Here is a 141,759-nt window from a genome sequence, read left to right as displayed (position 1 = left end):
ACGCATAAAAGTTTGGTTGATCAATGAGGAGTATCGAATGGATTCAAACCAATTCGGTTGATCGAGACTCGATCTTGCGGATTTGAATCCAGATCTGAGCGATTGTGACCTACTCTGGAGGAATTACGATTCTTGAAGCTTTGGCAGGAGTGACTTCAGATCTACGCAACCACAAGTTGCTCGATTGTGGCAGGATCTGACGGATTTAGAGTCCAGACAATTCAGATCTTGTAAACAGTGAGCATAATTCGGAGAATTAGAAGCCAGATCTAAAAATTCCTGCTCACGAAGCTCAGATCTACTCGCGAACTTGAGATTAATGCCTTTACTCCGTTCGGGAATAATGATAGGTGAAAGCTCCAATCCGATGGAGGCTGTCCAGCAAACAAAGCTTGAAGAGTTGATGAACTTGATTGAAGCTCTCAGAAAAGAAAATGCAGAATTGAAAGCTGGATTGCAGCATCGGCAAATACCCGCAGTTTCGCATCCGCTTCCGGTCGGAGAAGGAGGTGTTCCATCTAGTATCGCGCATCAAGGCGATCAGAACGAGAACAATCAGTCAGCTCACCACCGTGATGAAAGGATGATGGACAATTCGCCGCCAAATGTTCGTCGAGTTGAAGATCACGAAGGCTCGACTCACGTTGATCCGCAGCGGGAAAGGTTTGACCGAGAGGAAGTGATGGAGGTAGATCGCCGTCGAGTAGCGTCGCCTTGGCAGAGAGAGTTCATAGAGGAACGGTCGTTCGATCCGTCTTACCGGCCCTCCATGGTTACTGTCACTCATCACGGTTCGGAGGGCAGAACCGTAACTCACAGAGCTACCGCTGGACTCCAGAGAGAGAATGAAGCTCTCCGATCCGCAGCTCGGACGGTGGATTCACCATTCACCGACGAGATCTTGAATGCGCCGCATCCAAGGAAGTTTGCTATGCCAGTCTTTATTCTGTTTGACGGAACAACCGATCCGATCGATCATGTGTATCATATCCAGTTGAAAATGGCCCTGAATACGGAAAACGACTCTTTAATGTGCAAATGCTTCCCTACAAGCCTGGCCGGACCGGCGCTCAGCTGGTTCAAAAACTTGCCTAGGAGCTCCATTGGCAGTTTCAGGGACCTGTGCGATCGGTTCATAAGCCAGTACTATGGGAACAAACGCCCGCCGAAGGACATCTCGAGCCTGTTCACGATGCGGCAACACAAGGATGAACGGCTCCAGGCCTTTCTTACCAGGTTTAATCTCACTAAGAGTATGGTAATCGAATGCCATCCTTCTACGGCAGTTCAAGCCTTCAAGTTAGCCATGACACGCGGAACTCCGTTTCACACCAGTCTGGTAGTGAATACGCCAGCTACCATGGATGAACTCAATGAGAGAGCCGATGGCTTTGTGCGCCTCGAAGAAGAGGAGGCAGCTAATGCTCGGACAACGTCGCTTGTGTCGACCGAGGAAAAGTCCAAGGCAAAGATCAGGCAGAAGCAGGCTCAGCCGCAACGTCAGACCACTTGGAAGGCCGAAAAAAGGTCCAGGGAGGAAGAGTTGATTACTCCGCTGAAGGTCACTCTGGCGAGGTTGTATCAGGAGAACAAGGACAAGTTTCATCCACCACTGCCAATTAGACAACCCCTCGAACAGAGGGATCAAACTAAACATTGTGCTTTTCATTCTGATTTCGGACATCAGACTAACGAATGCAGGAACCTGAGGAGGCAAGTGGAGATGTTGATAGCTAGAGGGGAGTTTGCGAGTTATGTTCAAGGCTCGGCGATGGAGCAGAATCGACCAGTGGAACAAATAAAAAGGAGTCATAAACAAAGCTCCCACAATTCGCAACCAGTTCGTATAATCAATGCTATCCATGGTCGACCCGAGCCTAGTGAAGAGTCAGATGAGCTGCTACGGGTGCGCCTGCGGCAGGCGCAGATGAAGAAAAGGGTCGGCAATGTGACCACTCTACACCAACAGAGCCCGTCAATGCAGATAAAGTTCGACTGGACAGACCTGCAGCGTGTTCAACTGCCTCATGACGACCCGTTGGTAGTCAGTTTGACAGTGGCAGAGTGCTTGGTGCGCAGAGTTCTGATCGATCCTGGGAGCAGTGCGAATGTTATGCCGAGGGACACATTTGACAGGCTCGACATTAAACCAGAGAGGCTCAAGCCCACCGGAAATCCCTTATTAGGGTTCGATGGGAAGAGGGTGGAACCCGTCGGGATGGTGGAAGTAGAAGTTCAAGCTGCAGAGCGAGCTCTTATGGAAACTTTTGTGGTTGTGGAAATTCACCCCTCGTATAATCTCCTGATGGGAAGAGGATGGATTCACAGAGTCCGAGGTGTACCCTCAACTCTGCATCAGGTCATGAGGTGCCTCGGGCCCGATGGAGATAAAGTGATAGATATTCGGGGGGATCAGGTCGCAGCCAAAGAGTGTTATTCCGTCACTCTAAAGCATGCAGGGAAGGGAAAGGCGCCCGTCCGGTCGACAAGCCCCAGATAGCAATTACAGGAACCTCCACTCGAGCAGAATAGGGTGGAGGAGTCAGCCGACTTGACCGAGGAGCCCCTTCTGGATGTACAGATCGATCAGTCCAGGCCAGAACGAACTACCAGAGTGGGTATAAGACTGACCAGAGAAGAGCAGCAAGAGCTAGTGGATTTCTTATCCCACAATGTCGACGTATTTGCATGGAGTCACCTCGACATGCCTGGAATTAGTCCTTCCGTCTCCTGTCATTCCCTGAATGTCAATCCTAATTTCAAACCAGTGAAACAGAAGCAGCGAAGATTTGCTCCAGAACGTAATCAGATCATAACGGAAGAAGTTGATAGGCTGCTTGATGCGGGATTTATCAGAGAGGTGCACTACCCTGAGTGGTTGTCCAACGTCGTTGTGGTGCAGAAGAAAAATGGGAAATGGCGCGTATGCATTGATTTCACCAATTTAAACAAAGCCTGTCCGAAGGACAGTTTCCCGTTGCCTAAGATTGATCAAATGGTGGATGCCACCACGGGGTATGAGCGTTTAACCTTTCTGGACGCATATTCAGGTTATAATCAGATTCCTATGGACCCCGCAGATGAAGAAAAAACTTCTTTTGTCACCGAGCGAGGAACATACTGCTACAAAGTTATGCCTTTTGGATTAAAGAATGCGGGAGCAACTTATCAACGACTTGTCAGCAAAGTTTTTAAGAATCAAATGGGTAAGATTGTCGAAGCCTATATTGATGATATGGTGGTGAAGAGTAGGAAAAAGGATGATCATCTGAAGCATCTGCAAGAGGTATTTGATGTACTAAAGCGATATGGGATGAGGCTCAATCCGACCAAGTGCTCGTTCGGTGTGAGTTCCGGGCAGTTTCTGGGACACGTGGTCAACCGCAGGGGCATCGAAGTTAGCCCCGCTCAAGCAGAGGCTTTGATTAAGAATGCCGAGCCAAAGACGATCAGAGAGGTGCAAGCCCTAACAGGACGAATAGCTGCATTAAGTCGATTTATTTCAAAGTTGTCAGACCACTGCAAACCATTCTTTGACACGATTCGGAGCCATGGAAGGCAGGTCTGGGGGGATGAGCAACGACAGGCATTGACTCATTTGAAGCAATATATGCAGAATCCACCAGTCCTGTCAGCCCCAGAACCGGAAGAAAAGTTATTTCTATATCTTGGAGTATCTGGTGTCGCGACGAGTGCCGTTCTGATTCGTTGCAAGGAAGGGGTGCAATACCCGGTATTTTATGTAAGCAAAACACTGATGGAGGCAGAAAAAAGATACTCAAAAGCCGAACGGGTGGTACTTGCACTTGTAAATGCAAAAAGAAAGTTAAGGCATTATTTTGAATCCCACCCCATAGCTGTTCTAACAACTTTCCCAATCAGAACGCTCATGCACAAGCCAGAGCTCTCGGGCAGAATGACAAAGTGGGCCATAGAGTTGAGTTCATTTGACATAACGTACGAGCCGAGAACAGCTATTAAAGGGCAAGCGGTGGCCGATTTCCTACTAGAATGTGATGCCGAAGATACGGAAGAGGACCTTAGAAGCGGCTCTTGGAAACTTTTTGTGGATGGCTCCTCTAACCAGATGGGGGCTGGGATTGGGATCAAACTGCAAACCCCAGAGGGTACTTCCTTGAGCCAAGCACTCAGACTTGAGTTCCGAGCCACCAATAATGAAGCGGAATACGAGGCGTTGCTAAATGGATTAAAGTTGGCCAGAGAGCTACAGATCAAAAGTTTGACAGTGTATAGTGACTCGCAGCTGATTGTTCGGCAGGTAAATGGTGAGTACGCAACCAAGGATGACATGATGGGGGCATACCGTTCCACCGTTCCGCCGTTCTGCGTAGAGCCAAGGACTTTGCAAAGATTGAATTCATACAGTTGCCGAGGGAACAGAATGCAGATGCAGACCGTTTAGCATGCAGTGCTTCAAGTTGCGGTGAAACATTGGCGAGGGTGATTCCAGTGGGAATAGTGACCCAGCCGTCCATTTTCGAAGAACCGATGGTCTCGGACCCTTGGCAAGTCAACGTCATACCGTATGAACCGAGTTGGATTGACCCAATCATTACCTATATTCGAGATGGCGTTTTGCCTATGCAAAGGGATGAAGCTAGGAAACTCAAAAAGAATGCTGCCAAGTACGCCATCGTGCGGAACCAGCTGTACAGAAGGTCCTATTCTGGCCCGTACTTGAAATGTGTCACCCCCGCGGAGTCGCAGCAGGTATTGCGAGCTATTCATGAGGGTGTGTGTGGCAATCATTCTGGGGGAAGATCGTTAGCGCATAAAGCAATGACACAAGGGTATTTCTGGCCAAACATGTCAAGAGATGCGGAGGAGTTCTCTCGAAGGTGCGATAAGTGCCAACGATATGGACCAATGATCCACCAACCACCTGAAGAATTGCACGTAATGGCCTCGCCGTGGCCTTTCGCGCAATGGGGGATGGATGTGGTCGGTCCTCTGCCAACTGCAAGAGCTCAGAACAAGTATGTGTTACTGGCCACGGATTATTTCACTAAATGGGTGGAGGCAGAACCGTATCCTAGCGTGACTCAGACTCAGGTGAGACGATTTATCTGGAACAACATTATCTGCCGCTTCGGTGTTCCCAGAACAATAGTCATGGACAATGGCACTAACCTCGACAGCAGGCAAGTAAGAAAGCTGCTGGAGGAGTATGGAATCAACCAGAAGTTGGCTGCAGTAAGTCATCCTCAGGCTAACGGACAAGCAGAAATCACAAACAGAACCATTTTCGCCTGCATTAAGAAGAAGCTGGAAGATCATAAGGGGAAGTGGTTGGATGAACTCCCGAACGTTCTATGGGCTTACAGAACCACCCCAAGGCGGCCGACTGGGGAGAGCCCGTTCGCGATGGCGTATGGTACCGAAGCAATTATACCGGTTGAGCATTTAGTCCCCACTATCAGAAGCTTAGCATGGAGTCGAGATCAGAACGACAAGATGATTAAGATTGAACCTCGACATGATAGACGAAAGGAGGGACGCAGCGGCTATAAGGCTAGCATCGTATCAGCAAGTGCTGGCGAATAGTCACAATAAGAGAGTAAAACACAGGGATTTTGCCCCGGGCGATCTGGTTCTGAAAAGAAAGGTGGGGATGGTCAAAAAAATGATGCCACCCTGGGAAGGCCCATACAGAATTGCAGAAGTCATTGGCAAAGGGGCATATACGTTGGAAACCATGGCGGGAAAGTTGGTCAGCAAGCCCTGGAACGCCACGTCTCTGAAGAGGTACTACCAATAGAAGCTAAGTTCTGGTTTTAATTGGATGTTATTTGTTGTCAATCAAATACGTATGAATGAGCAAGTTACCGGAATTTACAAAAAAAAAAGAGAAGAATTTTCTTTTCCAATGGTCTACTATAAAAATTTAAAGCCAAGTGGCAAGTGGCATTCTAGCCGAGCGCCAGGCACTTAAGCAAGATAAGTGGCAGCTGGCACTATAAGCCGAACGCCAGACACTTGCTAAAAATTTAAAGCCAAGTGGCAAGTGGCATTCTAGCCGAGCGCCAGGCACTTAAGCAAGATAAGTGGCAGCTGGCACTATAAGCCGAACGCCAGACACTTGCTAAAAATTTAAAGCCAAGTGGCAAGTGGCATTCTAGCCGAGCGCCAGGCACTTAAGCAAGATAAGTGGCAGCTGGCACTATAAGCCGAACGCCAGACACTTGCTAAAAATTTAAAGCCAAGTGGCAAGTGGCATTCTAGCCGAGCGCCAGGCACTTAAGCAAGATAAGTGGCAGCTGGCACTATAAGCCGAACGCCAGACACTTGCTAAAAATTTAAAGCCAAGTGGCAAGTGGCATTCTAGCCGAGCGCCAGGCACTTAAGCAAGATAAGTGGCAGCTGGCACTATAAGCCGAACGCCAGACACTTGCTAAAAATTTAAAGCCAAGTGGCAAGTGGCATTCTAGCCGAGCGCCAGGCACTTGCCGTACAAACACACAGCAAAGCTAATATAAAAAGAAAAAGAGAGAAAAGATATATATGTACTGAAGATAAGTTGAACAGAGCACAACACATAGAGAAAAAGAGTTCGGCCATTTCATTAATATTGAACATTTAGTTTACAAAAGAGAGATGTCCATCATTACAAGAAGATATGAACTGGAAGAATTCGAAGGAGCCCTAGCTAGACGCCTCAGTACCAACAGCATCCTGGTCTTGCCGACTCGCCTCCTCGGCCCCATCAGCCGCCTCACCTTCATGAGGTGGGGAATCCAGGTGAATAACTGAGTCGTTCGGCTGGGGTTCAGCGTCAGCAGTGGCTACAGAGGGAGCCACGGTTGACGATTGGGGAGCGGTCAGTGGCAGAGCGGTAGGAGGAGCTGTGATGATCCTTGAGGATGCGATGTCCTGGCACTCATCAAATATACGCTCCGCTTCGGTGGGTTCTGGGTCGACATAGACCCCCAGAGGCTCGATCCCCAGATCCTTGTCTACCTCATCCGGAGTGGAGCTGGTCTGTCCCTCATCCGGAACCCGGTCAGCGAAACCTTCCCGGAATCCTTGAGCATACCGAAGAGCACCGACCCTGGAGAACCGAGCATGAAGGGCCAGCATCCCACCACCCACTCTGCTGATAGCGTCGATCAGAGCGGTACGCTCGTCCAGAGCTCTTTTTTCAAAAGCCATCCGAGCAGACTGTTCATCAGCTAGAAGACGTTGGAGTTCTGCCTTCTCTTCTCTGAGTGATTCCTGCTCAGTCTGCCAGACGCTCTTCTCAAGCTGGAGGGCGTCCTTCTCATCCTGAAGGGAATCATTCTCCTTTTTCAGGACATCTCTCTCTTGCTCGGCTTTGTCAAGCCGAACCAGCACCTCGGTATTCTTCATGGCAAGGAGGTCGTTCTCTTTATTAGCCACCTCCAGGCTGTCAGAATACTTTCGGGCCCTGGCGTTCCCCATTTCCACCTGCTTCTGCATGGCCATCATCCCGAACAATGTCTGCATAGGTGCACAATAAGAACGGTTAAACCAATAGTCAGAACGGGCGAAGGCAAGACCAAGTAATATAAGAGAATTCATGAGTTAGAAAATAAAAGTCACCTCCATAGCAGATTGGGGAAAGCGACTGAACACGTCCTTCTGGGAAAGGCCCTTTGCCGCCTCAATGTCCTTCGGAGTCCACATGCTCCTGTAGTAGGCCATAGCGGTCTGGCCATCCTTCAGCATGGTCTCGTTCGGTTTCACGAACGTCCCATCCGTTCGAGTGTACCGAGGGGCCCATGGCGGTAAGCTGGGGATAGAAGGGGGGCCTGAAGCAGAAGCAGAGCCACCAGCTGCAGGAGGCCCAGAGTGAGAAGGAGCTCTGATCGCTCGGTGCAAGAGAGTACCCGGCCCAGAGACTCGGGTCCTTCTAATAAGAGGCTCCTCCTCCGGGTCGATTTCACTGTCGGGATGAGGCCTTTTGCCTCGCTCTTTGTCCCGACCGCCCCCCGCAGCAGCAGGAGCTATGGTAGCTGGGGAGGGCGCGTTCTGGTTGGCCGCAGGGGCGCTGGCAGCAGGGTTAGTAGCCACTGCGCTCAGGACAGTGTCAGATATGGTGGCTGAAGAAGAAGCCGACGCTGGAGAGGAGGTCGCCCCAGCAGCAGGAATGACTGGGGGAGTATTTTTCCTCCTGCCAAAAGAGGGAATCTGCAGTCTGCTCATATTGTAGCCGAGTGATGAGAGCGCAAAGAGGTTGTCTGAAGTGAGGAGATCTGAGCAGGAAGGAATATCGTTCAGAACGTATCTCTTCAAGTAGTTACTCCTATCCCTGCAAACACTGTAGCTCAAGTCATCACAAGGTATTCCCAAGGAGCGGCATAAGTAAGTGCAAAAACGAGGAACGCATGTTTCACAGGGGCAGTCGTGTTTATGGGATTTGAATTTTTTATAGGAGGAGACAGAGCAGACACCAAAGGCGCTCGGGATTGGGTAATCCTCTGCAGCTGGCGAAGACCAAGCCCCACTAATACCCACTATGCTATCCCTCCAACCCTTTTCAGATTTTATTGTGTCAGTGCATATGGACATCTTCTCGAACGGGTAGAGGTGGTAGAAGGGCTCGTTAGTACGGATCTTACTGACCTTATAGCACAGAAGGAGGTCTATGAGGTCAAGGTCCAGATTTCTGTCACGCATCAATAAGAGCATAACAGATATGATCCTAAAGAAGTTGGGGTTGACCTGCAGAGGGGATATCCCCAATCTGTTGAAGACGTAACTAAAGAAAGGGTGCAGAGGGAACCTAACAACATTCAGTTGAAGGTTTGTGAATAAGACTTCGCCGGGCAGGAGGCCGGCGCCGGTCGTAATATTAACGTCTTGGGGGCAAACCCTAACTACGATGTTGTCAGGAAGTCTAAGTCTCATACGAAGAACACCCAGATCTACAACCATGGTGGAAGTGCAAGAAGAATCTAAAAGAGGGAAAATGGAAGCCTGCCGAAAGTAAAAAGAACGAAACTAACCTCGGAGGACTGCAAGATCGCTGGGAGAATGACTCTCGAAGGATTTCACCGGAAAAGGCTTAGCACAGTTCTAGAAAGAGGGAGATTTGGCTGATGATGGAGACGGTAAAGGGAAGTGAAGTGGAATTCTAGAGCATTATAAAGGCAAGGGGGCCCGAGGGCCGAAGCGTCGGGAAGGCAAGAAATCCCTCGAACCCCGGAACATTGATTCTGGATCTGACCGTTCGCTCCCCCACGTGGTTATCTCGAGCCGTCAGCGTCATGATGAGACGCCATCAATAATTACCCCTTATTAAATAAGGGGCAATTATGGGGGCAGTTGAGGAGGCCCTGGATGACATGGGCCAGGTCCGACTCGCAAAACACAACCCTCAGTCCGAACAGCTGGGTCAGCCCATAGAAAGACACTGCCATATGGGCCGAGCGGGAGTAAGCCCATCAAGGGTGACCAGGGCTTACTGAGGAATAGGCCCAGGTCCAGCAATTAGTAAATATCTTGTAAATATCTTGTAAATATCTGGTAAGTATCTATAAATAGGAGTTGGAATGAAGAGGAGGGGGATCTTGATTCGGGTTGAGGTGTAAGAATTCTAGAGAGAGAAAGAATAGAAGGAGTTTCTTGCATCTTCAATAACATAATCTACACTTCTCGTGTTGGGAATTTCCTCTTGTACTTTTTCAAAATTTTTTTTTTTTTTTATATATTATTTTAAATTGATTAATCTACACTTCTCACTTATTTATTACAAAAATAAAGATGGATCATTTATGTCCTTTACACTCCGTTTGGAATCAAATTCTTTAGGATTAGGATTTGGAATTGGAAAAAGAAATGAATTAGAATCAAAACGGAATTTTATTTTTGTGTTTGGAATAAATTGAAATTTTAAAAAAGAATTGAAAAGAAAATATAATTTTGTACCATTTTATCCTATAAATATATATGTGTATGTGTGTGTGATATATATCATACGGTAGTGGATGAGAGATTTTTATAGAATTTCACGATGATGGAAATACTGTAATAACAGACAAAAGAATTTTAAGTATAACAAGAATAGTGCAACAATGTTAGAAATAATGCAGTACTAGAGAGAGTTTTAATGAGTGTAAGAAATAATGCAATATCCAGAGACTTTCAACAATAATAGGATAGTAATTTTTTTCTTCAGTTAATACGATGAACAATATTTTATAAAGTGAAGATAATTTTGAACAGAGATAGTTGAAGTGAAAATAAGAGGGCTATTTTGGGTAAGTTCAAAATTTTAGTCTGCTATATCACTTGTTACTCTTTGAATCCTCTCAAATCCGGTTGATTTTTATTGGATGTCTCAACACTATGAAATTTTTATTCGAATCCAATGAAATCCCATTTAGTTTAAAATTTCATTTATTTCAAACAACTGAAATCCTTTTTGAAATTCAAATGGAGCGTGACATTAATGTAAGGGGATGATTTGTTACAAAATACAAAATATTAGATAAATCTACTACAATTTTTGAATTAATACGAAAAACTCCTGTATTTACATTAGACTTTAGTAATTTACCCAAACAAAAAAGATAGGGAGTATAAGAAAGATTATATTTTTATTTTTTTTATACGGTCAGGAACGGACTAGAAAATTGGGTAAGAGGGTAAAAGTGAAAAGTTTTTATAATTTCAGGGACAACACTAAAATTTCATTAGCATATAATTATAATATGGGAATTTCCTAGTAATTAGTGCTAAAAATAAAAATTAAGGGGGTGGGGGCAATTGCTCCTGGAGCCTCTTTAAGTCCGTCCTTGGATGCTGCTGCTGCAGATTAAGGGTACAATAATGCCATCAAGAGCTTAAAATGCTATACAAAAGATTCAATCGTGTGCCTAATTAAACACATTTATAACAATAATAACGGTCATTTTAAATACTAAGTTGTTGTTTAAGCAAGTTAATAATACAAAATAAATAACACATCATGAAAATTATAGTCAATGGATATCTCTTCAACATTTCAAAATGTGATGCAGCATGATTTATAGCCCTCGCATATAAATAAATATGCGTGACATAATATGAAAATTAAAGTGTTATGATTAATCAAAATATACAATAACCACGGTCCCGATTTACCCAATAACTTATCATTGTTAAAAAAATAAAATAACAAACTTGGAGGACACTCAAATATAACTAATTTTATATTTAAACATGGTCTCACACTTGTCAGTCACAAATTTTATTTTTACCGTGAAGTTTTATTTCTAAACGTGATATTTTAAAATTTGCAATTACACTTGTCCAATTTCTAAAAGTTTTAGGGCGAAATAGTAGAAAAGAAAAAGAGGTGAAAAATGTTTTTACCATTTAAAATTTTGAATAGCAGAAAAAGAAAAAGAAAAAGAGAGAGAAGGAAGAGATCGATCTGGCGAGAAAGAGAAAGAGGGAGAGAGTGGCCTTTCTTATGGTCACCATCTCCGTCACATCTGGTAACAACATCAATTCCGCAGAAAATTTCATCTCACAATCTATTATTCTAACATTTTCTACTTTCTCCTCAAATTTCACCAGAAATTAAATAATAAAAATAATACTATTATCATTGTTGTACCTCACCGGATTTTCTTTTTCTTTTTCTTTTTTCAGCTTTCTCATTAATCGGTGGCCCTTCATGTCTGCCGGAGGAAAAGGTAACCTAATTCCTTCTTTTTGATTCCCTTTTCATTTGTTGATTTATTCTTAAATTCAGATTTTTCAATGCGAACATAACTATATATATATAAATAAATAAAATAAATAAAAAGAAAAGGTAAAATTTTATTGATTTTTTAAAATAAAGTATTTAATTTTTTTATATTAAAGTGTCAATTCTACACATGATTTTTTGAATTAAATTTAAATTAAAATAATTATTAAATGAATTGAATTTAAAGGAACATAGTAAAAAAATAAATTACAGATCATTTTTTTTTTTCTTTCCGTAAATCACAGTAAACTTTTGTTTGTATTGGTGAATTGCCATATAAATAATTATTATATGGTGAGGGCTACTTGATATCGATCAATCACTATTTTCAGCATGTACCCAGTGTAAAGTGTTCCGTGGTCTGTTCCCGCTCACTATATATATATATATATATATATATATAAATTTTTTTTTATATAATGCGTTCTAAAAATTATTAATTATTAATTATTAAAATTATTATTACTGTTTTGCATGTAAATTATTATTATTATTATTTTTTTTTGGTGTCAGACCATGTAATAATTTTCATAAAAGACAAAGGAAGGAAGTTTCCCGGAAGTTTCGTCATTTGCTATTATATATAACAGTGTGGATCTTAGTATTGATCACATATATCAATCACTTACTGTGTGGATCTTAGTAGTGATCACTCTTTTGTTCCTACGTTGTAAAGGAAGATCAGCAAGCATGGCTTCATTGACAGAGCCATGGCTACTTGAAAACGGCAACGCAAAGGGGTTGAGCAAGGAGACAAGGCATGGACATGGACACAGCCATGGCCGGACCGCACATAACATGTCCTCGTCCTCGCTGCGTAAGAAGTCTGATTTGTCCCTGGTGTCCAAAGTCCCTTGTGGGCTTGTCAGGAATGTGTTGGCTAATCTTCAGGAGGTCATTCTCGGGACTAAGCTCTCTGTTCTCTTTCCCGCCATTCCTCTAGCCATCTTGGCTCAGTGTTACGGATTTGCAAGTGTGAGTACTCTTTTATTAACCATCAATTGCATCTCATTAGGGTTTTGGATCACAGTGAATTAATCATACATACATACTACTCCGTTCCATAATAATTGTCAATTTGAAAAACTTTGACTCACTATTATTTTTTATTTTTAAATCATTTGATATTATTTTTAATCATATTCCTTTTATATATTTATATATTACCTATATTTTTAGTACTAAAATCTATTTCGATAACTTTGACTCACAGAAATTATGAATCAAAATTTCTAAAATTAATAATTAATATGAGACGAAAGGACTATATGTTCATGTATGAGTCCATACACAAGTGATGGAATTTAATTATTTGGTTATTGAATATTTAAATTTTATATCCACTAATGTAGCAGTGGCTGAATGAAACAGATAAGGCAGAAGTTCATTCTTATCTTTAATTAACAATTTTTTTTTTTTTTTTTTTTTTAACATATTTTAAATTTGAACCAAACCTATTGTGATTGATACGGTGTGTGTGTGTGTGTTGGATTGTGTGATAACTTTTGTCCATTTTCATACCAACTTTGTCAGTTCATGAGTGTACCGTTTCAGTGCCATGCGTAAGAGTCTATTTAGATATGTCCATGCACGTGTTTGTGGACAGCAAGTCGCTTAATAAATCAATTGTTCTTTTGTTCTTTTGTGGACAGCAAGTCGCTTAACACATTTATGATCTTAATTTTGAAACAGCCTTGGGTTTTCGGTTTGAGCTTACTTGGACTTACCCCGCTTGCCGAACGTCTCAGCTTTCTGACAGAGTAAGAAAGTATTATATATATATATATATATTATGTTAATAATTTATTTTATTTTGGGTTCATCTTCCATACAAGCACTAAATGATCTGGTGCTGATATATATATATATATATATATATATATTTAATGTTATTCTTGTGTTTTGTCTCAAAAATTGCAGGCAAATTGCATTCTTCACTGGTCCCACTGGTAATTTCTCTTAAATTTAAGTTTGGATCAAAGAATTCATGAACTTATAATGTGTTGAAGCTTAAGTGATTTCAGCCTAGTCAATTTTCAATGTCATCTTCCAAAGGTTTGTTGTTCGTTTTCGTGATTTCTGAGCTGTTAGCCAACGGAGGTGAAACAAGCCCATAGATAGGCTAAACAGACTGAAATCAAATAGGCGTTACAAGCAAATAGCTTACTAAGAGAGGCCTTAAGATGGAGCTTGGTGGTCTCAAAATAGAAGCAACGATTTTAGGTTTTTAACCCAAGCAGTTTATATAACTTACTGAGTTGATGATAATTTGACCCCATACAGTTTTCCTTTTGAAATTAGTAATATAATATATGCAATCAAAAAGAGTTATGATGTTACGAATGGACCGTTAATCCGACAATATAATTTCTCCTCACTCAAATGAAATGAGGAATTGAAATACAATGGGAGTTACTGTGAAACGTGTGACTGAGCACTGAACTATAAATAAAATAAATAAAATTTAATGATGATACACGTCACCAAATGTTATATGATTGAAACCTCCCCGTGTTAAAGTACCTCAATTAATTATATCATTCACAGATGTCTTGGGTACTGCATAAATGAGAACCACAATCTAGGAGGATCGTGAGCTTTTCTCTTTTCAAAAAGGTGAAGGGAAAGGCCAAAAGAGTAAAACAAAAATGTCTCAATCACATTGTCAAAGTCATATTTGGTCCTTTAAGTGCGGTCATTTCAGTGGATAACAAATCTCGATCAATAATAAAAATATATATATATATGTGAGAAAAATCTTCCTCTCTCTATTATTGAAGAATATTATTTAGTATTTTATATGATCACTTAATTGCAAACATCAAAGACTCAAATAACGACCCTTGTACGGAGTATTTATTTTTATTATTTCTGATGAGCACAACCAATTCCAGGTCCGCATGGTGGTAAAAGGGAGACAGTGGTTCTGAACGGAAAGGGCAAAAAAGTATATATAAATTAGGTGTCATCATCCCTTAATAAATTTAAATTTTTGAGTTGGCCTTTTATACATACATATTACCTAATTATTACGTACTAAGACAGAGCCAGCATGGACTGGGGCATGTGCTCCCAAAGCCCACGCTGACCCATTATTTATTTATTTTTCACATTTACACCTATAATTTATAAAAGTTCACAAAATGCTCACCTAGAATAATTATTTTCTAAAAATCTCTACAATTTTTATGCTTCTTCTATTTATTTTATTTTTTATTCTCATTCACAAAATTTGTATTCCTATTTATTTATTTATTCATTTTCTTATCTGTTTTTCTTTTTCCTTCACTTGTTTTTGTTATTATAATTGAACATTTATAATGAGATTTTTTATTTTTTTTATAAGAATAATCAATATATTGTAAATACCATTTTTTAAACTAATTCAAACACTTTTTTGGTATGAAAATTTTTGCAACAAATTAGTTACTAAACATGCTTTTGTTTTGAAATAAATCACACCACAAAAATAAAAAATTAAAATATTACTGTGTCTACTTCATATGAAATTGAAAATGCAAAATAGGTTGCGAAAATGACCCTTAATGTCGGTATTTTATTTTTCCAATATTTTTTCTTTTTAACAGGATTTTTTTTTTTAATTATTAAATACTATTATTGCACTATCACTACACCTATTTTTCAGGTGGTTGTCTTCTTCACGGTTAGCCAATAAAAAAAATTATTTTATCCTGTTTAATAAGGTGTCCTCCTAAGGAACTCATAATTTCTAAGGAAACTATATGCTCTTCTTTGACTATAACTTAAATTCTTGTGAAACATGATTTATGGATCCAATAAAATTAGTAAATTGACAAAGCTGGCCGGTAATATGGTTTTGCAGTGGGAGGGCTTCTGAATGCAACATGTGGAAATGCACCAGAGCTCATTATAGCAATATTTGCGCTGCTTCAAAACAAAGTGGATGTGGTGAAGTACTCTCTCTTGGGTTCCATTCTTTCCAACCTTCTTTTGGTTCTTGGGACCTCTCTATTGTGTGGTGGCCTTGCCAACCTTACAAATGAACAGAAATATGACAGGGTAATTGAACACTTTGATTCTCACTCCTAATTTGTTTAAATCTGTTTTTAATTTAAGTATGACTAAGAATATTAATGTGTTCTTATTTATAAATTTAACAGAAACAAGCTGATGTCAATTGTGGCCTTTTGTTGCTGGCATTGTTGTGCCACATGCTACCCTTAATGTTCGGATATGCCGGAGAATCTGCTTCGGTGATTGCAAATTCAACACTCGCGTTATCGAGAGTGAGTAGCATTGTGATGCTGATCGCCTATGGTGCTTACCTTGTCTTCCAGTTGGCGACTCACCGACAATTCTTTGAAGCAGAAGAGGTGATATATATATATATATATATTTATATCATCCTTGAGTTTCCTTCTTACTGTATAGATTTAAAACTAGTGAAGCTAGATAATTAATTAAGTTTTTTAATTAAATTAATCGCTGTGTACATGAACAGGAAGATGATGATGTGGTAAATAATGAAGCGCCTGTGATAGGATTTTGGAGTGCATTTGTCTGGCTAGTTGGGATGACTGCGGTCATAGCTTTATTGTCCGAGTATGTTGTAGGCACAATTGAGGTAACTAATTAAACTACTAACCTTTCTCACACAATGTAATGAAAAGTAAAGGGTATGCTCTGTTCAGTTTTATGATAATGAAAAATTAAAAAACTGTTCAAAAACTCTGTTCGGTCCTGAGTGACAAATCAAGTAAGCCCAAAGTGTTCTCATTCCATTTCCTTGGACCATTCAAACAAGTCTAACAAAGCAAGCTTACAAAATATGACTCTTATAAAGTCTTTACCATTCCTTAATTATTAATGTAATCAACTGGATACATACGTCGCTCATTTAACAGGCTGCTTCAGAATCTTGGGGCCTTTCTGTAAGCTTCATCAGCATAATCTTGCTACCAATTGCTGGAAATGCAACCGAACATGCCGGAGCTGTCATATTTGCTTTTAAGAACAAGTTGGTAAGTGTCGCAATGACCTTTACTTCATTTTTTTTTTTTTTTTTTTTTCGGTTCCATCCTTCTAATTTCATTTTCCCCACAAAAATTGAGTATTCTGATTACGTAGTACTTTCGCACATAAATTAATGCAGGATATAACTTTGGGTGTTGCTCTGGGTTCTGCAACGCAAATTTCTATGTTTGTGGTGAGTATACATAAAAGCCAAGCCAAACTGATTGCTTTAACCAATATTTGTAATACTAACATGATTTTTGTTTAACTATGACTTAGGTTCCACTAATCGTGACTATCGCTTGGATTGTTGGTATAAAAATGGATCTTGATTTCAATCTCCTTGAGACCGGTTCTCTTGCCCTGGCCATAATTATCACAGCCTTCACTTTACAGGTAAGATTGTTGTCGATGACATGTCTGCATAGATTTTCCCAAAAGCTCTTAATATGACACACATACATATCTTAATTCCATTCGCTTTGTTCATTGTTCTTCTGTAAATGTAAAATAAGTTTTCTTGCTATCGTCTTGTAGGACGGGACATCTCACTACATGAAAGGTTTTATTCTTCTGCTGTGCTACATTGTAATCGGAGCTTGCTTTTTCGTTTCCAAAACACCACTGAGTAAGTTTAAAATCCAAATCCAACTCCGGTCAACCATTATCAACTCAAATTCTTACTTTAATTAATCTTGAAAATATATATATATTTTTCCAGATGGTGCAAATGACTTGCACTCTGGAGTTAGATCATCAACTGAAGGAATCCTCAGAGTCTGATAAGTAAGTTAATCCTTTGATTCCTTTCAAATGCTATATCTACACAAATATATGTTTATATATAACTTTGAGCTATGTTAATGCAGGCTTTGGGCTGGGTGCTATCAAGCGAGGATCGATGTTCTACAGATTGAATGCATTTGTTATTCTTTCATTTTGGATCGGCCTTTCCTGCGCATTCATCATTCTGCTGTATGTTGCTTTGTTTATAAAGAGTTTCGTACCTTCAAAGCTTGAGATGGATACTATACAGAGTGAGTTGGTACCATTGAAGCTTGTCTGAAGAGTGGCCCGAGTGGGCTACAGCATATATAAATGGTCATATATATGTATAGGTTTGTCTATGTTTTAGTTAATTGGGCTTCATTTCTTCTGGGTGGTGGCAAATGGGATTTTTCCTGTTTTCGAAGTGGAATAATCAATGAATAATAGCTCCTGTTGTTTGATTTTGAAATGAATTACAGTGTTTGTTGTTTTGAAGCAAATGCAAGTGTAGTATTTATTTCATTGGCCACAATCTGCGAATTTAGAAAGAACAAACAGATCAAACTAAATTATACAATTTATACATGTATATATATATATATATAGAGAGAGAGAGAGAGAGACAGGACTGAGGATATATGTATCTGAAACTTTGAAAATACAGAAGAATAAATATATCAGACTGGACTGTACATATCTAGCCATCTAGGTATGTGTGTGTAGAGAGACAGGATGAGGATATCCATATGGAGAGGAATAGGCTGTCCAACTGTTGGAGAAGACGACCGATGATGGGTGAAAGATGCGGTCGATTAGTTTGGTAAAACAACTTACCGAAAGTTTTTCAACAAAGTGAATTTTCGTCATTTGGCGCAAAATGTTTTACAAGAAAAATGATTTACGGATTTTGGATTTTTCCCGAACGCCGGAAAATGTTTTACGGTGAAACAAAAACAACTACTACAAATTATTATTAATTTTTTTTAATTTTATTTTTTTGGATAAAAAAATAAACACTACTCGCTTTTGAGTGCTTTACTTCAGGTACTGGCAAACTCTTGTACTCAATTCAGTAAAAAAAAAAAAAAAAAACAACAACTATAAATCCTGAAATAATTGGAACTTTTGTAGATGACCATATATAAATACTCCAGATATCTAATTAAAGGTTAAAGATAGTGTTGAACTCCCTTCATTAAAATGGTACTAAAGTCAACTTAAAATCAAAATTTAGGTTTCCAATCTATTTTTAATAGAGAAGAAGATTAATTTGGATGTAAAAGTAGTTGACAATAGTGAGTACATAACAAAATGGGTTAATTGCGAAAAGAATCATGTGTTTGCAAGTTGTCCCTAAATTTAAAATTCTTCTCCCAACTATTGCAAAGTTAGTCAAGACCATATAGGAATCCATTACTATATAGGAAATAAACAATGAAATAAGTAATAATTAACTCTTCTATCATTTTCTCCTGATTCTATTCTATGACTTTTATAAGGACGGTAAAACAAATTTAACACATGACTAACTTTACATTTTCATTAAAAACTACATTAATCAGTTTCTTTTCGGTGAATCAATCTATTTATAAAAAGAATAAAACTATACTAACTAATATGGGGGCCATATCTCTTGGGCTACACTAAAAATGGCCATAAGCCCAAAGACAAAAGATAACACACAGGTAGTTACATAGGCCCTCACCAATAGGCCCATGGCCCTATTGAGGTGGGAAAGGGAATGAAATTATTGTGGTGACCCTTCCTTCATTATGTTTTAAGAAGATAGTCTGAGAGAAAAAGAAATGAAGTAATAATTGTTTTATTTTTTTTGAATAGTAGGGGCAAAACAAGAAGTCAGAAAAAGAATGAGCAATAATAATTACACCTTAGAATCATCTTTCCCTCTTTATCCTCTCTCTATCTCTTCCTGGAATCCAAGTACAATCCTAAACAGGTTCGAGATAAATTTTCTTTTATAAATATAAATTATATATAATAAAATATTGAAAAATTATAGTCATAAATTTAAACAGCTTTATTAATCTGAATCTGCAATTTCATGAAAAATAATGAAAATAACAACAAAAGAACAAATAATAAAATATCTTTTTACATCCCTAGATATCCCTTCTCCTCTCGTTTCTGTCTCTCCAATTCGCTAGACATTAGCTTCTTGGGTTTGGGTCTGTTATTTGTACTTTCAACGGTCATAACTCTAAAGAGAGGATAAAACCTCTCTGCAAAACATTTCGCTTTAAACCCTAAACCTAACTTCCAATATAATGTCCTATGCTTTGCAATTACCTGCCCCTACGTTTGTTGTTGAATACTCAACGAAATTAAGGAGAACGAGAGCTCGCAATTTACAGACTCTCTGCTCATCTTCTTCATCTTCTGCTGAGCAATCCAATTCTGGAGAAGGGGAACCAGAAGAAGATTCTGAAAACAGAAGGTACCATTCCCTCTCAAATTCTCTGTTTGCTTGCTTAGAAAATATAGGAAAGTAAGAAAGAAATCAAACTTACAGCACTATCATTATCATTATATATGACCCCAAAAAAACAGAGGGAACTCCAAAAGCCATGGTTCTATATTTCAGCTGAACATACATCTATATAATATATACACACAAGTTATTGGCCGGTATTCGTCCCTGTTAATTGAGGGGGGCATTATTTGCGTGAAGTGGCTGCCTTGCTACAAACCTTTGTTCTAATGCTTAGCTGCCACAAAATCAGTGAAATTTAACTCGGAATGGATTCCCAAACCTGGATTGAATAATATTTGATGATGAATTTCGAATTTTCTGACAAATTTAAAGTCCTTCAGTTTTGGAAATTGGTAAAGTAAAAATGTATTATCTTTTATTTATTTAGCATAGAACTTGTTCAAATAATTTACATATCAGTTTACAATAATGCTAAATTCTTTGATCATTGTGGCACAACTAAATTCATGTTTTCGTGTTATGTGTTACAGAGGTGAAGGTCAGCAGCATGTGATTTTAGTGGAAAGATATGGAAATGGCACTTCAAAGAGGTCTTTATGTGGAATCTCTTCCTTGTTGTGCATTCTTTGCATTAATTAGGTTTCCTAAACATTGTCTGTTTGAGATTTTGAAGGTATTTTTTTGCTTTTGACAGCAAAAATCAAAGCAAATTTGCTCTCAAAAGAAAAATAAATATTTTTGAAACTCTATCTGACCAAAGCAAAATAAATATTTTTGAAACTCTATGTGTCCAGTGCTTGAGCAAACTTCCTAGATTATTTCAGCTTCCATGAGTATCATAATGATATTTGCTGATTTATTTTTTTACTGATTTTCAACATTAGATAGACTTGTGCTAGTTCTCTCTCTCCCTCTCCCCCCCTCCCCCCGAAAAGATAGACTCGTGTTGCTTGAACTACTAGATTTGTATGTTAAGAGAGTTTCATGAAAATGTTCTATTTGCCATTCATGGTTGTCTAGATCATTAGTTGCTTTGTTTGATTTGTGCTGCTGCTGCAAGCCAGGTACATACTTGATGATAAATTGCAATTAAGAACTTCCCTTAAGGAACACGGGTCTGAAACTAATGGATTCCAAGGCTCACATATTTCAGATATTCCTGATATCATCAAAGATTTTATTTTACCTGCGGGCTTCCCAGGTGACAAACATCATCCTTTTCTTTGTTTTTCTTTTTCATTTTTTTTTTCTTTTCTTTTTTATGTTATTGTAGAATAATTTTTGCTGCATGCTACAGACAACTCATAATTTACATAATGAATAATATTTTTTCAGGGGAATTTCCAGTAATGAATAATATTTTTTCCTTGAATAATAATGGAAAATTCAATTAAATGGTTTTTTTAGATCTGGTTTATACTAACATAGATGTAGTAGAATATGGTAGAATGTCGCATATGCCTTCTTGTAATTCAGCCACTAGGCCTACCTGCATCTGGGGATTTATCATGGGTGCTGAGAAATATGTCGTAAAGTTCTCTCTGAGGATTTGATTGTTGAGATAATTTATTTGCTACCATTTTACTGTCTGGTTAAATCCTGGGAAATGCATTTTTCTAAACTCTTTTTGACATACAATGCAGGGTCAGTTTCAGATGATTACCTGGAATACATGTTGTTACAATTTCCAACAAATGTTACTGGATGGATTTGTCATACATTGGTCACAACAAGTCTCTTAAAGGCACGTCAATTTATCTCTGGCCATTAATTCCGCTTGGGTATATGAATGAGGAACCAAGAAACCCTCTACTGTTGCTGAATTGTGAACCAGTCTGAATGTCATCTTATAGTATGTTCTATGTGGAATTCATCCAATATACTTTACAGTTCATCTTGTCTCAACTTTAGTTAGTTCTACGGTAGGGGTTGTTGTTTGGTGCAGTGAAAAAGTTCTGGCCGGTGAGTGTTAGGATGTGGGTTTTGACTCATTTGAGTCTACAAGCAGCCACCTTTTGCAAAATAGATTGGGTCTGTCTCCAATATTCCTCTCCTGACACCTTTCCAAAGATATGGGCAACGTTCTTTATATTAGTTTTGCATTATGTTTTAAGTTTATGAGATGTCATATGTCCACTCCAGTTGTTAGAGAAATTTTGTTTACTTGCTTTATATATTGGCATTCTCAAGTTTCGACTATATTTTGCTTTTCATTGCTAGATTTTGCAGTATGATAATCTATAATGAAATTTATATATTGATGTTTATGGATCCCCATTTTATTTGATATCATTTCATTATGTTTATATAATATTGACGATTTGGGGATTGTAATATGTCCAATTATTCAGAAATGAAGTTTTACGGTTGCAATTTTCAGTTTTTGACATTCAGTTAGTTATCTACTCCTCAGCGAGGCACTTCTTGCCTATAGAGTGCAAGTTTGTTTGTTTGGACTATATGCAGTTTCATGGTTTTCCAATTTGCTGCTGTTAATGTTTCCAAGTGCAGTTTGTTCCTGATAGATTTTTTCACTAACTTTTATGTACTAACAGTGCAGGCTGTTGGTGTGGGCTCTTTCTCTGGAACTACTGCTGCCGCTTCTGCTGCTGCTTCTGCTGCTGCCATCAGGTGAATAAACTTCATTAGACCTATGGATTTTTATATTCTCACTCACTGTTTCATTGCATTTGTTTTTCTATAATGATATTGCGGAGAAAGGATGCGCCAGGGTTTAGATCATAAAAGAAAAAGTCATGATAATATTTTCGTCTTTTCCTTTCTTTTCCTTCTTCAGTCCAGACATGTACATATGCTGTATACTTAAAGGGAAAAGATATCAAGTCTGTTGTATTTCAAAGTAGTTTTTCATTGGATTGAAACATTGGTTAACTAATTGTCCTCCGCAGATGGGTGTCAAAGGATGGCATTGGTGCTGTAGGACGCTTCATCATCGGTCTGGCAATTGTCAATTAAGATAATGGAAAGGACTGTGTTGAATGTTTACAGTAACCATAGCTATCTATTTTAGGTGGGCGATTTGGCAATATTTTTGATGATGACCCAAAACAATGGCGCATGTATGCAGACTTCATTGGCAGTGCAGGAAGGTCCCTGAGATAAGCTTTTTATTTATTTATTTATTTTTAAGATAAGCTATTTGATTTGAAATTAGTTAAACCATTAAATCCTCAATCTATTATGCAGCATCTTTGATCTCTGTACACCATTATATCCTTCCTATTTCCTTCCACTGGCATCACTTGGAAATCTCACCAAGGTATTCTACTTAGAAGCACTTCTTATTATACTTCTTCAACATCATTCCTAATATATATGTTTTTTCTGGGATAACCATGTATATAGTTTTTATCCTTTCATAATCGTTTTTTGACTCATCACCTATTACTATTTTATTTTTGAGTTTGTAATGTCAAAAATTTTAGTATTTCATGCATTTTACTTGATGATATAATTTGAACAGGCTGTGGCAAGGGGACTGAAAGATCCGTCATTTCGTGTGATTCAAAACCATTTTGCAATCTCGGGAAATCTGGGAGAAGTAGCAGCAAAGGTACTTAGGTACATTTTTGTGTTTGTTTCTACTGTACTTCTATAGGTTCATATTATAATTTATCGAACTCACTACTCTGATAAATTAAGACCCAGAAATATTAGCTATTGCATATTTTCAAAACATGTACAGAAGTCTGCAAACTTGATAACTTCATGCTTCGATGGTGTTATGTTACTGAGTCCCCTTGTAGATCCTTGGCTGGTGTTATTGCCATCATTATGTGTTGGAAGGAAGGTTTACTTTTGTTTCTGTAGACATTATATTTGAAACAGATGTTGATGTTGCAGTTGTATGTTTTAGGCTTCATATACCTTTCTTCATGGCAGATAAATGCCACAGGCTCATATCTTTTCGCTTTGGATGACATGGAATTTCAAGGCCAAGAAAAAAAAAATGGAAAGATAGTGTGCTGCTATTTTCTTTTCTTTTTGAAATACATAAGAACAATTACTTGCTTAGATTTTCTCAATCTAACATAAGTTATCATCTTCAATTTGATATGTATACTGATGAGTTTTGATTGATTTCTAACTATGAATGAATGTGTTATCCTTGGAGTTTGCAAAAGAAAACTCAAGCGGCAGGCTACTGTGGAGCTTTTTCTTTGGAACAGGGCCTGCTTAGTTTGTAACTTTGGAAACAGTTGTCTATTTTCAGATAACTGAAAACAGAAAACTGTACAAAAACTTTGCTTGGTTCAGTTTTTTGAAAACTGTTTTTTGAAACTCAGTTATAAAAATGCATGTTTTCAGAGAACTATGAAAACAGTTTTATGTTTTCTGAGTTATTGAAAACTGTTTTCATAGTTACAAACCAAGCAGGCCTACGTAACTTGCATCGTTATGTTTCATATTCTGCCATTGATATAACACCACTTTTCCTTTTTATACATCATTTTGAGCACCTCAGAACGTGATTGTTATATGTGCTTGACGTATTATTTTATCTTGAAATGCTTCACACACGATTATGTAAAGTGCAGTTCCCTTTTTATAAAAACTAATTGATAGTCGCTCCTTGGGTTCTGCTTGTGGGAGTAACACATGCATACACACGCATCCTGCTGCTTGTGGGGATACTATATGAAAGCCTTCCTTGATATGTTCAGATGAATTCTCATACTTTAACGTATTACACTCTGCTAGATTCATGTTCATATTGGTCATAACAAAGTTTTACGCTGGACGACAAGCTACCTAATGCAACCCTCTGCATTTATCCAGGCTTGGGACCGACTGTGTAAAGAAACACAGACGGAGTTTTTGTTGTTGTTGTTGTTGTTCTACTCTGCTTGATCAATGCACGTTTGAGAATTTTGTCACCCACAGTGAAAATTTGACGATAAATTTTCCACCTTGTACAAAATTTATGTGCTCTTCTTCTAAAGGAGCATGCTTTCTCAAACTTATTATGTCAAATGCTTCAGGAGGAAGTTTGGGAAGTAGCTGCTCAACTACTTGGCCTTGCTCTGGGTGTATTGATACTGGTATGTTATGTATTGTGAAAATGGTTCCTGTATTCTCTCCATTGAAACCTCAATTTACTAGCAATCAGATTCTAGGGAAGTATGTAACTTTAGACCATAAATGCAGGCTACACCTGGCATTGTAGCATCATATCCATTGTTAGCATTGACATGGATGACCATGCGGCTAGGGCACCTCTGGTTACGCTATCAATCTCTTTCAGTTCTCCAATTTAACACTGTAAGGCATCTTATATTGCATTCTTTTGTTTTATTATATCCTTTATTTTTTTTAATTTGAAATTATATTGTATTAGAGGGGCACTGATTTATTGATAGAAATAGAGAGGATTGAGTTTTGATGTTCTAAAGTATAATTATTTTCAATCCGCTGGAATTTATTGGCTTCACTTGCACATGCACTGGAGAGAGATAAAAAAATTAGGTGAAGGGTAAGCAGCACCTAGTGCAAATGTTGATTTTTGGGTCAACTGTATTTAACTTTCTACTTTCACAGATAAACCTAACGCGTGCTCGTATGCTGGTAAAATCACATGTTTTAAACTCTACTGTTCCAGGTAAATTTTGCTCTTGGTCCTTGGCTCATTTTAGCTATTCCATTTGATAACAACGACGGTTTTGTTTATTTTCCATTGTTTATTGTGTTTGTATCAGGATGTCTTGATTGCAATAGAATGGAAAATATATTATCATGGCAAAAATTCTTAGTACCACGGATCATTTTTGGTGTGTCATTGGAAGAGATATTTTCTAGGGAGAGATCCATCTCAATGGTATTGCCTTCTCTTCACTGCTTTCATCTATTAAAATTTGATGTGGCTTTCTGAATCTCTCAAGTAGTTCTCTTTGTAGAATTGAAATGGAAAGGTCATTTAATTTGGTCTGGACAATAGCCAGATTAAACTTAAAAGCAATATTCAGGTCACTACTAGAGTCGTCATAGATTTTTCTAATCAAAATATTATATCTTTATACTTTACTTGAACCAAGTACCAGTACGTAATGACATTATAAGAAAAAAATATCACGTTTGTACGAAGTTGTTTTTAAGCCATGTTACTTGTGTATTTGCATTAGATGTAACTTCGGAAAACACCGTAGAGCTTGCTAAGCTTAAACACAGATACACAAATAGAAGTAGTAATGAAATTTCTTATGATAAGTAGATAATCCAAAAACCCTGTTATAGCTCTGTAGGTTTACGTTTGGTCGCGTGATATGGCCATATATGCTGAGTGTTTGGCTACATTTGATGTCCTCCAGATGCTCTTTCCTTCTGAATTCTGACCATGTCTCAAATGTGCTGAACTGATTTCATGTTGCACCTGTTATTGCCCAATGTGAACTTTGAATTTCATGCCGACACGTTCAACAAACAACTCTTTGTATACCTCTTCTTCATGCGACACTTGTGTTAAGTACCAATGATGAATGCATCATATATAAGATGACTTATTGCTGCATATAATGTTGTTACCCACAGAGACAGAGTATATCATATATTTCACATTTTGGGAAACATAATTCAGTCAACAACCTCTTCTAATTTCACCCCCTCCCCTGACATTTTTTGAATGATCACCTGATCTATTAGCATAAGCAAATAGAATTTTCAGGATTTAAGGGCTCATTTTTGGGTTATATCTGGTTTTTCATTGGAATGAAGGTCAGTCATATGATGTAGATGTCAGGCCAACAGGAAATGAACTCTGGATATTTTCTGGTGGTTGGAACAGGTGAAGGGCCTTCTCAGATTATATGCAAAGGAGAAATATGTTCTTGTGGTGAACCAGCAGCAAAAAATGGACTTTGAGGTCTTCGTGTGTTTCAAGGTTTGCTCTTAGAAGTTGTGAGGATTTATGCCTGACTAATATCATTGACTTCTAACTTAAAATTGCTACAGGTAGGAGCTACAAGTGTGTCGGTTTTGCGAAGCGTATGGCAGACTTATTGGCTCCATCATAATTGGCTCAGTAACGCTGATGCCTTTGATCAGCTTCAGAAAAGTTTAATGGAATTGGAAGATGGGTTCCAAAATTTCATGCAACTACTGGAAGGAGCCGGATGGGATACAGATCAAATTAACCTGAAGGTCCCCAGGGAGCTTTCCATTGAGGAAATTGGTACTGTATGATCATGGCCTTATTCAATGTCATGGTTGATATGATCCTATAACGCCCTAAAGTTCCTCTAAAATATGGTCTATCAACCAAGAGAACCACGCAAGTGTTGCATCCTTTGCCGGAATTGGTTGCTGGTCCGGCTGAGGGGATGTGCTGACACACCAGTTCCATCTGTTATTGAAGAGGGAAACCTGTGGTGGTTGGTGGACTGTTTGGTTGCAGGAAGTTCTGACTGGAATCCCTTCACCCAAAGATTGCTGGTGGAGGAAAGGGCTTAGTTCACGTCCATATTACCCATAACATAAGTATTTTTATTTATATTCAAAGATTTGACTTCTGATAGAAGTTCTTTACATTTATTATTATTATTATTATTTTCTAAGTCCCTACCCTTCTTGTTTTATCAAGTTCAATACCATTTGGACATGTAGTATAATTTACAAACGAAAAAGACACTGTTTATGTTTGCTGAAATGTATCATTGCAATGCTGGACTGAACCAAGGACCTCAGCTAAGCTAAACGGTTGTATCATGATGCTCAATTAATTTAAAATTATCCATTTCTTGGAGTCCAAATTGTAAGAAAATTGGACTCTGCCCATCAACCTTTTTCAATTCAAATAAAGGCAGAAGTCAGACGTGTGTGTGGGTTTCTTATAAAGATTGAAAAAAAATTATTTATTTATTGAGTGCATTTCTATACCCTTTTTGATTCAGCCATTGGTTAATGCTTTTGATTTTTTTGGAAGTTCAAAGTAAATGAACGCGCCGTTTACAGTATTTTCTATCAAAACGACGTCATCTAATTGATAGCAGCATAGCCACCAATCCTTGTCCCCATAATTCTGGGCCACTGACTCTTCATTTGCTGTATACAGTGTCAGTTATTAGTCAAATCTCAGACGTCCTCTCGCGGCAAATCCAATACCCGGAACCAGACCATAACAGCAAAACCCTAGTTATGTTCTCTCTTCAGTTCTGTCTCCCTACAACCAATCGCACTCACTTTTTCTCTCCTCAACCAAGACCTCCATCACCTAACTCACTCTATATTTTGAGGACCAGTTCACACCTCCCTCATCCTCTCTGCGCAGTGGCACAGAACGTTATTGTCGAAGAGGACGACGTCGTTTCTGAGAGGGTCGCCGTCGCGGATGCCGGCGCTCGGCCGGCGGTGGGAGAGACTCTGCCGGCGGGCCTTCGGGGGGAGGCGATGCCGAAGCACGTGGCGGTGATTATGGATGGGAACAGGAGGTGGGCCCGGATGAAAGGGCTCTCGGTCGGATCGGGTTACAAAGCGGGTATACGGTCACTGAGAGTGCTCGTGGAGCTCTGTTGCAGATGGGGGATTAGGGTTCTATCTGTTTTTGCATTCTCCTCAGATAACTGGCTTCGACCCAAGGTCAGTATGGACTTTAAAATTATATCCTATACATGTGTGACTGTATAATATATTTAGTTTGTGACTCTTTAAGAAATTTATTATAGCAAAATGATGGTTTATCATAAAAAGAACACTGCATTTTTTGATGGTGTGATAATTCACTCCTTGGTGGGGATGTGTGCGCATCAAAAGGCTTTAGTAGTCATGGTTAATTCCGCATAGAGCTTGTGTTCAACAACCAGATATTAGAAGGACTTGGTTCCATGAGCTTTTGGATTGGAAAGTGAACTAATTTTTTTCTAATGGGAGTGGTCGATTGGCATAGTATAGTTGATTTTCATACTATGGTAAAGATTGTTGAGATTGGTGGGTCAAAATCACCATCCATGGTTCTTTTCCATGGTCATGGTAGATAGTGGTTTATTAGTGATGCTGATTTTGGAGAGACACCAAAATGAAGGAAATGATTGGAGTAGCACAAATTGAAAATAAAATGAGAGAAAATCAGTTAAGATGGTTTGGATATGGGCAAAGAAGATCTTTAAATTTGCCAGTTAGGAAGAGTTAAGCAGTCTAAATTGAGGGCTATGCTAAGGGAAGAGGAAGATTAAAGTTAATGTGGGTAGAGTTAGTAGAAGAATATGGTAGCATGTGATTTGACTGAGGCTATGGCCTTAGATATTTCACGAGAGAGTATGGGACACTCTGTTCCAAGCCATTGTGTGTTGGGATTAGGGAGCGGTATTCTTCCTAAAAATCTCTATTCCTTTCTTAGTTTAGTAACTCAGAGAGAAATTCCAAGGCTCACAGATGTTGAGTTGGACCATCACATTTTGGTCTGGCATGCGATAGTGGAAATGGATTCGGATAGGAAAGCTACAGCTTGTCATTTAACAATGGATTTGGGGTTCTTTATTGAGCTGTGATAGTGATGTTTGGTTTACACCGGGTTATCTCATGTGTGATTAAATACATGAATGGTCTAGTCTATGAGTTGTAATACTGGATTTAATTCTTGCCATGTTGCCTGTGTGCACAGAAACAATGTCAAACCACACAAATACTTGTCCTTTGTGGTTGAGGTTTGTGGCGTATAATTTTTCTTCTCTTTCTTTGGTTGCTCGCTTGCACACGATCTTTGAACTTTTTCTGCATGTCAAATTTTAACATTATTCTTGACATTTTGTGGAAATTTTTATCAGGTGATCTCTCTATTGGTTATTGCAGGTGGAAGTTGATTTTTTGATGAGTTTGTTTGAACAGGGAATAAGGGATGAACTAGACAACTTTGTGAGGTAGGTGTCTGGAAAGCAACTGAATTTATTGGCTGGCTTGATATTTTACTTGAGCATGTGTGTATATGTGTGCTCAACGTTAGTGCATTAGCAGTAGTGTTCAAGCTAATGAGTAGAGTTGAAAGCAGGAAAATTGACTAATTATGGTGCAAATTGAGTTTCACATATCTTGATTGAAAGAAAATTCCATGAATCTTATTGTTGTTTGTTACTACTATCATTGTTGGAACTGTTTTTGTTTCTTTCCTATGTAGATATCTTCATGCATTAGTAATTGGCGGATGACCTCTACGAAAGAAATAAGAAATCCAGTTAATTGATGGTTTTAACAGGGAAGGTGTCCAAATATCTATAATTGGGGATTCCTCTAAGCTACCAGAATCCCTACAACAACTGATTACCAATGCTCGGGAGAGTACAAAGCATAATTCACGACTCCAACTGATTGTAGCAGTCAGCTATAGTGGACAATATGACATTGTGCAAGCTTGCCAAAGCATTGCTTTGAAAGTAAAGGATGGTCTTATTGAACCGGAAGATGTCAATGAGTTTTTAATTGAGCAGGAATTAGAAACAAATTGTACCAAGTTCCCATACCCTGATCTACTGATACGGACTAGTGGTGAGCTCAGAGTTAGCAACTTCTTGTTATGGCAGTTGGCCTACACTGAACTATTCTTTTCCCAATCCCATTGGCCTGATTTTGGAGAAGCAGAGTTGTTAGAAGCCTTACAATCCTTTCAGCAGAGGCAGAGACGTTATGGTAGACAAGTTCTTTAAGTTATTACACATACAGTGCCAGGATTTTCTTGTTGTTGTAAAATGAGAGTACAGAATCTTTTTCAGGATTTTGGGTGCTTTTGGAAGCAGAATTGAAGTATAACCTTTAAGAGGGCACGAATTTAGTAATTAAATTCTGGAGTGACTGTTCAGAGTTCAAGTGAAATCCCACAGCTAGAAGAGTCTATGCAAGTTTGCGTATAAATTGTTGTTGAAGTTATTCCTAATTGAAATAGTAGTACCTGCTTTGGGAGAAGTTAAAACAGCCATTGGAACATTATTGACAATTGGTGATTTGAAAATCATTCAGCGCCAGTAATTGATGAAGAATTCAGGAATTTCGGCCCAAGGATTTTGAAGGATGTTTCATACTGAAAGTGGATGGGCCACCGGAAATTGTTATCGACCAAGCCCTCTTTCTTAAAATAATTGCTGCAGAGGCACCCTACGTAAGAACAGTGACCATTATATTCATTGAACTCTGTTCTTATCTTTGTAAACTGTGAAGTTAATCTGGAACCAATTTGAGACATTGTTAGAAACACTAGGTTGGCAAGAACTTCCATTAATCAAAGTGGAGTGTTCAAAATGTCTAAAGATTCATTTCTTTGTTGCTATTTGGATACAATTTTGTGTACAATGCAATTCTGATCCAGGGGATGACCCCAAACAAGCAAGGATTTGTTATTTTTTGCTATTGCTGATTATTTTATTATAGTCATGATATATATATTTTTTTACATTGATTCAATAGAAGAAAGAATGGTCGTTCCTAGTGGCTAAGATTCTAATACATACGTGCCAAGTTACACAAAAGTGTGTATATGTTATTATATTATCTAAAATTGTCTAGTTATGACTTAATTCCGAACCGAATGAAAATGTTGGCAGGTGCATGACGTTGGTTTCCTTTTCCGCGAGTTGGGCCAAGTTTTACGGGTAATGATTGAAAATCATTACTTCATTTGGATTAGGTCAAAAACAGCCTCTTGTTTAGCTTAAAATTATTGTTAATTAATAATTACTACTCCATATCGATAATCATTGTCTTGGCCTAGAAGTCTAAAGACTAGCTATTCATTTCCTACATTTTTTATCGACGAATGCTTGGTGCGTGAGTGCGCGCGTTCTGGTTCATATTACCTGTAACGGAGAGCTTTTGTGTTTAAAGATTCTTAATTAGACAATAATTATCTGAATAAAAGATAAGTTTGTTCATAACCCACAATAATTATGGGTTATTTTTTTAGGCCGAAATATAATAATGTTTTAAAATTATTTCCATGAAAATGGGGACGCTTCTTGTGTTAAAAATTGGTGTGTAATCTGTGCAAGCAAAAGGTTTCTTCTCACTCTACCAATGCTTACGGACCTTCGTTTGTTTTGTTTTTTTTAATTAATGGATAACGTAAGCTAATTTTTGTAAATAAATTATAATAACAACAATGTTTAAGTTTGATCACTAAATTATAATAATAAGATTGAAATTTAATTTCTCTCCTTGAGAGTTGAGACATTCCTTATGAAATTTTCTTAAACTAATTTGATCCACATGTTGGGGGTCGCACCTGCATCATAGAAATTATTCTCATTCGTGGGTGAGCAACTAACATTCTAACTCCGCATGAAATGAAAAAGAGCAATTAACTCATTTCTCTCTCCTCATCTCTCTAGAAAATTTCCCTTTTGTAAACTTTCTAGCTCAGCTCTCATGTTTCTCACTCTCTACGTGGGATATGAAGCACGCATACACAACGTTGTAGTGTGTGTGTGTGTGTGTGTGTAGTGGAGTGCAATTATATGTAATTAGAAAGCTCGACCTTTAGACATCAATTATATATAGTTAGAGTGCTCTTTGGACAAACATAACCCATCTTAGCTTGGTTAATATAAGAAAAGGCTTCTTCATCTTTGTCCACCTACCACCCAAAATATTATATATATATATATATATAGGGAACTGTTTACCTATTGATTAGTGTGCAGGAGAAATTTATGTACAAATTAAATCTTAACCATTAGAGAAAAAAAAAATTACATTAATAATTGTTTAATATAATCTAACCGTTATTACTTAAAATATGTATATTTTCATACCTATTGGAGAACAAATGAACAATTCTAAAATATATATATATAATAGAAATAGGAGTTCAACATTCAATAAATTTGAACTTATATAATGGAGCTATTTATCAAAATTTATATGATTCATAAAAAAATAAAAATAAAAATAAAAATAAAATTATTGTAATGCAGTAATCGTTTTCAAAACAAAAGGATATGCTTTTTCTTTTCTTTTTCTTTTTTTGGGGTCACAAAAAGCAGGGATTTTATCAAGTACTTGTAGCTGTCGAGTCATTTTCAACATTAAATGACTTGTCATTGTGTCATAATCCAGTTTCATGAACACTATTGACTACTTTACCCATGCCAATATGTCCAAACAATATATTATAATTGAAAGTTGCGACAAACATGGCACAATAAAAATCCAACACTTGGAGATACCTAATTCGTCTTCAAAGTCCTACAAATATGAATGGTTGTTGACAATTTTTATGCATCTAACTATCCAAGGACGTGTTTGCTGTCAATGAATTTTCATCTTAAAATTAGTTTAAAGTTAGAATGTGCAAGTTAAAACCCCTACAAGTGCAAAGCATGTGTGCGCTTTATTTGGTAGAGATATAAAGATTTATGTATTACGTCTTTCAATTTCAAGCACAACATTTATATTGCATAATGCAGTCTATAGTGGTTGAAATATGTTTTCCAATAATAATCAACACTTATAATAGTACAAATCATTATAAAATAGGGTTATCGTAAGGGTAAATCGAACCATAGGGATTTCTAGTTTTTGATAACCAAGGTTGTAAAATCACTTTGTTTGATGAAAGAGGTGTATAAGGTTTGATTTGCTTGTCACTTAGAATTAGGAATTAAAATGTTCATAAAACAGTAAATGGAATTAATTTAAGATGAATTAAACTTACATAGAGAGAGTTAGGGAAATAAATCCACCACAAACCATATAAACATGCTTGCTTACAATTAACTTGGGGAACAACCTATATATGTGACCATGATATGTAAAAATACATGATTACTACCTTAGCTTCAAAAATTTCATAAAATCAAGAATTAAGTATAATCCATCAAAGTTTTACATGATTTCACTACCTAGACTAGGGTGTAGCTTAAGGCATGCGCACTAAGTTATGGACTATCAAATTCCTCAATAAGTATGATGAGAGCACATAAAGTCAAAAACTAAGCATAATCCATCGAAGGTGTTCCTAAGTTATGGACTATCAAAACTTTCATACAACATACCATTAAAAACCATTTCATAATCTCATCTCCATTCTCACTATGAAGATGTGTAATACCCCTAATTTTACAAAGGATCGTCCTGGTATTTAATTATTTGTTTAATTGCAATTTTAATGGTTTAATTGTTTAATTACTTGTTTGCTTGAATTAATTGTTATTATTTGACTTATCTGAATTATTGGATTTATTTGACTTAGTTGTGATTATTTGAATTACTTGAATTAAATTATTTTTTTATTATTATTGTTTTTAATTGAGTTATGTTAATTGGTTTAAGTTTTTAAATGCGTTAATTGGAGTTAGGGTTTTAGGTTTCACGGTGTAGCCGACTTAGTATTGAATTAATTATTTTATCGGTTGCATTCTTGTTTACAATTAGAATCAGGATTGAGTTTTTATAAGCCTATATATATACATGTATAAGTTTTGCCTAGGGTTTTAAACAAAACCCCATTCACGTATACGGAGAGGCAGAGAGCATTAATAAAGAGAGAACCAGTGAGGGTATTGGCCGGAGGTCGGACCAAGGAGGAAGGAAGGAAGTCTATTGTGGTTTGAACCAGAGCAGCGGGAAGGTTGACGGTAGTTGGAAGTCGTCGGAAAATTCAGAAACGATGGTGGAAGGTTTTAAACTAAAACCAAAAGGCAAGTTCTAACCTCACTCTTTCCCTTTTACTCGTGTTCTTTGCATGCCTAAGTAGTTACAGGAACTATTAAACATAAGAATTAATTGGTTATACATGTTCAAAACTTATTAAAGCAGTATGTGTTGAAAACAATCTGTAAGTTGCTAATTTTGTGCTTCACCGTGTTCATTCTTGTTTTAAATTGTTGTTAATCAATGCATAGAGGAGTTGGATAAAACTTTTCTGGTTAAGTCTAAACCTAATTAAAACCATTAGAGACTGTAACAGAGAGGGACGAAATCAACAGAATTCACTGGAGACGAAGCAGGTGAGGAAACGAGTGAGAGTTGAAGAGAGCAAGCTCTCTTTCACAAAGAGATGGCTCCATGGGATCATGGAGCCGGCTCAAAGAGTCTTGGAGGCAGCTCCAAGTGGTTTAGAGCCGGCTCCATCTTGTTTGGAGGGGGCTCCAACTTGTTTGGAACAGGCTCATTCAAGGTTTTTCAGTTTTGGTTGGTTTCTGCGAGTTCTGGGCTACTGGGGTTGGGTTTTTAAAGATCCAGGTTAAAATATGAGTTGATCTGGGGGTGTGCAGTCATGTCTAGAATCTTATTAAAGGGTCAGAAAGTATGGTAATACATAATATACCATAGGATACCAACGTAAAAAACAATAGAAGACTCTGCAGAAAGTTTGTATAATTGGCTTGGTTGCGAATGATTCATGTTGTCTACTTGTAAATTGGTAATTGACTTATGAAATTTATGGTTTAAATCATGTCACAGTGTTATAAAAATAAGCATGCCAGTCGGAATGATTAAGTCTAAACCTAATTAAAACCATTAGAGACTGTAACAGAGAGGGACGAAATCAACAGAATTCACTGGAGACGAAGCAGGTGAGGAAACGAGTGAGAGTTGAAGAGAGCAAGCTCTCTTTCACAAAGAGATGGCTCCATGGGATCATGGAGCCGGCTCAAAGAGTCTTGGAGGCAGCTCCAAGTGGTTTAGAGCCGGCTCCATCTTGTTTGGAGGGGGCTCCAACTTGTTTGGAACAGGCTCATTCAAGGTTTTTCAGTTTTGGTTGGTTTCTGCGAGTTCTGGGCTACTGGGGTTGGGTTTTTAAAGATCCAGGTTAAAATATGAGTTGATCTGGGGGTGTGCAGTCATGTCTAGAATCTTATTAAAGGGTCAGAAAGTATGGTAATACATAATATACCATAGGATACCAACGTAAAAAACAATAGAAGACTCTGCAGAAAGTTTGTATAATTGGCTTGGTTGCGAATGATTCATGTTGTCTACTTGTAAATTGGTAACTGACTTATGAAATTTATGGTTTAAATCATGTCACAGTGTTATAAAAATAAGCATGCCAGTCGGAATGATTCTCTGTTATGCTTAATGGGAACTTAGTTGCTAACTATTCAATATTGTAGTTGTCAACTTTCTGGATATCGTGGAATGGTCTTAAGTGAACATGTTAATTTTGATATTGTTATTATTATGCTCGTAGTAGATCACAGGATAGACAATACCTATTCTCTGTGTTGTAAACTTATTGGAGAAGCATGTATTGGTAGTACAGAACAAGCATGTCATATACATATTCTTATCATACTTGTGATGGATTTTTTGTTATATTTGTTATGGACTAATTGGTATTTACTTTTGTTATTAGTATTATCAACTACTGGATGGTATGGAATGTATGCACCGGTATGGGACGGTGGCGTACTAGGTTTGGACTAGCTCGAAATGCTAAGTCCTACCTGTATCGAAATAAGGGAACGGGTTATATAAATAAAATCCTACTTAAATTTAAGTCAAAGAAGCTATATAAGCTGAATGACTAATTGGATTACTTGCTATATATGTTGAGTCAAAGACGCTGCACAAGCTGAATGACTAACTGGACTTACTTTGAATCGATAGGACGGACTTTAAATATATGTTTATGGTACCGCGATCTGAGCTTGAGCCTCAGAGTCGTCGGTTAGGGTGCGTATATGCAGTAGGATGCGTAGCTGGATATGAGAGATTGAGGTATACCCTGTTAGGTCTAAGTACTCATGCCCACCTTTGGGTGCGATTTCGCATGTTGCCTTCTATTCAGGTTGAGACCCTCTCCATAGTCCAGTGAGAGTCCTGTAGTATGGATACACTTATGTACAGACTATTAGCTATTGTTGAATTGCTTAGGATGTATATGCGTATCGAGTTTCTGCTTGGATTGTAGTAGGTTAGAATTTGTTCGTGAGCCTGACCCACTTCTATTTTTCAGGTACTCCTCAGTAGCAGACTTAGACCTGATCGTGCTGAGCAGAGACTATTACTCACTCTTCCGACGACGTAGGATTTCTCTCCATGGTTTACTTTGGATATTTTTAGTAGTTTCATTTCAGATTGGATTTTATTAGGGGTCCACTAGAGATGAATTCATGAGTTATTTAAACTATTGGAGGTTTTGGATTACTGGGATTTTAGTATTTATTTTTAAAGGATTTTATTTTAGTTTCTCTCAGCTATTTTATTATTTATATTCAATTCATTTTGTAATCTATGTTCGCTTTAAAATACTTTAATTGTTTGATATTTCCCTCAGGTTTGGGCCTAGGCCTGATCATCCCGAGTCTTGGACCGAGGAGTATCACAAGATGTAAACAGTATAATTATGAGAAAATACAATCTAAGACAAGATAATAAGTTCAACACAATCATTTATTGAAATGAAGAGCCATTACAACTTGTGTAAATCTCTAGACTATGAAACTATCATATACATACTTCATTCCCCAAATTAAAATGCAACTAGAGCATATTTATAAGGAAGGGCTTCATCACCTCCCTAGGAAGGGAGTTAGTTACCCATAGCAGCAAGAGAGGAAGAAGTTGAAAAACTCAACCCTTCCATTCCCGCCACTTTCAGAAAAATACAACTAAAAAGCTCTCCAAAGCTCAATAATTTTCTCTTTAGAATTATCCTTCAACAACTCAATAATTTTTTACATTGATCACCCTTTCTTAAAATATACAAAATGTCTACCAAACCTCCTCAATTTCGAGGTCAATGTCCCCTAAAAGCAATTGACCAACAACCTCAATTAAGGAGGGAATCAAATTGAAAGGTTCAAAATGCCAAATGGGTTTACATTATCTAGATGAGCGCTCGTCCAGTGAAGGGACGAGTGCTCGTAATTAGCCTTCTACTCACTGGCCTGGATTGGATCTGTGCTGCACAGACAAGCGCTCGGTGCTCTTGGTTGTCGGGAGAGCGTTTGGCTGGCCTTTGGATGAACGCTTAGTTTTCTTGGTTGCCGAACGAGCATTCGGATGGCCTTTGGACGAGTGCTTGACTAAGGGACAAGCACTCGGTTCTCTTTGGACGAGCGCTCGGCTGGATTGCCAGACGAGCGTTCGGCTACCTTTGAACAGACGCTCTGCTGGTGGACAAGCGCTCGGTTCTTTTTGGATGAGTGCTTGGTTTTTTTGGTTCCTGAACGAGCGTTCGGATGGCCTTTGGACGAACGCTCAGTTGATGGACAAACCTTCGGTTCTCTTTGGACGAACGCTTGGCTAATAGACAAACGCTTAGCTAATAGACAAGCGCTCGGCACTTATGATTGCCGAACGAGCCTTCGGATGGCCTTTGGACGAGCGCTTGGTTCTCTGCCCGAGTTAGAGCGCTCGTATGAGGAACGAGCGCTCGTGTGACATGATGCACACGCGGGGTGTTGATGAATGCCGGACGAGCGCTCGTATTGCTTTAGACGAGCACTCGTCCATGCCTTAGAATTTTTCTTTTCTCCTGCTTTGAACTTCTTTTAATTCTTTCAATTCTTCAAACTTTTAATCCTCTTTCACCTTGATCTTGGTTTTGGGTCATTGAGTCCATCCTCTGCCCTTTTGCTTTGTAGAGAGTATCCATTAGCAAAATTGGGCCAATTCCTCTTGGAAATCATATGTTGCTAAGGCCTGGAATGACTTGATCTTCAAAAAGCCTTTAAGACTTCCATTTTATTTCTTTTTGGGAAACAAACCTGAAAATACACAAAAACATGAAACTGAAGATAATCTATATAAAATGATCAAATAATGGACTTAAATAATGCAATTAAGGGCGTTTGAATATGTAATATTCAGCGCTTATCAGTCTCAATGTCATATTTTTATCAAAAATTTATTTAGGTTGTGTTCGGCTACACGGAATTAAATTTTTAGAATTACAATGTATATAATAATTAAGAGAATTCACACGTGTAAATGTCACATTAAATCTCATAGTCATTAAAATACGTATACACAATTAAGGAGATTCACACATGTAAATTATTCAAGAATTTAAAGTCATTAGCAAGTGAGTTAATTCTTCGTTACTAAAATAAAGTAAAAAATATATAAATATAAATAGTTGCTAACCAAAATAAACCTGACGAGTACACCACCAATGACGATCTGGAGCTCCGGCCACAAAGAAGGGTCTAATTTATTCAAGTTATTCGTTGAGCTAGCAATGAAAAATGAAAAACATAACATAGGGGATGAAAGTAAATGAGCAATGTATAGATACATAAAGGCAAAAAAGCATAAAACCCCCTTTCAGTATTAGGAATTAGCATTTTATCTCCCTGAACTACAAAATCGAGCAAGTCAGTCCCTCAACTATCAGAAATGATCAGTTTCACCCTCTGGCTGTCCTTTCCGGCTCATTTCCGACACAGATGGAGCGCGTGAAGTTACTTTCTGATATAATTTCATAATTGCCCTTACAATATGACCGTTGTAGCCCTGTCTCTATAAATGGACTCCAAACCTCATTTCTTCCTCCTCCAACAGCAGCTCCCCTCTCCGAGTGCTACCAAAAAAAACTCCATCACAGTTTGAAGAAGTTAAGGTATTTCTGTACTTTATATATATATATTTATATATATATTATCATATATATTCTCTACGTATATATATGTAGATGTATGTTTACTGTTTAATATAAAATTTTGTGTTTTCTTAAAGTTATATAGTGAACATGTATTGATAAAGTTGTGTAAATTATTTGTAGGTATATGGAACGATCTAGGACCTCCAGAAGCTCGAATAATGTATCTTATCGTGGTAGAATTCCTGAAGAATTGTATTGCTATTGTGGAATAAGATCTCCTTTGAGAAGAGCAACAACAACTGCGAATTTAGGACAGAGGTTCTACAGATGTGGAAGTTATCCGATGAGGAGTTGTGGGTTCTTGAGATAGATAGATCCCCAACACAATGAAGTTCGAAGAGATTTTAATTGGAACCAGATGGAAAGAAAGATGGCTATAAGAAGAATATCATCTTTGATAGCAGAAGTTGGGATGCGAAATTTAGATATGAACTTGGAGGTGCAACATTTACCTATTAATGATAATATGAATTTTGTGGGTGCACAACATGTACCAAGTAGCATGACTAGAAACAATGTAATCACTAATTTCAAAATTTTCATGTTAGGATTTATATCTTGTTGTATTATGATGTTAATTGTATAGTTAGTAAATCAAATATAATTGTAATGGAATATATTTTTAATGAATATAATTGAAGTAATTGTTTCTTATCTATCATGTAGTACTATGATATATATATATAATAACACAAACTGCAAAACCTGTACCAACTCTTAACACACGCAGTCGACATAGCATAGTAACACAACTATAAGAAATGCACCATAGTCACTGTACCCTAGCAAAATAATAAAAGACATACAAACTGCAATTACAAATGCACCACAGTCATAAATCATTGTACTATAAGACACATATAAAAAAAACTGAACAAACCAATAACACACAGAGTCCACATAGTGCTCACAGCACTGCACAAACATAGCAACATCATACTTTCTGCCATTATATCAAACTTAGCAATAAAATCCATACAAGTGCATCCAAAATCTATACTAGCTTATTGCCATTTTATCAAACTTAGTAATTAATTAGTACAAGTGCACCCAAAATATATATTTACTGCCATTGTATCAAACTTAGCAATAAAATTCATACAAGTGCACCCAAAATGTATACTTACTGCCATTGTGTCTTTATCCATACAAGTGCACCCAAAATGTATACTCACTGCCATTGTACCATAAAGACACCAAAAAATAGTTAAAGTACCATAAAGACACAAAAAAAACAAAAGTTGTTCTTTTCCATTAATAAGTCCATAAGATGCACTAAAAAAAGTTGTCTGCCACCGTCTATCCCTAATGTTGGCTAAAGTCTTGGGTCCCTTGTAGTAGGTCTGCCATAAGAAAAGAGATGAAGATGATGATTATGATGATACTTAATTACTATAGAAATCAATTAAAAGAGATGAAGATGATGACTACTATGGAAATTATTTAAAAGAGATGTACTTTCCTAATGATGATGATACTTGACTACTTCATAACACATTCAGATCAACTGATGAGGATTGCGACAAATTATTTAACATATTCCCATACCTTGATGGTATTGAAGTCACTTATGCAAGAAAAATATTTATCTTAGTATAACATATTTTATAAACTATGAAAATAGAAAGTCATTTAAACATTGGACCTCATACAGTTGTCTTGCATTATCAAGTATAACGCTGCCTCTTGCAGCACCTCCAGTCCCTCTTCCTCTTGTAGAACCTGCAACACCTCCAACCCCTTTTCCTCTTGCAGAACCTGCAACACCTGCAGCCCCTCTTCCTCTTGCATAACCTACAGCACCTCCAGCCCCTATTTGAAGCCCTTTATTTTTCTCTTGCAGCTACATCTATATTGTCTGGAAGTATACCAGGTATACCAAACATAACAGGCAGACGAGGTCTACCACCTTTACCTTTTACTTGACTTCTTGTCTTAGGTATTGCCTCAGTTGTTTTGCATATTCTAGTGTTATGACCTGTTACCCCACACTTACCACATTTCAGTTTCTTCTTTTTTCTGCTACCTATACCAAGTTTATTGACCTCACCAATTGCCTTTTTTCTTGCTTTTTTAGGCCTTCCAACTACAGGTTTTACAATGGTTGGGTGTGTAGGATCAGTGCCAACTTCTCTTTGTAATTACCTAAGAAGCATATGATATATTATAGGGCTATATATCCTCAAATAAGTCTCCCTATGATAACAACTGTCCACATAACACTCAGGTTGCCCCCTTTCTAAAAGTATACATGCAATGGCATGAATGCATTGTATACCTTTTACATCCCATTCCCGACAACTACACGTTCTTTTTTCCAAGTTAACACCCTCATTAACACCTTTATAATAAACCTCAAAGATATCTACAGCAACTTTTTTGGCAGTACAATGTCTGGAGTCATTCATTAACTTATTGAATTCAGTAGCTATACTAGGGCACAACAAGCTAGTTTGTTTCTGCATCCACTCCCTTTTGGATTGAAAGCGATGCATCACATAACCACGAATCCACTCCCTTTTGGATTGAAAGTGATGCATCACATAACCACGAATCCATTCCAACATTGTAATGAGTGGTTTATCCCTAGAATCACCAACGTTGTCATTCCATGTCTCACAAAGATTATTGACAACCAAATCACACTTAGAACTATCATAAAATTTATGTCTTGACCATAATCTAGAAGACACATTTTCAAGCCACTTATAGGCATCATTATCAATGTCCTTTATAATCTACATGTGATACTTGAATACACCTTCAGTAAGTGCACATGATGCATCCCACATCTCATTTCTCAACTTCACCCCCTTAAACTTCTTTTTGAAATTTTCATATATGTGCTTCACACAAAATCGATGATCACAACCATATAACATGTCTTCAAATACCTCAACTAATCCCTATTAAAGAAATAATATAATAAATATTAATTAAATGAACATGCAAACAAACATACATTAAAATAACATAAATAAAATTAAAAGTTAAATAAATACCTTCTGCCTATCCGACATAAATGTAAATCGATGTAATGGACCCAAAGCTTTCTCTAGTTGTTCTATGAACCACTTCCATGAATCTTTTGTTTCAGATCTAACAACGCAATAGCTATAGGGAAAATCCCATTGTCTGCATCCCTTCTAATTGTACTTAACAGTTGACCTTTGTAAGGACCTTTTAAAAAACATCCATCCACTCCAATGAATGGCCTACACCTTTCCACGAAACCTATTCTCATTGCTTCAAAGCAAAAGAATAACCCTTCAAATCTTGCAGGCTCTTCAAGTGTTGTTTTGTCAACAGTGGTGACTGCAATGCTCCCAGGGTTTGTGGCTTGAACTAAATGACAGTAGTCTCTAGCTCTACTGAATTGTTTCCCATGGTCCCCCTGAATATGTGACTTTGCCTTCAATTTTGCCCTATAAACCTTATATTGTGTAACAATAACATCTAAATCCCTTAAGACTGCCTTCTTCATTGCACCAGTCTTCCAGTTAGGTTCATCCCTCAAGGTTTCCATATATTTATTTGCTAAGAAACTTGAAGAAGCTTGCTTGTTTATTTTAGTGTAAGAGCAATAGTGAGTTGATCTACTTTATCTCAAAACTACCATCTTCAGAGTTGATGGATGCATGTATCCTCTACCCACAATTAGAAGTACATCTAGCAGTAACTATTTCTTGATAAATCTGATGTCATACTTCTCACTAATAGCATAAGCTCTCAAGTCCATTCTAAACTTTGCTGCAGATTCATATTTCTTTCCCACTTCAAAAGCATTAACCCTTTTTGGATTCTGTAGGTTACCAACATCATTTTCATCATCATCTTCAGATGAACCCTTTAAGCTTTGAAACTCATCACTTGGAGCATATGTTGACTTAATGTCAAAAAAATTGAATTTCCTGTCATATAGATCAAGGTCCACTTCAGGATTAGCATGTTCACTGTCAGTAAAATTAGGCTCCACCTCAGCAGATTGATATTCTGTGTCATCTTCCATGTCAGTAGCATTATCATGCTCCATGTCAACATGTTCAAGTCCTATGTCATCTTCCATCTCAGCCACATACCTATGGTCCATGTCATCTTCCATGTCAATAGATTGATGTCCCATTTCATTTTCCACGTCTGTCACACCATGTAATCCCTCAGCAGCTAATTGTTCCACATCACCATTGTTCACCGGTAGGTCAACATTACCATTTGCTGCCTCAGTAACCCATTCTAGGATTTCATCTTCCCACTCTTCATTGATTGCTTCCTCCTCCACATCTTCAACCATTGAAGTACTAGGAGAAATAATAAATATTTTAATCAAACTAAATCTCTGATGATAATTAATGCAGCCCAATATCTCTTCATCTTTTAGTATTTGTTTAATCCCTTCATCACTGGCCACCATTGGATTCCTATAATATAATTGACTCCTTTCATCATACCCAAGATCCTTTACCACCTCATTGAGATCAAATAAACTAAAGAAATCAAGGTCTACATTATAAATCAAAGTCACAGTGCCTCCTGTATAACTCTTAAGGGGTGTGCACTGAAAAAATCCTCCAGGATAAACTTCTAGAGTAACAAACCTGCGCATTATCCGTAAAAAATAAAAATAAAAATAAAAATTGACAAAATACAAGGCAACTAATAATTGAAAGGGAACATAGTGGGGACAACAAAAAGCACAAGACAATGACCTAATAGTAGTAAAGGATGTCTTTATATCTATTCACAGGACAATGACAATAACTCAAATACATTGACCAAAAGTAAGAAACAAACCCCAAAAGCACAACACAACAGATAGTGGAGTCTAACATAGTTTAATGGGTCTAAGGGTACTGTTTAAATACAAAAAAAAAAAAAAAATTACACATGCATGCCAGTATCTCAAATATTGTGCTCGCAGAGTTTTAAAAAGTAAAAAACAAATCACTCACAAAAGCTTGAAATGATTCAAAAACCCTACCAACAATCAAAAGACAAAAAATGCACTTTCATTCCAAAATCTCAATGGTCACATAGTATAAACTATTTATTCACAAAAGTCAAAAACCCTAAAAATTTATTGGAACATTCTATTCAATAACCGTACCAAACAAAAATAATCAAGATAACATCAAAATAATAAATAAAGTAACGATTTTTAAAGAAAAATCAACATTTTGGTATAGTAAGAACACTTACGATTCTGTAGTTCAGGGTATACTAACAATATCCTTTTTCCACGATCGATTATCACATACACAATTTCTTCTTCCTCAACACTATCCAATAATTCACCCAACAAAACCCTAGAAATCGTACTTCAGATCCCCTAAATCGCAGTTACACTCACAAACCCTAGCATCGCGACCTTTCCTCATCTTTTCTCTAAGAACTCAAAACCACTCAGTCACTATCTTCACTTTACACTTAGGAATTTTACCAATATAAGCCGTATATGACTGTGAGGGTATTAATGGTATTTCACAAATTTTATTTTATTTGTTTTTTTTTAAATGTTAATTATAATGGGCATTTTTGTAAATGTACAATGCCGGTACCGGAAATGAGCCGGAAAGGACAGTCAGGGGGTGAAACTGATCATTTCTGATAGTTGAGGGACAAACTTGCTCGATTTTATAGTTCAAATGGGTAAAATGCTAATTTATAATACTTGATGGGAGTTTTATGCTTTTTTGCCATACATAAATATATATACACAAAAATATATATGTAGCTGGTGGACCATGGTGTCTTGGAGCAAAAATTTCCAAATTATCTGCAAAGGTCAATTTGTTCCTCAATGGACCAGAGTCTACAAAGTACATTGGATAAGATTTGTAATTATTGAAGTGAGCTGAGCTTATTTATGTAAACATAATTGTCATTGTCATAGTCATCATTATAACCTAACTAAAGGTTAAGGCTAATTGACAAAACCGGGTTAATCCTGAAATGACGCAATGAATGTTGAAATAAATAAATAAATAAATAAAATAGTAGAATTATTCCTGGATTATTTAAACCTTTGTAGGGTTACCCAACTTGGGCATATGCTATTGAATTTTTTTCGAATTGAATTCATGAGCAAGTTTGACTTTACTGCCAAACTAATATAAATTTAATGATTTTTGTAAAATTATTTATTTAACAATATGAAGACAATTTTGAATTAAAGAAAAAATAAAAATTATCAGCTCTCAATAGATCTAGTCTTTTCTACCAGCAACAAATTAAAATATATTTTTCATTGTGTTGATAAAGTTGCTATTAGGCGCAAAACTAACAGAGAATCCCATTCTTTATCATACTTTTTTCTCCTAGAATATTATGCTATTTTCTACCTGTCTTTCCAATTTAGTCCTTTTTAACGTATTACATTTGTTATTTAAAATTTTGAAATTTTGACTCAATATATTTGTAAACTTAACTCAGACTCGTATTTGAGAAGAATTTGAAATTGTAATGAGTTTAAAAGACTGAGTTTGAACATTATTTTGAAAACTTCAACTGGTTTAATAATCATATTCGGACTTATTTGAACTTATATAATGGAGCTATTTATCAAAATTTATTTTCATTTCTCAACCTTTGTCTTTTTTCTTTTTTCTTTTTCCTTTTTTTTTTTTTGTCTCCTTTTCTCAACCTTTGTCCACATTGCTCATTTTGTAGATTTGCATTACCGAAAAGCATGTCGTACTGGCGGCAACTACCAAAGTGGGACCGGCTGCTAACGGTTGAATTAAAGAAAGAAAATACACTGCATGACTGCCACGCATCAATTGATCAAGCCACGTCATTGTTTTTTTGTTGGCTTGTCCTCTGCTTTGACTTTGTCTGCTTCTCACTTAAGGGACTTTATAACCTAATGAATGGTTTTGGAATTCATTCACTCACATATCCTCTAAAATTGTAAGCCACTATTACAATTAAATTGATTGGTAATACAAAAAAATATAAAAAGCTCACCGTTAGGGATGTTAATTTCACCCATCCATTAAGTACGTTCCATCCTCTAAAATTTTAAGCCACTATTACAATTAAATTGAATGGTAATATAAAGAAAATAAAAAGAGTAAAAATAAAAAGGGATGTTAATTTCACCAATCCATCACATACATTCCATAAATGAGTTAGATGGATGTGAAATCATTATAATCGAGTTAGGGACAAATTTAAAATAAGAGTTAAAGACCCACAAAACTCTGAATCCGCCAAATTAATAATTAATTCATATAAATAAATATCTTTTTATTAGCTATAATTTTTTTCTTTACTTATTTTTTTAATTTTAAATGTTAACAACATTTTTGTTATTTTAATTATTGAATATTTGACTATACTACCAAAAAAAATTACAAAATTTATCTTAGATATATTCAAGTTTGAATTGCTTTTTTTGACAAAATATGTATATTGGGGCGTCCTAAACATGCTCGATTCCGAACCTGCTCCGTTGGTATCCCTACACACGATAACAGGCATGGATGTACTATCAGCTCTATTTAAGATTATAATCTCAATCAATCCACGTACTATCATATCATTTTTTACTAGTTCTACTTGCGGTTAATTTTGGTCTTCATCTTTTCTTAGTATGACTTCAATGTGGACTACTTAACTTTTTCGGCAAACTTAAAAGACTTCTCTACCCATGTCGGAACTATCTTAAAGAATTTTCTTTCATTTTATCTCCTCCTTTACCCATCTCCAAATGCAATCTTTTCTAATTTTATCACTTCTAGCCTTATTACAAATCCATCTCACTATTTTATGCATATGTTGTTTCCTAAATTAATTTGAGTTGTATCAACCTTAAGAATGAAATTTAAATAAATAACAATTATTTTCAGTAGTAGAAACATCCAAGTAATTTTTCTTTCTTTCTAAAATGGTTGGCTCCCTCACTCATGGATTAAGGACAATACTTTACCTACCTGACTCATGAGCAGGCTATCCCTTCCATCAAGCATCGAGCAGTGCTACACATCTCAAATTAAAATTTAGAATAAAATTTTTTAACTTTTAATTCTAATTATTTAAAGATTTAATAGAAAGAGTCGTTCAAACGAGGATATATAATTGAATTCAAGTTATTAAGTTAGTGTTTGGATTCAATAATTATAAGTTCTACTATTTTTTCTCTCCTTCCTATATTAAGATCTTTCTTATATTAAAAAATTACTTTTAAAACACACAAAACAACCAAATAAGTGATAAAATAAGCCGTCACTTAATTCAAGATAAAATTACAAATTAAAATTGATAAAGTATAACATTTTCTCTTCCGATTGGTAATGTGATTCAATCACAAATACACATAATTAATAATTACAAAATAAAAAAAATAAGAAAATCAAAGAGGAGGATTAAATTTATTTCAAAAATACTTATTCCTCTATTGATCACTTTTTAATTTTATAATTACCAAGTATGCATCGGTGATTGAACCAAATTAACCAAAATTCGCACTCACAAGTATGACCTACTCACATATTGTCCTGAGATTAATTTTCATCGTATTTTGTTCAACAAAAGATGCTCTCCTGTGAAGTTTGGGTGATAAGGCCATTTTAGTAAACCCGTAATCTCAAAATTTTCTTTTTTCGCAAGTTTTTTTATTTTTTTCTCAAGTTAATCCCAATTTTCTGCTATAAGTGGTGCTACCAAAGCGTGTGGCCCAAGCGAAAGGCAAAGAGTGAACCACAGTTAGAGAATTTCTCACTCAAACGCAACCATAGGCGCATCCCTAGAGGAGTCATCTAGAGAGAGAAACAGATACTTATAGAGAGAGAAACAAATTAATCAGGTTTCGCAGAGCTTCTTCTAGAGAGAGAGACACACAGACACAGAGTCACTTGTGTGTCGCACTCATCATGTTTGTTGGTGGTGTTCTATTTGGAAATTGCGCTGGATTTTTCGAAGCTTTCTCTAGGGCTTTTGTTGTTATCGCCGTTTAAAGATTTGTAGCAATTGAGTTGTGTGCGTCGGTGTCTCTGTGTGTATGGGTAAGAGAGAGAATATATAGATATATATCTAGAGAGTGAGAGAGCTAGGGTTTGAGAGTGTTGTAGTTGTTGAATTTGGATGGGAATTGGTTACAGAGGTAGGGAAGGCAATGAGGAAATCATTTAAGGATTCCCTTAAAGCGCTTGAAGCTGATATTCAGCATGCCAATACCCTGTAATTACTCTCTCTCTCTCACTCACTCTATCTATCTATCTATATATATTAAGTTTGCACCAATCGGTATTCAATTTCAGATGAAGAAATGGTATTTAATTTCAGATGAAGAAATGGTATTCAATTCTATTTGCTTGAACGAATTTTTTTTTATATTTTTAAGGATAAATAAAAGTTTATATATTGTATCTGTTCTGTTTCTGAATAAAATTCATCATTTTAATTTTGGGGATGATCTGTGAATATTCTTTCCGATGGAATATGTAGCTCTCTGTTTTCACATTTGAAGCCATTAAATTTGAATTACCAGCAATGCAAAAAATTGATGTGTGGGTGGACACTATTGATGTGTGTGTGATTGCCAGAACATAAAGGTAGAGATTTCATGAGGTTTTACATTTGTTGATTTAATTGGAAGAAAATCTATTCAAACATAGGCAGCCTTACCCTGAATTGCAAATTTGCGAGGATGTATTTGGAAGATTTTTAATTTTTTGAAAATCATATTTGATTTGCAGCGGGATCAGATTGGTCATTCTCAATTTATTACAAATTTATGTTGGTTCTGTCAATTAAATGATTATGTACTCATTCTTTTATTCCATTTATTTGTTAGTTTTATTCTTTTGTCTTGGCTGTTGTTCTCCATAGGCCTTTGCTTCTTATGGGAATTTATCCTAAGAGCTTAATGGAAGTTTGGCATATATTATGTTTTAACTTTTACTATTTTTCACGAGATACAGGGCTTCGGATTATCCAAGGGAATATGGTGGTGGCTGCCTCCAGATGAGACTATCCTACAGTTCTTGTGCCCATATTTTTCTCTTTCTTGTTCAATGGACTGATTGTCACCTTGCTGGTGCACTTGGGTTGCTTAGAATCCTTGTTTATAAGGTAAATACTTTTGTTTTTCCCTGTTTCGATAATGTTGATTACCTACACACGCACAAGCCCCCCACTGGAATTTTAACCCTCAACCTCCCTATTCGGGGGTGGAGACGTACCACTCAACCCAAGGCTGTGGTGGTTGTAAGGTCATTACACTTATTATGTACCTTGTGATTATGTTGTGAATGGTCCCTTTAATTATACTCAAATTTCACCCGATTTTCTACATGGAAGGTGATGATATGATGGGTGGTTGCAGGCTTATGATGATGGGAAAACCACCATTTCTATTCATGAACGGAAGGCAAGCATAAAGGAGTTCTATGGTTAGTAGACTTTGAGAAATTCAATAATGCTATATTTGGGAGCGCCGAATCGGCGTATTGGATTTGGTATTGGAGGAAATTTCGTTCAAAGTTTGCAGTAAATTTTCTCCAATCCTAAATCTAAAGCACCGATTCGGTGCTTCCAAATGCCAACACAGTTGTCTCTAATGAATTGTTTCTGTGATACTTCTGATCATTTGTTGTGGATCTGACTATCTAAGTGCTTGGTGCTTGCATTGTTCATGATGGACAGGCGTGATATTTCCATCTTTATTGCAACTTCAAGGAGGACTAAATGATGTTGAAGAGAGGAAGCAGAGAGAGATTTGTGCTGCAAAATACACAAGAAAAGACAAGACGGAAAAAGGTAAGTTATCTGAAATTGATATGGAAAGAGAGGAAGAATGTGGTATTTGCATGGAGATGAACAGCAAGGTTGTCTTGCCCAACTGCAATCATTCTTTGTGTATGAAGTGCTATAGAAATTGGTAAGCTAATTACTGTTGTTTTTGGTTACTATTTTCAGTCCATTGTTAATTTTTGTCAAACCATATCTTTCTTTATTACTTTCTGAATTCTGGATATGGCCATCAGTTTCTTGTTCAAAAACAGTGCAAAATTCCATATTCAAGTAATTATAAATTTAAAACAGACATTTGAATTGTCAAGTGATGCAAATTAAAAAGTAGAAATTTGTGACTTTTTTTTCCCTCCAACCTAACTAAATCAGAAAGAATCCTTCTGTAGCAAATATTTTTAAATTTGCAACTCTAGTGATGATTAGTAGAGCCCCTCATTTCATATGAGTACAGGATCACCCAGTTGGATCACTTCCTCTTGAGATCTACAATTATCATTGATAGTTCAATTTATATGTATGAACATCGTAACTAATAATTGCTGGACATTTTCAAATTGATTGATGGATTGCACTAGTGTTCTTTTTCAATCTTGCAAATGGGATTTACCTTCTTGAATTCTCCATAGGCTAATGTAACAGTGTGACATTTTTTGTCTCTTTAGGCGTACTCGGTCTCAGTCATGCCCTTTCTGTCGAGATTGTCTTAAAAGAGTGAACTCAGGTGACCTCTGGATCTACACGAGCAGCTGTGAGATCGTGGACTCACTTTCAATGACAAGGGAAAATCTGAAGAGGCTATTCACATACATTGAGAAGTTGCCTCGTAGTGTCCCGGATCCAAGGCTAATTACTTATGACCCTAGTTTTCGTTAAGGTAAATTCTTTGTCAGGGGATAAAAGTAGTTTGTATATAAAGCGTGATTGATTGTACATCAATTTCTGTTTTATTTTTTATTTTTTATTTTTTCCCTTTTTTGTTGGATGAATGTATAAGATATTGTCAGCAGGCTTCAAATTATATTGACAGGATGCCTAGTCCAAAACTAAAATGGTATCTGGATTGCTATCATATTTCTCAATGATAGAATACAATTCACTCTTTCCATCTCTTGTTTCTTATGTTGGTTTCTATTGTACCCCTACACCAGGCATTATAATTTGCAATGTTATAGAGTGAACTTTTTATACAGCATTTAGACCTACTATCAACTATTCATAGATAATTGCACTCATTTAAAGCTCGTTACATATGATCGTAAACAAGTTACAACTATCTACTAACAGTTTAAGATTGATTTCAAATCGGGACATGTTCATTCCTTGTTGGCTCATTAGGGTACGTTATAGGACTTGTGAATGGTGCTCCATTCTTTAAAAGTATATGGCCTGGGGTGGTTATCATTTCTATGGCAAGAGTGATGTTGAGTTTAAAGTTCGAGTTAGGTTTTAACTCTTTCAATCAAATAAGGACATGTTTATTCCTTGTTGGCTCATTAGGGTACGTTATAGGACTTGTGAATGGTGCTCCATTCTTTAAAAGTATATGGCCTGGGGTGGTTATCATTTCTATCGCAAGAGTGATGTTGAGTTTAAAGTTAGAGTTAGGTTTTAACTCTGTCAATCAAATAAAGCTGCAGTTGGAGTTGGGTTCTATTTTTCTAATTCTATGAGCAGGGGATTATTATTGTTATTACTGTTTTTAAAATGTGTTACTAATTTTGGCAGTATCTGCTTTGGTTTGTTAAACGAGTGACTTAGCAAGTGGTGTGGAACACCTATTCCTTTAAGATCCTAACTGTTTAAACATTAGAAATGAGTGTGGGTATCATCAGTATGCATAATATTGTTAGATCATGCATTCAGTGTGCAACAGCTCCTGATGTGAGAGAATATAAGATGTCTTTTTCATTCCATTTGAATGATTGGATCTGTTTAATGTGAGATTGAAATCTCTCTCTCTCTAAATCCAGAACAGTCTCCCAATTTTAAAGTAATCTATCCCTCACTATTCCAATAATACAGGCCTCCGGTGAATTTTACCTTTTGTTGTTATAATTCAGTTTTGCGCCAAAACCACTCTTTGGTGGCGATGTCTAATCAGCACTTCAATCAACTAGGTGCTTAAAACGATTGTATGGTGAATATGCCGTGCTTCACTGTACAAATAACCTTACATATAATCGTCTCAGCTGATGAATTACAGAATTATCTGAGTGTATTATTCAGGATTGGCGTCGCATAATACAATATAAATCACAACCATACCTTTTAATTCTTTTTCCCTGCACCGGACATGAAGACATTCCATTCCAAAGAATCAATCTCAAACCCATTTGAGTACGTCAATTTCGGAGTTCATTCTCAAATTAGTCTCATCAGCAAAGAATTTCAACTTTCAAATTTCAATTTATACAACCAACATGGACATAATATCTGTTCCAAACCACTGTAATCAGCATCAGAAAACCCTAGTCACCCAATTAATTCCAGGCAATATACAACCTTCCAATTTAACCCTTGACAAGCAAAATATTATATTTTCTAAGTAGGGCAATAAAGATAGCTGTATAATAGATATTCCCATGTACTGATAGAACTTCACATCACTAAAAGCTTTTTGCTTCACATGCCATTTTCCTATCTTATTAAAATCTCATTCACCAACTAATAATGATGACCAAAACACATTTCCATGTTTTTATTTAGTTTAGTCACGAGGTTCCTGAAACAACATCTCTCCTAAAATGAAGTCCTAGTAATCTTTACTACAGATTCTTAGTACATATATATCATTTTGCCACACTCTCTAGTCCTTGATTAACCAAAATTATTTGATACAGAAGAAGTAGATCTCCAATAATCCAAGCTATGTAGAAATTCGTTTAGGTTTTTCGACTACATAATTAACTCTATATAATTTACAAAGTTCGACATCAATAATTACACCATATGATGTAGCCAAGACAATAAAAATAGTGTCAACCATTTTATATACCAAACAGCCAACAACTCCATAACAGCACAAACAACTTGAGCTGCTAACAACTTTTCAACTGTACTAGTAAAATTGCGTTTAATCCCGTATATCATTCGAAAAATTAAAGCTTTTCAACAGGAAAATCAATCAAATATAGCATCTACGACAAATAGTTTCATTCCAATCTACATAAAAATCGTTTCTAAGTTTGGCAATTCATAAATACATCATGTCACAGCCAAAACAACAATAATAGCACACGCTACATAGGCCTAGCAGGCCATTCATCTTCAACTAGCAACAACTTTTCAGCTAGGCTAACAAACTGTGTCTAAGCCCATAAACCGTTTCAAAATCGAAGGCATTTCATTAAAACGATCAAGATGTTCAACAAGAAGCTGCTAAATTTTAATAACATAGAAACATGACAAGAAAAAATCTCATTCTCATTCCATATTCACATATGTTTCCAACTTCTTTTAAACAGGAAAGTATATTTAAGCAATCACATAAAGCAAAGGGGGCACATCTGGAAACAGAACACCTTCTTATCTTATATTACATGTACAAATATACGAAACCTCAAATGTAGGGGAGAGATTTTCGCTGGAGGGGTTCCATCAGCTGCCAACTTTCACCTTTACGAGCATATTTCTATCACCAACTTAAATGCGGAAGCAAGTAGAACTTGCTAATTTCTTAAAAATGTAAAAGTAATCATAAATTATATCTTAAAAATAAGCGGAAGATAGAGAAAATGACGTCAGAGTGATGATTCATAGAAATATCATCCCAACGATAAGGTGTGGACTATGAGAACTTGAATACAATATTTAATTATGGAAACAGGCTTATGCTTAACATGCAAGTAATCTAAGAGGTTATACAGCAATGGCTCAAGGCACATCTTCACCGTCACCCGTTTAAGAAGGTACAACATGCAACCTAAGAGTACGAACATACATTATCCATAACATTTGCCCTGGATCAGCCAAATTGCCCAAGTCAGAAAGCAGCCATTTTCAATCATCATCTTCATCCTCTTCATCTTCCTCTTCATCCTGCAAATAGACAAGACACTTAAATTAATTTTTCCATTACAAGAACAATGATTGAATTAATAAAGTTATCATAAGAAAAAGAGAGTGGTGAAATTAGTTGTCTGGGAAAAACAGAGTTCCAATATGTCATATGAAGCGGATTTTTTTTTTTTTTTTTAACAAAGCAAAATGCTATAACTCGACCTTAACTGTTGTGACTGCAAAGCTTGATGTATCATTACTGTTAAGAGTCCTCCCTCTTTTCACACAAACACAAAAGAGAGAGACAGACAGAGAAGAAGAGTAAAGACATTTCCAAAGTTAATGGGAAACACCTCCAGTTTGTTCACCAAGTGTTATCACCCAGAACACCCGGAGATACATAATGTATTCTCATGAAAAAGGCCCTCAAACTTTTCAAGAATGGAGGCTTCGATGTTTCGTCTCCTCCAAGGTATCTAGCAATTTAGATAGCACCATTCAATCACGGGTAACGTTTTCCAATTGTATAGACTTTTCAGATTTCTCAATATCATATCCTAAGTTCCTTAGAATCTTTGTGAGTCGAATAACGGAATAACTATAACACAATAAAGCCCCACAGAAAAAAACCTGCTCAACAAGTCCAGAAAACATGTAACAATAACTAAGTCACAGGCTCACAGCTATGATTATGTCTCAAGAATTATATGTGATGCAATAAAGCATGCTTATAGTAGCACAAACCAATAAGGCAAAAGATGATAGAAGGGAAAACTACCTGCACACTTTCATCATCTTCATCATTAATTTCAGATTTCGACCTGTCAGATTCCTCATCGGCATCATCAGCCATGCTTTCCTGTTAGGAAAACAGAGAAAGATAAGAGAATGGACGAGCTATATAAAAAAAAAGTTCTTCGACGATTCTGATAATCTCAATTATAAATAGAAATTGATTCAATTCATTCACCTGCTTCTTGTTGTAGGCATTCATAACTTTTTCATACTCGGACTTCCTTTTTGCTGCTTTGGCCTCATATGGAGCTTTTTCCTACCAGGTAGACCATGTTAGTGATACACGAATCACCGTTCTTTCATAAGAGTCAACTTATAAGAGTTCACATTAAATCAGTTGAACACTGAGGGTTTAATCTCTCCCGCCATTACTCACATTAGTTAATTGGTTCATTTCTCTTAACCATTTATCACATTAGTTAGTAGCCAAGTATTATTCACAGAAGTCACTGAAGCATCTTTGCGTTGAAGCTCAAATCAAATTGGTCACCAGTAGCACTGAACACTGTAGCATTTTTACGAACTAATTCATAGGAGTCAAATAGAAATTTTAAACTGCTGGTCATGCCCGCTATCACAACACATCCAAGCTAATTATATTTCCTTTACTGATAGTCACAAGTTGAAGTACTTACAGCTTCAGACAAGGATTTCCACTTCTCTCCACCAGCTTTTCCAACCTTCAAGGACAGCATAAAAAGGCCAAATTAATTTCTTATACACACAGATTGAATTATTACAATGAAAATATATATATATACCAACGGGTTAGTGGTCCAGCAGTATCAGGCCCTTACTTCCTAAAGGGAGGTCAAAGTTTCAAGTCTCGGTGGAAGCACGTGTGTGTGAGTACCAGCAAAGAAAAAAAATTAAATATATATATATATTATAGGAAACCGAATACTCAATATCCATCAATTACTTACAGCTGAGACAGCCTTCACAGTTGGATTTTCTTTCTTGAAGGTCTTTCTAAATTCCTCACTGCAATAGCAAAATGACGTGAATCAATGACATTCTTCAGAGAATGTCAGTAACATTAGAAATTTCAAACTCAACGCTACCAAAGGAAATCTCTAATTCAAAAAACAGCAAAATGAGCTATACATACAGGAATACAAAGAAGGCACTGGGAGGCCTCTTAGGTTTGTTGGGGTCTTTCACCAATTTTCCCTTCTTAGCCTTTTGTTTGCTACTTTTATCTGCCTTAATGGCAGCCTTTCGCTTACCAATCCTTCTGAAAAGAATAACATATGATCCGTCACTATAATATTCCTGTTACCGCTGTGTCCACCATCAAATATTAACATTAGATTTCAATATAACTCTTACTCTTAACCATACAAACTAATAGCCAAGCTCATTCCGTGAAGCAGACAAACACAATTATTCAAGACACAAAATACCCATAAAATTGTAGAATTACATTCAAAGTTATAAAACATAAACTAGCTAACCTGTCCTCGGCAGGCTTCAATGCTTCTTTCGTATCCTTCTTCACTAATGTTCCCTTGCCCTTGGAAACCTTCATATTAACCACCTAAAAATCACAGAATCTTCATCAAAATGACTCTATTCACACAAGACTAAGTTGTTATGCGATTATCGGATCTATTAAACAGCAAGCTTTGTTTACTCTAGCTGTGAGCTACAATTGAACAACACGAACTACAAACTAAACAGCACGAGGTCTGTGTTTATGTTTTTTTGTGGATAAATAAGTGTTGTATGGAATTAATCAAAAGAAGAAAGTGCATCAAGAAGAGGGCTTACCTTTTGAGATGCAATTTCTACAAACTAAACACAGCCATCAAATAAAAGCAAAACAATACAACTTGATTTGTCATGCTCAAAAGCTGCTTATTTGTAGTTAAAAGACAAGATTAAGCACAGAAAACAAAGTAGTAGTGATCCCAATACAGAGAATAACAAAGCTAATCAAGATCTATAATTTCATTTGTAAGTCAACGCACTGGGAGATGAGAAAACGAATATATACTGATCGAATAAAGACAAGTTGAAGCATTTGTAGTATAATTCAAAAACAAAAGGAAAAAGAATAAGAAATTAAGCCTATATATGTTAGATAAAATAACAAATTAAGGATTTAGTTTAACCAAAGTAGAGCTAAAATGATAAAATTTCCACCAATAATCAAAATAATTTGATCGGCAAGATAATTCAGCAAAATTTACAAGACCAACTACAGAATCGCAGCCAAGAAACGGAAGTTAATCAACCAATTAGATGTATATTCATAAACATGTAAATATATACACAGTATTTCAAAGAGGAATAGATCTAGAAATGAATCATACCTAAATGGAAGAGAACGATCGGTGATCGCTCAGTGAGAAACAGAGCAGAACAAAAAGAAGAATCAAGCTACAGAGAGAAAGAAGTGTGTACGACCGAGATTGAAGTTAACTTGATGGAGTTACCGGTTCATCCGGTAACCTTTACAAATTTGCCGCCACAGAATATCGGCAACTACTGCAATTACAAGTAAAATGTGAAAGAATTTACGGAGAGGTATATATGTTTATCGACTTTCAAAATTAGTAAAAATAAAATGTTTTTTTTTTTTTTTTCATAAAATAAAATGTTAAAGACACTCATTTTATTCTTTAGTTTGTTGAAAGGATGAAAAAATAGACGGGCATGGATACACATCTAAGAGCACCTCCTCTCTCAAAAGGGCTTCTCAGAGTCAAAATATAGCATGTGAATGAAAATAATACACTTCAATGGATTCTCAAATGACCTCTCATAATTTGAGATTGTTAAAAGTATTGTCATATATGGCCGTTCTCAAAAATTTTTAAGAGTTCTTTTTTTTTTTTCTCATACGGTGCCGTTTCTCAAAATATAACAAGTGAATGAAAATAATGCACTCCAAATAACATTTTGAATAAAATGCACCATTAGAGTAACTCTAATGGGCTGCTATTTTCAAAATATAACATGTGAGTTTAAAATGGGCTCTCTAATAGCATGCCAAATGGGCTCTCTAATGGCATACTAAATGGGTTGCCAAAATATAACTTTACTAAATGTTATGCCAAATATAACACAACATATAGCTGTTGCCAAATTTGCTATTACTCTCTTCCTTCTCTCTTCTCTTTCGCATGAGCTGTCAATTTGGTGTTAGGCTGTCAATTTGGTGTTGTGCTTGTGTATATATATATGTCAGTTGTGCTTGTATATATATATATATATGTTAGTGTTGTGTATATATATAAGTATATGTTTGTTGTGTGTACATATATATGTATATATATGTCTGTTGTGCTTCTATATATATATATATATATGTTAGTATTTTTATTTATTTATTTTTAATAAGGCAAATAAGCTAAATAAAATACAAACAATCAAAAAAAAAAAATATAGTTGTTGAAAATTGTAGTTTGGGAATAGTAGTTAAAAAATATTGGTTGTTGTAGCATTTTGAATGAAATGCAGCAGAATTGCTAAAATATAGTATTTTGACACTATAACTTTTTTCAAAATATAAATTTGGCATGCAAAAATGACAGTTTGTATTGGAGATGGTCTTAGAACAGAATTACTAAAATATAGCATTTTGATACTGTAATTCCTCTCAAAATATAGTTTTGCCATAAAAAAATAGCATTTTGCATTGGAGATAACGTATTTCTTAACTTTTTGTTTAATTTGATGAAATAGACTGTAGAAATGATGAATCAGGACTCTTTTTTTTTTTTAATATTGTTTTTACAAATATATCTATCCTCCTTATATAAGGTTATGAAAATTTGATATTCTTTCCAAATTGTAAAAAAATGAGAATTACATATTTGTTAGTTACTATAATCTTTCTTTTTCTCTTATTTCTGTTCCTTCCCTTCCCCTTCAACTAAACATAAAAAGTTATTTTATCCTCCTCTCGGATATCACTCTCAATCCTTTCCTCCGGCCAAACATAACATTAGTGTATGCGTAAATATATGCATTATAACATTTCAAATTTAGCATAAGTTTGACATTTTCGAATTTAACTTAAGTTTGACATTTAATTGATAAGAAAAAATATATAAATCCAAATTAGATGTGTCAGGTTTACAAAAATTAACAATTTTTACCCAAATCTTATTATGCAATAAAATCGAATAATAATTTATTTATTTAACATACAAAATAAATTCAATTGTCATTACTCAAACTATTTATAAGCCGTTTATATTGTACAACAAAATATTAGTTGAATTAAATTATATTGTCAAAGTTCTGAATCGTAATTTTATATTTTAAATATTAAATAGGTTATCCTTTAAATCGGATAAGAATTACCGGTCTTATTGAAAGGCACTACCGGTTACCTACTTTCAATTCTTTTGAAGGGTGAAATAGAGAATTCTCGACAATAATAATGATCCCCAGCGAAAGTAGATATGAACGTGTGAAACCGTGAGTGGTTGCCGCCAAGTTATCGAATGCATGCAATCACCAGGAACATATTTTGTGGCATACCCAACTGAAGACACGTGTTGACCCATTCACCGCCTTTCACATTGAAGTTTGACCTAATTGTAATTACAAAATTTATGTTATGATATCGTAGTAGCCCAAAATAAAAGAATTATAAAATTTCATCTATCTCGCCTAATATTAGTGTCGTACTAAATTATAAATTTATGGGAGGGATTTAGTGTTTGTTAGAATAACTTTGCAATAGCTAGTTATCTTGACATCAAAGTTTGACCTAATTGTAATTACAAAATTTATGTTATGATATTGTAGTAGCCCAAAATAAAAGAGTTATAAAATTTCATCTATCTCGCCTAATATTAGTGTCGTACTAAATTATAAATTTATGGGAGGGATTTAGTGTTTGTTAGAATAACTTTGCAATAGCTAGTTATCTTGACATCAACGGGGCACAAGGGCTATTTATAATTCACTCTTAGCTCCTTAGTTTCTCTAAATTATTCTAGAGTGGCTTATTTACAAACATTTTTTTTACATGTTATATATGTAAAAAAAAATTTTATCTAGAATACATAATTAAATTATTCTACTATTAAGAAAGAAATTCTTTCTTTAGTTAAATACATTTATAAATTTCAAGATGATTTATTAAATTAGAAATTCTTGTTACGCATTGATTACAGTGCTGCTAAACAAGTTTTAGAAAAAGATATTAAGAATATAGTTTCTAAACAGATATTTGTTAGTTGACAAGTTGATTTATTTACTTTTCATTTTACAATTGTTGAAGGCACTTTTAATTTTTTATCTGACTTTTTAACATGTAAATTTCTACAGAGTTCATGAATCAACCCAATACAGGGCAAGGTCATGGTAATACCACAAAAGGCCGTGGCAAGGTTAAGCCAAAGCAGTTATATTGCTTGAGGATGCTCAATATCCATTTGAGCATTTATTACCTTTGCCCCAATTTCTTGTTGAATCATTCCTCTCTCTATCTCTATATCTCTCTATCTATATATAAGTATATATATACACAAATATTTTTAGGTAAAATATTAAAATTTGAATCTTTGTTATATATAAATGTTTTCAATTCTCATTGTGAAAAAGGATAGAAAGGAAGTGTTAGGCTCATTTACCTATTCAGCAAGTTCCATAATACATATTTGTATGTATGCATGTATCTTTTAACTAAAGGGAAAGGCGATAAAAACCCACAAAAGTAGGTGGATCCTATCCTTCATCACGGATACATCCGCATATCAGACTGACCTGGGTATCATTTTGCTCAAGCGGGTGGGATGTCTGGTCGTTGTTTCTACTTCTGGGTCAATTGGTTGGAAATAAATATAAAAATGCAACTTTATGTTATACTTTTATATATGTAGAATGATAAACTTGCTAAATTATTACAAATTGTAACAAGAGCTGTAGTTTTCTTGGCAATAATAGTAGCTTGGGAAAGCAATTTTGCTGTTTAGTTTCAAGCCAAATCCAACACATTTTAGAAATAACAATTATTCTGCCTTATTCATCTGACCTATGGCTGGTTCATCCTGCTGGCTTGAATCTTTTTAAGCTAAAAAGAGCTTTGCTTTAAAAATATAATCCAATTTATATTTGAAAAATAGGGAAAAAAAAAAAAAAAAAATCAAATACCCGACTTTGGCAACAAATTGTACAGTATGGTTTATTTTTTGTTTTAATTTAAGGTGTAAACAAAATGTATTAATTTTGGATTCTCAAGATGAACAATGGCTGTCAGAACCATGGGAAGTCAAATCTAGATATTTTCAATCACAATAGTAAGCTACTCCAGATGGAAGACATAGATATGTCTATGAAGTTATGCTTATAGAATTAGTCTATGTGGAAATTATCCACACAAAGCAAATTGCTACTCAGAAAGAAAGTCCTCTTGTTTACAGTGGACGAAGCCCTAATTGGTCACTATATTGGCATTGGTACAGACCTTATAAAATTTGAACCTTTAGTGGTTCAATTAATTTGAATTATTGGGAGTTTTTGTTCTATCTTTTTTCAATTGATGTTTGTTGTGGATGGATTTGTATATGTTGAATAATGTTTGAATTACCATAAAGTTCCATTTCAATTTGTAACACCTAAACACCACTACCACTTATTAGGGTGGGGAGAGAGAGATAGAGAGGGTGGGTGGGGAAATAAGAGAAAGGGTGGAGAATGGGTGAGAGTGACAATGGTGGATAGTGGGGAGTGGTGGTGATTACTGATTAGGGCTTTAAAATGGAGGTTGGATTGTTGGATGGTGGAGATTTGCTGGAGAGATGGGTTTTAACCGATTAACCCATTTAAAACATAGCTTATTTATATGTTTTTAAGTTCTTAATAGTATATATATTAGTATACATGTTAGTTTTTTTGTTGGATCACATTAGCTATCCGAAGGGATTTTAGTATTTTACTTTAAAATATGACTAAGAGTTGATCATTCGTTACAAATAAATAAAAAATAAAGTCATTTTAATTTATCGAAACCTCAACAATGCTCGATTAAGCTTTAGTTGTAGTGTGTCACATATCATTTCTTGTTATATAAACACAAACATGAAACACGTACACAAAATAATTGTCCATATTTTTATTTTGAAATGTCCCAAAATACATGTTTCATTCTTAAAATGAATTTACTACGGAGTACTTTTTATAACATTCCTAAACTACCATTTTGATATTTTACTTTATTAAACAAGTGCATTAATTTCGGAATACTCTTTTGTCTTTTAGCTGAAAATTTTGAAATCTCACTCTTATCAATACAAAAAAAATAAAAATAAAAATTTACAATCATAAAATGTTGGATTCCTCTTCAAAATACCCAAGAATTTTGGGACGAAAAGAGTATGAATTATGATTAGTATAATTGTTAATGAAGTATGTTATAGTATACTGATATCTCTCGTCAGTCTTTTAAATTAAAATTTCTAAAATCACAAAAAGATAAGTCTAATGTCTATGAAATTTTCAAAAAGTATAATCACACTCTAGACTCCATACATAATACATTCACACGCCTCAAGTTAATCCAAGGTATTAAGATATATTATCATTGATTATCGATCCAAAAAAAAAAAAAAGGTGCATTTTGACAAGAAATGAAAGAGTGAATAATGTTAACATTAAATGATAGTTTTAGTCTTTTATATTTTTTTATTTGAGAGAGATATATAGTGGAGAGAAAATAACTTACATGAATGTTTTATCACACGAAAGAAAATGACATAACTGGAGTTGAGTTTTAATTTATAAAAGAATATAATAAGCAACAAAATGCATAATTAGCAACTCTTGAAAATAAAGTATAAAAATTGCTATGAGAGAGATAGAGAGAGAGAGACGACAGGTGTCATCACTCAAGATAGGGACATGGAAATTATGTCCAACCATCTGTCACCTTAAATGTCCGTGAAGAGAGATATTCTCCACAGTACCACACTTTGATGTGAACCACAAAACTTGATCCAACGTGTAGTTGAAGCCCACCAGTAAAAATCAGCCAGTGTTGAGTGTACCCACAACCAGATAAGGCAAGGATAAGGCCGAGGCTCTCTCATCCATCAGATGGATACCCTCTTCAATCCAACGGTCACAAATCCGAACCTCAGATAGATCACTCCACTGCCAAAAATCTTTATCTCTTAACACCAACCATAAGTCTATAAACATATATAATACACCAATTCCGTTCCACACACACTCAACCCTCCACCATCTCTACGCTCCGGCGCAAGTTAGACACACACCAGAATGGCCGTCACAACCACAGCCGCCGCCGCCGCTACCTCGTCGTTCTTGGGGACTCGTCTGCCCGACGTGCACTCCAATTCGGGCCGGGTCCAGGCCAGGTTCGGATTCGGAACCAAGAAAAAAGCCAAGAAGGTATCCAAACCCAGTACGGATCGCCCGCTATGGTACCCCGGAGCCCAAGCACCTGAGTGGCTTGATGGTACTCTGGTCGGCGATTACGGGTTTGACCCGTTTGGGCTGGGCAAGCCTGCGGAGTACTTGCAGTATGATTTGGACTCGTTGGATCAGAACTTGGCCAAGAACCAGGCGGGCGATATTATCGGGACCCGATTTGAGACATCGGACGTGAAGTCCACACCGTTTCAGCCGTACACGGAGGTGTTTGGACTGCAGAGGTTCCGAGAGTGCGAGCTCATTCACGGGCGGTGGGCTATGTTGGCCACTCTCGGCGCTCTTGCCGTCGAGTCTCTCACCGGTGTCACATGGCAAGATGCTGGAAAGGTACGTGAAAATGTAGCAATATATATATATATATATATATATATATATATATATATATAGCTGTTTGATAAAAGTAAGAACTGAAAATAATTAGTATATGAATGCAGCCTCTGTTTTCGGATTACTACTAAATTAAACAGAGATTTTTATTAATTAATATTTTACCTTATATTATGTTTCATCGTGTAAATTTTATATCATCATAAAAAGAACTATAATAGCAATGTTAAATGCAATGGAACTTTCAATAAAAATTACCATATACCTTGCCTAAACAATTCAAAACTAAGGACTGTTTGGATCAGTTTCAAATAAATAGTTTTTATGAACAATTCAGAAAATTATTTTTTAAGAATTATAAATGTTAGTTTTTAAAACTGTTCTCAAAAACTCATCAAACAGATTTGTACAGTTTTTTTAGGAAAAAAAAATTTATTTTCAATTATTTAAAAATTAAAAACTATTCTAAAAAAACTGAAGGTCCTAAATAACTATTAATATTCATCTTTAAAAAAAAAAAAAAAAAAAAATTGTTATTTTTGCATTTTTCTAAAAAAAATTATTTTCAATTATTTAAAAATTAAAAACTATTCTAAAAAAACTGATGTTCCTAAATAACTATTAATATTCATCTTTTAAAAATAAAAAATAAAAATTGTTATTTATGCATTTTTCTCTAAAACCGATGTTAATGTTATAAAGCGTTTTATCGAACAAATAAAATGATGGTTATAAGAAAAAGATAAATTAGTTCAATATGATAGAATGTGATAATAGAAATTAAGCATAATTATTATGATGAATTATGAGTTGAAATAAGTTGTGAGTTGGTAATAATTCAGGTGGAGCTAATTGAAGGGTCCTCTTATCTTGGGCAACCACTTCCATTTTCCATGACCACATTGATATGGATAGAGGTATTGGTGATTGGATACATTGAGTTCCAGAGGAATGCAGAGCTTGACCCAGAGAAGAGGCTGTACCCTGGTGGCAAGTTCTTTGACCCCCTGGGCTTGGCCGTCGACCCGGAGAAGAAGGCCATCCTTCAACTTGCAGAGATCAAGCACGCCCGCCTCGCCATGATCGGCTTTCTCGGCTTCGCCGTCCAGGCTGCCGCCACCGGCAAAGGCCCACTCAACAACTGGGCTACCCATTTGAGTGACCCACTCCACACAACCATTATTGACACTTTCTTCTCCTCGTGAGCTCCTTTTGTCCATCCTTTTTAATCCCTTGGCTGAGAACATTTTGCTTCTATATATTATTATGATCTATAGAAGATCATTACAGCCGCTTTTCTTGTAAAAATTGTAACATTAATGGACAGCTTATGCAGAATGCTATTTTGCTATTAATATTGTCTGTAGTCATCTAGTAATAGAGAAAGTAACAACTTAAGTCACATAAGAGTTAGAACTATGTTTAATTATTATGAATCTAATTGTATCAGTTCAGTAGATTATTGAACATTTCCTATTAAACTTTATGGCGATAAATAAAATCCAAGGAAAGAGTTTTTAATATGATGCCCTAAAGGCCTAACCAGAATGGTGTACCCAACCCAAGCCGTACTTAACACCAAAAAAACCAGACAAGTGAAATCCCAAATTAATCATGCACATGACTATTTATTTTATTTTATTTATTTATTTATTTTTACGCCAAATGAAACACCATATCATTTAAAAGGGGAAAGATACAGTCTCTTTTTTTTTTTTGACATCAATGGGGTTGTGACGTTTTCGATTTTTTTCATTATTTATTTTTTCGAAAATTTTATCGTCGCAAGGGCGTTTTCGTTATTTCACGTTTTGCATACCGGATACCGTGGGGTATGTCGGTTATTCATTTGGGACGTTTCATTGAGTTCGGCACTCTTTGAAATGCAAAGTTGATCATTTTTGTATTTTTTCGTTTTTCGGGCCGGACGATCTTGTGTGAGACCCGTTACTGGTGTTGTCGTGTATGGGGATTTTAGTTGGGTCCATTGGCATCTTATGTAATTTATGTGGGTTTTGTATAATTTGTATAGACATATATTTGTGTGGTGCAAAAAGAACAAAATAAAAGAAAAAAAGAGAAGAAAATGATGGTGGGACCTACCACCCATTCATAAGTGATCTAGAAACCACATTTTCACCTTCACTTTCTCTCTCCCCGCTTACAGCTCTCACTCTTTCTCAAACTTCATCTTTTCATCTTTTTTTATTTCCAATCTTTGAGGCTTGATTACTCACTCATTACTTGCCGGATTTAAGTGCCGTTTGAGGCAAAACGAAGCCCACGATGAACTCTACGCATCAGTACCAACAATTCCAGCTTTGAGCCTCCTTTTGGCCTTCGAATTTCTTGACCCATTTTGAGGGTTTTCGTATTTGAGAGGTAGGGGCCCTTAATGCATGAAATTTTGTACCTTAATGAGTTAATTCCCTCTAATTGTTGCTTAATTTGATTAATTGTTTGATATCTAGAGAATTGTTGATACGTATGCATACATGTTGATTAAGTGACTATGTGTGTTAATGGTTCTATGTGAAGAGCATGTGTAAGAATTGACTGTATGTATTCATCTTGCTAGATTCTTGTTGTTTGAAAACATGTTTTGATTTTTTTGATATTCTTGTGAATTATGCCATGTTGCTTAAATTGGACTAGTTGTGGAATGATGAGTATATGTATGTCCTTGAAGTATCCATGCATTGACATTGGGCATGAAAGGGAAGAAATGATTTTGAAATAAAAAGGAAAAATTTGGGAAAAAAGTTTTGATGAAAAAAAAAAACTGTTTTATGAAAACCTGGTCGCCGTGGGGGTATTAAAGGGCCGGAAGGTTAATATAGCCTAGAGGGAACTAGGGAGTTGTCCTAGTGTGGTTGAGCTAGCTGGCTCCCACAATGACGCTGCGGGGGTACCAAGGGTCAAGAACACTAGCCAATCCTTTTCTCGTGTCGCTGCGGGGTCACCAAATGGCTGGTTATATTAACAGTTTGAAAGTGATGGTTTGAAAGTGAAAATGGGGAGAGACATTGTCATACATTGCATTGCATAGCACCTTCTTGTTTATACTTGAAAGTTGATTGTTATATGGTTTTATCCCAGCATTGTATAATCCCCATTTCCCATTACTCTATTCTTTGTATAGATTCACGGGGAAACAAGAAGCGTGTCTTAAGTGCTACCTACTGAGCTTTATGCTCACCCTATTATTTAATAATTTTTTTCAGGGAACGGAAAAGAAGTGGCGGATGACTTTCCACCATAGGCCTAATTTGAATTAGAAGACTTCTTTTTGCTATTTTTGTGTTAAGTTCCATTTTTTTGTAAAATCTTAGTTTGTTATATTTGGTATAGAGATTTGTGAACTCTTGTTATTGTAACTGTATTTTGGGACTGTGATTATGATAATTTGGATTAAACGGTATGCAGATGTTCCACCATGAGATGAACCATGTTGAGGTATAATGAACGGATGAATGGGATGTTGAAGTATATTATTTATTTTATGTGCTGGGACAGGTTGAAGGTGTTTTGAAAGGCCAGGAAGAGCCATTGCATTTTTTATTTGAGTAGGTTGTGGTAGTCCACTTTTTAGGGGAGGTCATGCCGAATTTTTTTTAAATGCGATCAGTTTAGGGTCGTTACAAATTTGGTATCAGAGCGATGGTTCAAAAACCTTAGGACGACGGGTAGAGGCCTATATAGGATTGCGTGGGAAGTTGTTTGCATTGCGTGTGAGATTATTTGTTACGTGTTTCGATATTTGAAGAAGCATGCTAAATTGTTTACTTGTCTATGTGCTACATGTTAAAGTGTTTAAATGTTTGAGCAGCATGCTTACTTGTTTACTTGCTTAGTTGCTTATGTGTTTACGATTCTGAAAAGCATGCTCACTTGCGTACTTACTTATTTTCTTACGTGATTACATGCTTATATGGCATATGTGTGTAACACTGACTTAAATAATCCATGAGTAGGTGTTATGGTTTCAGTATGTAATTGTTTAGCATACGCGCTTTTATGTTGTATTGGTTCTATGAGGTATCATTTACGACGGGGGTAAGTATTAGCATTGTAGGCAAGGGTGATGTGAATAGCACGATTTTTTGAGTCCGGTTTGAACTGAATGCTTCGTTCCACTAAGAGTCTTTTTCCTAGAGACTGGCAATGGTGAAAAGGTTTGATCTTAGGTGTCTTCCGGGACGGAAGTCCTCATTTTCTTGCACGGACGAGGGTTTGTGTTGTGTTTCCTATGTGTAGTAAGTGGATTCTTGGGATGATGGATTCGTAGGGTATGGTGTGTAAGTCATGGGATCATTTTGTGTAAGCAAAGTTGATTGGATGTCATAGGACGTGAGGTGGTATGTAGAGTATGACTTGTGAGGTTCTAGTGCTGTATGGGTTGAGTAAGGTTCGTATTTGGATTTTTAATTAGAAGTTCACTGATGTTAAGGTTGAGAGTTGTCCCTTAGATTACTGTTTGGGAGTAAAAGTTGAGGTTAATCTTGAGTTGGTGACGAGATGAGTAAGTGTGATGTTGTTTAGTGACCATAGAGTGTTGGTCACAGATTGTGTTGAGCCAGGATGAGGAGTGACCTATTTGGCTTGGTGGCCTATTCTATTTGATTTATTTGTTTTGTGGCCTTGTAGGTGGGTGGGTGTGAGCGTGTGTAGGTGGCACCAGAAGGCTACCACACAGAGCGAGCTACGGGCACACAACTCAGATGAAATCGATGTGAACATTCCATTATGTTGGATGGTAGTCATGGTTGTAGGTATAACCTGAGTGTCTAGTTAGATACCAATTAGAGACCATTATTTTGTAGTTATCGTCTACTTCAGTTTATGTGATTGACCATTTAGCGTAGTGTTTGTTCTCCTCCTAGAGACTGTTTCTGTAGTGCGCCACGTATGATTCTTTTCTTATAACAGGTTGTTGACTAGGGTGTCCTGTATCACGAGTAATGTATGTTTTCATATCGAGTTAGCGTCACTTTTGAATGAGCGATTGGTTAGTAAAGGCTTGTTGTTTCCAAGGGATTAGAGTTTGCACATCTATCTTGGGAAGGATGATTATGGGGGTGTTAGTACTTGAGGTTCCTATATTGGAGAGTAAGTCAGTTTAGGAATGATCTCAATATTCAGGAGGACAGCGGTGATTAATTGCATCGTTGATGGTTTCGAGGTGACAGTTAAGTGTTGAGCGTCTTGGTTCTTATGCTCATTTATTTTGAGGATTTGTCGGCATGGCATTGCCGTATAGATGTTTTTTTCTAGTGGAAAATAGTGGCAATTGTAGAAAGTACCGGGAGTGATGCTTATTCTCTTGTTATAATGGTGATCTCTTAAGGATGTTTGAGGAAGAATTCCTTAGTATTGGTTTAATGGTACGGTGGGACGATTGGTTAAACTGTTGATTTGGGTGAATGGCAGTGAAGTCGTTATGGTGTGATGTTTAGTGTTGAAGAGTTTAATGTTCGAGGTATGATTCGAAGGTAGGTTGAGAATCATGAGTGTTGTTATGTACTGACAGGTATGTGATGTGATTGTATGCCAGTGAGGCACTTGTGGACGGTTTAGTCTTTGGAACCTGATCGATAAATAGGTGTTGCCATGTAGGCATCTTTTTCCTAGAAAAGTCAATGGGTTATTGTGACTGAGGTCACGGGTCTTGCGCGTACAGTGATTGAGGCAATGTCGACTTCAAAGGGTAGAGATGGAACAAGTGATCAGGTGTCGTTGTATTTCATGGAGTTTTTCATTGGGTGACTATCAGGTAGGATGGGACACAGTGTCCAATGTATAGTGATGATTCCTAGTGTCAGTATGTTAAGGGCGTTGGTGTTTTTATCTGATTAGTTTTGGTTAGCATAGTGTTGCGGAGAAGTGTGTGCGAGGTCTTTGTGTTGATAGGTGTGATGGTTTGTTTGTGGCGAGGTCGCCTGATTGTGTTCGTAATTCTGTATGTGATTCCAGTTGGTCTTCTCCTTGTGCGTAAGGAGTTCTTTTCATCTCAGGTGTGATTGAGTGTCCATGGTTGGACGACCGGTGAGTAGTGTGTGATAGGGTGTCTGGTTCATAAAGGTGTGAGTTGTTGGTTTCTTGTGAGAGCGGGATTTTATTACCCTTCCATTTGTTTTAGTCTTGGCAAAGACGTCGTTTGTTGTGGGTCTTGTCTATGTCTAGGAGTTGTGCGCGTCCGTGGATGGACGGATTTGTGAGTGGGTGTGGCACTGTTAAAGTTCGTCGATTGAGGTTCTGATTGAAGTAGGTCGATTTACTTCTACAGACGGAGGTATAGCCTTTAGTTTTGTGGTGTTCGTTTTGAGAATGGTTTTAACTGGTAGGAAATGAGTCACGGGTCGCCGAATAGGGGATAGTGTTTTCGATGTTTAATACTAGCGATGTTTAGTACTAGCGGTGATGGCTAGGAAATGTGTCGTGAATCGCAACTTGAGGATAACTAGGTGATGTGACTCATGTGTTTGGATGTTTTTAGAGGTAATTGATTCTAGCGGTGTCTTGAGGATTAATGTTAGTATCGTTTGAACGTTTTGTAGCTAAAGCGTGATTATGGGATTCTGTTGAAGAACTGTTGTAGTACCCCGATATTTTAAAGGATTTATTAATTGGAATTAATTGTTTTTATTTTATTTTTAAATGATTTATTTGATTTAATTTGAATTAATTGCATTTATTTTAATTTTTAATTGATTTATTTTATTGAGTGCTTAGATTAATTGTTTTATTTTATTTATATTTCGTAAATTATTGATATGATAATTGTTGTGTGTGTGCTTAATTATTGATTGAATTGTTGAAGTGTTGATTTTATTGGTATGGTATGACTTGGTTGTAATTTATTATTTTGTTTACATGCTTAGTGTAATTAGTTTTTAATTTAAGTGTTTATTTAATTATTTGGTTTATTTAAATTAATTGGTTTTGGGCTTAAGGGAAGTTGGACCAAAAGGTGTGGTCGTGGGCTTGTATGAAGCCTTATTGGGTTAATTAATAAAGGCCCATGGTTATTTAATTATTTAAATTATCATTTTTGGTATTAATTATAAATATATAAAATTATATATAAATATAATTAATTAATAATTGTTAGGGAAATATATATATGGAGATATATATTTATGGATATATATAGGTTTATATGATTTAATTAACTTACGGTTAATTATGGAAGATAAATATATATATGCTTGAAATATAATATATATATATATATATATATATATATATATATATATATATATATATATTAACTAAAGATTATTATCTTATTAGTAGTCCTAGTTGGAATAGGAGTTAAGTTTTAATGTGTATAAATATACACATAAGGTTTAGGGTTAAAAAGTTTATACGTTAGAAAAATAAGAGAAGTAGAGAGAAAGAGAAAAAGAGGAGTCCGGCAAGGAAGAGACCGAATCGGAGAAAGATGATGTCGGGATTCGAAAAGTCTTGAAGCGTCGGTTTTGTTTTAAAACCTTCAGGCGAGTTCTTTTCTATCTTTCCTCTTAGAATTCATAAGCTTATCACCTTGATTATCGAAATTATAATTTTATTTTATTAAATTAAATTATTAGTCGGATTTGATGAGCATATTTATTCTTTACAAAACTATAGGTTTAAACATGTGAACATATGTATGTATCGTAATTTAAATTTTGTATGTGAGGTTAGCTTAATTGAACTTTGTTTTTTTGAATTTTTATAGGTTGCTTTTATTTTGTATAGCATGATTAATTAAATTTAACAGATCTTAATTTAATTATATGTGTTCATTTATGCTCAGAATAATAAATAAAGCTTTTGGGATGTTTTTGAAAATTTTTTGGAATTAATTTAGATTTTTAATATTACTTTAGGAATTTATATATATATATATATAAATAAATATTTGTTGCTATACACATACTGGGCTGGATTCAAATCGGTGCAATCCAGTGCGTTGCAGTCCATGGTGGTATGGCGTGCCGCGGATTAGGATCGTGGATGGGGTTGATCAAAAGGAGGATGATCTGGTGTGTCGCAGCCCAACACGCTATGGTGCATGCGCGGATCAGAGCTGCTGATGGCGGCTTGATTACAGGAAACGGATCCGGTGTGGGCAAGCTTACCTGGACACAAGGGGAAGACCAATGGAGGCACGCCAGCACACGCAGAAGGCTCACAGAGGCACGTGCAGGCGCGTGGACGCGCCTGCCAGTGTGTTTTAGCGCGTGGAAGCGTGTGCAAAAAGTGGAGGCGCGTTTGGCGGCGCGTGCGAGGGTGTTTGAGATTCCGGTAAGGTCCTGTGAGTTTCCAAATTTAATTTTAAGTCTCTGAATGTTGAAATTAGCTACTAGAGGTGGTATTCCTAAGGTTTTGGAGAGCCGTTAAGTATTACTAAATATATAGTAGCATTTATTTATGTAAAACAATTATTAAATAATTGATTACGGATGAGGGGTATGTATATATATATATACAATTGTTTATATATATATAGGGATATGGTTTAATTAATTTGTGATCAGTATGGAATGAAGTGAATATATATTATATGGAAGGAATTATACACATATATATATTGTATAATATATTGGTATATGTATATATCATTTAAGATGATTTAATTATTAGTCTTATTTGGTATATATGGATAGGCTGGTTATTAAATTAATTATATGCATATGACATGCATAGAATGCCTAAGTAGGCGTTGTTTTGTTGATAAGTTAATTTGCCTATATATGGATTGTTTGGTTGATAAATTAACTTCTAAGGTTTGGTACATGGTTGAATTTTAGGCATGGATAAGTTGTCAAAGGGCGTAAATATATTGCCTAAGTATAGGGATAAATAAAATATAAATAGGAAGTATGGATGAGTTGCTAAGTTAAAAGTATAAATATATATACTTAAGGAGGCATGGTTGAATTGCTAAGGTATAAATAAATATACTTTCAGGAGGCATGGTTGAATTGCCAATATATAAATAAATATATTTTTTAATGATATGGTTAATTTGCCAATGTATAAATAAATATACTTAAGGAGGCATAGTTGAGTTGCCAATATATAAATAGATATATTGTAATAGCATGGTTGAATTGCTAAAGCGTAATTAAATTATTATGTGTTAGATGATTAAAATATCATCTATGGTTATTGTATATATAGGTTGGATTTGGTTTAAATATTCTTAAATTAGAATAGTCTAGTACTTACATGTTAGTGTATTATTTTATGCATATTAATAAAATAATACTGGTGGAGATATGGATGATTTGTCAAAGCTTAGATTTTGGATATGTGATTTAAATAATTAAAATCATTATCAGGTTTGGGATTAAATATTATATTCTTTTTATTATAATTTATTATTTAAATGATTAAACAACTGACTAGGATGGGATTTAGGTTAAAGGAGTTTCTTTTTAAAATAAATGGAAGATTGGTCTAGGAATGATTATCATTTTAATATTTATTTAATAGGTATGGAAATTTAATAAACCTATTAATGGATGTGATTAGTATAATATATATAATTATATATAGACATGTATATCATGCTTTATTAAAGTTAAAACTTTATTAGGTTTGGTTTTAATCAGAGATGATCTGCTTATTGGTTTTCAGAAGCCTGGTAGAGTGAACTTACTCGTAGGGTTTAACCCACGATTTATTTTTCAGGTTATTAGAGGTTCCAGTCTCGAGGTTGAGGATCCGCAGCTGGGAGACTATCATTCATCTATTTATCTTGTGTACTTTTAAGTAATATTGGATAATGTTTTAAGGGGTCCTTAAGTTATGGGATTCCCGAGCTGTAACCATTGGATAATTGTTAATGGATTTATTATTTAATAGATTTTCCTTCAGCGAGTTATTTATTCTTTTTATTTTCTTTTTGTACTTTGTGCTTGTTAAATACTTTAATTGTTTTGATATCCCTTAATTTTGTGCGCGGATTTGATCAACCCGTGTTTCGAAATTAGGGGGTATCACAATTGTAGGAATGATTGACCTTGGTTGTGAGGTTTTAGGCATGAGACGGTCATATCGAGCATTTTGAAGATGTAAGATTAAAACGAATGGTGTTATGGAATTGTTTACCTGGTATGAGTATTATAAAAAAATTGGAGAGCTTTGATGCTGATCGATGATTGAGACATTTGGTGCTATGTCATTTTATTTGTTACGGTTATACAGTTAAGGTATGATTGAGATTATGATGATAGGTATGTGACTGTATAATTGTTGAGGTTGTGTAAAGCGATGGATGATTAGAAAGTGGATCTTATGGTTGTTTTGTGGACTGTATAGGGTTGTGTTTAAGATTTGGACCTGAGGGCAGGAATAATATCTGTGTTGAGATCGGATCGATGATGAGAATGACCTGGCTAACCATTTATCCTGAATCAATCATTCTTTGGCAAGATATCGGGTTAAGGGTCAATGATCGTTCCGACTTGTTAATGATTGTGAGATTATGGTACTGTACGTTGTGTGGGTGTGACAATATGGACTTACATGATTTATCTTGGGTGACGAAAGGTGTTAGGTGGTATTGGGTGTTTGATAACGGGTTAGTGGTACAATCATTGATTCTTAAAGATCTTGTTTCGAGAAATTGTGCCTTGGGCACAGGATAGTACGCTTATTGGTTTGGTGACTCATGATGGTATAATTGTTGGGAGATTCATCAATCAGTTATCTTGAGGTTGACCAGTATGATAATTATCGATTAGTGTGGTTGGTGGTCATTGTATGATTTTGTAGGAGTATAGTTGTATGTTAGATGACGAGTATTGGTTGGACAGAGATGTGTAGATGGAGTTTGAGTCCGACTGTGTGGTGGATGAGGTTCCTCGTTTAGGGTCTGGGTTGCCCTTTAGAAGGATGAGTTGTGATAAGATGTTGTTATGTTCAGGGGTCTTGTGACCATTCTTTTCGAGCTCCGAAGTATTATGTAGCAGTGTAGAGGGACCAGTATCGGTCTTAAGTCCAGTATATAATTCAATGGGTTTTGTGTATGATAATGTGAGTGATGAGTTCCCTCATAGGGTGGTGATCATTGGATTTTCTGGCGGCAGAGTGTAATTGCCTGTTGGCGCCGGTGTCAAAGGTAATAAGGTTGTTGAATCCTTACCTTGGGGTTTTGTGAAGTATTTCTTAAGAAGGTGTGTGGTTGTGCCTTTTTTTTTTAAGGATGGTAGATTTCGATGACGAAATCTCTTTAAGGAGGGTAGATTGTGACGTTTCCGATTTTTACCATTTTTCATTTTTTTGAAAATTTTATCACCGTAAGGGCATTTTCGTCATTTCACGTTTCGCATACCGGACACCGTGGGGTGTGCCGGGTATGTTGGTTATTTGTTTGGGACGTTTCATTGAGTTCGGAACTCTTTGAAATGCAAGGTTGATTATTTTCGCATTTTTTCGTTTTTCGGGCCGGACGGTCCCGTGTGGGACCCATTACTGGTGTTATCGCGTACGGGGATTTTGGCTAGGTCCATTGGCATCTTATGTAATTTATTTAATGTAATTTATGTGGGTTTTATATAGTTTGTATAGACATATATTTGTGTGGTGCAAAAAGAACAAGAAAATAAAAGAAAAAAAGAAAAAAAAAATGGTGGTGGGACCTACCACCCATTCATAAGTGGTCTAGAGACCACATTTCCACCTTCACTTTCTCTCTCCCAACTTACAGCTTTCTCACTTTCTCAAACTTCATCTTTTCTTCTTATTTTATTTCCAATCTTTGAGGCTTGATTACTCACTCATTACTTGCCGGATTTAAGTGTCGTTTGAGGCAAAACGAAGCTCACGACGGACTTTACGCATCAGTACCAGCAATTCCAGCTTTGAGCCTCCTTTTGACCTTCGAATTTCTTGACCCATTTTGAGGGTTTTCGCATTTGAGAGGTAGGGGCCCTTAATGCAAGAAATTTTGTACTTTAGTGAGTTAATTCCCTATAATTGTTGCTTAATTTGATTAAATGTTTGATATCTAGAAAATTGTTGATACGTATGCCTACATGTTGATTAAGTGACTATGCGTGTTAATGGTTCTATGTGAAGAGCATGTGTAAGAATTGACTGTATGTATTCATCTTGCTTAGATTCTTGTTGTTTGAAAACATGTTTTGCTTTTCTTGATATTCTTATGAATTATGCCATGTTGCTTAAATTGGACTAGTTGTGGAATGATGAGTATATGCATGTCCTTGAAGCATCCATGAATTGACATTGGGCATGAAAGGGAAGAAATGATTTTGAAATAAAAAGGAAAAATTTGGGGAAAGAGTTTTTATGAAAAAAAAAAAAAAAAACTGTTTTATGAAAACCCGGTCGCCGCGGGGGTACTAAAGGGCCGGAAGGTTAATATACCTTGGAGGAAACTAGGGAGTCGCCCTAGCGTGGTTGAGTTAGCTGGCCCCCATAATGACGCCGCGGGGGTACCAAGGGTCAGGGACACTAGCTAATCCTTCTCTCGTGTCGTTGCGGGGTCACCAAAGGGCGGGTTATATTAACAGTTTGAAAGTGATGGTTTGAAAGTGAAAATGAGGAGAGACATTGTCATACATTGCATTACATAGCACCTCCTTGTTTATACTTGAAAGTTGATTGTTATATGGTTTTATCCCGGAATTGTATGATCCCCATTTCCCATTACTCTATTTTTTGTATGGATTCATGGTGACACAAGAAGCGTGTCTTAAATGCTACCTACTGAGCTTTATGCTCACCCTATTATTTAATAATTTTTTTCAGGGAACGGGAAAGAAGTGGCGGATGACTTTCCACCACAGGCCTAATTTGGATTAGAAGACTTCTTTTTGCTATTTTTGTATTAAGTCCCATATTTTTTGTAAAATCTTAGTTCGTTATATTTGGTATAGAGATTTGTGAACTCTTGTTATTGTAACTATATTTTGAGACTATAATTATGATATTTTGGATTAAACGGTATGTAAATGTTCCACCATGAGATGAACCATGTTGAGGTATAATGAACGGATGAATGGGATGTTGGAGTATATTATTTGTTTTATGTGTTGGGACAGGTTGGAGGTATTTTGAAAGGCCAAGAAGGGCCATTGCATTTTTTATTTGAGTAGATTGTGGTAGTCCCTTTTTTAGGGGAGGTCATGCCGATTTTTTTTTAAAATGGGATCAGTTTAGGGTCGTTACAGGGATTTTTATTTATTTATTTATTTTTAACTATTTCCAACTAATGAAAATTGAATCAAAATATTTTTTTTATTAAAATTGATTAATAATGGCATTATTTTGCACTTGGAATAAGAATGATTCATAAAAATTAAGAAGTTTATGGCATTTAACACAAAGGCCGCCCTGTGTGGAAAGAGAGACATTGCATGCTACACTAGTCAACAATTTCTCTCCCACAACGAGAACAACCCGATCTAACAACGAGAAGCATTGCATATTTATATTACCCCTAATTAATTTTGTAGCTTAGCTTTCTTCTATTGAAGAATGATTTGTTGGTCACTGAGAAAAAAAAAATTGTGAATGAATTGTAATAGAATTGAATGTTTGAACAATTTAAATAATTAAAAAAAAAAGGGGTTAAATCTTCAAATGGAATCCCACAATTATAGTATGTTTTGAAAAATGTTTTCAAAGTTAAGTCCGAAAGAAGGGAAGAAAGGAGGCAAATTTCATAAATATATAATATCATTTTTAGTCTTCAATTATTTATAAAATTTGTTTTGTTACTAATTTTATAAAGTTATACAATGAGCATATACTGGTAATATATATATATATATATATATATATATAAAATTCTCTCATTTCCTTCATTTCAACCAAACATAAAAATATTTCATCTTAACATTTATTTATATTCGACCAAACAAAAATTGAATAACACCCATTACCTTCCTTCCAATTATTTGAACATTCTATCTACCAAACGACAGATAAATTCAATCAATTTCATGCCCTTATATATATATATATATATATATTTTAACGTAATTTCATACCCTTTTATCATCTCCAATTTATATACTATTGATTTTATTTTCAACGAAATAATCAAATGTAATTTAACTCTGTCCAAATTTGGTGATAATATCCAAATTACTGAGTGATACGGATCCCACTATATATGGGCAATTTGGCACTGATATTTAATACCCATATTGGTTAGAGAGAAATAAAGGAAAAAGCTATGGGCAATTGGGCATGTTTCGTTCAAATTTTATTTATTTATTTCTTTTTTTTGAGAACTTAAAAAGCAAAATTATTTTTAGAGAATTATCAAGACAATTTTTTAAAAATACATCTTTTTTTTTTAGAAAAAAAACAAAATTTCTAAAAGCAATTTTTATAAAGCTGATGAAACAAGTCTTTGTATAATATCTTGATTTTCATTTCTATTTAAAAAAAAAAAAAATACTCTCAAACAATAAATCAAACAAATCTTTAATCCTGTATATAAAATTTTGGAAAGAAAGGGGATTCATTAGGATATTCTTAAAACGTCAACCAAAACCACATTACGATATGAAAGTTTCAATTACCAATTTTGGCGTTGACTTTTTTTTTTTTCTGCTTTTTTGTTTTTTTTTTTTTTTTTTCCTTTATATAAAGTGTGTAATTTGACACTTTAAAATTTATCGAGGGATTGACCCACTAGATTATGAAAATACTATTTTTTTTTTTAAAAGTAATTATTTATTATTATTATTATTTACACCAAATACTAAAACCCTTTTACTTCTTTCTTCCCTCTCTCAGAGTAAAAACCCTAACCCCTTCTTTGCGTCCCCTCCTGGACCAATCTGGAAAATTGCCTTTCAGAATCCACCGGTAAGCCCTCTCTTTCACCGTGTTTATCTATGATCTATAAATATTATATATAGGTAGATAGACAGAGGATGGATCATGTTTGTTTTGATGCACTAACATTCTCTGTATAACTCCATTCTCAGCAAGCTTCACTTCAACTCCCTGTTTTATATTACTCTAGCTTACATTTAATGGACATTTGGGTTTGAAATTTTTTGTATTACGAGCAGTGCGTGTCAATTAATGACGATCTTACTGAAAATGTGGGGAAATGAAAATGGATTTGGCGTTTGTTCATGCTCATGTGGTTTGGGTTTTTGATTCGATCTTTGAAATTGAAGTTTAGTTTTAGCTTTTGGTCTTAGTCTCTTTATTGAATTATATCAAGATTGTGTTTGTTGTTGATTCAAGAAATTTAGTTGAGTTATTGTTGTATTGCACTTTGTTGTAATTGGTTCAATTTTTTCTTTTAATTAAAGTTTAGATTTATTTGAAGTTGGTATTAAAGTAATTTTGCTTGAACTGGAAACCATATCATTCACAAAATTTAGTTCAACTTTTGTATTGTAATTATTGTTACAAACTGGGTTTTTCTTTTTTATTTCAAATCTACATTCAAAGTTTTTCCAGTGAAAAAATTATATCCAAAGTTGAGACTGAAATTTTATAATTGGATTTGAATCCTTTGCAAATGGTTTTGGTATTTATCATTGTAGGTAGTGCAATTTCACTAAGAATTATCTGATTTTGTCTGTTTTACTTTGTTCGGATATGAATCCCTTTAGAGCTTCAAACTGAAACAAACTTAAATATTCTCGACAAAATTTGCAAACTCGTGGTTATTTTTAGTTCTTTTTTAGAGATTAATGGCAAATATCGGTTTTGTTTTCAGATTATTGAGTGTCATCTAAACACATATTCACACCAAAGATTCAGCTGGATTTGGTTTTGTCACTGTGAAAACATATGTATATATTATTGTTTGCCTTAATTTGTTTTGTATAATTTGTGTCAATAAAGGAAATAACTATTTTTGTGGTGTTAATTAATTATTGTTTATCATGTGTTGGGTATGTAAATATAATGTGATTGATTAATCTTTTTAATTTGTTAATTAATCAATTGTCAAGGTTTTGCATTTCATTCCATTTCTTTTCTCCTTAGGTACCATTTATTATGATGAATTTGCTGAAAATAGTTTCAGTCTTGTAAATGCCATTTACCTGGATGGATGTTCTACCTCAATTTGTTAGAATTTTTTCCCTTCAAATTCCATCTTGGTCCTAATTTTCGTTTTAGGGTTTTCATGATTTGAATAGAAAAATAAATTATTTTAATTTATTCCCAGGCTACTGCACTGAGGATTACATTATCTAACTCATGGTTTACATAGGAATTGGGAGAGAGTTTGTAAGGATTTAGATTATTAAAAATCTTAATCTCGAGCTTGAGCTCGCCTGCCTTAATTAAATGAGCTAATTGAGCTGAGTTCAAACTTCTTCAACCGTAGACAAACGGAACCCAAACAGTGATGTTGGATCTTGACTTGAGCTCTAGCTGAGCTCAAACACTCTTGCTGCATATAATAAAGCCAAGCTCAACAGGCTCCTATCCAGCTCAGCTTAGCTCGTTTGCTCCCCTAACTGCAAAAACTAATCTTTGTAATTTCTTTTGTCAACATTGTTTTTGCAGATGGATTCATTTATTGTCTGACATACATCGCCTTTTGAAAATACGGATATGGGAACCCGGAGTTTTCTGTGGAGTACTGCTAAAAAATGTTTCACAGTTGGGCTCATAACACTTACTATTTCCGATCGTTATGCCAGTATTCTTCCTGTTCGGGGCCACTCCATGTCTCCAACATTCAATCCCCAGACCGGCAGTTTTATGGGTAACAATTACTTTTCTGGGATTATTGACTTGAGAAAATGTTGACTCAATGGTGAAGTACCTTGCACGTATTTTTTGGCTGCAGATGACCGTGTTTTGGTGGAGAAATTTTGCCTTGAAAAGTACAAATTTTCACATGGAGACGTGATCATTTTCTGGTATATTTTCTTCCTGATGCTTTGATAAGCATCAGCTTTCAGACTATACAACTGAATATTTTGTATGCTTGTACCATAGACATTCCGTGTCATATAGAGTAAATATCTTGGTTGTCTGCAATGCAAGTTTAATAAATATAACTACAGTGTCTTAAAAAGAGAATTTCTTCCTTAGTTGGGGCTGGGACAAGCATATGGGTGCAAATTAGTTTAGATACTCGAGCTTTGCTGGTTGTGTCTGAGCTTTACCCTAGAAAGCACAAATACTCTTTTGGGAGTGTCGTTGTAGCGTTGCATGGGACATGGCCGGACACTTGCTGGACATGGCTACTTGGAGTTGACTTCTTCTTTTTTTTTTTTTTTTTGGGGGGGGGGGGGGGGGGGCGGGCGGGGGGGAGTGACATGGTAGCAGGAATACGGCGGGGACATGTTAAAGACACTTTCAAGTGATGGTGAGGTAGTTCTGCAATAATTTCTCTTTAAAAAAAGGGGTTCCAACTTCCGCATATATAATAATATATTGGATTATTTTATTACTGTATCTTTGTTGTGTCCTTGTCCTATTTTTTAAGATTTGTTTTATTGTCACATCCGTATCGTATAGAACCTGTATCCCATGTCCCTATCCGTGCCTGATAAGACTTTAACTTGACCTTTAGCCTTGTTCAAACAAGCTTGGCCTTTCAGTTACTGAAGAAGATCTAGCTCAGCTTAATGTGATTCATCAATTTTTAAGTAAGAATGTTAGCTCAAATGGAACTCAAGAGGACATATTTGAAATTTTTCTGTCAATCACTAAAAACAAACTTGAGCTTGGTTAGTGTGGACATGAATGACTTGATTATCAAATAAGAATAAAGCTTAAGCTGTAATGAACATTAAGCTTGAGTGAGATTAAGTTCAGACTTTATTATGAGCTTAGTTATGATAAGTTATTGTTGAAATATATAAATATTTTTATATAGTTGTGGCGCAAAATCCTCCACCATGATCCGGTCAATTTCCTTCCAACTATAAATATTTCTATATAACGGTGGAGCAAAATCCTCCACCAATCACGGTGTCTCCTTTGACTATTATACACCTTCCATATTTTCTTTTCTTTACCGTGCCTATATATAGGCTCTTTTTACTCAAGCAAAAATATCTAAATAATAGAAATGTAGCCCTTAGTGGCTCTTTGTCCATGGATGTAGGCCTTAGTGCCGAACCATGTATATGCCTGTGTTCTCCATCTTTCTCTCTTCCCTTATCCTATTTGCATTTCTTATTTCCGCATCCAAATTTAACAGTTATACTCTAATTTGATTATTATGCAGTAGTGTTTTATGAGCCTAGCCAATCCATGTCAGGGCTTGATTGAGTTTGGTTCATTGGTTGGTTGAGGAAACTAGCCTTAAACTGGGGCTCAGTTAGGCTTATTTGATGACTGAACGAAGGAGCTTGCTATTGTGCTGAGCCTAGCTAAGCAGCTCGGTTCATTTGTACCCTTATGAAGCACTTAACCCTATGCTTTTCTATCTATGGATAATAATTATCAAGCTTTAAATGCTTTTATTATGGATTGACATATATGCTCTTCACAATACATATTTGCAACCTGGAGCACACTGCTTTCTCTTTCAGAACAGATTTTGTACATGAATGCCTCTTTAACATAAAGAGGTTTTGGTTTTTAATTTCTTACATATTTAGAAAAAGATGTTAGTGTGCCAAATATTAAATGACAGTCCATCTTGCAGTTCTCCGAGTAATTGGCGGGAAAAACAGGTAAAGAGAATAACTGCCTTGCCAGGTGATTGGATGAAATCTCCTAGTTCACATGATGTGATAAGGATTCCTGAAGGACATTGTTGGGTGGAAGGAGATCATTCAGCTTTCAGCTTGGATTCAAGATCCTTTGGCCCAGTATGTTATCCTTAACTCTATTCTTGTGTTCTTTGAACAAGTGTCTCTTTTAAGTTTAGTGATAGTAGAGCAAGTATTTTGTATAAATGCTTATTTACAAATTAATGAGTCATACTTCTAAAAAGTATAGGATGGTATTGGTGGTAGTAGAATTTGCATATAGAATATGAAAATGCTAAGTATATAATGATGGTTAAAGGAAGTATAGAATTGTGGATAATATGTTTTTAAAAATTTTTGGTGTTAACTGGAACTTAAAACCGGTAGTAGCTGCACATAACCAGCATTACTGAAGCCATTGAAAATCGACATGTTTTGTATGCTGATTATGTGCACATAACCAGCATCATTATCACGTTTTGTACGAAATATACACACAAGTATTTATTATAAATCATAATTACTTACCGGGAAAAAAAAGTTTTTATTATAAATTACAATCATATATTTTACTAGATTGAGTCTTTTCATAACAGAAATAGGCCTACTTGTATGGTTTACTCATTTTTGTTAGATTAAATTGTAATCTGTGTCGATGGTGAAAAATTAACTTGTCTAGTTTCATTTCTGAAAATTGTTCCTTGTTCTTGAGAACAGAAAAAATGAAAACGCCTAAGGAAAAAATTCCCATTCTCAAGATACTAATTAAAATAGTTTTTGTTTTTAAAACTTGAGTCTACTAAGAAATGGAAATGATCTGAAAAGGTTGGTTTTTCAAAACATCCATGATTTCAATGATTGTAAAACAAAAAACAAAAATCAGAAAAGAAAATTAAAACAATACCAAGCAGATTGGCAGGCATTTTGCCTTTTTTACTAATCAGAGAATTTTCTTGACATGAACATGACTTGGCAGATCTTTAACCGAAAAAAACATGACTTGGCAGATTCCTCTAGGTTTGGTTCGCGGAAGGGTTACCCACGTCGTCTGGCCGCCTCAGAGAGCTGGTAAAGTTGAAAGAAGGATTCCCCAAGATAGACTTCACTTATAAATTGTATTTCAATGGCAGGTTCCTTTTTGTTCAGGCTGTGCAAAAAATGGGAAAAATTACATAGGCTGTTGTTGGCAGTATGGAATTCATGCATTTGGAATTCGAACCGGAATTTATATTTCGTAAAACTGAAAATTAGTTTCCTTCGTATTCCAATTCCAAGGCAGGTATTCCATGCTGCCAAACATATTCATTGCGCGCATTTGCTGAGGCTGTATTTTTTGATCAAGTCAACATTTTGGCTCTCCATAATTTTCAGTTCACACAAGAGATGCTGTTCCTTGTTAAAAAGATTACAATTTCTTCCACATTTAATATTTGCCATTGGTACTTGTAGAGCATTTACATTGAGATTCTGGCGAGATGGTCTTTTTTGGCTTTTGTCTTGTTAATTTTGGCATTATTTAAACCTCTCGATTTTCAAACATGATTTGTAACCAAAAACTAAAACCATCAAATGGAATGGGTATATAAAACATTTAATTGTTCTCTTACCTGAAAATAGTGTTCGAAGTTTTCATGATAGCAGTGCTATGATGCGATTTATGCTCGTTTGTTTAAGAGTGAAACATTTTTTTTGTATTTTTGGGCGTTTGATTGTTGTATAATATTTACGAAGAAAAATAAAAATTAAAACTTAATAAAAATAATTTATTCATCAATAAAAACCTTATAATATATTTCTTGTTTATCATTTTTGGTGAACATTTGATGCCATAAATTGAGGTTTGAGATTATAGGCTTCAAACTTTAATTAATTTGCCACATTGGATTAGTTTTTATATGATATTTTTAGTACACTATGAAATCAAGTTACAACGCTCTACATTACTATTTAATTAAAATTTTAACATTTTTGCATAATTATTATATTATTGATTTAAAAGTTAAAATTATTGCACTATCAATTTTAGATAATGCAAGGAACAAAAAGTCTCGATCATAATCTAATGGGGTAATTGCGCTGAACCCATAACTAAAAATAATAATAATTTGCACATCATACAATGAACTCACCCAAACTATTAAAAGTTTACAATAAGTCCAACTGATTAATCGTTCATTAAATGTGTCTTCATAATTATTAAATTGGATTGAAATTAATTTCACAAGATCTTTTAAACTATCAAAAAGTATTTGCACCCTCGAAAATAATTGCAACCAATACAAAATGGTTTTAATGTCTCGTAAGTTTTCTGTTATTATAAATTTATTTTATTTTATGAAAAACATTTACTTTTGCTGAATCAGAGATCTTTTACTTTGAAAAGTTGGTGTCAATTTTCTATTATCAACTTTGAGAATTAAGATCTTTGTCAATAGTGTTCCAACAAAGTGTAAGAAGAGATTATCCATCTTTCTTTGAACTCTTTTTTAATAGTGATGAAAGCCGGTTAAAAATAAAATAAAATTAAAGTACTTGATAACCAATGATGTTTCTACAATGTTCTGTATATATCGAGTATAACTTATTAAAAATAAATAAATAAAATAAGTTAACTAACACCAATATATTTATATTTATCAAATAGTGTTACAACAAAGTGTAAGAAGAGATCATCCATAGTTCTTTGAACTCTTTTTCAATAGTGATGCAAGCCTGTTAGAAATAAAGTAAAATTAAAGTACTAGATAACCAATGATGTTTATACAATGTTCTTTATATATTGAATATCAATTATTAAAAAATAAAAAATAAAATAAGTTAACTAACACCAATATATTTATATTTATCAATAGTGTTTCAACAAAGTGTAAGAAGAGATCATCTATTGTTCTTTGAACTATTTTTTAATAATGATGAAAGCCTGTTAAAAATAAAATAAAATAAAATTAAAGTACTAGGTAACCAATGATGTTTCTACAATGCTCTTTATATATTGAGTATAAATTATTAAAATAATAAAAAAAATAGTTAACTAACACCAATATATTTATATTTATCAATAGTGTTTTAACAAGGTGTAAGAAAAGAACATCCATCGGTCTTTAAATTCTTTTTTAATAGTGATGAAAGCCTGTTAAAAATAAAATAAAATTAAAGAACTTGATAACTAATGATGTTTCTACAATGTTCTTTATATATTGAGTATAAATTTTATAAAAAAAAAACTCCTAAATTAATTTTATTTTGCATATTTTGAAGTCATAAATGAGAGAAAAACTAGGTTATTATGATATTTTACAATTTCAATTTTCTATTATCAACCTTGTAAATTAAGAACTTTGTCAACGGTGTTTCAACAGACTCTAAGATCGAAGAGGTCATCCATTGTACCCAGGGGCGGAGCCAGGAATTTAATTCAGAAGGGGCATGTTAATACTAACAAAATAAATTTTTTTCAAGCAAGCTGAAAATATAATAATGTTACAATAGTGCATTAGAATAAGTGAATAAAAAATGAATAAGAAGATAAAAAAGAAAAAAAAGAAGAAGGTTATTGCACATAAATTATGCATGAGTGCAAGAAAAAATAAAATTTTAAGAAGAAAAATGAATTTTTTAAGAAGAAAATGAAATAAAAAGAAAAAAATATGAGTGAATTTTGAAGGAAAAAATAAATTTTAATTGTAGAAAGAGAATGCAAAAGTTTTTGAAGATGACAAAAAGAAATGTGAAGATTAAAAAGGAAAATGAATAAAGAATTAAAAACGTTTTTAGAAATAGATAATTTTATGGAGATAATTTATAAATTTTATGAAGGTGTTTTATAAATATTTACAAATTATACGCAAAAAATAAAATAAAATATAGTAAATTCAGAGACAAATGGATCATTTTAATAATTTCAGGCGGGATATTTTATCAATTTTTACAAATATATGTATATAAAAAATAAAAAAAAATTATAGTGGGGCAGCATGGGCAGGGGCACCCCCCAGGCACATGCTGCCTTCGCCACTTATTGTACTTTGAACTCTTTTTAAATAATTATGCAATCCTGTTAAAAACAAATAAAAATACTAGATAATTGATGATATTTCTCCAATGATATATTTAGTATAAATTAGAAAATATCCAAAATCAATTTGATATTTGCATATTTTGAAGTCATGAGAGAAAAACTAGGCCAATGTGACATTTTTTAGTCAAAAAAAAAAAAAAAAAAACAGTTCGTATTTAATTTGATTTTTTTCTTTTTTATATCTTATTTAAAATATAATATAAGTTAACTAAGAATAATAATAATAATAATATAAGTTATAGAATAGAATTGAATATTAAGAGTTTTAGTTGGTATAATTTCTTCACCCAAACCTTAGTGGGACACGTAAGGAACGTGTGTTTGCTTTAAATTTCAGAATAAAAAACAGTATAAAATAAAATAATTATAAAAAATTAAAAGTTGGTATTTAATAAAAATCCTTTGTATGTAAAAAAATACAATAAATAAGAGTTCTAGATTAAGATGGGCCATTGTCTCTTTTAAACCTTTTTGGATAAATAAAATCATATAAAATGGAGTAAAATAATATAAAAAATTAAAAAACAAAAAGAATTCTGCCTACGCATATATAGGTATACATGTATAACAACAACTCTGGTATGATATGATTCTTGCTTTCTGTGCTCTGTCTGTCTAACTGCTGGTAAGGTAAGATCATCAATCAACTGGGTTTTCATCTTTTGGGTCTCTCATTTGGTTTTGTAATCTCTCTTGTAACATGTAGATGTACATTTGTATTGTATCGTTCATCGGTTCATGTTTTTGCTTGATTAAATCTTTATAACTTTCCACGTCCATTCATATTATATAAATATATATGTGTATATAAGATGAAGATATCGATTTGTGGGTTTGAAGGGAAAGTGTGATTGTGTCGGTGAGGTCGATAAAAAAAATTATTAGGCATGGAATAAATGGGTTTATTTCTATTTTGATAGTTGTTAGTGCTTCATTAGGAAACGAAATGGGTTCGTCTTGATTTTTGTATATCTTGTTATTTATGCAAACGTAGATGTGCATTGTACTGTATCGTTCATTGATTCGCGTTTTTTTTCTTGATTGGACATTTTCTTGTTCATCTACTTGTAGTCTCTGTGTGTGTAAATATATTAATTATATATCTCTGATGAGGAGATCGATTTTGTGGTTTTGAAGGGAAATTTGGATTGTATTGGTTTAGTCCATTGAATCTTTGTAGCCAAGATAGATAGAAATGGGTAGGCTTTTCGTGATCACTCTTGAAGGGGATGTATATAGCTGCAAACACTGCAAGACCCATCTCGCTCTCACAGACGACGTCATTTCTAAGGTTATCCCTCCCTCTCTATCTCTCTCTGTGTGAATTTTGATCTATTTAACCTGCTGTGGTTTATAGCTCTGTTGATTTGTATGATTACTGATAAAATGCTGTTCATTGGATTTTTATATTTTCCCAAGTTGGTATACTGCAGCTTTTGAGTTGATGGACAAATTTAATCTCGTAAGATATGAAGAATTAAGGACTTCTCTTTTGTTTGTGTACCTTTCCATAGAAAATTGCGTGCTAACTGTTCTTATTTGAAATATATTGAGTTTGACTAAAATTTACCCCAGGCAGCTCTGCATTGCCCCTTAAATTGATTTCTTGGCAAGGCTGCGTACATTTAACTTTCTACACACCCGTGCAGTGGGCTAGCCTTTTTTTTATTATTTAATTGTGGTTGTTTTTAACTGTTGTGCATATGGACATATATTATTTGAGAACACAAGTTTTTGGTAGAGAAATAATAAAAGTTGTTTAATGTTATGGAAATTTCTTTGTTTAGTTTGAACTTTGAAGGTTTGGTATCATTAATTTATTGCTTGAATCTTCTCCCCTGGCCTGAAGAATTATGACCTTGAGATGATCTACTTCTTCCTCCAAGTGCAGGATAACCCCAAGGGGTTGTGGGTTTCTTCTACCAATTGCGGCCCTCCCTTTACCACCCGCTTGGGGATAGAGAATACATAACCTTGACACTTTGTCGTTTCCCTATTAATATATATTTGTCATCTCTAGGGAATAAACTTATTCATAGATTAGGTAAATATACAGATAATAATATGATCATCTTTTAGTTTCATTAATAAGTGCAATCTAAAGACATTAATTTAAATGAGGTGAATACCAAATCCTAATCTAATTAAATATTTCATTTTCTTATTTGCAAGATAACATTAGATGTGCCGATGATTATTATATTTATTTTGCAACTGAAAATATTAAAATCTCTCAGTTAGATTCTTCTGCTCTTTCCTAATGTACAATGTGTTTTTACTGGCTTTACTGTCAAACATCTAAATGTCATTTGCTTAAGAATCAATTGAGATCTATTTGAATTTACAGTATGTTTTCCATAATTTTGGTTGTGCAATTTTTGCCTCCAAAATCAAGTCAGGTTACTGCCAACTATTTTGGGCATCTTGGAGTGCACGGAACCCTCATAAATGTTACGTTAAATATTAAATCACTCATCTGTTTTTCACATGTCCCCACCACAAGACCCCAAGAAGGATCCCCTTCGTAATCAACTGAAGTCTTGGGCATATATATATATATATTACTATGGTTGATGGTTTGCAACACACCATCATCATCCTCTTTGCATTTATCCTATATGAGTGGGGTTGGCCACATGAATTCTCTTTTTTTCATTCCTAAATATTACAAGCCATGTATCCTATTATATTTAATTTTTTAAAAACATTTCTAATTTCTTCATCCCACATGAGTATTGGTTGGCCTCTCTGTCTCTTGTCTTCTATGCAAATAAATCTAGCTTTTGCCTCTTACGACCATTTTTGTTACTCTAGTAATTATACTGTTAATATTTACACTATGAAACTTGGGGAAAGAGTGATTGAACAATGACTAAGAAACTGAGAGTCATAGAATCAGTTTTGGTTTATCTCCAGGGAGGTCAACATATTCATATTCTCATATTGTTTAAGGAGGTCAACGATGGAGGTTATTTATTTAATAAGTAGGCTAATGGAATTATATAAAAAGGGGAAGAAATATCTTGAGAAAGCCTATTATATGTTACCTAGACATCTGATACGAGAGGTTTTAGAAAATAAGGGAGTCGCAAGAGGATATATTGACATGGTAAAGGACATGTATGATGGAATGAACAAATGTGGGTGAAACAAATGAATTTCGAATTATTGTAGGCTTACGTCAAAGGTCAACATTAAGCCTGTATCCTTTTGCTTTTGTTATGAATGAATTGACGAGACACGCTTAAGATGAGATTTAATGGTGTTTTATCTTCTATGATATTATTTTAATCGAGAAAACTAGAATTGGGATCAATAATAAATTTAAGATTTGGAGGGAAGCTTTAGAATTAAAAGGATTTAAGATAGATAGGAACAAATTTGGATATATAGAATTTAACCTTAATAAGTTTAGATATACAATAGAAATATAGTGAAGATCATGATCCAGATATACCAAAAAATGAATATTTTCGCCATTTAGTTTCCATTATTCGGAATTAAGGTTAACTTGAAGATGATATTAATCACAAAATCAAGGCAGGATGAGTGCGTCGGGAATACTGTTTAATCGCTGTATCCCTCTCAGATTAAAAGAAAAATTCTATAGAACAACTATTATTCTAGCTATAAGGGAGTTGCAAGAGGATATATTGACATGTATGATGGAATGAACAAATGTGGGTGTTACAAATGAATTTTGAATTATTGTAGGCTTACATCAAAGGTCAACATTAAGCCTGTATCGTTTTGTTTTTGTTATGAATGCATTGACGAGACACGCTTAAGACGAGATTTAATGGTGTTTTATATTCTATGATATTATTTTAATCGAGAAAACTAGAATTGGGATCAATAATAAATTTAAGATTTAGAGGGAAGCATTAGACTTAAAAGGATTTAAGATGGACAGGAACAAAATTGGATATATAGAATTTAACCTTAATAAGTTTAGATATACAATAGAAATATATTGAAGATCACGATCCAGATATACCAAAAAGTGAATATTTTCGCTATTTAGTTTCCATTATTCGGAATTAAGGTTAACTTGAAGATGATATTAATCACAAAATCAAGGCAGGATGAGTGCGTCGGGAATACTGTTTAATTGGTGTATCCCTCTAAGACTAAAAGAAAAATTCTATAGAACAACTATTATACTAGCTATTCTCTATGGTACAGCTAAGAAACAATGCATGCATAAAGTTAGTGTCGCATAAATACGAATGTTGAAATGGATGTGCGACAAGACAAGAAACGATAAAATTAGAAATGAATGCATTCGTGAGATGGTTGAAGTAGCAACCATTGGAGATAAAATGGGAGAATATCGATTAAGATGTTTGGGACATGTTACAAATAAGATCAGTAGGAAGTGATGGACTCAGGAAAAATTTGAGAGGGGGCGGCCCTGAACACAATAAGATAAAAAATCAAACTACCATAACAAACAAAATACTTTTAACATTAATTGATTTTTCAAATTAAAAATTGCTTATACTTCCATTTCAATTATTTTTTAAGGCAAATACTTCCATTTCGATTATTATCAAGTAATATATTAGAAATTTTTTTAGGTTATGTTATATAAATAAAGAAAATTCTAGTGAGGGTGACTAGTATGTATAGAGTGTTCTTCCAAAAATTTAGTAGAAGCATTATTAGAATTGTAGCAAAATTTTAGATACCTAATATAAATAAAGAGAATGTCAGTGGGGGCGGGCGGGGACAGGCTCAGAGCGAGCCGCAGCTCTTCACACTCTGAGCTCTATTGGGCTCCGGTTTCTTGGTCCACTTTCTTATTCCTGATTTCAAATCCACCACTGGTTGAATTAGCTTGGTCGGGTGTTAAGCAGAGAAACTTTTCTTAATTCTTTGAGACAGAGATAGACTTTCATTCCCACTGGATTCATCCTCGTAGAATCCCATCCTAAGCCAGGGACGACGCGATGAGAAATGCAAGCTGCCCCCACTGACCATGTCATAGGTCCGTCCCTGCTGCTAGGTGCATCAGTTACAATGAATGACATAGTCCACATTGAGGGTAATGTAAGGAGAATGGAAAGATTGAAATTAATGTGGGTAGAGTTAGTAAGGAAATTTATCATAACATGTGGCTTAATAGGAGGCTATGATCTTTAAGGCTTAGATAGAGATCTTAAATAGAATGAAAAAATATGATTCCTGTAGCCGACACCAAGTAGTTGGACAAGGCTTTGCTGAGTTAAGTTAGTGATCCAGTTATATGTACCTGACCCTTTTTAGCAGTTTGATTGTTGTGGGTCAATAAATCAAGATGATTAATAGGACAAAGTATGATCCATTACAGAGCACACATCTTTAAAAGGGTTAGAAATGATGGTGATCTTGAAGACATACTTAAATCAATATTCAGAAAACAGATAATCTTTTTTTTTCAATGACTTTATAAGGAACTTCCTGTTGTACAAGGAGAATTTTTTAAATTGTTTTTTATGACATGGTCTTGTAGTTGTACTTTGCCATCTGGATTCTTCAGGAAACTAGACATGATTTTTGTTTAATATAGTATAGCACTGCTGTCCTTGTCTTATGCTGTCCATTTTCTCTAGGTTAAGTAACACTCGCATTATGATGATTTCAATTAACGCCTTCAGTAGCTCATTTTCTCTCTGATTCTGAGGTTAAAAACCTTTCATGTTCATGCCTCTGGCTCTTTTTCTCTGACAGCTCTAGAGGTTAAATTCCTTTTGCCTTAGTAAGTATTGTCTTAAAATGCATAGTTGCCATATGAGTATTTTTGCATAGTGAAGAATTGTATTAGTCGCTTGCTTGTGGCCTTCTTGATTGGAGATCAATTTATATGCTCCTATGAATTAAGTTCTTCCTCATTACTATGATTTAGAATATCAAATTCTTCCTGTCCTAGCTGTTTCAGAAACTCGGGGGCATATCTAGATTACCCTTTATACCTTGTCTTATTTATGCCTGCAATAAGGACTTTGTACGGATTGATAGGCATATGTTATACGACTCATTCCTAATCCAATGTTTTTGCTTGTGTTTCCAGTCCTTCCACTGCAGGCATGGGAAGGCTTATCTCTTCGATAAAGTGTAAGTATTCTCCGATTTTTTGTGCTTGCTGAAATTAGTATCATCTACTAGATTTATGGTTACTTGTATTTTTTTACTATTTTACTGGAAATAGATGTCTGATGATTGGCATGGTTGAAGTCAAATGATGCATGCATGTGTCCAACTTTGCATTTATGTATGGATATTTTTGCATCTGCTTGTTGTCTGTGTGAATGCCAACTCGAAGCAGTTAGGTTTCCATGTAAAACAACTGGCTATACTGGAATAACAGGCACCAAAGTATTTGCTGATATTTCAGATGAGCATTTTGATGCTCATCAGTGAGAATATCACAAAATGCTCATCAGTGAGAATATCTGTAGTATCCTCAAACATATTACTCATACAGTTGCGTCTTTTCCTTCTGTCAATTCCAATAATATGTAGAAACTGATAAAGTTGCCGATCTAGGAAATTCACGAAGCAAAATGATTCTTTCTAGCAAATGATTAGATTTCCCAGGTAAGTGAGCTACTTTCCCGTGGTGATATAGTAAGTTAGTAACCATTATGATAGTCCATTACATGAATGCTTCTCTTGTGCTGTTCTTCCTGTGGACAACCTCACTGCCTGGTACTTGGCAGGCTCTTCATAATCATATCAGTTGTACTTAGAACACGTGTGCTCCAAATAACGTCTTCTCCCTCTATGTACATGACAGTGTGAATGTCACTGCTGGTGAGAAAGAAGAGCGGATGATGATGACTGGATTGCATACCGTTGTTGACATATTCTGCGTGGCATGCGGTTCCATTGTGGGGTGGAAATATGTAAGGATCTTGTTTTACCAACGTAATTGGCTTTCATTTCTTCTTGCATTGTTGCTGCTAGTTATTTTGGAGTGTTTTCATATCTGTGTGTTAACTTCAGGAAGCTGCACATGAGAAGAGTCAAAAGTACAAGGAAGGAAAATTTATCCTTGAGAGGTAATCAAATACTGTTTATGGCGTTGATTCTAATTTGTGAAAGTGTTTGGGTATGTAATCTCCCCCTATTTATTTATTTTTACTTGGGAGCAGGTTCAAAGTGTTGGGTCCTGATGGAAGTAATTACATAGTAAGTCAGGAAGCTCAGATGGGTGGAAGTGATGGTGATGATGCTTGATTTTCGGGGGAGGATCATTCGGTTTACAAATTGGTCAACTGTTTTTAACTGTACATTCTGTTCATCTCCCTGATCTGGTTCAACCCTGCTTGTTTTGATCTTATTTTGGTATAGTTGCAACTGAAGACCAGTTTTGCAGAACTTTTTAGAATGATCCGTCATCTTCCAAATTGATGGATTTTGGTGATGAAATTTAGTTGAATAGCATGCACATATGATGTGGGGGAGAGTTTTATCATCTATACAAATATTTGCAATGCTGAATGTGATTCAGGTCCATACTGCTGCATTTAACTTGATTAGAATAGCTTTCTTCTCCAATGCCGTTAGTCTAATGGTAAAACCTCTCCTCCCTCGAAGAGGAGGTGGGGAGGGTTTGAGTCCCGAAGTGGACAATTTATAAAATGTGTGTGATTACTAAGTTGCTAACTCCTGTTGCTAATTTTAGGAACTGCTTTACTAACTCTCTGTTAAAATGTTGTCACTGTTGAGAGCATAGTGATTTTTTAATTACTCTCCATTTCCTTTTTTCTTTTTCATTTCACATAATTTCTGAACAGAACACATAATGACCCTTTTGTATCCTTCTAATCTTTCACTTGGAAGTTTTTGTAGTATATAAATCTCATATTATGTCGCCTATTTCTTTTTCTTGAAAAGGAAAATGGAAAAGGAGTAGTGCCAGATATTTTAAAATCGTACATAATTTATTGGATCATAAAACATATGATTGTTATGCTCTTATGAAAAAGGAAAAAAGATAAATACATTTTATTATTTTAATCACTCTAAATCCCTTTGTGGGTTAGGAAAAAATTTCAATATCAGCTATTATGTAGTAATTTTGTCAATGAATATTTTTATTTTTTTCAATAATACTAGTAAATAACAATACTCTATTGAATATGGTGAAATTATGTCACATGGTATATTAATTATTTCTTGACATATATAAATAAAAATATATCTATTTATTTGAATTTTATTTGGAAGGTAAATAAATGTTACTTATTGCTCAACTGTTGTATTGAATTTTTTTGAATTCCGTTTGGGGGAGAGGACGCCGCTTTTAATATGAGGAGTAGTAGGTAGGTTTGTCCGTACTCTGTTATGGGCAAATAAATGTGGGCCCCAACGGCAATTTAAAACCACACGATTCACGAGGCCCAAGACGAGAAGTCCCACAAAGTATCTCTCGTTCGATAGTGACCGTCAGATAAAGAACGGGTACCATCCCGAGGGATCTGTTAACCCCACGATAAGTCTAGGCATCTTTTGGAAGCCCGAGTTTGAATTATCTGCTTCTTTTGGTCCCTTGGTCAAGGTTTAATCACGTGCATATCTTCTTTTTATCCTGATTTTTAAATTAACTTTTAACTTAAGATGATGGTGACAATTTTCAGAATTTAATTACCATTTCAAAACTGCCCCCTCCTTCGCATCTATTTATTGTTTAATTTGTTTCATTTGATCATCAAATGACCCAAACTCGACTAATATTTTCTTAATATTTCATTGAACAAATTTTTCTTATGACTTGTGAATGGTGACTAATGATTTGGTCCACTCAAATCCACTATATTAAGGAAACGATTTGAACCTTTTTTTTTTTTTTTTTTTTTGGGGCAACCCAAGTAGAAGGAACTTCAGTACAAATATATTTGTATTAATTAAATCATTAAGTAATGTCTGATTTTGACCTATTTATAAAGAACTCATTTTTATTATCATTTGTGTTCATACAATTTTTTTACACATTTATTGAATGAGTCACATGTGAAGAATTAACTCTTGAGTGCACAAAATGAAGCAATCTAGTGGAATCCTTTTGATAAACGAATATTAAATATATATTTATTAAAAAAAATGACAAGAATAATCTTTTACTACCCAACGTCTCCTCCCCCTCTTTCTTTTATCTCTGAATGCTTCATTTTTTACTCCAACAGAATTATCAAAGGTCATATATATTAACATTAACATCAAAACTAGTTAAAACAAATTTCTCATCTTTTTGTGAAATTTTGATTCACCAATCACAATAAAATGGAGAACAATGTTATAAATTCTCATTCATTCTCTACAGTAGTACATAAATAAATAAGAACAATAAGAAAATTAAACAAATGAAGCTCGATCCAGGCGAATAATTATAAAAATGTTAGAATTAAGTTTTCAACTAGAAGAATAAACATATGGCTGAGTTACAGAGAGCACAAGTGGATTATTTGCCACGGTTTGTATGCTGATTGAACCCATATGAGCAAAAGTTGAGTTGAATTTCTTTTTTAAAAAATATGGAATTAATAGCAAAACTATGAAATTTTGGAATTGCTTATCTTTTTGTAAATGTTCGATTTATCACCTAGTGTACATATTGTGGACGCTATAAATTAACCTCCCAAAGTTTTTCAGAATTAGAATTATTGAGTTAGACTTGTAATTGATCTCTTCTTTACAATATTTGAGATTGTATATATGTTTATATTGTGTAGCATAATTATTTACGATATATACCTTTTATATATTTGGTTGAAGTTTCAAAATTTCCTGGAATTACTTCTAATTAATCTCTTTCTTCCAATAATTAAAATGGTATATATGTTTATATAATGTACCATAATTATATATAGTATATATGTTTTATGTATTTCGAATTGGAGAGAATGTATGAAAGAGAAGACGTTTTTGGATAGTTTAGAGTTATTTTTGTTATATTATTTATAAATACTTCCTCCGTTCTTTTTTAATTGTCTGTTTACCAAGCGAATGGAGGTAGTTTACAGAAGTAACTCAAATTAACAAGTTTCAACTAGCAACAATATTCATAATTATAACTGTGGGTCCTTGTTTATAAAAAAGTTGCACCTCGGTGATTATCCTTAAAAGTTGTACTTATTTGTTTTATAATTTTATAATGATTAAAAAGTGCTCCGTTCTGTTTTCTTCTTCGTTTTGAAAAAACACATTTAAAAACCTTTCTTTGTCCATGAATACGGAAAATCAAACCAACTATTCGATTCATAAAGCCTCTCCTTTCGATCGATTCTCGCCCCCATAAATCTCACTTTAGCTCTTCTTGACCCTTCTCTTCATAGCTGTCCACTTCTGCTCAGAACATCTCTGTACAATCTGTCTCGACTCTCCACAACAATGGCGGTAAGCTCCTTAAAAAAATTCCCATGTGATTTACACACATAAAACACACACATATATATACTTCATACGAATGGGCATAGTAATAGCTGTAGTTTCGGTCAAGAATCACTTGTTTTAAGGGGTGATTTCGTTACTGGTTGTTTAAAAAAATTACATAAGACACACACATGTGTATACTACCTATGAATGGACATAGTAGTATCAGTAATTTCAGTCTAAGTTCCTTTCAAAAATGGGTTGGATAACTTGTTTTGAAAAGGAGTGTTTTTTATTAGCCACTATTAAACCAAATGTTTCAAGTTCTTCGTTTTATAAACCTACTTTGCGATCATTGATTCGGATCTTATGAAATCTTGATTGCACTGTTCAAATACAGATGAAAAATAATTGAGAACTTATACTCTCAGGTTCGGATGACATACACAGACACACATATAGATGTGTGCATATGCTGTTTTGTTTGCGTGGCTTTGACATGGTAATGAAGTAATGATAAACAATTACAGTATAAAACTGAGAGCTTAGAATCCAATTTCGGCATTAGAAACGAATATATGTATTTATATACATAGATGTATGGGTATGTAATTTTTTATTGTGTGACTAAGATTTGGTGATGATTAGCAATTATAAGACTGAGGAACTGCAAAATGCAGGCCTCCATACAGTATAGGCCACAAGAAAGGGGCCATGGGATGGTGATGAAGGAGAACGATGATGATCTTGCTCTGTTCCTTGAGATGCAGAACAGCGAAAAGGAGCGGAAGGACCTGCTTTTTCAGAACTCCAATGAGTTAGACAATCAATTAGGTATTGGTTCATTGACTATGTTTTATGTCACGTGTTGAATTTGAGTCTCCAATAATGGGTTGATGAAAATAATCATCATATATGGGTGCAGGATCAAAACAAGACAGGTCTCAGATAACTAAGATACCCTTAAGATTGCCTGTGAAAATGGACCGGCTGGATGATTTTCTGAACTCGGAGAACAACAAAACAGATTATGATTGGTATTGCTGATTTCTGTTAGCTTGGTGCTGAATGATGAAATTGTCATTGCAATTATTTTTTCTTTTTCTATGGTTTTGCATAAATTTATCATTGTGTAATGACCTCAACTGGGTGGGATATAAGAGTTTATGGGGAAATTATATTCTTTGATAATCAAAGAGGGTAGAATATGGATTAGGTGGTCTAATCCAAATAAAATCGGAAATTTGGTTAAACCAACAAGGCAGCCATTTGGTAGAATTTGAAGTCCTGCCAAAATGACGAAGTGGTGGGGATCTTGACATCTTTTTAGATGCTTGAAAATTAACTTTGTATTTTCTGTCACTCTTAAATAGCAACTAGATTTTTACTTGTCAAAAAAAAAAAAAAAAAAAAAAAAAAATTATGGCAACCAGAGTTTCTTAAACCCTTTGATGAACTCATATATTAGATGCACTTGATGCTGTTATGTCAATAACATTTAGGTTGTTATAAGTTGCTATTCCTGCCAATAAAACTTTCTGCATTTACCAATTCATGCGTTTGGTACCCTGGTTATCCTCCAAATCTGGAAAGTAAGAAAAGCACTTTGTCTAGGTTGTGATTGTTGCAAGATTGCTTTCGGCTTTATCAATTAATCTAACTAATACTGGGTGATCTGAAAATATATACCAGGATGTCACTACTTATTACATCTGATGTGAAGCATGTTGTTCTATTTGGTTTTGGAGCTATCGGTAGTTATTTATTTAAATGTGTGTTGTCAAATTTCTAGTTTGCCTGGCTAAAAATTGAAAAGGAGTTTTTTGTTTGGTTGGAACAGGTGTCCCCAGTATATTGAGCAACTCCTCCATAACCATAGACTCTTTTTTTCTTAATTTGAATCCTTTGCCGTCCAATCCAATATAATTTTTAAAAATACTAATTTTAATTTTGCTTTTACATAGAAATTTTAACAAAGCTTTCCTCATCATGAATTCTTACAGTGAGTTCCAAAAGAATGTAGACGGAGACAAATCTATTTGAAAACAAATTTAATTATAGATGTACATTGTTGAATGATTTTTTTTTTTTCCAGGTTGTGGAATGCAGGTATCCAATTTCCTCTGTGAAATGCAGAACATTCATTTTTGTAAATGAACTTCATTTCAAGCAAATATGTTGTTTTCATGTGCTAATACATTGCGATTCTTGGTTATGTGCATATGATGTGATCCTCATTGCTTTACTTCAGTTTCACATTGTTTTTTATTGATGTTGTGTGGTGAAGTAATTTCTTATGGTTTGATGCTTATTGGAAACCTTGGTACTCACTACCCAGGCTTCTTACACCACCTGGAACTCCACTTTTCCCTTCGGCAGAAGTAGAATCTCAGAAAACTGTAATAAATCAGACTGGGATCTCTCATTCTCAGGCCACTGCTCTGAAGTCTAGGGTAAGAACTGTATTTTAAATTTAGTTTTGTATTGTTTACTAGTCTTGTCAATTGGTGCAATCGGACGTGGCTATGAATTGATTCATTTAGATTATAGTTGTGGTCTTCTACTATTATGAACATCAAATATCTGACAATTTGGTTTCTAAGTTTTTCATGGCTATCAAATGTATTTTTCAGGTGTTATAATCTTTTAAAGATTTCTTTTCCCAGCTTAACTATTTTGCAACATTTTACTTGCTCTTGTTGCACAGTTAGCAAACTCATGTTGCCATGTAAAACTTCTTGACTTTGCAGCTTGCAAAGCCGCTGGCAGAGCCTGCTTCAAGGAATAATATGATGTCTTGGCATCCATCTTTGTCTACTAGGTCAAGCTCTTCTGGTGCTCGAAATAGAAGGCCGTCTTTGGTGGGATCGACATTAACTGCTTCTAGACCAGCAACACCAACCGGACGACCCACTTTACCCGTGATATCAAAGCTTGCAAGATCCTCCACGCCTACTCTACGAGCAACGTTGTCTTCCACTAAGACCACAGCTCGTCCAGTTCGATCTTCAACTCCAACAAGGTCTACTGTGCGTTTGTCTACTCCAATTGCCAAAGCCTCTGTAACATCAGCTTCCAATTCAATATCAAGATCAGCAACACCAACCAGTTGGTCATCAACTCCGTCTAGCACGCCTAGCACATCTGCTCCTCCTAGTAGGTCTTCTTCCGTGACAAGGTCAGGTCAAGCAACAATGAAAAATATGGTACCATCACGTGGTACTTCTCCAACAGTGAGATCTAGGCCACGGAAACCTTCTGAGATGCCTGGTTTATCCCATGATGCTCCTTCGAATTTAAGGACATCAATTCCTGAAATACCTGCTTCACCTTCCAGGGGTAGACCAGGTGCACCGAGTACTCAATCCTCTTCTATTGAGACTAGCTCTAATGGAAGAACGAGACAGCAATCATGCTCTCCTTCCAAGGGTCGAGCACCACATGGTAATGCATATAACAATGGCAGCTCCGTGCCTTCAATGAGGCGAACACATTCCAGTACTAGTGACGATGTGAGCCCTGGGTTGATTGGAACTAGGATGGTTGAAAGAGTAGTGAACATGAGGAAACTAGCTCCACCGAAGCAAGATGATCACCTCTGTGGTCATAATTACCCCATAGGGAAGTCTCTATCATCTCAGGACAGCTCTGGTTTTGGAAGGACACTTTCCAAAGAATCTTTAGACATGGCTTTGAGGCATATGGTGTGTATGCTTTTCCTTATTGCTTGCTGCCCTGTCTAGCATTACGCAAAATTAATTACCGCCTTGAGAAATTTAAATTTAGATTAGGCACAATTTTATTGTACAATGTGCCCTAGATTTTATTGGTTCTGTATATAGCTATAACTGGGTGCTTTATTTTCTGGAGTTGTTGGATTCATATATTCATTCAGGTATTTTCTTCAAGCAGGATATAAGGCCAAGGCGAAGCATTCCAGGTAATCTACGCCCACTAAAGACGAACATCCCAGCTTCTTCTAGGTTCAACGTGAGAACAGGGTCCACAAAAAGTCCAACAGTTGGTGTTTTGGACTCTCCTCTTGGCACAAGCAGCAATGCCAGTTCCGAGCCTAGTGTCAACAATAATTCACATTTTTTAGATGGGAGTGAAGTGGAAGACAGTGATCTGGGCAGTGATAGAGCACACTCCTCTCCTGCCAGCCAATAGGTGACGGGTAAGATTTGTAGTCACAAAACATGGACTAAATCTGCGCGTTCAGATTGTTTTGACCTGTTTATGTTTACTTGCAAGTTAAATCAGAAAGAGAGGAGGTATCTAATATTTTTTTCCAAAATTTATTTGGAAAGTTGTAGCTGAATATATTTTTCAGGATCCTTTGTAATATTAGTAAGAACTATTTGTAATTAAAATGTGATAATTGAAATTAAATTGCTGCTGGTTCTATATTTTGCTTCTGGATTTACAGTTCTGCATCTTGATTGTGTGTGTGGAGTTGTGAAATGTGACACCATGTGTCTTAATTAAGTTTAGGGTAAAATGCAAAAAACCCCTCTAAACTATTAGAGAATCAGCAATTAACCCCCTGAACTATTAAAATTGCAACTAACCCCCTGAACTACACATTTTTGTTGCAGATGACCCCATCCGACACTGTTCCGGTCGGATCCGTCATTATTCCCGTCGGATCTTACCCCACGTGACAGTCACATGACATACACTATAATTTTAATGACCACAATGCCCTTGTAACTATGAAAAGACATTAATACCCCTTAACCCAAACACCCCAAACAAACCCTTGTTATATAATTACTGTTGATCTTCTGCAACGTCGAATGATTGAAAAAAGAAAAGACTCATTGAACATATCTCTCCTCTCCTCTCCTCTCTCCCTCCCTCTGTCGATATATATATATATATGTGTGTCGCTCATATGCTTATGTAATTTTTCAATTATAGATTGTTCCGACAATGGAAGAATTTTTAGAAAAAGTGTTCGTCGGAGAAGAAACAATTGACGAAATCGGCTTCAAATCCTATGATAGTTGCTTTCGGAAACACCAATTGTTACACCCAAACACACCCTTATGCTCCATCTGTCTACACACATGACACATACATATAATAATTGTTCATCTTCTTCACGCTTCTGATTTAAAAAAAAACACACACACACAGAGGGAACTGAACAAATCTCTCATCTTTTCTCTTCTCCCTCCCTCTGTCTATATATATATCACTCATGTGCATCTGTAACTTTTCAATCATAGATTTTTTCGGACAAGGGAAATTTTTTCAGAAAAAGGCTTGTCAGAGAAGAAACAATTAATGGCTTCATCTTCAAATCCTATGATAGTCGCTTCCAAGAACAATCAACAACAGTGCTTCAGATTTCAAATCCATGATAGTTGTTGACCACTTCCCTAAAGAGAAAAAATAAATATTATTTCAAATCCTCTGATTCAATCCTCATTTGTTTGGCCTCCTCTGTTTTCTTATCAAAATGAACCATCCATAATTGTTTCATTACAGATTCCACTAATTTACACATCAAAGTGGGTATCAAGAAAAAAACACAATGAAGCAAGAAATTAACATAAGACGTGATGGGTACATATAATATGCTGTTGTTTGGACCTGCTTAGATGTACTGATCAAAATTGGTTTCTAGAAAGAGAGATGACTTTTAGAGAGAGAAACGGAAAGGGGTACCTTCCAATCGATGGTGTGGATGAAACCAATGAAATTGTCGTAAGCTGGTCGCAGTCCAAAGCGAAGTTTTGCTGAGAATCTCTCAACGAAACAAGTTGTGACTCTCTCATATTCTTTCTTTCTCTTTCTAAAATTCTAAATCAAAGATTCATCTCTCTCTAACAATCTAAATCAATATTTAATCTCCCAATAACTGTTGTAACTCGCCGGAATCCTTTAGTCAATGGAAGTTAGAGTATTGTAGTATTGTTTGACAAGGAATGGTTTCATTTTTTTTTTTTTTTACAGTACTCCTTTTCCCTCCTTTCCGGTGAAGTACGACTTAAGTGTAATTGTTTTTCTCCACGGAGAATGGTTGTCGTCGAACATAGTTGTCAAGGACAAGGAATGGTTCTGTTTGACGCAATTGGGCTTGACAAGGCTCTGTCTTCTGCTCCGCGGACGAAGCCGCCCTTTGTGACACCTGCGACCACCGTATGACACAACTGACGCCGTGAAAGGTAGCCGAAAAAGACAGAGACGTAGAAGCTCTGAGACTTTCGAGATTACCGTGAAGTTCTGCTAAGGCTTCTTCAACAGATCCGTCGTTTCTCTCTCTTTGTGTTTCAAGAAAAAATAGAGCAACCCAATATACCCACACCGTCGCCGCTTCTCATCCACAGCCACCACCATCGCACCGACGCCAACAACAGCCGCCGCCGCCTCTCCCTAACAACCACAGTCGCCGCCTCTCCCCAACAACCATAGTTGCCGCCATCGCCAAGCTTTCCCCCAAGCCTATCCTCCACGCACCGCCGTTAGCACGTATCATCGTAGTCACCAATTGCACAACCTAATCGCCTAGCGTCGTCAATCGCCAATCGACGGCCCAAGCGCACAACCTAATCGCCGTTCACACAACCCGTTTTCGACGGCGATGGGAGAAGCAACGGATAGCCACTTGTAAAGCAGAATTATCCTCTTTTCTTGAAGGAGGCAGCTTTGTTTTTCTTTTGTGAGTCAATTTCTCTCTCTTTCGTTGCTCCAAATCGCAGCTTTGAACGGCGATGGGGCATCAATTCTCTCTTTTTCCCTCTCTCTCTCTGCAGAAAAATGAGGGCCCAAACTAAAGAGAGGTTAATTAATTGAGGGTAATGTTGTCTTTTGGCTTTTCCGGCACCCTATTGTTAGTTTAAGGGGGTTAAATGTAACAATTTGTTAGTTCGAGGGTGTTTTATGTAATTCAAGGGGTTAGTTGCAAAACCCCAATACCTCACGGGGGTTTTTTGCACTTTTCCCTTAAGTTTATAATGAAGATGCTTGTATCAAGGGATTGAGGAGTGTGGATATGTACTTAATTTCTAAATTTCCAAGCTTGTGAATAGTAAGACTTTGTGGGATGTTGGTATGTGAAATCATAATAGGTTTTGTATACACCATAACAATCATTGAATGAGCCAATGAGGTACACTCCCTATTTTGATCCACTTGGCTTTTGTATGATTTATATCAATCGAGCTGGGTACCATTATTTTGTGCAAAATTCTAAAAAACTCAGGCTGAGGCTGTCTATCATCAGGTATATACACCAATATATATATAATATATATATTAAGGCTAACCCAGTGCACTGCCTGAGACTCTCGCCAATGCGGAATAAGATCAAATGTAAATAGTTTTAGGGTCAAATGTAAATAGTCTTGCTCCGCATTGGATGAGACTGTAGGGATGGCAATTTGACCCGCCCCCGCGGTTACCTGCCCCACCCCGCACCGTTTTTTACGGTTTTGGGGGACCGTTTTACTTATTTGGGCGGAGATGGTTTGATGTAATAAAAACTCGTACGGGTTTGGTGTGGGGGCGGGGGGAGGTCGCCCCGCACCGCTCCGCCCCGTTTAGATAGGCAAATTACTTAAGTATTCATATTTCATTAGTATATATATTTTCCACTATATATTTAGTACCCTATAGAACAATATTAAAGTAAAAAATGAATTTGATTAAAAAGAAATTTGTAATGGTGAATAATTGAAGATGAGGGGGGAAAAAAAGAGAGCAAATCTATTTCAACAATAAATAAATTATGGTCTTAAACGGGGCCGGGTGGGTACCCGCGGGAGTAAAAATATTAAACGGTTATGGAGATGGGGTGGAAAGTACCCCCGTTTTTTAAGTTTTGGGCGGGAACGGGGGCAGGATTTTTAAACAGTTGTGGGGGCGAGAGAGGGTACACCCGTCCAAACTCGCCCCCATTGCCATCTCATCTAGATAGTTTCGTGCATTGTAAATAAAAATGGAGGCATTTAGTCAAAATAAATGACTAATTTTTTTTTTTCCTTACAAAGAATTTTTTTTTTTAGAAGAAATATGAGTCCTAGCAGAATAACTAATCTATATACATAGGTAAATCTCAATCACGTCAATATGATTTCAACTTTTTGCTTGGAAACTTCCCCGGTAACATACGTTTGAGTTCCAGAAGGATAACTTGTAAGAAAGTGTAACGTTTTTTTGACTTTTTTGTTTGTTCATGTAATACTTGTAGCAATATCAAAATAGTGGGTTTGAACTATAGAACCCCAATCACACTCCATTAAAACAATCATAACAACTCTTGCTAATTCTATGGAGTGAATTGATTTTCACTGCAAACTTATCAACTCTCAGCATCATTTTTTCTATGTTTGACTCAAGTTAGTGATTCTTATTAACGCGGTAACGTGCATATATATGATGAAATCTTGACCCTTAATTGCGTCCTTTTGTTAGTTTATATGTCTCTTTCACATTGAAATGGACGTCTTACAATTAGACTTGTGTTGTTTACCATGCTTGACTCAACTTTTCAACATCATCGCATTCATGAAAAGGAATTAATGATAATAATAGTGCAACTAGGGAGTAGTGATGGTTGTTGAGTCATTGTTCAAATGAGATCTAAACCACATAAACTATTAAGCTGAATTAACATTTATTCTTTTTTATTATTATTATATAAGAACTTGTATAGACAGTCGCCGCCGCCGGCCGGCATCCTTCCACGGTTCCACCCTATTTCTCTTTTGGGCGGTTGGAAGTGGGGGGAGTGGAGCTGAAGATCTCTTCACCTTTTACTTCAAACCAATACTAATTAACTAATTCATTAAATTTTGAAAAACGAGCTAGTTTGGTTGGTCAGAATACTTTTAGAACTAATTCATTAATTTTTTTTCCTTAAAAACATGTCCACAACAAAAATATATTTTATGTGATTTTTCTATGTTCTAGATAACTTGGATTTCATTAAAAATTGAAAATTGATCCGAAATAGTTGCACCCTTAGAATTTTCATGAGTATAATTTTTTGAAATGGAATCAATAAATTCAAAATATTACAAACATGTTGAAGACTCTTAGATGTCTTAACTTGTCCCTCCACAGCAAAAAATATATTGAACTCCACAGCTCAAGTATATTGAATTTCGATGAGGACATTATCCAATCGTCTAATGTTAAATTTTGTTCCATATTAAATTCGAATAAGAAGTGAAATGGATATATGTAAGTTGGGTGTTAATCTTCACCTAATAACTAACACTTTTAAGTTGAATTATGAAGTACCACTGTGATATCATCACATATATAGTTATATTTTGTTTTAATTTTAACATATTCATAAGTAAATTACATTTTATAATTTATTTTTTAATATATTATAAAACCAAACATGATCCCATGATACAATGAAGTATTAACAATAAGGCAGACAAGTATTGTTCATAAGAATATAGGCAAATGCCTGCAACAATATTAAAATTTATTTGGAGCGAATGAGGTTTGTTTGTTTAATTTGTGGAGAATAATATATCTAGTTTTCAATTTGAAAATGTGGACGTTTTAGAAGAAGTCAACGCTAATAAATTTTTTCTCTTGCCGCCGTATAGAATTTCAAGCTTTTATATTACGTAGTACTAAATAAACTACATTGTCAACGCGCTCAATAGAAGAGACCTTTCGAAAAAAACATACAGCAGAAGGCAAAAAGATGATGATTATGGTAAAATAAAACTAATAAAGAAACATAAAGAAAGAAAAAAATAAAAATAAAAATCACAACCAGAGAGAGACAGCTGTTTTGCAACTTGATTGATATAGTCGTAGATTACCTAAGCAATGATGGCATTTTGTCAGAACAGTTGAAATAAATAGTGAAACTGGTTTTGTTATCTAGAATTAATAAAGTTGTTTAGTTAATAATTTTATAAAAAATATTTTTAAAATAAAATTTTATCTTTTAGGTTTATTAATTGAATTATGTCTCCAATAATCTGACAGAAACGCTTAAAATTTTTGAATCCATTAAAATAAAGTTTCTAATGAGATCTACATTAAGATATCTGATGGAAGAAATTAAGTTAGTGGCACAGGGTAAATAAGTTTAAATTGGCGTATTATTTTTTAAAATTTTATTTTAAAAAATACACTTGGAACAAAATTTTGATATATATATATATATATATATATATATTGTACAGGGAGTACTTTGACAACAATAAATATGTTTGTTACAGTGCCATGAAAAATTTCACCCACTTTTGATCAACTGGTATCGTAACTCATCTTTTTTCATAAACACAATCTTTCATTCTTTTATGTTTTTAAATTTAAATGATAGAAATACTCGTAATACTCTCTTATTTATAAGATACTGACACTAATCGGCTCAAACACTCATTCTGGAAGTGCCATTTGTTAAACACAATGGTATAAATTGAAGAAAGAAAAGGAAAGGAGACAAAAGAGTAATGGAAATCTTTGTAGCACTCATGGAACAGGCAATTTGTTCAAACACTCATTCTGGAAGTTGACTCTTTCTGGGCTATTTGTTCAACGAACGCCGTGTGATAAAAAGGCCGTCTTTCATCCAGAAAGTAAACGAAGTCGCCATCACTGTATGCAAAACCAACCGTTTTAGCTTTATCATCAAATCTTCACAAACTGGAAGAAACCTCCCCAATAATATATATACATACACACACATACATATTATGGACGGTGTTGTTTCCAATTCTATTTACACAATATTTTTTGGGTTTTTATCCTAGCAACTCCACCCACCAACTACGATTTGGATTTTGCACCGTCCACAGCGTCATTCGATTTGACAAAGAGTTTTGGTTAGTGTTTGAATTTAAAAGTAAGTAGTTCAGAGTTTTTGACCCGATATGTTTCTGTTCATGTCGGTGATTCCTATTCTGGTCACAGATCACTACAAGTGTGTGGCTATATATATGTTTGTTGTGTCTTTCTGATCAGTTGGATTTTGATAGGTGTTGGATTGAAGAAGAGATGTGGTTGAAGGTATAGTTTGTACTAAACTATATGGAAGCAATGAGTTTTAGTTGCTTCGGTGCATTCAATTCCTGTAAAGATAAGAGTGGTCGCAATCAGACACAGACAGAAGGTGAGAAGATTCATATGAATAATATTATTAAAAATATATATATATATATATATATAGATATATTCTGGGTAAATTCCTACTTGGTTTTTATTTAATGTATCAGTGGTATGAACCGTTTTATACTAGGGGTTTCGTTTAGATATTTAGTTTTCGTGTTTCAAGCTAAAAGAGGTAGAGAATTGAGCTTCCTTGGTTCATTAAACATTTTTTTAAAAAGGTTTTAGTGTTGTTGTTCTTGAATCTGCATAAAACTATAAAAATTCTGTATAATTTTGAGTGATTTAAGATCTTTTAGGCACCTATTTTTAATTTTCTAATATGTTTAATAATTGGTCAGAGTTTGATAAAATCAGGTTGGAGAAATTTTTTTTTTTTTTTTTTTTTTTTTCCCTGTATTTCTAGACTCCCGCTTCTTACCCATTTTCATCTTTAGTTAGTTAAGGCCTCCCTCAAATGGAATACAACGATTTTTCCAAAGGTTCTTATTTATCAACTGTAAACAGATGGTTTTGATCCAACTTGATCCAGTGGGTGTGTCAAAATTCTTCACTAGTATCTAATACGGATCATTTTCTTCAGTGTAAAAGATACCCCCTCCTCCTCCTATGTAAAAGATTTTTTTTCCCCACGTAAAAGATTGTTTTAAAAGGTATGAACCAACAATTAAACTGATTTTTTTGGTGGTTGTGAATTTATGTTTTTTATTTTGCTCAAGTTAAAACACAAATTAGCAGGATTTTAGTCTAAGCAGTATTTCTGGATTAGCGAGGTTTCTACACTATACATTGATTTCATAATGCACTTACATGCTCATTTTGTTATGTGTTTGTGCATGGTTAGGGATTGCTACAAACAATGTAAGACTCTTTTCCTATAATTCATTGAGATCAGCAACGGGGAACTTCCATCCATCGAACAGGATTGGCGGAGGTGGTTTTGGAGTTGTCTATAAGGTGAGACCATTATGTTTGTCAGTAAACTATATTCCCACTAGAGCTTCCACTCGAGGAAAGAGATAAATAAGGTTTCCCAGTACATCACAGTTGTGCAGATGTGCTTCTTTGGCCTGGTTTTCGTTTTCTTTTCCCCCTTTGTTGTTTACCCATACTACTGTATCTGATTGCAGGGAGTTTTAAGGGATGGTACCCGAGTGGCCATCAAGTCCCTTTCTGCTGAATCGAAACAAGGAACAGATGAATTCTTGACAGAAATTAATACGATATCAAATATTCAACATCCAAATCTTGTTCATCTGATTGGATGTTGTGTTGATGGCAGCAATCGGATATTGATATATGAATATCTGGAGAACAACAGCCTTGCTATAGCTTTACTTGGTAACTATGAGAACATTGAATTGTTTTGTTAGATTGCCTTTTATGTCAGTTGAAATGAAAAATAAAGAACTGTAAAGAAAATCAGTTATTAAAATCAGAGCTGATTCGTTACTTCCCATTTTTCCAGCTCCTACCTTTCTCTCAAGTTTGGTCAGTTGATTTCAACAAAAGTTGCTTTAAAATTTTAGTTATAGTTGACCACTGGCCAAATTATGGCACTTGAAGAAGTAAACTTACCAAGTTATTTAACTATTTTTTGATGAAAGCATTGATCTCTACACAATTATGTTTATAGAATCAAATTTATGTTCTGAATTTAGAAATCATATAGTTTATTTGCTCGAGATATTTCTTTTTCCTATACTGTGAATTTATCAGGTTTTAGTCTAAGCTAGGTCTATGTCCATTTCAGGTTCAAAAAGTAAACGCCTTGCTTTGAACTGGTCTCAGAGGGCTGCCATTTGTATGGGCACAGCTTCTGGTCTTGCATTCCTTCATGAGGAAGCCAAGCCACATATTGTTCACAGAGATATAAAGGCCAGTAATATACTTCTTGATGAAAACTTTCAGTCTAAAATAGGAGACTTTGGGCTGGCGAAACTTTTTCCAGACAACGTATCTCATGTTAGTACTCGTGTGGCAGGAACAGTGTAAGCATGATATCTGATTGCATTTTCTTCTAAAAATGTTTTCGTGGTGTGCTACTTAAATTGTTTGATTTTGCAGAAAGTTGCACAGGTTGTGGTTTACAGTCCTTTCTTTTTTCCTTTAATGGATTAGACTCTAGAAGTTAATAGGAATTTGTATTGATCTGGTAATCTAGAGGAAGCATCGTTGGATGTTTCCGCTGAAGAATACATACTACAGCTATCACAATAAGACAGAGAATTGAAGTAACGAAAATTAGCAGGTGCATAATTTTATTCATCTTATATGGAGCATTAGCCTTAGGCAGCTTTTAATTTCATAAAACATCAAATGGGCATAGCTTGCACCATTGTTGACATCCGACAGATGTTTAAACTGATGTGTTGCATCACTGATTTAGTTGAGACCTTGAAGTTTTTATTTTGATTGCTTGATTTAGGGATGACTAGTTGGGGCATGGACATGCACTCGCTTTATACATTGTAGAGTTATGCATTGAATTAGCAAACATTGGCTATCTTCACAATTATCTGCAAATTTCACAACAATTTTACCTGATGACTTGAGAATGTTTTACTATTCAGAGAATTAAATTGAATAATTGTTTCAAAATTTCAATTATTTTGCTCATGCATCATGTACTAATTGTCATTCATGTAAATATAGAAGATTATCGTTTGCATAATTTTGATTTACTCAGCAGCAGGATATGATGCTGTGGCAAGCTATGTTATCTTCTTTCCGGTTTCTGCCTCTCTTCTCTTCATGCTTCCACTCTCTATTTCACTATTCATCTTATCTGTTTCTGCAGCGGATATCTAGCTCCAGAGTATGCCTTGTTAGGCCAGCTGACAAAGAAGGCAGATGTATATAGCTTTGGGGTGCTTATACTTGAAATAGTAAGTGGCAGAAGTGGTAGTAAGGCAGCATTTGGGGAGGATCTGCTGGTTCTGGTGGAATGGGTGGGTTTTGAACTTCTTTAATCAATTACACTAAACACATTGCAAATCATTGTTTTGTTTCTTCTTATTGTTGAAAAAAACAAATAAATAAATAAATAAAAACTTGGAGCCTCATCACTGGTTTGAGTAGACTAGGCTTTGTAAGATTTTGAGTTTTCTTCTCACGATTCAACTTTTCAATTATTGAAAAATTTCTCTCCTACATTCCAGTCGCTTGGGAAGCTCACTGTTTACACTGAGCTGGGTGAACTGTCACTGTCCAATTTATGTGTTTAGCTACTCTCCTGTGATGGCCATCCAAATTTCTCTGTTGGCCACTGTAGGTCAAATCGATAAGACCAGAAATTAATGTGAGCATGCCATTTAATTTTTCGCAATTCACTATATGAGTCAACAAATGAATGAGACCGTTTTCTGGTGAGTTTAAGATCAGGTGTCTTAAAACTCCATACCCCACTAGGCGACCTCACACTTCAAATTTGGATATTTTCCCCATTTTAGCGTTTGTACTTTCCTGTGTTCCCTGCTCAGAGTATTAACTAATATTGAAGTCATTTTGTCTTTGTATGCTCCGGCTGAAATACGGATATTGATGCAGGCATGGAAGCTGAAAGACGAAGAAAGGATTCTGGACATTGTTGATCCAGAGTTGATTGAATATCCAGAGGACGAGGTGTTGCGCTTCATTAAGGTTGCACTCTTCTGTACTCAAGCGTCTTCTCACCAAAGACCATCAATGAAGCAAGTGATGAAGATGCTTTCCGAAGAGGTTAACCTCAATGACAAGTTATTAACAGAGCCAGGTGTGTGTAGGACTCGCACATCTCGGCGCTCGGGCGGCGGTAGTTCAACGGAGACACCATCCCCTCAGGCATGTAAAGGCAAGAAATCTGTAAATCCTTTTGTAACCTTAACCCAATTAAGTAGTTCTCATAGTGTCACACAAATGCTTCCTAGGTGAGGCATATGTGTGTGCTTAATAGCCTCGTGATGTTCTGAACTGCAACTTGTGACTTTTCTTTTTAGATGCCTGGGGAATTTGCAGCTCCTTTTTCCTTCAATTCTTTATCTTCCATAAATTTCTATTTTGTGCACAATGTTTCTACCTCAGCATTAAATTTTGTAGTTAATTAAGAGTGCTGGAGAGAAAAATTGAATGGCAATGTAGCAGAGTGTGTTGTTGTAGAGCTTTCACCTATAGAAGGAATGCATATATAGATTCGTATTCATGTGCTGTAATATCAAACTTGGTACATTCATCGTGGTGATTATCATCCTTGCCTTTATCTCATAGCCGTATGAACTTTCTTTATCTACTATTTTCTATCATAATCCATATCTCCTATTAGGTTTAATTTATAAAACACTCAGATTAAATAAGTTTTAGAGAACAATTTTCATAAGACATTCAACAAAATAAGTTTTAGAGAACAAAAATGTTTCTTAAAGCATGCGATTTGGCATCTCTCAATTTCAAATGCCATTCAAAGGTAGAGACAGGAAAGAGACCTTCATCTTATCACATTCCCACAAGATACACTAACAAATGGAATTTCTCAGATTTATAGCTGTAGGCCTGTAACTATAAGATTACCATTTATAGAAATTCTTATCTGATAGTCTTCTCCATTACCTTTTTTAGTACAACAGTGGAAATGAAATTGCTGGTGGATTCATTTAATACACGATTGCAGAAGTAAAGTAAAAAGGAAGTTGAGTGGATTCCACTCCTGAAAACCATTTTTTCTCTCCTCTTTGTCAAGAAACTGACTTTGTGATTCGTTAAACCTAAAATACTGGGTAGCTACTACTTTCGTGAATTTAAGGAAAATTATGTGAATCAACCTATAATTTGAGAAAACATTTGAGTGTTATCTAATTTTTGGAATGCATTTGTACACGGAATTTTAGATACATAAAGAAAAAAATGATCAATATTAGAAGAATAATAAGGTAGAACAAAAGATTTGCATTTATTAAGGAATTCTATGTCTGTCTAATCCTTCTTTCGAAAGGAAAAGCGTTAAATTCTTTTTCCTTTCCACAAGGGCCAGGAGATTGGATTTAACCGTAAGAAGAATACTTGGTATAAATAACTCACTTCTTGTTCTTCGACCCCCTCAGTCACTAACGATCCTGATCAGTGTAACGGGATGTGTCTATTTATTTATTTCCCTTGACTCGAAATGGGAGCTAACTCCCAAAAACAAAAAAAAAAAATGAATTTTTTACATTGACCGTTAAAGGGAGGGGCTTCTGCACTATATCTCACAGTCCATAAATTGGGTGTTACATAATTTATTATTTTCAATTCTATAAATATTATTTTAATTTGTGTTTTAAATTGAAATATTGTTTTAATTTGTGTTTTTAATTGTTACTATATAAAATTAGGACTTAACTGAAGAGACATAGTTATTCCTTCTCTTAATAATTTGAAACTTTTTCTACCAAAACATAATTTATAAAAAAGTTTTTAAATTATTTTAATAAATTAAAACATAATATGTCACGGAAGCTCACATGTCCCAAGTCCAAATCTAAGCTCAGAAAACGAATGAGCTTGGTCCAATAAGTCTCGAAAGGCCATGTCGGAAAATATTTCTGTTTTTTTTTTGGGTCCGAAAATGCTTCCATTTTCACAGATTGGAATTATATATTTATATCCATAATTTTCGAAAATAAAAAATTATATCCATAGACTATCGGACGGCTCAGAGATGTCTTCCTCAAGATCACACTCTTTATCTGAAGGACACTTGTACAAAATGTTGTCAAATCAGTTTTCCAAAAATACGACGCCGTTTCGCAGTCATCGCATGCCAGATAAAGAGACCATCTGTACGGACAAGCAGGCAATTCCGTAAATTCCTTCAAAAAGAACTCTCTCTCTATATAACCGACCAATTCGCTCCTATATATACACTGCTTCACCACATTGTTTGAAACCGCAGGCAAAGGGAGGGAGAGAGAGGAGAGGGAGGGGAGAGAAATAGAGAGAGAGAGGAGGAAGGTGCAGAGTGAGAGAACAAAAAAGCCCTAATTCTTCGACACATTTCTGGTTCTGGATTTGCTAATAGTATCTCTGTTCACTGATTTTGATTTTTGAGCTGATTGATAGTTAATCGAATGAGTCGTTTAGGGTTTAAATCTGTGGTCTACCATGGAGACTCTTGTTTGGGAGAGTTAGAGACTATCCCAGTCAAGGACCAGAGTTTCCAATTCCCCAATAACGAGATTCGAATCCACCATATATCACCCCTCAGCGAACGATGCCCTCCTCTTTCAATCCTCCAAACAATCTCTTCATTTTCAGTTCGATGCAAGCTCGAATCGACCTCGCTGGTCGAACAGTCTCACTTGATCAATCTTCACGCCTCTTGCTTCTACGAACTCAAGGTCACTGTCAATTGCCACATAATTACACACACATAAATATACTTATATATGTACTATATAAATATATATTCTGATATACTGTTTTTGTATGTATCAGTTCCATTATAACTGTGTAGATCACATATACAGGTTTCATATGAGTCATTTTAAGCACGATCAATTGTCACATGGTTAAATACAGTTGTAGTTCTTACACGTAGTAATTTTTTTTTTTTTCAAAAATATGTTGATGGTATTATACCATTTGGTTTTACAGACGGCTGTGGTGTTGCTTGGAGAGGAAGAGGTTCACTTGGTGGCAATGCCGAGTAAACAGAAGAAGTTTCCGTGTTTTTGGTGCTACAGTGTTCCATCTGGTTTATATAATTCTTGTATAGGAATGTTAAATTTACGATGTCTTGCCATTGTGTTTGATCTTGATGAGACTTTGATTGTTGCAAACACTATGAAGTCGTTTGAGGATAGAATTGAGGCTTTACGGGTTTGGATTGCAAGAGAAACGGACCAAATCCGTGTATTGGGGATGTCCTCTGAGCTGAAGCGGTACGTCGATGATCGTGCTTTGTTGAAGCAGTACACAGAGAATGATTGTCTTGTGGATAATGGGAAGGTTTATAATGCTCAGTTGGAGGAGGTAGCTCCTTTATCAGAAAGCTATGAGCGAGTTGTTCGGCCTGTTATACGATTGCCGGAAAGGAATGTAGTTCTCACTCGCATTAATCCTGAGGTTAGAAGATGTAGATGCCATCCTTTTATCTGCAATTACATATGTGTCTGTTTGTATATGTATATATGTAATCAATCAATTTTGTTATATATGTTGTTTCAGTAGTCTGTTCGGCTTGTCACTTATGTGAATTGATTGGTGGAGTGTTTATATTGACTGTGGTAAAGACCGTAAAGTAATTACTCATAGCTTTAGAAGTTGAAACATCGCTGCCATCCTTTTATCTGCAATTATATATGTGTGTGTTTGTATTTGTATATATGTAATCAATCAATTTTGTTATGTATGTTGTTTCAGTAGTTTGTTATGCTCGTTTGAATAGGTTGATGTAGGGTTTATAATGACTGCAGTAAAGTAATTACTCTTGGCGTTAGAAGTTGGAACATCACTTTAAGCACAATTTGATTTGCTAATGAAGCTTTGACATATGTTATATGAGAACACTCCCTAAGCAAGAACTGATCACAAAATACTGATTAATTTGACTCAACTGAAATAGCTTATAGATCAGTTTCTTTAACCCTTGGATCTGTTATGATATACATGATTTTGAATTTCGGACGTTTTGTTGAATTGGGATTAATGACTTTTCATATGCTGCCTCTATACACATTCTAAAAGTTTTTCCATTAGAATGTAGCTAAGTATATATGTCTCTAGGTCTACTTGAAACATAATCTCAGCTTCTCTCTCTTTCTACCTTTGTGCTTGATTATCGTTCAATTGCTTCCTTGCACTATGTTATGAGTTTGAACTGTTAGCGTATCCCCAAGTTACTTTCAATCTGTTTGCTATTGGTGATGCTATACAGGAATAAATCAATGCCCAGGAAAAAAAAGAATGTGAAATTTAGCCTCAAATCAATTAATAAAGGTGACCGGTTGAAGATTTGTGCATTGTTGCTATTTGAAGCTTCACACTTTACAATTCATGATGCTGTTTTGACTGCCAATAATGGCAGTTTGATTCTTCGTCACATATCATACATGTCCTTAACTTGATGAGTTACTCTGTAAAATATTTTTGCTGCTCCATTAGTAACAGTTGGTTCCACTGTGTGACATGCATGATCATTGTTTGCTACACAACTTATTAGCTATTATGAAACACTGCTATTATGTTGATCATGCTTCATCCGATAAGTGATTTTTTTCATCCTGTTCAATTTATGTCCCGGTACTTGGATAACTAAAGTTACTTAAGGTGGATTTTAGTTGAATGTTCATTTTAATTGACACCTGCACATTATTGTGGTCGAAGAACATTGCTAAAATCACACAACCAGCTCCATATGCATTTGAACTTTTTGTAGTCCTGATCCGAGAAACATGGGATGTATAAATGGTTTGAATTTTTGTGCTTGTGCACACATTGTACGTATGTACCAACAATTCTTGTTGGCTATTAGACAAATAGCTAAAGTAGTGATGCTTTCTTTAAGAACAACAAGTTGATAATAGGCTCTCAGCAAGCCTCTAGAATGTTCATTTAATAAGTTGGTTTATAACAGAGGTACTTCTGTCTCGCTTAGGAGCAAGACATAATAGGGTCTTGTGGCAATTGGTAATGCTGTCCAGACTTGAGACCCTCATCTCCCCGTATTCATGCTGGAACATGTTTAATGCCAACTTTTTCTTCTGTTAGCTGATGAGGTGAGGGCTGTTGCATTTTTCTTATATTTTACTAACTTATGCTCAAATTTGTTGTGGCATCCAACTGTCTTATGTAGAATGTTCAGTTTGTTGGACTTATATGGTAACGAAATATTGGACTGGTTGGTTTAATATGCATTTTTTGCAGTTTTTAAACTGTGGATCTATATGTTTCACTTCCCTCCATTTTGATAAAGGGATGTTTCAGTTTCTGAAACACAAGGCCTTGCACAATTTCTATTAATTAGTGGTCTTTTGCATGTGCAGATCCGTGATACTAGTGTGCTTGTTAGGTTACGACCTGCTTGGGACGATTTGAGAAGTTATTTAACTGCAAAAGGGCGTAAAAGATTTGAAGTTTATGTTTGTACCATGGCTGAAAGAGATTATGCATTAGAGATGTGGAGGCTGCTAGACCCAGAGGCGCACCTTATAGGTTCAAAGCAATTATTGGACCGTGTTGTATGCGTCAAATCAGGCAAGCATCATATATTGAGAATACGTTGACCTGACCATGGATCATGCTTAAATTTATTTTTCTAGTGCTTAATAAATCATTAGAACATGGAAATACCAAAAGATATTCTTCATCTAATTTTTTGTTCATTTCTTATTGAAGTTAATATGTAGGATGTCTTAGCAGAGATGGAAACTGATGTTTTAACAGACTAAATGCTTTTTTATGATTCCTAGTGTCTATCCGTGCACTATAGTTTTCTATACTAGATCTCCGATCATCTCTCTTTTTCTTGCCATCATTGTTTTTAATTGTTTTCTACTTCACAGGTACCAGGAAGTCTTTGCTTCATGTCTTCCAAAATGGCAATTGCCATTCAAAGATGGCTATGGTGATTGATGACCGCTTGAAGGTTTGGGAAGATATGGATCAATCCCGAGTTCATGTAGTACCTGCATTTACTCCTTATTATGCCCCTCAGGCAGAGGTATATATCTTGCTTTCTTCTATGCGTGTTCATTGAAATCAGTTCATTATTGTAGTAGAAGTGATGCTAACACAATATTTTCTTAAATAGACGGCAAATGCTGTTCCGGTCCTATGTGTGGCAAGAAACGTTGCATGCAATGTTAGAGGTGGTTTTTTCAAGTAAGAGAAGTTCCACTCTGTACTAAGGAAGTTTTTATATGACATAATGAAGAGTTGGCAATATTGTAATTTCCTTATGGAATATTGTGTTCTATTAAGCTTATGATATATGTCCATCTGCCATGTCAATCAGAGAGTTTGATGAGCATTTATTACGAAGAATTTCTGAACTCTTCTATGAAGATGACGTGGTAAATTTACCAACTGCACCTGATGTGAGCAACTACTTGATGTCAGAGGTATTTAAATATAACATTTGACTCTAGAGTCTCATTTTGTTAATAAAAGTTGGTATTTATATTCAGATGTTTCCATTTATTTAAGGATGCTAGCTTTGTACCAAATGGAAATACAAATGCTCCCATTGCTGAGGGAATGAATGGTCCTGAAGTTGCACAGAGATTGCACCAATTGGTAGTCTTTTTTTATTTTTTTTTTATTTTAATAATTTTTATTGGCATTCCAATATCTTGTTTTATTTTACACGAGGCAATTGAACTGCTTCTATGTGATTTATTTTCTGCTGTTTCTGTTACTATGCAAGTAATCCTTTTGATTCTCATAATGCCGAGAATTTATTTCCATTTCCTCTTTCCTAATATGGGTCAGGATGAAAAGTATATAGCAGATTCTGCTAGTCATATAATGACTAGTAATCCTCAGCTGAGGCCTGAAATCTCTCAGCTGCCCATGCCAGCTGTTCAAAATGTTTTTGCTCCAGCATTTTCAAGAACAGTCATACCTTCAGAGAGTAAGATCCTATTCATTACATTTTGAATTTCAGTTTAGGTCTTGGAAGCAAGCTATACAGTGTAATGTATATATCTTGATTCTTTTCTTGTCATATATTCCTTTTTCCATTTATCTTGTAGAACCTAGTTTGCTTGGAGCTCCTTTTAGACGAGATAGCAACTTTTCTGAATCTGATCCTGATGTTAAGCGAAGATTCCTCATTATGAATCATGGTCAAGATTTACGATATCAAGGCTCGGGGGAACCTCCTCTTTTATCTAGATTACCAACGCAGCTAACGATACCCACAATACAACCACAAGGAGGCTGGCTAGTGGAAGAAGATATGGATAGAGGACATTCAAATAACCGGGCTTCTGGAACTCTTCAAGAATCTGATCTGCTTAAAGCTGAAAAACAGCGAGCTCGTCAGGATTCACTTAATCATAGTACATCAGGTTCTGCTACTGCAGGACTAATATCACATATACCCCAAGTGAGGGGTGAAGAGGTTCGTTCTATATCATTTTCCTTTGGCTATATATAATTGCTAGTTTTTGTCATTCATGAACAGTTGTTACTATGTGTTAAATGTTCATCTTGAATCTTACTTATTTTGCAGGCATATCCAGGATATGAAATGCTGAGGCAAAATCTTCCAGCAGCAAGGTCATCAGGTATTTGGAGATATTATTATCAGTCGCATTTTGGTTGAGGATCAAGAGTTACCAAAAAATGTACATTTCCTGATTTCCATTAAAGTGAGTGGTAGAAATATTAGTGTAGAGATGGATATGCAGTAAGACAAGAAAGGATAGAATTAGAAATGAACACATTCATGAGATTGTTGAAGTAATGTAATTGGAGATAAAATGAGAGAAAATCGATTAAGATGTTTTAGATATGGGAAGACCACTAAGTGCACATGTTAGGAAGAGTGACATGGTTAAAAAAATATCATCAACTCCATTTCATACAAAGAACATAGGATTGGACGTCAGTTAAGTATATAAATCAAAGCACGGATCAATGAGTAGATCTTTTGAGGAATGTTGACTAACAGCAACAGAGTTAATGTCATATGCGAGTAACTAGGAAATTATTGAGTTAGAGTTTGGTAACCTAGGGTTAAAATTACCTTTATTTTGATAGTGGATTTGCTCTGCTTAGATTAGGTATCGTGGTTTTCTCTTGTTGGGATATTACACGTAAAATTGTTGTTTATGTGTGATTGCTCATTTGCTTGGTATTAATTTATATTGCTGCGTTGAACTGTAATTGTTAGATTGCAAAATCAATTATTGTTAAAAATTGAACAAGATCTATTCACTTCCCTCTAAGGTCTATTTTCAGGTACAAGTACTCTGTCATATCAGAGCCTTCGGTCCCATTCTCAATTCATATCAAGCATATCAATTTCTTCATGGTGCTTTAGTATGTACTATGTACCATGTGAATTGATGTCTCCCCTAAAATACTGGTCCATCCAAGCAAATTTTTTTTTGAAGCCTTAGTATTTGCATTATTCTACTAAATTTTCATAAAATAGTCAGGACAACAGAATTATTTACAGCTTTTATTCTTGTGATTCCCAACCCCCAGCCTGCCCCTCCTGATTTTTTTTTGTTTCATGACCAATATATTTCTAAATATTTATGTAGTGATTTGAATTTTCCTTTTTTCCTATATAGAGATTGGTGTCTCTCATAGTCAAACATCATCCAATAGCAGAGAACTGCAGATAGAAGGTGGGAAAGTGAACTTCCTGCCATCTTCTTTATCAATTGGAGTACTCCAAGAAATTGGCCGGAGATGCAGCTCAAAGGTATGGTAAACAGTCTAGTTTCAAGTACAAGTTATTATCTCTGCTTGGATTTTGGGTTCATCATATCATCTTCTGTTATGTAGGTTGAGTTCAAGTCTGTTGTAAGCACCAGTAAGGATTTGCAGTTCTCTGTTGAGGTTAGTATGTGTGTACAATTGTAATTATGTGATAATCAAATATCATTGTCAATTTATGCTCTATATTTGAAAATTTAATTATTTATGGTTTAGGTTTTCACTATTCAGTTCTCAAATTGCGGGGTTGTCTTACTAAGTGGTGATGATGAGGCTCATGGTATTAGTTATTTTTATATCTAGTGATCCCATTTGCTTGGCCTTTAGATGCTGGTTGGTTTGTCAACATTTATTAATTGATGATAAAGATATACTGTGTTCCGAAAAATGGAGTATATTTCTTTAATCTTCTTGGAAATTTGTTTGCAGGTGATTGCAATTGTGAAGTATACTAAATCAAAATTCTTAGTTGGCTTTATAATTTTATAGTCTTGGTTATACACTTATACCTGCTTTATTACTGTAGCTTCAAATTTCTTTTAAGAGCCTTGATTTTTCTCTTATATTAAATTTAACCTCTCAAAACAGAGAAGTAAATTCTCTTTTGGGAAATATATGAGGCCTTTTAATTGCAAAGGCCCATAAGAATTGTCTAGCTAGAAAGAAGTGCCAACTACTTAATTATGCAATTTCTGAGACTTGGAGAGAGTTATAATCTAGTTTTATTTGTAAGAATATATTTTCCCTCCTTTTTATAATTTTTATTCAAGTATTGGCATTTTACATCCAAATAAAATAAAATAAAAAGTTATGGTTTCAAAGAAGTTTTCATTGCAATACAAAATGTAGAAAGTCATATACGTGCACTTGTTTGCTTTTATATCTAGATGACTTTTAAATGCTCAAACCTTTGAAGTTGGTGCTAGCAAATGTTGTCTGCTGCTGCCGCTGCCAAAAGGATCCAAGCTTACTCTCCCTTTCTCTATCAACTTTTTTATTGTTTACCACAGTTCTCTTCTGTTCCTTTAATGGAAAACTTAATAATTAGTAATAGTACTTGTTTCTTGGGTAGATAAAAAAAAAAAAAAAGGTTTGCATTATGAAGAGAGCTATATAGTCATACTTTTATCTTTTGTAAATATATATACATTGCTATAAAATTTACTGGTAATCATGTTCTTTGTTGAATTGCTCTCCCCCCTCTCAGTGTGTAGTGAGTTGGAAAGCCTAAAGTATCAAATTCTGTTAATTTTGAACGTTGAAAAGCTGAACAGACTGACTTATTGGTGTAGGTCTTGTTTACTGGTGAGAAAATTGGCGTTGGAATGGGCAAGACAAGGAAAGATGCTCAGCAACAGGCTGCTGAGAATGCCCTCCGCAGCTTGGCTGGTAAGGCCATTCTGAAATTATTTCCTTGACTTGTTTTCTTTATATAAATAGCATACCCCAAGTAGCTGGAAAAGGCTTTGTTGAGTTGGATCTTGTTTTCTTTATTTAAGCAGCTTTTATGTCCTGCTAGTTATTTCTTCTCTTATTATGATATTATCATATTCGTCTCTTGAATATATTATCATATTGACTGCTGCGACAACAAATACTTGGATCCTTGGTGCTTGTAAAGGAACAAATAATACTTCTATGGTTGCGAATTATAGTAAGAAGTGAAAAGGAAAGAACTTTGTAGGGAAAGAATGGTATGGTGAAGCTACACCTTTCCTGTTAGATAGCAGAGGTGTGCTTAGACATAGTTAGATCCCTGAGATAGTTTATTTTTCTCCAAGTATTGCAGGTGAATAATTACTTGCAATGTCTGTTAAGCATCTAGTTAAGTTGTGTGTTGATATGCATATGTCAGACACTTCTAAGTTGTGGTCTGTTTTATATGCAAGAATGATTTTTGGACTTCAAGTGGAGCAACCTATTAGAAATCTTAATGGTAAATATAAAAAGAGATATAGCGAATCTATCAAGAAATACTTATGCCTTGATTTGGAGCATAAACGATTTGATTGTAATGCAATTTTTCTGTAGCTAAAATTAAAATATATGACTACTTGACTCCAAAGGGAGCCTCTAATCTTTTATATATGTTAACAAATCAGTTTAGGTCGTCTCTGATATTTTTATGTGAGTATGGATAGATTTGTCCCTTGTTTGCTTTCCATAAGGATGCTATAGCATTCTTCTTGTGGGGCAAAATGTTCCCTATTCTTGCCCAATAGATTTTTATACAGAGTTTTTGGTATCATTAAAAGCCTGTTCAAAGTGCTTTGTCACATATACTTTGGGTCTCCATATGCAGCATATGTGATCCTAGTACATCAGAACTAGATGTGGATGATTCTGTGTAATTCTTTAAATACTTTCTGGGGCTAGGTTGCTGCCATTCTTTACTCCATTCCATGGATGGTGGCCCACTTGATTGTCATATAAGATTTTTCTCACCTTTACTGAATTCTTGCTTGGACATGTCACCTACTTAACATTTTTAAAGGCAGGCAACCACTTTGTGAGGTAGATATTTTAGAAATCTTTGGCTCCTCGTGGGATACTGTCAGGAACCAAGGGGGATTAGTCTTTTGCTCACTACATTTATCCGAGTCATTTATGCCTTACCCTCCCTCTTTTTCCTGGAATTCAATTTACATAAATTCCTTTTCTTTTTTTTTTTTTTTTTGATAAGTAATAATTGAAATAAAATAGGCATTCAAGAGGGGAACGCATACCTTATACAAAAGTGGAACTAGGGATTAGGAGATTGCAACCTTTTAACAAGGCTCTCCTTGGGAAATGGCTTTGGAGGTTTGGGGTTGAGAGGAGTTGGCTTTGGAGGAGGGTTATTGCGATCAAATTTGGAGAGAGTATTGGAGGATGGAGTTCTCTTGAGGTGTGTGGTCCTAAAAGGGTGGGGGTGTGGTCTTTTATCCGGAAGGGGTGGGATGAGTTCAGCAAACATGTTCGTTTTCGTATTCGAGATGGGAGGAGGATTAGATTTTGGGAGGATCTTTGGTGTGGAGAGCGTCCTCTTGCTCTTGCTTTCCCTCGGCTCTTCAGGATTGTTTCTCATAGACAGACCATGGTGGTTGACTGTTATCATCTTGATAACGTGAGACTGACTTGGGATGTTCAGTTTAGGAGGCATTTTCAGGATTTGGAGATTGAGGAGGTCAGCCGCTTTTTGGATTTGTTGTACCGCCAGGTGATTACAGTTGGGGATTCGGATTGTTGGCTTTGGGATTCCAACTCTTAGGGCCGTTTCGAGGTTCGGTCCTTTTTCAGGTGTCTTTCGCTTGGCTTTGGAGGTTCTTTCCCTTGGAAGTCTATTTGGCGGTCTAAGGCTCCTCTCAAGGTGGTCTTCTTTGCTTGGACCTCTGTCTTGGGTAAGATTATTACTCAGGATAATTTGAGGAAAAGGAATCAGGTGGTGGTTAATCGATGTTATTTGTGTTGGAGCGATGAGGAGACTGTGGATCATCTTCTGTTACATTGCAGCATGGCTAGGGATTGTTGGGATTTATTGCTTGGTTTGTTTGGGATCCCTTGGGTCATGCCTCGCTCCTCCAGAGGGTTGATTGAGGCTTGGAGAGGTTTCTTAGTGGGGGTTTTCATTCAGGATGCTTGGAGGGCTGCTCCTCTTTGTATTTGGTGGTGTATTTGGCTCGAGAGAAATCGGCGCTATTTCGATGGAAAGGAGAAGCCTTCTTCTATGCTTAAGTTTTCTATTATTTCTACCATTTTTTGTTGGGTTTCAGGGAGAGATTATAGATCTATAGAGGATATTGTTGTTTTTTTGGCCTTTTTGAAGGCTTGAGGCGCTTTTTGGCTTTTTGTTTGTATTTGGGTTCGCTCCCCTTCTGAGCGCTTTCTTTATATAATTTTACTTATCAAAAAAAAAAAAAAAGATCCTAAAGAAGCCAAAAAAAATAATTAAATCTTTAGAAGAAGAACATGACTTCCTCTTCACATAACTGAAAAGAGAGCGTATGATGTGAAGTTTCAGAATCGTCGTGGACGATTCTTTCCCTTCGAACATTCTATTATTCCTCTCCTTCCAAATGCACCACCAAACACAATGTGGTACAACTCTCCAATAATCACGAACAACGCTACTCACACGGCATCCTCTCCATATACAAATCAAATCCTTAGGATAACGAGGCATAACCCAACGCACACCAAACAGACAAAAGATAAGATTCCAACAATCCCTCGCCATAGGACAATGCATGAGAATGTGAGCAACTGACTCACCATCTTGTTTGCACAAGCAGTACCAGTTAACAAGACAATTGCCCCTTTTCCTTAGATTATGAATCGTAAGGATCTTACCCCCAAACAGCGATCTAAACAAAGAATGCCACTCTAGTTGGAGCCATAGAACGCCAAATAGTCTTCCATGGAAAATCAACAATATCGAAATCAGAAAGACATAAGAATAAGGAACGAACTTCAAAGCGACCATGGGAAGAGGGAATCCATGTCATATCATCACTACCTCTGCCAACTGCCTCCTGTCAATACAACAATCTAGGAAAACACATACCTCGTCCACCTCCCAATCTTGAAAAAAGCGTTGAAATTGCACGTCCCACGTAATCCCTCTGCTATTAAGTTGATAACAGTTAGCTACGTAGGCATGTCTATCAACTGCAATACTGTATAACCTGGGAAATAAACAAGATAAAGGCTGGTCTCCACACCAAAGATCCTCCCAAAAGCGTACACATCTGCCATCATGAACTTTGAATTTGATATAAGTAGAAAAAGCGTCCCATCCCTTCCTTATGAATTTCCACGCCCCAACTCCTCCCACGAGAGAAGCCGGACGAGTAGACCAACCACCACTCTCTTCCCCATATCGACATGAAACAAGCCTTCGCCAAGGGTGATGTCTTTCCCTTCCATACCTCCACAGCCATTTTCCCAGAAGAGCTTGGTTAAAGGGGACCTGTCTTCTGATACCAAGACTACCAAACTTCATTGGCTTGCAAACTTGTTCCTAGTTGACAAGGTGATACTTAAATTCATCACCTCTTCCACCCCAAAGGAAATCCCTTTGAATTTTTTCAATCCTATCAGCAACAGAGCATGGAATTTGGAACATAGATAAAAAATATGTGGGAAGGCTCGATAAAGTGCTCTTTATAAGCGTAACTTTCCCTTCCTTAGACAAGTATTGTTTTTTCCATCCTGCTAATCTCTTCGTATACCTATCAATCACAGGGTCCCAACTCCCTACCGTTATAGAGGAAACCCTTAAAGGCAAGCCCAAATACGGAATTGGAAAAGAACTCACCTTACACCCAAGGACTTCCGCTAAAGATGAAATATCCTAAACATCTCCAACCAGAACACGCACACTTTTAGCCACATTAACTTTTAGACTAGAGACAGCCTGAAAACAGGCCAAAATGCACCTCAGATATCTAAGCTGAGACACATTAGCATCACAGAAAACCAGGGTGTCATCCGCAAAAAGTAAATGAGAGACCTTCATCTGATGGACAGGATCTCTTCCCACCATAAAGCCCTTGATAAGATCAAGATCCTCTGCTCTTTACGTAAGTTTGCTTAAACCCTCCATAACAATAAGAAAGAGGAAAGATGACAAGGGATCTCCTTGTCTTAAACCCCGAGAGCACCCAAAGAAACCAACAGGAGACCCGTTCACAAGAATAGAGAATTTGACAGACGAAAGGCATGTCTCAATCCATTTCCTCCATTTACTTCCAAACCCCATTCTCTGAAGCAAATAAAGCAGGAAATTCCAATTCACATGATCATACGCTTTCTTAATGTCAAGTTTGCACAAGACTTCGGGAACACTACTTCTCAATCTGGAGTCCACACATTCACCTGCAATAAGAACTGAATCAAGAATTTGTCTTCCTCCAACAAAAGCATTATGGGAATCCGAAATAATCCCATCCATCACTCCCTTCAACCTAAGAGCAAGGACCTTAGCCATAAGCTTGTAGATACATCTCACTAAGCTGATAGGACGAAAGTCTTTAATGTCAGAAGCACCTCCCTTCTCAGGGATAAGGGCAATGGAAGTTGCATTAAGCGGCTTCTCAAAGGCACCAGTAGAATAAAACTCCTGAAAAGTGCCCATGACATCGTTTTTCACAACTGTCCAACTTTCCAAAAGAAACCGAATAGTGCACCCATCTGGCCTGGAGCTTTGTCCCCATTACAACTAGATAAGGCCTTTAGAACTTCTTCTTCAGTAAAAGGAATCTCAAGCCCTTCCCTATCGATCTTGGAAATGGCCTCGAAATAAAAACCATCAAGTTTAGGTCTCCAAGCAAGCGGTTCGGTATAAAGCTTCTGATAAAAAGAAGTAATCCCATTACGCACATCTTCCTCCCTGCACATCTCTACACCTTCCACCCGAATACGTCCTATATGATTACTTCTTCTATGAGCGTTAGCGAGTTTGTGAAAAAATTTTGTATTGCGATCTCCCTCTTTTAGCTAAAGAGCTCGGGATTTTTGTCGCCAAGATATCTCCTCCATACTAGCAATCTCAGCAAAAGCTGCCTGACAAGGTCTTCTAGAACGCAAAAACTCCACATCCCCACCCACCTCTTCTAGGCGATCAATCTCATAAAAATCAGTAAGGACTCTACTCTTCCTCCATTCAAGATTCCCAAAAACGTCTTTATTCTATTTCTTAAGATCAAATTTGAGAGCCTTCAACTTTGTAGTTAACATGAAACTAGATGACCCTGTGACAACGACTCCCTCCCACCAAGACTGAACTTTCCCTTGGAAGTCCTCCGCTCTTAGCCACATATTCTTAAATCGAAACGAAGACCTTTGAGAACTCAAAACTTCCATAATCTAAAACCAAAGGAACATGATCATAAATGACCCGAGCTAAAACTGCTTGAACGACATTCGGGAATTTCTCTTCCTACTCCCCAGAAATCAAGAAACGATCCAGCCTTAAAAAAGTGACTGGGTCCGTACCATTTGACCATGTATAGGCTGCGCCTTCCATTGGTAAATCAATGAGAAGATGCTCGTCAATGAAATCAGAAAAGACCTACTACCTCCTGTGGACCTCTCTAATGGGAGTCTAACAGAATTGAAATCCCCAACCAAGCACCAAGGAAGAGACCACATTTCTTGAGCATGGTTAAGCTCCTCCCAGAAAAAAGGCCGATCAATATCAACAATTGGTCCATAGACCCCAGTGAAAACCCAACTGAAATTGTCCTCTTCCAATTTGAACTTGCAAGACACTGAGAATCTCCCCACCCACACATCCAACCAAGACACCCATCTACAATCCCACATAACTAAGATACTGCCTGAAGTACCTGTAGCATTCAAGACCTCCCATTCTACAAACCTTCCTCCCCACAAGCTCCTAACCACCCCATCCATAATGGATGCCAACTTTGTTTTTTGCAAACAAACAACTTGGGCCCCCCACTTCCTCAAAGCAACCTTTACCACCCTCCTTTTATTCGGGTCGTTGAGACCACGAACATTCTAAGAAATAGTTCGTAGTTTCATTAAAAACTAGATAAGATAATCTCTCCTCCTCCTTTCTTCGTGCTCCGACTCCTAGTCCTTCCCCTCTCCTTCACCACCCCTTTCTTTCCTTCATAATTGACTTCAGAGATAAGATTCTTGATCTCCTGTGCCCCTTTCCAGGATGATAAAGGCTTCGGGTTCACTACCTCTTCAGTCATAGCTACCTCTCTACCTTCGACTATTGCTTGAAGAATGGAAAGTGTCTGGTTATTGTTCCCCTCTGAAGAAACACCTTGCAACTCATTAGCAGCTCCTATGTTTTCAATCATCCAGTCCTTACCCAAATCAACATTTGTTACTGAACAACCAGATCTCTCAATTGCCAAAGGTTCCTCCTCTATCACTTCAGAGAAATCATTCTCCATCCAAGGTACAAACTCGTTGGAACAAACAAACTTCTTGGATAGAAACCAAATCAGTAGCCACATCCTCATCACAATCCCTTCCAAAATCAAAAGGCTCTAAAAACGAGTCAGAATCAGTACAGTCTCCCAGTCCATTGCTCAAGAAACTAACCAATTTATTCTCCTCTTCCCCATCAGACGATATGCAATTAAAACCTTTTAAAGCAACATAAAGGCAAAGTTCTTTGAGCAAAGCCATGGTTGACTCATTAGACAGCTGAAAGTGAAGGTTTCTCCCAACTCGGACCAAGACCCCATCCGATGAGTCCTGAACTTCACAATTGAGTGAATCATCTTGGCCTAAAGTGACAATTTCGCTGGCAATCTTCTCTGTAACCAGCCCATACTCTTGTGTAGGTGCTGAGGGCACAACAGACATAACACAACTCTTCTCCATTGACATCTCAACATCGCCCCTCACCTCTCCAGAAAGGGAGGGAGAAGAAGGTGCTTTAAGGGAGCTCTGAGAATGAGAAACAGAGGACATATTTGGGTCAGTGGAATTCCATTTCTGCTTATCTTTCCTCGACCATCTATAAACATTGTTGCTTCTGTGAGAATCCCGAGATGAAAGTCTAGAGCTGCTTCCCATTATCCAAGTTGTAGCTGGAGGGGGCTTGAGTGAAGAATCAGCGCAACACTATAGATGACGAAAGCCTTTCTTGTCTGTTCCCACACCAGCCTCATCTTCACTTAATTTCATCCATCTCCTCTTCTCTGGTGAGTTCTAAAAATTTACAGAGTGAGCATGAGGAAGACGACCCGATATATGATCAATAATTGGTTCGGTGGCTGGACTGGGTTTTGTATTAAGAAAAGAAACTAACTTTTGATTATTGGGCCCCAATGAACCATTCTTTTTAAGTCTTCAAATGGCCCAATGCGTAACTTAGCTTTGTTTCGTCTGGACTTGGGCAAATGTGGGTTGGGCTTATCATTGAGGAAAGAAATGGATAGCTTATTGTTGGGCCTCCACATAACATTCTTTTTAAGTGTAGCTTGTTGTCCATGAGAACCTAACGGCCCATTGTTCAGCTCAAAAAAAAGAGGCCCATACTTACGCCTATCTGAGTCCGCTGCATGAAAGGCCCTCGTGACGCCACGTGGTTGTCCACATGGTTGATTACCATCAAGGCGATCAAATCGAGGATTTGAAAAGCGTTGATGACGGGCGTTATGCGTATGCCTCGGATATCTATCTTCCCCACTCACTGGCGGCACGTTAGCGAACGCTCTTTGCTTTCCTTGAGAACTCAGTTGAGTCTGCAAATGCCGATGACGCCCACCGTTGCATTCTCCATCAGACGGAAGGGGAGAAGCCTCACCAAACCCATAATAGGATTTTGGAAGGATGCATGGTGAGGTTTCCTCAATCAAACTGATCTTGAAGGTTACTCGTTGGTCTTCAACAAAAACAAACTTCGGCACCACAGCTCCGGCGGAAACAAGAAGGAGAACTCGTTCGCCTCTCGCTTGATCATCCGCTTCCACTCCTCTAAACCCACCACAGAGGTCTCCGATGGCTTCAAACAGTTTGTGGCACCAAAGATGGAGGGGCAAGCCGAACAACACCACCCTTCGTAACCTGTTGCGATCAACCACAACTGAGCAACCCACCGCAAAATCCCACTTGTCGATGTGTAAGGAAGCTTCACCCCATCTCCTCCTCCCCACATTCAAACCCCTGCAAGCTTCGACCTCCAATGGTAGACGGAACAGGAAAAGGCCGTCAGGTAGGGTTGAAACTTTTACTCCACACGAGATCTACCAAGATTTCGTCACCCACTCCTCGATCCTTTTAGTGCACCCCACATCACGATCAAAACGACCAACCAGAGAAGATTTCAATACGGATTCACGTTCTGCAATGCTCTGATGATCAACTCTAAGGACCACATCTCTATCAATTGAACAGCTTCTGATCTTCCCGTGGAGATTGAGACATGGTAGGGTCGCTACTTTGAGATACGAACGTAGCATGATCTGTCGCAACCAAAGATCCAACACCAGAAAAGAAAAAAAAAAAAAGAGAACGATAGACACCGGAGTAGAAGACTCCGGCGTCAAAAAAGAAAAGAAAAGTTGAGAGAAAAGTCAAACATCAGTCAACCCTTACCTGAAGCTTGGCATATGCGTTTTTTTTTTTTTTTGTATGTGCTGCACACTTTTATGTGATGTTTAATTGACCGGAACAAAAAGTTTCTATTCTATTGTACGCTGAGGCTGCTTAAAGTTGTCTTGAACCCTGTATGCACATATGCATTCAACCATTTTTTCCAGTTACTATGGATAATTTGCAAAATCTCCATAAAGTATTCAGAGAAATATATTTAGCTTGGGTACTGCAAATTTTTTTTTATTTTATTTTAGATGGATTGATAGAAGTCATACCTCCAGAAATTCTGCCCGGGGGTTTAGGAGGGGGTGCGGGATTGTTTATTCTGGAGGATAAAGAAATGTAATTTCTATTTTTATTTTGTCTAGTATTTTGTGTTTGTTGCAAAAATTTGCATATTTAAGTAAAATCAGATGTTGAAATGTCTATTTTGTTACACCAATTTCTGATCTCATAAGAAGTTGATGAACTAAATATGATTTATAAGTTTCTTTTAGTGCCTCGGGCTAAAAGTTAGTTTTTTGAAATTGCTCAATTTTTTTAGACTTTTAGTTAATAATGAGTTTGTCATACTTCTATTGGGAAAATTTGATGTTGTTAATCTTTTGGGAAAAAAGGCTTAGGAAAAAAGCAAAACAATTCTATGGAGAAGAGAAGAAAGATCTCGCTGTTGTGTTGTGGTGTTCCTAAACAACAATGAAAAATTATGAGTTCTCTAAGTAGTTGTAAACAATCATATATTCATGGTAGTATGAAGGCTGGGGTGATTGGTTGAAATTGCTCAATTTTTTTATACTTTTAGTTAATAATGAGTTTGTCATACTTCTATTGGGAAAATGTGATGTTAATCTTTTGGGAAAAAAAGCTTAGGAAAAAAGCGAAACAATTCTATGGAGAATAGAAGAAAGATCTCGCTGTTGTGTTGTGATGTTCCTAAACAACAATGAAAAATTATGAGTTCTCTAAGTAGTTATAAACAATCATATATTCATAGTAGAATGAAGGCTGGGGTGATGGTAGAAACGTCAAAAGTTTGACAAGTGGTATATTTCAGAAATATAGAGTTCCTACACAAGGTTCAATATAAAAATAGTAAAGGTGATTGTGGGGTCCATCATGAGTATATGAATTGCTTAACTTTGTCTTATCTGGGATTAGAAAAAAAGACAATAGATACCAACGGGTCAGTGGCCTAGCGGTATTAGGCTCCTAATTCCTAAGGGCGGTCAGGGGTTCAAGCCTCAGTGGAGACGTGTGTGTGAGTACCAACTAGGAAAGAAAGAAAGAAAGACAATAGATGGGGTCTTTTCTTTTGGCTTGTGTGTGTGTGTGTTTTTTGGTTGGTTTGGGGGTGGGGATGATGCATAATAATTCAGGGGTCTAGGTGGCCCCGTTGTATCTGCCATCAATTTCAAGGTTCTTAGAAATTTCTTTGATTTCAAAGCATACTGGTGTTTTTGGCATTTTTATTTTATTTTTATTTTTATTTTTTTCATGTGGTTTGTATCAATTTTTTTCTTCTTTTTCTTTTTTGACAAACTTTAAGTGAAGTACTGTGATTGTTGGATTTGATATCGACTTTAGTAGTACAAAAGTTACTGAAGAAGTTGAATAAATATTGTGACTAATTCTAATAATAATAAAAAATAAATAAACTTGTATTGACTGATAACCATTCATGTGCTGTAGCATGCTGTATGGGATCTCTTTACTGGAAATGATGAACTACATTTCTTTGTTGCATGTGCATATCCTTAATGGTAGAAAGTAAAAAATAATCATCTTTTCTTTAATTGTTGTTGAGAATTATTGCAACATTTATTGCCTAAGGCATTTACGGAATGTTTTCATGCATGGTACTGCAGATAAATATGTATCATATATTGCACCTCGTTCTGGAGCTGACAAAGATTTTGATAAGCCTTCTCTTGGAAATGAAAATGGATTTTTATGGGATATAATTGGTCCTGGATCAGATGACATGCTCGTGGAAGATGGGTTGCCCAAAGAAAGCACTTCTGAGGTGGGGAATCAGGATGCTGCTGCTCATGTTTGATTTGATTTCTTTTGTTTGAAAACATAGGTGATGCTTGGATAAAGGGTATGTGGGCAAGCACTTTCCAGAATACAGGTTGTGGTTATCTGGATAGAAAACCACACCTTTTTTGGGTATTGCATCACATCAAGATGTGATGGCAAAACAGGGAAAGGTGGTGTGAGCTGGCTTCATGTTCACTACTGCTGCCTTGACCGTGCTTATAGTTCACATCTTAAAGGTAATGATTTGGTGCTACATCGCCTGTTTCTACCCTATATCCAAGTATTCCTGTGTGGTGAACTTCTTTATTTCTCTATTTTCTGTTCTGTTGAATTGATTAACCATCTGTCATGTGTCGTTCCTTGGGATGATATGAAATTAGTTTACCCTTCATGCTGTTGGTGACATTTACCTATTCGCCACTCTACATTTTTTTATTCTTCTTTTTAATTTTTATTTTTTTTTGGATAGGTAAGTCACATGCACGAACACATTATTGCCCCATTGGGGATTCGAACCCTCAACCTTCCATTTGGAAGAAGGATGGGATGCCACTTAGGCTAAGCCCTTGGTGTCCTCCTTTTTGTCATAGGCAAGCAATAACCTTATAGTTGAGTTTCTTGCTGAATTTTCAACTGCGCTTAAGAGTATTTTTTCTTGATTTTCAGTGAGCTGAGTTTGGTATAGTTGGAAATTTTGTAATCTGGTGAAACCTTCTTTTCTCCTTGTGGAACAAAACTTTATAAACCTTGAATGACTATTGTTTCTTTTAGTGTGTACATTTTGTTGATTGATGTGTTTTTGCCATGCGCCTCCCCACTTGATACAGAAAGAAATCAAGAGATAGTTCCACGCAATATATGATTTTTTTCCTCGGACAAACTGGATTTAATCCCTATTATTTATTAAAAATGCTTTACAGGTTACCGATGCAGCACTTAGCACTACTTCCTCCTGTGTGGTAAATCAGCAAGTGGAAAAATGTGGTGATTCTTCCAGGTAAAATATGATAAACGCTTGATCTTGTGCTCATCTTTGGTTTTACCATTGCCAGTGAAAGGGTAATTTTTTTGGTTCTTTTGTGGGATTTAGTTGTTTTGTGGAGGGTGGGATTTAGTTGTTTTTGTGGTATTTCTCTTTCAGAATATCTGACTTCAGGTGCAGGCGTTTCTCTTGTTATAATAACACAGATCCGAGTGCACACACACCTTTCAAATAGTGTGAATGTTAGTTCTATACCTGGTTACCTCAAATAACAGGGACCAATACTGGATAGGCCCTAACTCTTGTAAGAATAGACTAATGGGGATATTTATGCAGCTAACCTTTGGACCACAATTGTCTATTGATTTCTTAGCTAACACTTCGGTTCGTTTCTTTGACAACATCAAATTGAACAACCATTTTCTGATTTCTCTGTTTGCATGAACTGTTCATGTACAACTTGGGATTGCATCAACAATAGGATCTTTTAGTTTACATATAAAATGCACTTTTTGTTTGTGAAGCTTGTTTATTAAATGGGGTGAACTGTAGAAGCAAGCTTGAGTTCGATTGAGTGGGCTCGTGAACAAATGTAAGTCCGACGAAGGACCTAAGGTAAGCACTTTATGCAAAATTTAGAAAAGTCACAGGCCTTCGTAAACAGGATCATTGCTCTAAGAACAGTCACCTAGTGCAAAATAATGTCAAAGAGTAGGTTTGTTTCTAATCGTTTCCCTTTGAGCATCTCGTGTGGGCGGAATATACTTTGGGTTATATAATTTGACTATCGATTGTCACTATACTTGACACACATTCCCTTTCTTTACAACAACTATGCCATTGAAGGAACTATGCTATTTCTTATTACATCCGACTCAAACAAGCCTTGGCGAGCTACTCTCGTTGCTAAGCTTATATAAAATGATATTGTTACTTCAGTTCCTTCTAAATACCTCCCAAGGAAAATCTTCAATAGGATCTGAAATTGATGGATTATCACAAGCTTATTCATTTATTATGCACTCTTTGAGTGAGAATTCATTTTCTGGTCATTTTGGATTAATTGTTTTAGTTGGTCTCATAAGATCCTTCAGATGAGTGTCCTTGGCCGTTTCAAGGGGACTCTTTATTAAGTACTATATTTATTAGTTATATTTACAGATAGATTTTTCCTTGGCGGGAAACTGGAGCTGGGTAAAGAAATCTGAAATTTTGTGTGGACTTGCTAATTATGGTGATTCTGGAAGCCCTAGATGCACAATTGCAAAGTCAAGTTATAATAAGGGTTTTTAATGGATAGATTTTGCTTTACATTGCTTGGTGGAGTGGTAAAAGCTCTCGGCATTAAGCATAAAAAAGACAACTTGTCTTTACACAATTTGCCCCTACCAAGCCTTGATTGACGTGACTGTAACGGAGTAACCGTTTTTTTAGAAGTTCTACTTAGAAAATTCTAGGCCCTAGATTTTTTGTTTTAAGGTGTGGAGATGGAATGGGTTGTATTAAGTGTAATATGGTTTTATTGTTATTTTTGTTGGCTGTTGAATGGAATGGAATGATAGGCATTCCGAAGGTTGAGCGGCTTGCATGAGCTGCACTGGATGATATCATTGCAAATAAATATTCGAAGGACCTGTTATCAAAATCTAGGAAACAATTAACCATAACCTCGGGAAGTTTCATTATGAAGGACCTATGCATGTGGGTGTGCCTGCAATGTCTCATAACACAGAGAGAACGGTTGTTATATCTCATATGCTTCAGCTACATCTTAAAGACCCTTTTTCATTCAGCATTTTATTCCACAATCTGGTGATTAAACTAACTTCCTAGTCATACATTTATTTTGTGATGTAGTTGTTGTGCATTTCATTGTTCCTTCTTGTACCCTTCTAATAATATATAATAAATAGCTCCTGAGAATACAGAATTGATGAACTTCAATGTCTTTTTTTCAGATAAAGATGTGTATTCATTATTTTGGTTGTTTCTGTGATATTTGTTAGGTTATCACAATCCCAATCCAAATAGAGTGAACGGTAAAAAGAATATTAATGCGTATGCACTGCCATTTTTTCCTGCAGCCAAAGAACTGGCATGCTGTCTCATGCAGGCAGTGAGATTGGGGGAAAGGTGAAGATTTAACCTTTTGAGACCGAGAGCTCTAAAAAGTCCAGTTGCCATATGAATTGAAATTCTCTCTCTCCTCGTCGAGGTTAGGTGTACCTGCTGAGGTGAAAAAGATATTTCATAATTCAGTTTCTCTTTTGATAACATGGGCTATTTTTTCTTGCCCTTCAAATTTTGTTGTACATACATCTTCCATTGTCTCATTTTTCATTTATTAGCAATTTCTGTAGTGGCCGTAAAGTTCATATTCTTACCCTTATAAAGTTGAAATTTAGTTACTGTAATTGGCTAGTTATACCATCTTTAGTTGGATAACTTTGGTATCCGGTGATGTTATGATGATATACTAGGCTCTAGTAACGGTTAGTGTTTTGTTTATGGTGGTATTACGATTTCTGTTTGGTTTATAGTGGTGTGTTATGATAATACTCGAATTGGCTCCTGTGATGATTTCCTCCATGTTTATTTTTTATTCTGGTGGTGAATTTCACCACTATCAATGGTCAAGTTTCACAAATAAGCAATTATAGGTGAAATTTTACCACTATAGTAGTGAAATTCATCATTGATGGTGGTGAATGGGGATGGGCAAAACACCCCGCCTCAGCCCCTTTAGAAAGTTTATGGAGGTGGTCAAAGGTTTTGGGGGCAGAAATGGGTTGGGATTGAAAACTCGGTTGCCGGGGCGGGATGGGGCAGCACGTTTATAGTGATAAATTATAATTTTGCTCATATAATTTTTCATATTAAAAATCATTTAAGCATATCAAGTGAATTCTAGGTTATTCTTTAGACATTCGTAGAGGCAAAGTAAGTGTAAGAATTTCTTGTCTAGGTAAAAAGGAAAAGATAAAAGAGGAGGTTTCAATTGAGAATTTAAAACTTCTTATTATTACCATGGTTAAAAATATTCGTTACATTTGTAATTGAATTACAAAATTACTCTCCTCATGTCACTCCCGCCAAACGCTGGGTGAGGATGGGATTAGGTTCCCAACCCCAAACCCTTTGCCATCCATAGTGATGAAACGGAAATTCGATCTAATTAAGTATAGTTTTGTCAACATATCCATCCACTTCAATGTTTGAGATGAGAGTCAATGACTCATAGGAAAACTTTTAGAAAATTTCCAGTGTTATTGTACTTGGGAACAGAGTTTTAGGGTACTGGATACCAACCCTAGGCCTTGACGAAGAACTTGTTCACTTAAAATAGAATTTTTGTACTACTCCTGGCGTACGCCATGGATTTGGAATCTCTCTTGTTACGGGGTCAATGTAAAGATTTCAGTTGAACGAGGACATTGGTGATAGAGCGTCTCTCTTTGATTGTGTGTGAATATTAATTACGGCAAAAGGATGCTTTTCCAATACTAAGAAGTTGCACATGAGAGTTGTCGGACAGAAGTTGACCAACCACCGCTATTTTTCTCTTATGGTCTCATCATGGTTTTATCTTCCTCGGCTTCTCATTTTTGTTTCTTCAAACTGTTACGCCCACATATATAAAGAACTAGCATTCTATGTAAGAGCGAGTCATGACGAGGGCACCCTCATAACCGATGGATATGTGGCATTGCACATATGACATCATCAACATATCACACACACACACATATTTATATATATATATATTATTGAATTATAATATGAACTCTACAGTGAATAACTGGAAATTGGTATATGTTTAGAAACTCTAATAACAATATAGCACTTTGAGAATCATTCAAAGAATGCACACTAAATTTTCTACTTATACAAAGATTAAAGAGGACACAGGCAATGCAAACCGAAGGAAAAGAAAATCACCACAAAACAAGAAATATCATAAACACTACCGCAGACTTCGTAATCTGAAAGTATAACAAAGCTAGGCAATATCTGCCATATCATGGTACAAAACTAAGACCAACGATGAAGATTATGGATTCACAATGCTCTCACCAAGATAGCCTCTCCTTTCCTGATCACAGGGTACGTAAAAATTTGGCCAATGAAGCAGCAAGCTCTTAGGTTTGAACTTGAAAAGAGATTTTCTCAGATGCAGTGCTGTTAGATTGATGCTAAAGGAGGCCCAAATTGGAAAGAAATTTCTGCAAAGTTCTACGACCCCATTGAATGTCATTCTCCATAACGTCATTTACAACTTGCTTGGAGTTGGGCTGGTCGTGTTCTTTGGCTAATCGTGGCTTCCCTTGTTCATTGACATTAAGTTCTTCATGATCACCATGCATCATCTCAGTGGTTTCTTGCAGACGTGATGAGTCTTTGTCAAATTCCTCCTTCAAATCTAACTGGATGTTGTTAGGTTACAATAATTGACGAGAGAGAGGATATCAAAGAGCTCACATATGTAACACAGTATAACACCACAATTCTATATATGGGCAACTGTATATTAGACAATCCCTTTAAATAATTAGTCTACATTACATTGGCCTTTTTCATTTCATAAAGCAAAAACGCAGAATGGACAATTTTGGCACAAGTAGCAAGTGAATATTCAAGCTCTTCATGAGGTACGAATATATGCAGTAGCTGGGTGAATATTCGAGCTCATGTTCATAATGTGAGAATATATAAGTAATACTGAGAAGAATTAGCTTTTTACATCCATAAGGGTTGTATAAGTTGTCATTCAGATTCTGGGCTGAATTGAATGCTTAAGTTAATCTGAGAAAGAAAACATATCCTGTTTCTCAGTAAGGTATATCATAAGTTCAGTTGCATGTTCATCGATCTCCTGTGAAGATGGTTCGACTTTTCATTTCATTGCTTGTAAAATTTATCAGACACCGTCCTTTTCAATACCCTCATGATATTGTTCATCTTAAAGACAATGCAGTAGATCAGTGTTAATTAAGGCAAATCTAGTCCCAGAATGATCTTTTTTATTGGAGACGTAAATCTCAAGACGACACAATTTAAAACTAAACGTGCTTCCATGGCATCAGATTCCTAATCTTAACAAGTCCCATTTGGTGTATATGGAACTAAATATCATTTCTTGCCAAGGTTAAAAAATAAATTGCAAAAGAACAGAAAGAATTCATACATGCTAAGCATTTACCTTTGGCACATTGTGCTCCTCAGCTTTGTCAGATCTAAATGAGGAATCAGAGGCGATGTTCTTCTCCGCTTCAGTTGGCATCGCTTCTTCAATATCACCTGTTGGCAATGTAGTCAAGCCCGGTACCAGAACAGGACTTCCATCAAAGGACACCAAATTTCCTTCGTCTTTTATGCTCCCAATATCCTCAACAGTCACAGCTCGGCCATTATTTCCAAGAATATTTTCTATATTCACCTGGTGGTCTTCTTTCGGCTCAGTAATATTTTCTGCTACAATAGCCATCGGTTTCTCTGCCAATGTATTTCCCATTGGATTTTTAATGCCAGAAGTGGTTGATTCCTTGTTCAGCTTTTCTATATTCACCTGGTGGTTTTCTTTCGGCTCAGTAATATTTTCTGCTACAATGGCCATAGGTTTCTCTGCCAATGTATTTCCCATTGGATTTGTAATGCCAGAAGTGGTTGATTCCTTGTTCAGCTTTTCTATATTCACCTGGTGGTTTTTTTTCGGCTCAGTAATATTTTCTGCTACAACAGCCATAGGTTTCTCTGCCAATGTATTTCCCATTGGATTTGTAATGCCAGAAGTGGTTGATTCCTTGTTCAGCTTTTCTATATTCACCTGGTGGTTTTCTTTCGGCTCAGTAATATTTTCTGCTACAATAGCCATAGGTTTCTCTGCTAATGTATTTCCCATTGGATTTGTAATGCCAGAAGTGGTTGATTCCTTGTTCAGCTTTTCTGAATTAATTGTAGATTCCTCATTTTGAATTGATGTCAGCCCTTCCTCTACAATTTTCTGCAGTTCAGCGTCATCCCAATCTTCAGAAACAGCGATTTTGTTTTCCGATTCCCATGTTTGAAGGATTCTATTGGGGTCTGGCTGCCATGAGATGCTTCCAGATATTCCTTTTAGTATGAACTTGTAGTGGATTGATTTTCCAATGGGTATGTCCTGTTCAAAACATATCAACATATTATATACCACATCGAAAGTTTTGCTTTCAACGTATGAACTTTTATCATTCTTTCATATATGATCTCTTCCTCACCAGTTCAACAGTCCATACATGTCCATCGGACCACTCCAATGGTACTGCACGTGCAGGATCCCACGAGCCGAAGACAGGATCATCACCTATTATGTAAAATTGCTCCCCGAACGAGCACTCTTTCTGTAATTGGAATTTGACAGGAACAGTTTTTGATTGATCTGCACATACACATTATATTGTAATAACAAGGGCCAAAAAGAAAAACTCTTTAACAATGGTAAGAATTCACTTGTACCCTGTATTTGAGTTTCTTCATTTTGAGTTTCTTCATTCTGCAAGTGTGTCTGCATCAATGAGTGTTATACAAAATTAATTTTGTATATATTAATCAAAAACCGTTTTGTGTAGATGTCATATTCATCTGGCTGTAAATTTTGTTCCTTGTTGATAAAAGCAAGTTCTATCGAATGAACAAAACACACTTGGTAATACAGACAACTAGTAGTATCCAAACATCAAAACACCACCTAACTTCAAAATACTCTGTTTTCTTGGCAATCAAACAAGACCACCACCACAAAATTAAGCAAAAAAAATTTCAACATAAAATCAGGTGAAACACGTACTTGTTTATATATACATACATATAATAAATTAAGGTCATGACTCATGAAAGCTCAATTGAACTTGTTATGAATTTATCTTACTAACATATCAAATTCAAAGCATGAAATATTAATCTATAGTGTGATTTGAGATGAGGCAACCATCAACCTTCAAACCAATCCGACATGCCTCACAAGCACACAAGAGACTGTCAATCCAATATATACCTCTTCAAAAAGTTATTTTTACAAAATATTGCAAAGATACAATACACACAAATACTTATTTCGATGAGAAATAGAAATTTGATCCTCAACATATAATATTATATATATAATACATCTAAATAGTGTATATATATATACACACACATACACAACTATTTGTGTATGTGTGTGTATATATAGATATGTGAGAGAGACAGACCTGAGGGAGAGAGACCTGAGGCTCCGATGATGAGACAGACGATGCAGAAATAGAGTAAATCCTCTTGTGTTGCAGAGAAATTGAATGGGATAAACCGATTTGAACAAGTTCCGGGAATCGTACGGAACAAATTGGAGGTCTGCTAAGAACAATATCTCTGGAAGACGAAAAACATGTGTCTGTGTACTTGACGAAAATCGCCTTCCAAGACGATCTCGCTAGGGTTTCCATTACTCTCTCACTATCACTTACTCACTGCTCAGCTTTTTCTATCATTTAATGATGATGCTGATTGAGTATTTCTGTGTCTGAAAGAGAGTGAGAAACGGAATGATGATTCTAGAGCTAAATAATTATAGGCTGGTCTAATTTATTGGGGGTTAGCTCGGTTTCGGGGTAAAATGTCTTTTTAGGAATTTTTTTTTTTTTTTTCTTTATAAAATATATATATATATTTTTTTTTCTTGAAAATTATTTCTAAATATGTACTTATTTGATAAATAACGAACATTTTCAAGTATTAACCTTGTCATTCTTCGTAAAATTCAAATTTCATTCTCTGCTTTCTATGTATTGTAACTGGTACTTATTTAAAAAAATACTAATTGTTACTAAAATTATCACACTTAAAACATTTAACAAATTATTTCAAATTGCTTTTAGTAACAAAGTACATACAACATGATAAAATACATTGAGTACTTTTCATGAATTGTGAATAACAAAATGATTTATTTTCATTATATTTAAATTTTTCGCTTCACATATCTTTAAAAAAGTCTCAAAAAAAAAAAAAAACTCTATAAAATTGAAATGATTCTATCAAAAACAAGTGCATTAAATTATTTTAATGTATAATTTTTTTTTCACCAAGAACGTTTAATAAAATTCTTTGACTATTTAATCCTGAATTTAGAGTATCTTACTTTCACATAATTCACAGAGTTCAACAAATAATTAATATTTCACGATTAAGGGTATTATGTTAAATTGAAATAAAACTTTTTTTTCTTAAATTATTTCTGTTCAAATTTAATTTTTGGCACAATTGTTTAGAAAAAATTAATTAAACAACAT

The 141,759-nt window shown here is 35.7% G+C and overlaps 13 protein-coding genes across 23 annotated transcripts; 10 read left to right on the top strand and 3 right to left on the bottom strand.

Moving 5' to 3' along the window:
* Window positions 1-6,309: 6,309 nt before the first annotated feature.
* LOC132315067 (uncharacterized) lies at window positions 6,310-7,874 on the bottom strand. The gene is made up of 2 exons (XM_059813825.1): window positions 7,582-7,874; window positions 6,310-7,479 (listed from the first exon to the last, which is right to left on the bottom strand). Exons 1-2 carry the CDS (start codon window positions 7,705-7,707, stop codon window positions 6,664-6,666), a joined length of 942 nt encoding a protein of 313 aa, XP_059669808.1. The 5' UTR covers window positions 7,708-7,874; the 3' UTR covers window positions 6,310-6,663.
* Window positions 7,875-12,325: 4,451 nt separating this feature from the next.
* LOC132313294 (vacuolar cation/proton exchanger 3) lies at window positions 12,326-17,951 on the top strand. The gene is made up of 12 exons (XM_059812000.1): window positions 12,326-12,694; window positions 13,412-13,479; window positions 13,640-13,668; window positions 15,564-15,760; window positions 15,862-16,074; window positions 16,203-16,325; window positions 16,606-16,722; window positions 16,854-16,907; window positions 16,994-17,110; window positions 17,252-17,342; window positions 17,436-17,500; window positions 17,584-17,951. The coding sequence occupies exons 1-11, from the start codon at window positions 12,410-12,412 to the stop codon at window positions 17,495-17,497; spliced, it is 1,356 nt and encodes a 451-aa protein (XP_059667983.1). The 5' UTR covers window positions 12,326-12,409; the 3' UTR covers window positions 17,498-17,500; window positions 17,584-17,951.
* Window positions 17,952-19,399: 1,448 nt separating this feature from the next.
* Window positions 19,400-27,521, top strand: LOC132313292 (protein root UVB sensitive 5). 3 transcript variants are annotated; one of them, XM_059811998.1, is made up of 15 exons: window positions 19,400-19,937; window positions 20,465-20,524; window positions 20,999-21,135; window positions 21,578-21,678; window positions 22,495-22,565; window positions 22,844-22,890; window positions 22,966-23,044; window positions 23,142-23,214; window positions 23,419-23,508; window positions 24,938-24,997; window positions 25,104-25,217; window positions 25,494-25,554; window positions 25,652-25,770; window positions 26,734-26,811; window positions 26,901-27,521. In XM_059811998.1, the coding sequence occupies exons 1-15, from the start codon at window positions 19,768-19,770 to the stop codon at window positions 27,129-27,131; spliced, it is 1,491 nt and encodes a 496-aa protein (XP_059667981.1). In that variant the 5' UTR covers window positions 19,400-19,767; the 3' UTR covers window positions 27,132-27,521. The 3 variants fall into 3 exon arrangements, with proteins under 3 accessions (XP_059667981.1, XP_059667982.1, XP_059667980.1); XM_059811997.1 differs by having other exon boundaries at window positions 19,409-19,937; window positions 26,734-26,829; XM_059811999.1 differs by lacking the exon at window positions 21,578-21,678 and having other exon boundaries at window positions 19,408-19,937; window positions 22,490-22,565; window positions 26,734-26,829.
* A 335-nt stretch (window positions 27,522-27,856) lies between these two features.
* LOC132313295 (cis-prenyltransferase 4, chloroplastic-like) lies at window positions 27,857-31,277 on the top strand. The gene is made up of 3 exons (XM_059812003.1): window positions 27,857-28,523; window positions 29,733-29,800; window positions 30,133-31,277. Exons 1-3 carry the CDS (start codon window positions 28,083-28,085, stop codon window positions 30,578-30,580), a joined length of 957 nt encoding a protein of 318 aa, XP_059667986.1. The 5' UTR covers window positions 27,857-28,082; the 3' UTR covers window positions 30,581-31,277.
* A 16,875-nt stretch (window positions 31,278-48,152) lies between these two features.
* LOC132313291 (E3 ubiquitin-protein ligase AIRP2) lies at window positions 48,153-51,337 on the top strand. The gene is made up of 5 exons (XM_059811996.1): window positions 48,153-48,657; window positions 49,401-49,551; window positions 49,805-49,871; window positions 50,125-50,359; window positions 50,895-51,337. The coding sequence occupies exons 1-5, from the start codon at window positions 48,593-48,595 to the stop codon at window positions 51,103-51,105; spliced, it is 729 nt and encodes a 242-aa protein (XP_059667979.1). The 5' UTR covers window positions 48,153-48,592; the 3' UTR covers window positions 51,106-51,337.
* A 2,621-nt stretch (window positions 51,338-53,958) lies between these two features.
* LOC132313290 (high mobility group B protein 1) lies at window positions 53,959-57,495 on the bottom strand. Its single transcript, XM_059811995.1, has 8 exons — window positions 57,345-57,495; window positions 56,484-56,566; window positions 56,138-56,263; window positions 55,953-56,010; window positions 55,662-55,706; window positions 55,202-55,282; window positions 55,010-55,090; window positions 53,959-54,270 (listed from the first exon to the last, which is right to left on the bottom strand). The coding sequence occupies exons 2-8, from the start codon at window positions 56,555-56,557 to the stop codon at window positions 54,232-54,234; spliced, it is 504 nt and encodes a 167-aa protein (XP_059667978.1). The 5' UTR covers window positions 56,558-56,566; window positions 57,345-57,495; the 3' UTR covers window positions 53,959-54,231.
* Window positions 57,496-63,200: 5,705 nt separating this feature from the next.
* On the top strand, window positions 63,201-65,126 carry LOC132313289 (chlorophyll a-b binding protein CP29.1, chloroplastic). The gene is made up of 2 exons (XM_059811994.1): window positions 63,201-63,771; window positions 64,614-65,126. The coding sequence occupies exons 1-2, from the start codon at window positions 63,271-63,273 to the stop codon at window positions 64,974-64,976; spliced, it is 864 nt and encodes a 287-aa protein (XP_059667977.1). The 5' UTR covers window positions 63,201-63,270; the 3' UTR covers window positions 64,977-65,126.
* Window positions 65,127-78,472: 13,346 nt separating this feature from the next.
* On the top strand, window positions 78,473-83,893 carry LOC132313288 (uncharacterized). 2 transcript variants are annotated; one of them, XM_059811992.1, is made up of 5 exons: window positions 78,473-78,612; window positions 80,284-80,485; window positions 80,570-80,642; window positions 82,385-82,550; window positions 83,438-83,893. In XM_059811992.1, exons 2-5 carry the CDS (start codon window positions 80,332-80,334, stop codon window positions 83,540-83,542), a joined length of 498 nt encoding a protein of 165 aa, XP_059667975.1. In that variant the 5' UTR covers window positions 78,473-78,612; window positions 80,284-80,331; the 3' UTR covers window positions 83,543-83,893. The 2 variants fall into 2 exon arrangements, with proteins under 2 accessions (XP_059667975.1, XP_059667976.1); XM_059811993.1 differs by having other exon boundaries at window positions 83,407-83,893.
* A 2,914-nt stretch (window positions 83,894-86,807) lies between these two features.
* LOC132313287 (protein yippee-like) lies at window positions 86,808-94,242 on the top strand. Its single transcript, XM_059811991.1, has 6 exons — window positions 86,808-87,138; window positions 87,646-87,799; window positions 92,561-92,604; window positions 93,287-93,395; window positions 93,496-93,551; window positions 93,645-94,242. The coding sequence occupies exons 2-6, from the start codon at window positions 87,704-87,706 to the stop codon at window positions 93,727-93,729; spliced, it is 390 nt and encodes a 129-aa protein (XP_059667974.1). The 5' UTR covers window positions 86,808-87,138; window positions 87,646-87,703; the 3' UTR covers window positions 93,730-94,242.
* A 2,428-nt stretch (window positions 94,243-96,670) lies between these two features.
* On the top strand, window positions 96,671-101,263 carry LOC132313286 (uncharacterized). The gene is made up of 6 exons (XM_059811990.1): window positions 96,671-96,888; window positions 97,545-97,698; window positions 97,790-97,901; window positions 99,203-99,317; window positions 99,615-100,568; window positions 100,777-101,263. Exons 1-6 carry the CDS (start codon window positions 96,883-96,885, stop codon window positions 101,032-101,034), a joined length of 1,599 nt encoding a protein of 532 aa, XP_059667973.1. The 5' UTR covers window positions 96,671-96,882; the 3' UTR covers window positions 101,035-101,263.
* A 5,945-nt stretch (window positions 101,264-107,208) lies between these two features.
* Window positions 107,209-112,094, top strand: LOC132313285 (putative serine/threonine-protein kinase). 3 transcript variants are annotated; one of them, XM_059811987.1, is made up of 7 exons: window positions 107,209-107,675; window positions 107,829-107,962; window positions 108,803-108,915; window positions 109,089-109,299; window positions 109,712-109,949; window positions 110,759-110,909; window positions 111,508-112,094. In XM_059811987.1, the coding sequence occupies exons 2-7, from the start codon at window positions 107,881-107,883 to the stop codon at window positions 111,868-111,870; spliced, it is 1,158 nt and encodes a 385-aa protein (XP_059667970.1). In that variant the 5' UTR covers window positions 107,209-107,675; window positions 107,829-107,880; the 3' UTR covers window positions 111,871-112,094. The 3 variants fall into 3 exon arrangements, with proteins under 3 accessions (XP_059667970.1, XP_059667969.1, XP_059667971.1); XM_059811986.1 differs by having other exon boundaries at window positions 107,209-107,695; XM_059811988.1 differs by lacking the exons at window positions 107,209-107,675; window positions 107,829-107,962 and adding an exon at window positions 108,049-108,133.
* Window positions 112,095-113,858: 1,764 nt separating this feature from the next.
* Window positions 113,859-135,990, top strand: LOC132313283 (RNA polymerase II C-terminal domain phosphatase-like 2). 4 transcript variants are annotated; one of them, XR_009483408.1, is made up of 16 exons: window positions 113,859-114,308; window positions 114,565-115,035; window positions 116,955-117,165; window positions 117,474-117,631; window positions 117,722-117,792; window positions 117,926-118,031; window positions 118,117-118,206; window positions 118,402-118,543; window positions 118,665-119,035; window positions 119,147-119,201; window positions 120,216-120,349; window positions 120,433-120,486; window positions 121,656-121,752; window positions 132,297-132,707; window positions 133,392-133,468; window positions 135,538-135,558. XR_009483408.1 is itself a non-coding variant. In XM_059811984.1 (16 exons), exons 1-16 carry the CDS (start codon window positions 114,039-114,041, stop codon window positions 135,482-135,484), a joined length of 2,490 nt encoding a protein of 829 aa, XP_059667967.1. In that variant the 5' UTR covers window positions 113,859-114,038; the 3' UTR covers window positions 135,485-135,598. The 4 variants fall into 4 exon arrangements, 3 of the variants coding, with proteins under 3 accessions (XP_059667967.1, XP_059667966.1, XP_059667968.1); XM_059811984.1 differs by having other exon boundaries at window positions 132,297-132,454; window positions 135,460-135,598; XM_059811983.1 differs by having other exon boundaries at window positions 113,860-114,308; window positions 132,297-132,454; window positions 135,538-135,990.
* Window positions 135,991-137,378: 1,388 nt separating this feature from the next.
* On the bottom strand, window positions 137,379-141,036 carry LOC132313282 (uncharacterized). 3 transcript variants are annotated; one of them, XM_059811980.1, is made up of 5 exons: window positions 140,683-141,036; window positions 139,946-139,994; window positions 139,708-139,868; window positions 138,654-139,610; window positions 137,379-137,877 (listed from the first exon to the last, which is right to left on the bottom strand). In XM_059811980.1, the coding sequence occupies exons 1-5, from the start codon at window positions 140,911-140,913 to the stop codon at window positions 137,647-137,649; spliced, it is 1,629 nt and encodes a 542-aa protein (XP_059667963.1). In that variant the 5' UTR covers window positions 140,914-141,036; the 3' UTR covers window positions 137,379-137,646. The 3 variants fall into 3 exon arrangements, with proteins under 3 accessions (XP_059667963.1, XP_059667964.1, XP_059667965.1); XM_059811981.1 differs by having other exon boundaries at window positions 137,379-137,865; window positions 140,683-141,035; XM_059811982.1 differs by having other exon boundaries at window positions 137,735-137,873.
* Window positions 141,037-141,759: the final 723 nt, after the last annotated feature.

This window comes from Cornus florida, unplaced genomic scaffold (assembly GCF_030987335.1).
Source record: "Cornus florida cultivar Cherokee Brave unplaced genomic scaffold, ASM3098733v1 CherokeeBrave_3.0.0_Hap2_Chr06, whole genome shotgun sequence".
Classification (NCBI taxonomy): Eukaryota; Viridiplantae; Streptophyta; class Magnoliopsida; order Cornales; family Cornaceae; genus Cornus; species Cornus florida.
The sequence above is the reverse complement of the archived record's forward strand: the minus strand, read 5'-3'. Positions and strand labels throughout refer to the sequence as shown.

Bases quoted from the DNA above. Each gene is read 5' to 3' on its own strand.
- LOC132313287 (XM_059811991.1), top strand. From the start codon at position 87,704: ATGGGTAGGCTTTTCGTGATCACTCTTGAAGGGGATGTATATAGCTGC. The intron at 93,396-93,495 runs GTAAGGATCTTG...TGTTAACTTCAG, and splicing joins CCATTGTGGGGTGGAAATAT to GAAGCTGCACATGAGAAGAG. The intron at 93,552-93,644 runs GTAATCAAATAC...ACTTGGGAGCAG, and splicing joins GGAAAATTTATCCTTGAGAG to GTTCAAAGTGTTGGGTCCTG.
- LOC132313289 (XM_059811994.1), top strand. From the start codon at position 63,271: ATGGCCGTCACAACCACAGCCGCCGCCGCCGCTACCTCGTCGTTCTTG. The intron at 63,772-64,613 runs GTACGTGAAAAT...GTAATAATTCAG, and splicing joins CATGGCAAGATGCTGGAAAG to GTGGAGCTAATTGAAGGGTC.
- LOC132313295 (XM_059812003.1), top strand. From the start codon at position 28,083: ATGTTCTCTCTTCAGTTCTGTCTCCCTACAACCAATCGCACTCACTTT. The intron at 28,524-29,732 runs GTCAGTATGGAC...TGGTTATTGCAG, and splicing joins ATAACTGGCTTCGACCCAAG to GTGGAAGTTGATTTTTTGAT. The intron at 29,801-30,132 runs GTAGGTGTCTGG...TGGTTTTAACAG, and splicing joins GAACTAGACAACTTTGTGAG to GGAAGGTGTCCAAATATCTA.
- LOC132313291 (XM_059811996.1), top strand. From the start codon at position 48,593: ATGAGGAAATCATTTAAGGATTCCCTTAAAGCGCTTGAAGCTGATATT. The intron at 49,552-49,804 runs GTAAATACTTTT...GGGTGGTTGCAG, and splicing joins TTAGAATCCTTGTTTATAAG to GCTTATGATGATGGGAAAAC. The intron at 50,360-50,894 runs GTAAGCTAATTA...TTGTCTCTTTAG, and splicing joins ATGAAGTGCTATAGAAATTG to GCGTACTCGGTCTCAGTCAT.
- LOC132313288 (XM_059811992.1), top strand. From the start codon at position 80,332: ATGGGAACCCGGAGTTTTCTGTGGAGTACTGCTAAAAAATGTTTCACA. The intron at 80,486-80,569 runs GTAACAATTACT...TTTTGGCTGCAG, and splicing joins CCAGACCGGCAGTTTTATGG to ATGACCGTGTTTTGGTGGAG. The intron at 80,643-82,384 runs GTATATTTTCTT...TCCATCTTGCAG, and splicing joins GGAGACGTGATCATTTTCTG to TTCTCCGAGTAATTGGCGGG.
- LOC132313286 (XM_059811990.1), top strand. The intron at 97,902-99,202 runs GTATTGCTGATT...CTCACTACCCAG, and splicing joins AACAAAACAGATTATGATTG to GCTTCTTACACCACCTGGAA. The intron at 99,318-99,614 runs GTAAGAACTGTA...TTGACTTTGCAG, and splicing joins CCACTGCTCTGAAGTCTAGG to CTTGCAAAGCCGCTGGCAGA.
- LOC132313294 (XM_059812000.1), top strand. From the start codon at position 12,410: ATGGCTTCATTGACAGAGCCATGGCTACTTGAAAACGGCAACGCAAAG. The intron at 12,695-13,411 runs GTGAGTACTCTT...ATTTTGAAACAG, and splicing joins AGTGTTACGGATTTGCAAGT to CCTTGGGTTTTCGGTTTGAG. The intron at 16,908-16,993 runs GTGAGTATACAT...ACTATGACTTAG, and splicing joins CGCAAATTTCTATGTTTGTG to GTTCCACTAATCGTGACTAT.
- LOC132313292 (XM_059811997.1), top strand. From the start codon at position 19,768: ATGTCCTATGCTTTGCAATTACCTGCCCCTACGTTTGTTGTTGAATAC. The intron at 21,136-21,577 runs GTGACAAACATC...CATACAATGCAG, and splicing joins TTTACCTGCGGGCTTCCCAG to GGTCAGTTTCAGATGATTAC. The intron at 23,215-23,418 runs GTATTCTACTTA...TAATTTGAACAG, and splicing joins CACTTGGAAATCTCACCAAG to GCTGTGGCAAGGGGACTGAA.
- LOC132313283 (XM_059811983.1), top strand. From the start codon at position 114,039: ATGAGTCGTTTAGGGTTTAAATCTGTGGTCTACCATGGAGACTCTTGT. The intron at 117,166-117,473 runs GCAAGCATCATA...TCTACTTCACAG, and splicing joins TGTTGTATGCGTCAAATCAG to GTACCAGGAAGTCTTTGCTT. The intron at 133,469-135,537 runs GTAAAATATGAT...TTTTTCCTGCAG, and splicing joins AAATGTGGTGATTCTTCCAG to CCAAAGAACTGGCATGCTGT.
- LOC132313290 (XM_059811995.1), bottom strand. From the start codon at position 56,557: ATGAAGGTTTCCAAGGGCAAGGGAACATTAGTGAAGAAGGATACGAAA. The intron at 56,011-56,137 runs GTATGTATAGCT...TTGCTATTGCAG, and splicing joins AGTGCCTTCTTTGTATTCCT to TGAGGAATTTAGAAAGACCT. The intron at 54,271-55,009 runs GTAGTTTTCCCT...GTCTATTTGCAG, and splicing joins AAGATGATGAAAGTGTGCAG to GATGAAGAGGAAGATGAAGA.
- LOC132313285 (XM_059811987.1), top strand. From the start codon at position 107,881: ATGGAAGCAATGAGTTTTAGTTGCTTCGGTGCATTCAATTCCTGTAAA. The intron at 109,950-110,758 runs GTAAGCATGATA...CTGTTTCTGCAG, and splicing joins ACTCGTGTGGCAGGAACAGT to CGGATATCTAGCTCCAGAGT. The intron at 110,910-111,507 runs GTGGGTTTTGAA...ATATTGATGCAG, and splicing joins TGCTGGTTCTGGTGGAATGG to GCATGGAAGCTGAAAGACGA.
- LOC132313282 (XM_059811980.1), bottom strand. From the start codon at position 140,913: ATGGAAACCCTAGCGAGATCGTCTTGGAAGGCGATTTTCGTCAAGTAC. The intron at 139,869-139,945 runs GTACAAGTGAAT...GTGTATGTGCAG, and splicing joins TGAAGAAACTCAAATACAGG to ATCAATCAAAAACTGTTCCT. The intron at 139,611-139,707 runs GTGAGGAAGAGA...TGTTTTGAACAG, and splicing joins ATGTATGGACTGTTGAACTG to GACATACCCATTGGAAAATC.
- LOC132315067 (XM_059813825.1), bottom strand. From the start codon at position 7,707: ATGCTGAAGGATGGCCAGACCGCTATGGCCTACTACAGGAGCATGTGG. The intron at 7,480-7,581 runs GTGACTTTTATT...GCACCTATGCAG, and splicing joins TTCCCCAATCTGCTATGGAG to ACATTGTTCGGGATGATGGC.